The following is a 134,934-nucleotide window of genomic DNA, read 5'->3' as shown; positions in this document are numbered from 1 at the left end:
CATTAGGCTGCACCCCCGGCAACCAAAGACTTATCCACATACCACAAAAACTCAGACCCAAAATAACATTTTGGCTTAAAGGCTTTTCAAATGAAACGACTGACTCCTCTCGCTGGAGTCGTCCGCAGCTAATGACCAGAGCCTAATCATTATGCCTAAAACCTAGATAACGATGCTGCAGAGTGGACGGTGGACTGGAGTGGAGTGGAGTCTCTCGAGTCTCGGAAATATTTTGACAGTTTCACGCTCATGCCGCGAGTGCTATACGGCTATATGATACTTTAATTATAGGCCAAAGTATCTTGCCTTTTCATTTTCCGTTTCTTTTGCCTTTTTAACAGAACAACAAAGCGTAAAGCGAAACACAGGCAACAGGCAACCGGCAACAACGGGCCACAAAATATACTTATAAAAGTGTATAATAAATAAGAGCCACAACATCAACGCAAAAACATTTTGTTTTTCGAAAATTCTTTCAGCGAAAAAAAATATATTTGAAAGAAATCTGCTTTGTTTTTTTTTTCGTTCCTTCGTTTTCATCTCGCAGAAATCTTTCAATTAAAATTTGCATAATTGCGGCAGCGAATGTATGAATTATGCGACGATTATTTTCGACCAAATTCCCCCTCAGTCAACCCCTCAAAGTGTGTAGCTCATAAAATAAATTTAAAAATACAACAAAAATATTGACAAAATTATTAGTTGACGAGATTTTACAACAAAAATGTTGCAGCAAAAATAAATGAAAAGAAATAATAAATAAAAGACTGATGGCAATGTCTTAATTATTTTATACGTCCACTGCTACGCCTCCCCCTGCCTGTTTTACTGGGAAAATTAGTTGCCAATCCCAGGATGATATTTCAGTAGGCTACTCCTCCGAAATTGCACTCCTTCCCCGAAATTTAAGAGCAAAGAGAGGCCAAATCTTATCTCCCAAATTAGCAACCAAATGGATCTCTTTGCTTATCTCTTGCATCTCGATCTCTCATCGAAGAAGCATCGACGCGAGCCATTAGGAAATATCATATTTTTATGGAGCTCATCCCGTACGACGCTTTCTAAAGCTAATTTAGAAATAACTGTCACACTATTTCGGTGCTTCGTTGGGGGTTTATTTTACAACAGCCCTATCTATGGTGGGGCTCTCTCTCCCTCTGTCTCTTTTGGGTGGAGATTTATGATCCCTCTATAACTCGTAATACTCGTAAACAGAAAAAGCGTCTCCCCGTCTCGGGTTACACATAAAAACGGTGAAGAGGAGACAACGTTGGTATGAAATTATGATTTCTCGTTACTAATTTCCCCTTGTTAATAAAAATATTTTTAATGTCGCATAAAAAGATTGGATTTGGGCTTAACCCATGGTTGCCGCAGATACAGTTATTGTTGGACTTTGATGGAAAAATATAGAAATATATTTGAAGATAGGAAAAATAATCATGGAAAAATCCCCTTTCAGTTTCTAGAATTTACTTTTATTTTCAAAAGAGATTAAGTAGCGTTTAGTGTACTCTGTTTAGCTTAGTCTTTAATGGGTTAATCGGTGGGGGCCTTGTGTTGTTGTTGTTGCCCACAAACGGCGGCTGCTGTTGGTGGTCTCCACTTTTATGGCCGAATGCCAGTTGCTGGTTGGTTTAGACAACAGCCAAGTCCCAAGACCCCCCCCACAACAACAACAACAGCAACGGCCGAGCGACCACACCCCGCCTTATGCTAATTGCGAGGGAGATGGCAATACACAGGGCGGCGCGTGTGTGCAAAAGGGAAAGGAAGGGAGAGAGAGAGAGGGCCAAGCAGCGCCGCATAATCAGCAGTTCGTCAGGCAGCAGGGCAGCAGCTCTTTTGCGGAAGGGACAGGGCAGAGGCAGTTTTTGTGCCGTTGATAAACTAATTTGTTTGATGTCTCGTCTGAATTGCATACATGGCCCATTGTCGGCAGTCGGTTTTCATTGTTATGTAGAGCAAACATTTCAGAGATGAACAGACAGACGAACAGACAGACCCAAAAGAGTGTTGTATTTCTGGCCAAAATGAGCCACTAAAATATTGTATGAAATTGACCAAAAATGACAGACAAATTGGCTTTTATCGTTCGCTCCTCCGCTGGGCTTTGTGTGGCTTTTGCTCGTATTAGTAGTTTGTGAATAATTTAACCATCTAAAGTGGAGCTAATGGTGTTAGTTGTCGTGTTTCATGTGTCTATTTATTAGCACCGCCTTTGTCTAAACATATGCTGTGTGTGTGTGTGTCACTGTGTGTGCTGTCCATTCGAATGGCCGGCCAAATGGGTTCAATCAGCATCCATTTTCAAGCGCTTGCCGCCTGGCCGGCTGACAAATTTCATATTTATGCTAATGTAATGTCTGGTGTATCAAAAATCAAACCAAAAAACCACTCATTGGCCCTCTCTATTTCTGAAATTCATATATTCATTTGGTCTGCAATACGTAAACATATATTTCATGTATTTATGATTACCTGCGGTGCAACACCATGTCTATAAACATGGATAAATTATATATCCGGTGTGCAGCGAACAGTATCCCGGGGAGATCGCAAATCGTAATACAATCCACGTGTTTGAATATATTTCTACAAATATCTGGTTTAATTTCAATGTTTTTTTGAGTTCAAACAGTCGTTTGGTATCGGATATCTATTGGGATATTTTATGCTGGAAATTGTATTAAATTTAAGGAAGGACTTGGGGTAACTTTTGTGTCATTTTAACAAGCTCTAAAAGCTCTACCAATTTAAATTCAAAACGAAGAGCAAAACATATTCTCTAATTCGTATTTATAAGATTTGGGAGTCTCACCAATCAAGTTTTGCCTCTTCTGCCGTACATTTCCGATGTTTAATGACCGTTTCTGAGCTTTTAAGTTTCCGTTGCGCTCTCGATGTCGCTGGAATATCTTAATTGATAGTGCAAGCATATAGCCAAAATGTCTGTTGGACATGTGTTTCATGAGTCTCCCATCCGTTCCCTCCTACTGGAGCATTTGTTTATGGGTTTTCCTTCTATGTTATGTGTATGTTTTTCCCTTCGATTGGAGACGTCTTCTGTGCCCATCAAATGTCATTAATGACAAGGTTTTTATCACTCCCTAAACCCAAAACCGGGTGCTCTCTTTTGGCATCTTTTGCTGCTTGATTTTGATTGTGTCTCCCAGATAAAGAAGAGCTGCCGCAACCAAAGACCCCCAATTAACGAATGAATCTATGCAAATGAGGAAGGAATCACCGCACCCCTCTGCTAAATACACCCCACCAAAGACCAAATTGAACCTAAAATGTAGCTTTAGGCTTTTACTGCACCCAAAAATGAAGATAACATTTTTTTTACTGCTCCATTTTTAATAAGTTTTCAATTTGATTATAGTTTCTCCCTGGAGATTGAGCCATAAAATTGGTCGAGTCTCCTCCCAACCATTGGCTGAACGGTTTAATTAACTGTATTTATACATGTATATTTTTTTGGGGATTTTGTGGGGTTTGGTGTGGCTTTGGGGATGGGTGGGATTCTAGTCTTTGATTGGGATGATGTGGCCAACACCCAATTAAGTAGTCGCTGGGTTTATCTTTCAATCTATACTCAAAATTTCAGACTTTTAATGGCATTTATCAAAATGGTAACTGTGGGTAACAAAATACATAAAATACTTAACAAAATATATCAATTTTTGTTGCTATTGTTTTTCCACAACAATTAATGTTTATTTGTATTTTTTACGAGTTGTTTGGACATGAGTGTGGGAAATTTGGGCGCCGCCTGCTAACAAAAAAAGCAAAGTTAATAAATATTCATCAAAAAAAGGTTAATCAACATTGGTTTCGAAAGGATATTAGGGAAGGTGCCCCTTCCCACCACAAATACCCTGAAATGAGAGCGAGTGCGAGTGTATGTGAAGTGTTTGTCAGTGGCTGGGAGGGAGTGGACTCTGAGACGAAGGAAAAAGAGTTCCCACAATGAAGAAGCGCGCGACCGACTGACTGCTGCTGCTGCTGCCGCCCGGCACTTGTGATTTCTACGAATGTTACAACAACAACACAAAACACAACAAAAACAACAACAGCAACAATCGCAGCAGCAGTGTAGGGTACTATGGGATTAACAGTGTAATTTTGGGATTTAAATATAAAGAGAATTGTGTGACTTAATGTGTGATCTGATGTGTTTTATGGATCTATGTTTAAAATTATGGGTAGAAATGATTGTACCATACAATGTTTTACCTTTCGATGAGCATTCTTTAAACAAAAATGTAAACTGGATGCCCAGCTTCGTATTTTCTATGGAAATGTTGTCTTAAAATAAAGGATATTTAAGGACAATGTCGGTATCTTGCTTTTATAAACGATCATAACTTAATTGAATTAGGATCGTATCACTTTATGTTATAAAAGAACATTTAACCGATATAGATATCTCGGGATTTTCGTACTAATTGCCTTTAAATTAGATTTTAAAATTTTTTAAAATTTTATTTACGAAAGGAAATCTCTTTCCTTTTAAGATTTACAATAAATTGAAACCCTTTTACATCCCATTGTACCCCCGCACTGTGGACTTCTACTTCTTTGAGGCTTCTTCTTGTTGTTGTGACATTGAGGGCGAATGCGTTTGGCGGGTAAACGATGTCTTGAAACGTACGAACGAACCGTCGAAATCAGGTAAAAACAAAAGGTTAACACACAAAAAGAACAAACAACGATTTCGCTTTTGGCCTGAAAGTCAGAGTCAGAGACACAGAGAGAGTGAATGAGAGAGAAGGGGAAGAGAGAGAACTACCGAAATGCCGAAACACCATCATCCATGAGACATGGACACCAGAGGCGAATGGGCCCCCACATCCCGCCGTGAAACTCCTCCAACTTTTGAAGCAGCAACAAACAGTCCGAGAGAGCTACAGCTACAGCTACAGCTCCTCCTCCTCCTCCACCACCTCCACCTCCGCCACCACCATCATCGCCATCGAGTGGTGTGTGGCGTGGCATGGAGTGGTGGAGTGTGTGGTGTGGCCGCCGAAGCCGCAGAGCATTTTGTAACTCATGTGCGACATTAAGTGCTTTGACGACTGAAAAACAAAAGGGAAAAACTCTCTGAACTGAACTGGTAGAAAGACTGAAAAACTGACCCGTAAGTCATCATAAATGCAAGTTTTATGGCAACAATGAAATGATGATGACGACGACGACGATGGAGGCCTAGAGCTTAGGCGTAGCTCGTTGTAGAGGGGGGGTGTGTTGGGGGAATGGGGGAGGCATCATCGTACCTACCGCGGACAACGCAACTTCTACGAAATTCACATCAAGAGCGAAGCGGCTACGACTTCAACTGTGATTCCACACATCCAGTGCCAGTGCCAGTGCCAGTCTTTGATTCCCTCTCTTTATAGAGCTGCTTCTCCTCCTCCACCTCCACCTCCTCGCAGTCTTCGCATTTTGTAGATTTATCTATTCGCAGGAAATGCTACAAATTCTCTTTAGATTTTCGTTGGTTTCTGGCAACGCCAACGCTTGAGAGTGGGAGCGTGAGAGCAGCAGCAAACGCAGCTGATGGCAGGATTTTTGTTTGTTTATATTTGATTATGCGATTGATTACTTTGCTGTCAATCAGGGAGATGGAGAGAGACATAGAGTCCAGTCGTTTGGGGCGATTTGCCATATTAAGGCGCCTTCTTTTTCTGTGTGTGTATTTTTGATCGCTTGTTAAGCAATTATTGGCACTGGCAGAACGAAGGATGATTGAAGATAGAAGATCTCTCTATATCATTCCTCTGCAGAAAGATGATTCTCTTTGGTGTCTTGTTAGTGTCGTCTCCCCATGACTGCTGTGGCTGCCTGCCTGCCTGCAGATGACTCGCAATGATGATGAATTGTGTGAATTTAGCACATTAGTTGGACACAACGAGAGTCGCCAGAGAGCAGAGCAGAGCAGGTTCCCTGTCTCTCTGTTCAGCAAAAGGTGGGCAGCAACTAGATCGATCGTTCGATCAGTGGAGCTCATAGTCGTAGTCGTAGTCGTAGTCCTGCTGCATTTCATTGTTGTTGCAGTTGTAATTGCAATTGATCTTTGATAATAATGCTGGGAGTCGCCTCCTCCTGCTGCTGCTGCTGGTCAGTGGCTGCTTGGTCGTTTGTTCATTTCAATTGTTGCACTTGACATTGGGACAAGCAGCAGGCATGTACCATAAACGTGCCTCAATGTGGCAGCCAGCCTCCTCATTTTCCATTGATCCACAGATCATTGATCATCCTTTTGAGACCTGCAGTCCAGTGCAGTCCAGTGCAGTCCAGTCCAGTCAGTGGGCGTCTCTCTTTCACTGAAGTTGCCTGCGATGTTTGCCCTCGTTTAATTGATATACAGGCAGGCAGAGTCAGCGTCAGAGTGCCTGGGATCTACTGCAGCTACGACTCTACCTTCTCTTCTCCTTCATTGCTTCCTTTGAGCAAAATTCACACAAGAGTTCATTAGAGTTGACGCTTGCCTTAAAACTGACACACGTTACATTTACCAGCCTTCAATCGGAGTCGGAGTCGGAGTCAGCGGCGGCGGCGGCGGCAGAGTCGTGGAATTGGGTCCCTAGTGCAATTTAGTGGCCGGCTAATAAGCAGCCGAGATGTCGCTTTGATTCAACTCAAGTCTGGCCGGGCTACCCATTCGACATTTAAAAGTCGGTGGCTGCCTCAATCTGCTGACTGCCTCTAATCATTCAAAATTCAACACAGGCAACCCGACTCTGCCACAGAGACTGAAGGCAGCCTCCAACTCCGTCTCCGTTCAATTTCAAAGCCTCAAATTGTCATCATTAGGAAAAAGGCAATCGGTTGCCGCTGCCGCTGCTGCTGCTGCTGCTGCTGCTGCTACTCTATTGGTGGGGCACACAGTCTCTCTATCTCTCTTGCTGCCTAAATTTGATTTCTTCCTGCTCCTTTGTGCAACAGCAGCGCCATTTGCAGTGGCTCACTGTGTGCTCTTTTGTGTGCCCCATCAAACGCCGGGCGACAGTTTGTCAGATTATTATCAGATTGCACTGGCTCACTTTTGACTTTTTGATGCCGGCATTAAAGCCAGCAGAGCCACAAGACGGAGGAGGAGGAGGCAGCAGGCAGCAATCTAGGAGGAGTTGCCATGGACAGTGGCAGGCCAGCAATGAAAAGGGATCCGAGGAGTGACCCAATTCCAATTGGAATGGAGAGACGCCCATGCCCACGCCATGCCATGCCAAGCCATTCCCGTGCGCCACAATGTCGCCCGATCGCCCAGTTGCCCGATGGTTCGACTGTCGCCGAAGCGATTGTTCGGTTTTGCTCCCGCGCATGCGCCTGCCGGAGGAGCGGCTCTCTTCAAACGAAATCACATCGAATGTCGTCGCATGCGCGTGATCAACGTTGTTGATCTCTGCCTGTAGCAGCTCTACCTGTAGCAGCGACCTCCCTCTCCCGCTCCCGCTCTCCCTGCCTATCTCTCCTCCTTTCACCTCCCTCTGTTGTGTCGTTTTTGGGTGCAACTCCGATCCGGAGTCCCATTCTCAGATCCCGCTTTCGTTTTAGGGCTTTCAATTCCACATACAACCATTTTTATGGCATCTCTTTGTTGACTCTCGTGTCAAATACCCTATCGATGATCCATCCATTGGGTGGGTGAGCCTACCCCTTCCCCTTCGCTTCTCTTTGAATCTCAAGAGTGTTTGCTGAATTTCCAGGGGGAAAGCGAGAGCCTATTCAAATTGTGAAACAACACACGTTAGAGCTGTGATCTAACAGTAACCATACTGAAAGGAATTCCTTAGTTTTAAGCACCAACTGAAAAGACAGCCCAATGGAACTGGGCAACCACACTTGTTGGAGTTGTGGATCTTTGGAATTGATAGCTCTGCAGTTTAGAGTTATCATACAGAGAGGAATTTCTTAATTTTACACACTTTTCTGTAGAAACAGACCATCGGAACTGAGAAATTACTCAAGAAAAAACTATGAAAATTGGTAATAGTAGTTCCCAAATCATATATTAGTTATACATAACAATTCCACGCTAGAATATGGCATGTAGAGAAAATCCTAACCAACCGAACTCTGCAAACAATCAAGATACAGCTTTGAAATTTGATATTTATAATGCCCAAATCGTTTACTCACTTTATAGATATTTTCTGTGCATTGATCTACCTTCAGAAAGAGTATTTGCCATGCCAACAGCTTACCAAATGGAATTTCCTTTACTGTTCTGCTTTTTTTTTTTCGACTTTTACGAGCTTTTTTCAAGTGAATTTCAGCGCCTGATGCGATGAGACAATGGTCGAGATTTTTCGGTTTATGTTTCTGTTTTATGTGGGTGGCTTCTGTCTCACTGTCGTTCTGTCGGCGGCGGCATCTCTTTCGCATGTTTCTCAGTTAACTGGAAGTCTTGACCCTTCCTCTGCCACTTCCCTATCCACCATGGAAGGGAGGAGCATGAGAATCGTTAAATTAAATCGCAGTCGTTTATGAGGCTGGTTTTCCTTTTGGGCGCCTTCTTGCGACCTCTTTTGGGCCTCAAATTTGTCAACGTTATAGTTAGTATATATCTTGTTGTTGCTGCCACATTGCCCGTTTGCCCATTGCCCATTGCCCTTCCTTGTTGCCCCTGCCCCTGCCTGTGCTGCTGCTGCCACTGTTTGCTGCCTCATAAAATACTTATGTTTTAAGAATTTTACGACGCCGCCAGCGTCTTGTGTGTTTTTCTTGTACTTTACCTTTTCCTTTTCTTTCTTTTTTGTGGTTTTTTAGTGAAACTGAAAATCTGACGACATTGCCACCGGGTTTTGCTTTTGTGTGTCGCGCAGAAAGAGTGAGAGGGAGCGATGTACTTTCATGCCTACTTGCCACCGATCATCATCAGCGCGGTTCGGCTTCCGCTCTTGATTTTCCCTTTTTTTCCCCGACTTTTTAATTAAAATTTCATATGAAATGCCTTCGCCTCGCACTTAGCACTTGTCTAAAGGCAAACGAAGACTTTCCAAAGGCCGCTCCTTGAAGGCACACTGCACTACTCCCTCGTACTCCCTGATGATCGGTTCTCCGCTCCTTCCTCACTCCTCACTCCTCACTCCTTGTGGAGGAACAATGGCGGTGGCAGGGCTTTGATCTTCGGTAGCCGGGCCAACGCCACCGCGCCACCACCAACAAGAGGCAGTGGCCATGGCAGAGGCAGAACGAGAGAGTCAGTGGCAGAGTCAGAGCCAGCATCCAGACCAAAAATCCACAAAAGGTTTATTATTTATTGTTGGCCGAAGAAGAGCAAAGAGCCCTGAAGGGGGAGCGAGAAGGTAGCAAAGAGGGAGGGATCGACAAGTGCAGCCCCAGTGATGCTGTTGCATGCAGCTGCAAGTTGCACCACGAGCCATGGAGTCATGGACATGGATTCGTGGCCATGGCTACTGGAAACTGAGCCCAAAAGAAGGAGCGAAATCTCGGCGTGCACTCGAACGTAACTGCAACAAACACACAGGTGGAGGCAGAGTGGCAAAGAGTGGTGGGGAGTGGCAGAAGAAGAGCACAAGTAGGAGTCCAGCGGGGTGTGGCAGAGCGCGGGGCAGGCATCGGACAAAACGTTTTACAAAACGTTCGACGTTCAAATAAATGCACTCAAAAATGCCAAAATGCCCGCAAACAAAATAAATAAAAATGTTATTGATATTTAGCGAGTGGCTGTGGCAAGAGTTGCCGTCTCCCCTTTGTGGCAGCAGCAGCAAAAGCAGCGGCAGCGCGTGCTGCATCCTGCATCCACGACACTTGCGGCTGTTGCGGCAAACTGTGTTTTTTTTTGTGTTTTTTATGGCGCCCGATCCCATGGACTTTTACCTTTGCTGCGCAAGATTCAATGCCGCCTTTTGTCCATTGATTTGCTAGATAAACACGACTCCGAAACATACTTAGCTTTTGTGTTTTTGTGCGGAATTCAGGTAGTAATTCCCATTTTAATGCTGCCTCTTGCCTCACGCCTTTTGCTGCCTCTTGCCGCTGCCACTGTTTCCCATCTCTAATCAATTCCTAGGTCGCCCCGAGGCTCCCAGGATGCTGCCGTAGAATCCAAGAGAGTGGCTCATGTGATTTATGTGCGGTATTTAGTGGCGATTTTGTGGCAATTATTGCTTCATTAAACTCACAAATGGAGAAAGTCCAGTCCCGCCTTCTCTCCTCTTCGGGTGGGATGGGGGTAGAGGAGTGTAATATTTATGTAGATTCCCAAAGATTCAACTAAAGTTTCAACTTTAAAGTCACTAATTAAGTCATTCGCTGCTATAGGCGAAATTAGGCAGCTTTCACACGCACATGCCACACACGCACTGGGGCTGACTGTGTGTGTGTGTGTGGTAATTGCTTGGCAAAGCTTTGAAAGCTCACGCATACTCGTACAGATGGCGCGCCAAATCGAGCGGCAGAGAGGCAGCCACTATCTTGTCATCTATAGAATTTCCAAGGAACTCTCCGGCGATGGCAATGTCTGTGGCTGTGGCTGTTGCTGCTGCCTCTTGAAATGCACAACATGCGCCAGTCAACAAATTTGCAGCAACATCAACGCCATCTACGGTGGGTGTTGCCGCCTCATAAACATCTATCATCGCACAAAAGAGCATCACGATCTCCACTGTAGAGGTGCCAGAGGTGCAGAGGTGGAAGAGCCAGCAGCCAGCTGCGACTTAGAGAGAGAGAGATGAGACTAGGCTGTAGTGTGGAGTGAGGAGAGGTGAGGGCCGTCTTAACTGTCAACGACGATTAAATAAACATTTGCATAAATTAGCCGACAATTCCCCCCCCAGCCAATGCTCTCTCTGTTATTTTTTCGTGTATTCTTCTACGATCTACCGAGCCGAGGTGAAAATTAAAGAGCACCAAAGAAAAGAAATCAACAACAAAATCAAAATCAAAACGAAATGGAATGGAATGGGTTGGGTGGGGGGAACGGGGACTAAAGGAATGGCTTGGGCCTCCAAATCAAATGAAATGAAATGCCGTAAGAAATGTTTTTCTCTACTCTAACTTCAACTCTTTTTCTTGCTGTTGCTTTTCTGTGTGCTTTTGTTCTTTTGTTGTTGCTGGTTGGAGCCTCGGCAGCCAGCCCAGCAGCGGCTGTCACATAATTCCGCTATAAATTCTTATTCACTTTTGTGGATTCGGACTAGCTGTTGATTTCAACACCTTAGATAAGCGAAAGGGCCGGCGAACAGCGGATAGCTGTGGGAGGAGGAGAACGGGTCCCCACATCGCATCACCCCCGCGTCGTGCGGCTACTCCTACGCCTGCGCCCTCGCCTGCGCATATAAACTGCTTGTAATACGCGGCTATTAATTTAAAATTACAGTTTTACAAGAGCCCAAGGCATTGAAGTAGAAACGAACGAACGAACGTAGGTAGGGAGAGGGAGCAACGAAAACACACAAAAAAGTTAGCGAAGGGAACAGCAAAGGGAGGAAGCAAAACGAAGATCAGATGCTCTATGGGTGCAGAAAAGGGTTTGTTACAAACAAAGAGCAGACAGTAGAGTAATTTCCACTCAAAATACCCTCAAAAAAAGAGTATAGGTAAACATAATCAATTCAGAATTGGCACACATAAAACTGCAAAGGTTTTTCTAAACGTAGAGCACGCTCTTCTACCACCAATTCATGCTACCCTCCATGGCAGTGTATAAATAAAGAGAATTAATGGCTTACGCACAGATTTACAAGGCCCCGGGAATCGATATGCATAAATGCATGGAACTCGGACTGGAGTAGAATGGGCTGGTGGATTGGTCCACAGAGCAGGCAAGCGGCAGGCGGCAGGCGGCTGGCGGTAGAGGCATAAAAGAGCCACAGCCTCCGACGATCTCTCGGCCACTTAGATGTTTTGGCCGTGATAAGGTGGCAGCGACTGCGGCGGCGGCGGCACTGCCCCTTGGAGTGGAGGAGTGGCGGAGGTGCCGTGGCGTGGCGTGGAGGTAGAGCAGCTCTTCCGAACAAAACACAGCAAAACATACGCTTAAAAATGCATTTACAGTTAAACTCAATCAATTTTCAATCGATTTTCATTCACAGAGCGACCTGTGTCCGCTCTCCGATCCGCTCCACGATGTCAACGGCGATGGGCTCTAATTTATGGGCGGGCATAAAAAACGGGCATAAAGATTGCCTCTCCTTATCGGATGGACGGAGACACACACAGGCACATTAGGAGAGTCCTTCGGGCTTCCAAACGTCCATTAGGAGAGTCTTTAGAGGAAAGGCTCTCTTCCTGTGTCGCCTGTGTGGCATGCAGCATCTACCTGTGGTGTGCGTGGGAATAGGCCTAAACGGCAGCAGTGGCAGTAGCAGCAGCAGGTGTATGTGTGTGTGTGTGTGTGTCATTTCGAGCGACAATTAAACGGGGCATTGTATCGGGATCTATCAATGCGGATGCCACAAAGCAGGCAGCAGGCTGCATCGATAACCTCTTGAGTCAATTGGCCAATTGGCTGACTGAATTGGCTGCCAATTGTCGACCTTCTCTCTGTGCCTGTTAAAAGAATCCCAAAGTGTAATTTGAAGTTGGTTTTGAGCCACGCACTTGCCACAGTTGGCGGCTGCTTCAGAGGATCTCCGCAAAGGCATTTCAATTGGCCTTTCGTTCTATGAAATTAGCACCTGTCTCCACGTCTGCCCCAATCCAAGCAGCAAATTCCGCAAAATCATTTATGCTACGTGGATCGAGAGAAAGAGAAGGAGAATTTGTTGCGCTACGAAAAGCGTTTGCTAATAGAGCAATAGCAGCGATGATCCACCGCCAAGAGACAGAGAGAGAGAGAGGAAGGCCAACACTCCAGTGATCTCTGCTGCTGCTGTTGCATTGTTCGCATGTAATAACTCCTTCAATCGATCGGTAGATCAATTGCCGCCGCCTATCAACGCCGCCACCACCACCGCTGCTGCCGCTGCTGCTGCTGCTGCTGCTGCTGCTGTGGCATGAAAATTGCATGCTTTCTATTTCAGATGAAAATCCAAGCAGTGCTCGGACAATGGAGAACCAGAGGAGCACTGGAGAACCAACCGATCTCCAGTCCATTGTTCTCCTGACGAACTTTCGTAAAAGTTTGCAGGCAGCAGGCAGGCAGCAGCAGCAGCAGCAGCGCCTTTGTTGCAATATTATTAACAGCCAGAGCAGCCGCTTTAGCAGTTCGCTTTTGAGCTCTCAATCTCGCGAGCATTACAATTTTCACAATCTTGCAGCAGCGATTGGACATGCAAGTTGCATAAGCCAGGGGCATGCCTCTCTGGCACTGGCACTGCCACTGCCACACACACTCGTATGAGAAGATTTGAATCAAAGTTGTGTGCAGCCCAGGCAGCAGCCAGGCAGCCAGGCAGCCAGGCTCTGTGCTAAAGTTCGAATCTTTCGCTCGATATTCGAGTCTGATCTTTGCCGCCATTCAAGGTGTCTGCCTGTCTGTGCCGCTGCTTCGCAGAGTCTCACTTCGGTCTCTGCCACTGCCAGTGTTGCAGTAGGGGATCGCAGATCTCTCCATTTGTGCGGCGGGGGGGTGGTGTGCAGGCATTAAGACAATTTATAGCCGCTAATGTGCCAACCGATCCCTGGTGGTGGTGCAGCCAGACTCTTCGCGGCAGCAGCTTCCGTTCCGTATCATTTGTCTATTTAGTTGCGGCATTGCCTTGCGCTTTTCCGATTAACTTTTTGTTGAACTTCATTACCGAATGCAAGGCGCAAAAATGCAATAAACAAAAGACACAGAGAAAGAGAAACACAGAGACACACCGAGCGGGAGGGGGAGGCCTGCATTGGGGGCAGCAGCAGCAGCAGCAGCAGAGCGAAGGCAGCCATATGGGAAGATATCGGCGGCCTTCGTAATGATTAAAAATCGTGCAGTGTAACCAATCGAAAACAATATTCCGCTTACAAATTGCCACACAGTGCCACACGGCAATGCTAGACGAGGGGGAGGGAGAAACCCCTGGTGCACCTGCATTGGCTACCGCTTCTTGATGAAGTTTCCCACCGGCTGCCAGAAGGGTAATCAAGGTAGCCAGGCAGCGCAGCAACAAAATGGGGCACAAACTCACACTCGTTTTATTCGTTTATTCTATCCGGATGATTGCGATATTAATTCTGCAAATGTGGCAGGGCCTTCCTTCCTCTGCGATGGGAAGCTAATCAGCGGATCAGTGGGGGAAACCCTCGCCGGATTACTTTTCATCTGTTTTTGATATCATATTTTCAATTTGGTTCATTAATTTTTGTGTTTATGTGTGAAGGGAAGAAAGGGTAAAACTCGCCTGTGCAATGGGAAGGGTTCCCCAGTCAAGGTTGGCTGATCTCTTGTTAAAGTTCTTCTGAAGGGAGGGGCTTCTGTTTGGCAGTAAATTAATCTTTGGAGGGAAGGAGAGCTCCAAAGAGTGAATGAATCTCTGCAAGAACTGGGCTCTTTGGAAGAATTTTGGTATATCTGGAAGCGATATCCTTGCAACTCTTTTTTGTTCAAACTTTTCTTTAATTTCTTACATAAATTTCTTTACTTTCCTTGGGAATTCTTTGATGAATTGTTTTCCATATAAAAATTGCATTATATTTCTGTCTCTCTATTTCCAGTCAAAGTTGCTCCCCTGCTAAATCTATGACTAATGTTTTCATCTCTCTTTCATCTTCTATTTTTTCCCATTTTCACGTAATTTTTGTGCACATTTCTACGCCCATTTTGCGCTTATTTTGATTGCCATTTCCCAGCACAGCTAAAATGAAATGAAATGCTGTTCCCATTGTCGTATGTAATACTCAAAATGTTGTTCGCTATTAACATATTTTAGCAAATAAATAAATATATGAATCAGTGGCATATGTATTCGTAGCTGTATCTGTGGCATTCATGCATACATAAATGTAGCTGCATCTCCGTTTTAGTGTCGCATTGCCATTAATTTCGCTTACAATATTAATTACCATCAAATTTCTCATGCCCCGCGTCATGATTTGTGGCAAAGTGTGCGGCGTAAATGTGTGGCACAAAATTGTGATTTTTGTGGGTCCACTCGCGCTGTGTTTTTGCAACCCACTCTTTCCACTTTTTCCACTCTCTCTCTCTCTCTTTCGGTCATCCTTGGGACAGGCGTTGCTCTGTTGACATGTTGCAGTTGTTGTTGCCACTGCTGCCGCTGCCTGCCTGCCACCGCTGGCATTAAATTAGTTGTTGGCAGAGACTGTGGCATGCCCCTCCTGTTCTCGCGGCTGCTGCTCCATCAACCGCCTAACGATGCACTCAATTACAGAGACCAAAGCGGTGACATCGCATAAATTATAGCCTCACTCGCGAGAGCCTCTGGCTTTTGTTAGCACCACTCCTACCCCCCTTTATATGACCAGATATTTGGGTATATATCTACTGGCCTTTTGGTAATCGCAAATGTTGATTCCATTAAGAATTTGGTCAGTTTTTGGGGCGACAAATTGCCACACAGCAAAACCCAGACCAGACCTGTCTCTCGCATTTAAAGTTTGTGGTCAGCTGTCCATGTGTGTGGCACGTAGCACGTGTGTGGGTTCCAGTGGTCACCTGCATACGGCATGCCTCATTAGCCAACAAATTATTATGCAATTAGCCAAAAGGCAAAAGGCCTGACCCACATCCATAGACTGCGCCGCTGCGACTCTTATCATTCGGATATGTTCAGGCGGTTTCTTGTGGCTTATGGAACGTGTGTGGCTTGTGCTTGGGGCAGGAAGTGGTGGCTGCCATGAGGAAATCTCTGTTTAATGCTGCAGCACCCAACCTCGGAATGCGTTGAATATTTCCAGACATATTTGAGGCTCTCATTTGCTTCAATTAGCATTCAATTGTCGGTTACTCGATTCTACTGTGATTATAGAAGTGATTATTCGAGATGATAACCATGATGATGCCAATAATTCCCACTATTTTTTTGACACCTTCACCCACACCTCAAAGAATCGAAAATTGTTGTTGGTTTTTCACACCTTTTTGGCAGGTAAATCACGTATCAGGCAGCCAACTATTATGTGTTGGGGCTAACGCTTTCACTTGCGTTTTTCGATTGCCCAAATTCGGTTGCCAAAAAATAGAGGGGTTCATTACCAATTGCATGACAGTGCGGGCCATAAAATTATGACACTCTTGGGGCGGCGCCCACTTTGAGTTTGTTGACTGTTGCCCCATAAACAAGCCTTTACATAATGAGTGCATGAGGGAAGCAAACCTTTCAAATGTGACGCCAAATGATTGATATTCAATTCGCGTTCTACCATTGCCCGGGGACTGGGTCAACATTTTTGTTATTTTCAATGGTTTATCCATTGGTTGCCATTTGGTTTGATTTTGAATTACTTTTGGCAGTCAGCTATAAAACGATTGTGGCCGCCTTGATTGAAGTACAGTCAATCGGCAGCAGTTACAGCGTCAACACTTTTTGGATAACTCAAAACCGTCTTCAATCAAGCCAGGAATCTCTCAAAATGAAGGTAAAACTTTGCAGATATTTGAAGATCTTTGATTTCCGATTCGTTGATCTTCAGTCTATGGATTTCGGAGCTTGGATTAGTGATCTTCAATCGCTGATCTTTCGTTTTCTGACTTTCAAGTCTGAGATCTACGATTTGTGATCTTTGATTCCCCATCTTTGATCTGAGATCTCTGATATCCTTTGCTTGAGCTTCGATCTTTGATCTTTGATCTTCCATCTGTGATCTTTGATCTCTTATCCCCAGTTTCCGCTCTCTTCTTTTGCTTTTCTAACATTTCTTCGCTCTCCCGTCAGTTCTTCATGTGCATTTTGGTAGCCGCCACAGTGGCCGTGGCCCAGGCCGGTATCCTGCCCCATTTGGATCATCATTTGGAGCACCATTTGGAGCACGAATTGCCCCACTTTTCGGATGCCGAAGTACACCATTCCGAGGGCATACATTTGGGGCACAGTGCGGCCATTATACACCACGATGATCATCATTTGGATGCTGTGCCACATCACTACAGCAGCAGCCATTATGAGACATTGCCACATCACTACAGCAGCAGCCACTATGAGGCCGTGCCGCACTACAGTCACCACTATGAGCATCTGCATGCCGCACCGGTGGTGCACCATCACAGTCATGCCGCTTTGGTGCACTACAAGCCGCATTTGGATGTCCACAGCCATGCGAGTCTGTTGTCCTTCGCGAAGCATCAACTCCATGGAAAATATGGAAAACTCAGGATCACAGAGACGCATTATTGAGTGGGAGAGCGAGAGAGAGAGATTCCCAACTGCCCCTTCCCCCTGTCGCTGCCACTGCCAATGTGGCAAACATTCCGCCGGAGCCTTCAACATCCCAGCAGACAATTTATCATCCGCTGATTCGCTCATTCGCGTGGAGGAGCCCCACGAAAGTAATTTACTTGCAATTTAAAGATAAACAGGCGCGATAATGTCTACAAAGCATAAACGTGAGTTGACGCCTACAATCTTGGTGGGGAGAGGGTGAGAGGGAGGGGGGAGGTGAGGCAGAGGCAGAGGCAGAGGCAGAGGGGAGCAGCCATGACCATACATCATCGCGATAGCGCGGGGCCAACAGCAGTTCCCCCTACAGAAAAGAGAGTGAAGGTGTTGGCTGGTTTGCTGTGTGCCTCACGCCATTCCCCATGCCACCATGCACCACAAGAAGAGGTGCAGGGGGACTGCGAAGAACAATTGCAACTGCTGTGGCACGATGCAGCAGTTTCGAGTTGCAGTTTTGCCGCAAAACGCAGTCGACCCTGACAAACGCTGAGGGCGTCGTGCAGCAGCAACACAGCAACAGCAGCACAGTCCTCATGTTGCATAGACCAGAGGCCAAAGCGCATGCGCAACACGTGGCAGCCGGCGAGCGCTTCTGCTTCTGCTTCTGCGCTTTTGCTGCCAATTTTCCAGTCGTGCGGCGCTGCCGCAACGCGTGCCGCGCTCATTTTCATTTTCATTGCTTGGAAAAACACAGAGAGAGAGAGAGAGAAAAAGGAGGGTAAGGTGGGGGGAAATTAGCCAAAGGATTGAGCATCGACTTTGGCCAAATATTGCAGCAAACTCTCGAGCCTCTGTCTGAAAAGAAGTCGTGCCACACGAGAGCTCACAAAACTAAACCAAATGCGGCACGACTTGCGAGCGTCGTCGTGCGTTGAATGGGGCAACATTTTGTGGTGGTGCCTCAACACCTGCCAAAAGTCTTATGAATTCAATAAGTCATAGAAGAGCGAGAGGGAAGGCAGCGTGAAGCAGGAGGCTGGTGGATAGTGGGGGGGTGGCAGCAAAAAGCTGTCAAAAAACGCTGATGCGTGAACACCCGCCGGTGCGGAGTCCGTGCGCTACGCGCTTCGATTGTGCCACAATGCTAATGGCAAAGGCACACACAAAATCTTTGGGTGGCGCAGCAACAAAGAGAGAGCGAGATGGAAGGGGCAGGGGAAGTGGCAGTCAGACAATGCCACAGTTTATATTGCCACAGTGCATGGCTGCCACAGCACTGGTCATTAGCAGCATTGCAGCTGCAACACAGTGAGACAGACACCGGGCGCTGCACAATCGTTGTTGGCTCTCTGCTGTGTGTAAGTGAGGTAGCAGCCACAGCAACAGTTCCGAGGAGACTCCAACTGTTGGGAGATGGAGTCCAAGTCCAAGTCCGAGTTCGAGTCCGAGTCCGAGTCCCCAGTCCGTCGTCTGTTTGGCAGCGTAATTGTGTTAAAAATTACTCAGGCATCTTAATCACTTTGGTAAATATTTTGCCAACTCCAAAGGCAGGCGGTTGGCAGGCAGTCGGAGTCGGAGGCGGCAGGCAGAAGAGTCGGGCAGGAACGAACGAGGTTAATGCGCTGCAGCTGCAACACACAACAAAAGCGTCGCCAAAGAGCCAGACAGACAGACAGACAGACAGAGGCAGCAAAATGTGTGCATAGAACTTACACCTTGGGGTGCCTCTCTCTATCTCGGTGTGTGTGTGTGGGTGTGCGTGTCTCATCTATAAGCTGGTTAACCCCCCACTCCCTCATCTGCCGCTGTCCAAAAAACATGTCCGAAAAACGAGAGCTGAGATTTTCATTCATGAAATTGCCACGGTATTGGTTCAGGAGATGCTGAAGAGAGCCAGGGGAAAGATGGTGATGGCCAACAGTTGAGTGGACAGCGAAGAGGAGAGGTGAGGCAACATTGATTGCATGTTCGAAAGCAGTTCATTTTCAACAGCATCCCAAGGATCAAATGCATTAAATACGAGAAGGCGAACGAGGAGAGACACAACAGCCAAGAGGCAGAGAACGTTGCAGGAGCAACAACAGCAGAGAAGGGGCAGGGTAGACATCGGATGTGGCAACAAGAAATTTAAGAATGCAAGTCAAAGTCGATGTTTTCAATACCCTATAGATTAGCTCTAAGAAAGATCAAAGATGCCTTGAGGAACGTTTTTATAGCAGAAATATTTCATTCTGGCATCGTGTTTGCCCATGAAAAAATGATTTGTTCGTCGCATTGCTTCTAGTTATTCAATGGATATGGTGTTACGATCCTTGCCTAATTATAAATGTAGAAAAATTACAGAAATTTACGAGATTTTCATCTGAATTCTTTGAATTTTGAACAAAGTTTCATTAAAACAGGAGGAGGAACTTCGAGTTTTGAGATCAAACAATAGAATTGTTTATTCTATAATTATTCCACTGGAAGCTACAGAATATAGTTATTCGATCTTGGCTGGATAAAAAATAAAGCACTAAAAAATAAGCTCCAGAAATGTACAATAAATGAGTGAAAAATACGCAAACTGAGCGACTATTTCCCATGAAGCGCTGAAGAATAAAGTCTCTGAATATTGCCCTCGTTGCCCTCGTTCTAAAGGGTATCAAAATCTACTTACGTGCCACAGTTTGTTGCCTTTATCAGAGCTGCTCATCTGGCGTCCATCGTCTGTCCCAAAAGTCAGTCCCGCCGTCCGCCGTCCGCTGCTGTCTTCCAGTCCTCCGTCTTGCCACAAGCGCTGTGTTGCATCCACATCCAGGGCGGGTGGCGCACCTGCGGCAAACTGCTTTGCAATTATGAGATTTTTTTTGTTGCTGTGGCGGCGGCGGCTGCTGCTGCTGGTGCTGCAGGAGGCAGAAGTTATGCTAAATAAAACAGGAGCGGATCTGCAGTACCTGAGGAAGAAGAGCCAGTCAAAAAGGAAGAGGCGACACAGCCCTGACTTCCAGTATAATTCAGCAGCGGAGTCGATGATGGTGCTGGCAGCTTCTGTGGATGTGGATGCTACACTTTCTCCACCCGAGATGTGCTGTGCATCGGCATCATAATTTAGACTGCAATCATCATTATCGTTTGGGAGGGGAACAGAGGGGAGTAGCATTCCTTAAGGAAAACGCCCGCACGTAGAGGCTGGGTACCAGATGCCAAGGCAAACTGTCAGTCTATCAGTCAGTGAGTCCAAAGGCAGAAGCCAAGCCAAGTCAGTGAGTCTATCATTCAGTCAGTCAGTCACTCAGTCATTCATTCAGGCAGTCATTCATTCAGGCAGTCGGCAGTCAGCAGTCGGAACGCCAAGTTGCCAGCAATTTGCTCAAATAAAAACGTAAAAAAAAGAAGGAACAAAAAAAAAGACAAAACAAAGTGCAACCCAGGAAGCTGCCGCTGCTGCGCATGCGTCTCTTGTGGCAGCATATAATTGTGAGGATCTGCCACACAGCTGTGGCTGCACAGCCTCGGTCTTGGGACTCAATGTCCGGCGGCAATTGTAATTACCGCAGTTGCGCCTCCCGTTCCGTCGTCGTCGTCGTCGTCGTTGTCCGTTGGGAGGCCAACGCCTTCGCCCAGCAGATCCCCCAGGGGAGGAGACATCCACAGGGAGGAGCAGGAGGCAGGAGGCAGCACAGCCACTGGAAGGAGGAGTCCAGAAGGCATCCACTCCAAAGGAGACAGTGGAAGCGCAGTAGCCTGGCATTTCAGTTACGCCTGCAGTTTGTTATTACGCGCATTACTCTCTCTCTCTCTCTCCTCCCCTGGCCCTTTTGCCCCACCCTACCTCTGATTGCTACCACCGAAGACATTTTACATTATCCGCGCATTCCAAAAAGCAGCCTCTCCTTCATTTCGTTTATTTATTTTCGTTATTTTGTTTGTTTTTAGAAGAAAAAACTAATTAGAGACGAATCCTAATGGAAATACTTCGTGTATTATTCATAATTTAGTTGGACTTTAAAGAGAGTTCTAAGAGTGTTTCATATCGTAATCATAAATAGCTAAGGATTGTCTGTGGAATCGAACTTAAATTAGGGCTTAAAACAAGCTTAAACTAGCACTTAAACGAGGCTTAAACTTAGGCTTCAAACCAAAGCGTTTCATTCTTTACAAGTAGCACCACAAGAAAATACCGAAATGTGGATTGGATTGCACCATAAACGATGTTGGGGGAAGATCGGAAGATCCTCAGACGATACGGGAAGAGTAAGGGATTGGGGTTCTTGGGTTTTTGTTATGGATCATCCTCAGGCATCGTTTTGCCCCCTTAAATTATATGGTAAATAGCATTTTGGAAGTGATTCGATTTTGTTTTCTCAACTAATATCACAATGTTGCTCACTGATTCTCTCGCTCTCTCTCTTTCCTCTCTCTCTCTCTCTCTCATAGCATGGCTTTAATTTATTGGTAAAATTCTCTGTATTATACTTCAATATATCATTAGATCTTTCTTCATTGTATTATATATATTTTGATTCAAATTCCTTAAGGTCTAAAAGGCAAAGAGTAAGCTAAGAAGTTTTGGAAAAGTCTTGTGATCAATCGATTAGCTATCGTTTAGTTATTGCTTTTATTTTACATAATTTTTTGGAGATTTTTTTGTTTAGTTTTTTTTAGTAGACAATTTTTGGTGTTTTTTTTTTGGTTTGTTCCACTTTTAAAATTCGAAAAGCACTATGAAAATATGTCTGACAAAGCGATTTGAGTAAAAGTTTCTTTTTGTTTCTTGATTTTTAATTTTAATTTGATTTTCGTCTTGTTAAAATTTATTTTTATTTGTATCTATTTTTTAGGAATGTTTTTTTTCTTTATCCTTTTTTTGTAATAATATTTTTCGGTTGATTCTTTGTTTAAGGAATTTCTTTGTCTTTTTTTTTTTTTTTTTATATTTAGTTTGTAGGCAAAAAGCATTTAATGCTTAAAATTGTTGTAACTTCTCAGAAGCGTTAAAGTGAAAAATCTTAACACTAAAAATTGCATTTTTTAGTTCGTTTAAAAATATTTGTTACGTATTTTCTGGTAAATATATTTATGTTGTGTTATTAAGTCAAAAAATTGATTAATATTCCATGGCAAAAGTCGCTCAAATGTACAATGCATAAAATTCTATCTTACAGGAGATTTTTTCTTTGTTTGTTGCTTTTAAGAGTATCAAAAATTGTTGTTGTTTAAGGCACTTCCGTGTGACGGAAATATATAGTACTAAATCTAATATATGTATATCTAATTTTTTAGATATCTTTTGCTTTATGTTCTGGGGCTGTGCTTTCTATGTACAATATCAACGCTTTTTTTTTGCCATCAATCATTGAACCCTAATTCACATGGGAACACACGTCTGCAGGGAGAGAATTATGTTGATGGAAACAATGGAGGAGCATACCATGCCACCCAGGACTCGGCCACATGCCTCTCGTTGTGGATCCCGTTGACCAAACTTCAAACTCAATTTTCGCGCTACAATTACAAATGATGGCCATAAATCTGCCACCAGCCGCTCGCCACGGAGACAAAAGGAAAGTTGGATGAATGCCACAAGCTGGCTCGGGATCTAACCCCCCCTCTGCATGCAGTTCCCACTCCGCTCTCCAGAAAGGAAGTGATAATAAACGCACGCGACACGCGGCGCGTCGCACAACGTTGTTTAGAGATTTATGCGTGCCACAGAATAGAAATACACAGCGAAAAAAGAGAGCAGAGCGGAGCGGAGTGGAGCGTTGCAAGTAATGTCAGCGGCCAAAATGATGCACGACCCAGGCGTGTGCAACGGATTATGCAATGCGGCAGCTCATCTCTGCTAGCTGTAGGCTCCACGGCTAATACACTCTGCCACATAAGTCACCCGACGCTGTCGCCCCTCCAGAGGGAGGCAAGGGTGTGCCTGCTGTAGTGCAACATGGAGGCTACTTAGCTGCCCCTTCGACCTGATTTATGGTGCATTGGCAAACGGCAACCGGCAACGGCAACAGCGAGGCAAAGGCGAGGCCCCCAGACACAATGTCTGTCAATTGCTGTATGCCACCAAAAGCATTTTCACTGCTTAATTACACAAACAGAGTCAGTGGCAGTGGCAGTGGTAGTGGCAGGCGGAGTGGGGCATGTGGCAAGTGGGTGGCATGTCTGCAGTTTCGTGTTTGTTTTGTACATTCGTGCCCCCGTCCCTGTCCCTCTACGCCTGCCCGTTCACTTATTAGAGGGAATTAATTTAGTCATTGGAAAACAAGGTCAAACATTAGCCGCAAACTGCAATGCAGCAAGTGGTGGCATGCCCCTCCACACTGCACTCCCCCCACACTCCGCACACCCTACACACCACACGTTGCAAACTCCCACGATTGGAGTTCTTCGTGTTGTCGGGACATTAAGGCCCCAAGAAATTTCCATGTCGCAGAACAAGGACTTTGCCTCTACTCCTCCCCCACAAGCGTGGGAAAACTTGCCGAAAAGCCATAGCCACATGGAGGGGTAAGCAGGGGGAGAGGGCACTGCCTGCGTGCCACAGTGCAGTTTCGTGACGACCGACTGCTGCCTGCCTCCACCTTGTAAGCGATTCCCATTGCCTAAAAGCTTGTAAGCCAGTTTCCGGCTCCGTCTCCGGCTCTAAGGCTCCTAAAGGCTCCAACTACAACCACAAAAACTTTAGGGAAAACGCAAAATAGAGAAAGAAAAGGTGGAGCATACATTTTAGCCGAAAAGTGGGCAAAGGCAAATCAGCGAAATCATAGAAAATAGTGAAAATAGAAAGCAAAGTCGGTTGTTGCGGGTGTTGAAATGATTTGTGTTTTCCCGTGAATCAACAACCAAAGAGACGAAAGCAAAAACAGGGGAAATGTAAGGAAATATGTAAGGAATATCGTGTATATATCTTCATGGCTCAATCTGAAACGATTTGCGAGTGTTGAGTGCTCAGAGTTGTTGAATGTTTCCAGGTCATAATTTAGTTTTAAGCTTGGAATAAAGGCAGAAAAATTTGCAGATAAATATCCAAAAATCATAGAACTGAATCAATGAAATTTTGCGACTTTTTTTAAGTCAAATTTAAGCAAAAACTAAAAAATAACAGCAATTTTTGCTTGCAATCTGGAATATCGTAGCAATAAATCCCATTTGTGCTCCAAACTCAAGCCAAATATGTAACAAATTGTTAAAAACTATTAGGTGCACTCTGAAAAGTAAGTAATTCTGATAAAATAATAATTCAAAGTAAATTTTTTGTTTCTGTTTTGTATGCCATTTGTATCCCCCGGTCGGGGGTAGACTTTTATCTTTTTTGTTTCTTTTATTTTTGTGAAAAACGTTTGTGGAACTAATCGCTAGAATCGTAATAATAATCATAACCAATAACTAGAATAACTAATATAACATAAGTTAATAATTTATTTAAACATTCTAAAGCGTAAAAACTAATAATCAATCAATAATCGCGGGCGAGGGCGCTTCCAATAATAAATAACGAAAAACTTCAACGTTGAAAACGAACCCAAAATGTGGGATTTGGGGGGGATTCCCACCTCTCTCCCCTTTAAAGAGAGCGGGGTAAAGAAAACTTAAAGGTTTTTTTGTTTGTTTTTAATTTCATTTCATGAAAACAAAAAAGTATTGGAATAAAATATAAAAGTTTTGGGTAATTTTTGTTGAACAAAATAAAAAAAGGAAAGGAATTTTTTCAAATTTGATATCAAAGAATATTTTCGATAAGAAAATTGGAAATGTGTTTTGTGTTTGTGTTTTTTTTTTGTGCCCTTGGGAGAATTCTTTGTCTTTTTGTTTTAAAAATTAGTTACTAAAATGTAAAAATTAAATTTAAATTAATACGAAATTGTGTTTGCTGTTGAGTTGCTTTAAAGTAAAAATAAATTAAGAGACTTCTATAATTAAAAGTAGCATTTAAAATTAAGGTTTCAAATTTCGCTAATCCTAATGCCTTTTTTGTGCGTTTTGTGCGTTGAGACCCCGTTGTATACCCTATACAAAATATACCCTATAGCTCTGTTTTGTGTGTTTGTTTAGCGAGTGATTTTCGTAGTCATTTCGTTGCTTAATAATTTCAAAAATGTTTCCCTACAAGAAAATGCTGGAGAAATCCACCAAAGTGGAGCTTAAGCCTATGTTTTTTTGTTGTTGTTGTGGAACATGGAATTTGCTAGCTGTATCCGCACGAAGATGCCACACTCTTTCGCTCTCTCTCTCTCTCTCTCTCTCCCTCTCTGCCACATGCTACGCGCTAAGAACTAGAACTAGAATCATAGTTTTAAAACGCTAACAACTAGTAGTAGTAGAATCGCTAAGTTTTTAATCGCTAATACGTTGGATGGTGGGTGGTAGGTCTACACTTGCCTCTACTCTCCTCTCTCTCTCTCTCTCTCTCTCTCTCCCTCTCTTGTGTGTGTGTTTTAGGGTTCGTAATTCTATATCTTTAAACTGTAGGTAGTAATTAGGTTTTCCTCAGTCTTCGCAGAGATTTCCGGTAATCAAAAAAGTGTGTTTTGTGTGTGTGTTGTGTGTGTGTGTGGTTGCTGCCCCTCCACTTTAGAAGGTCATGTACTGCCTCGATGCTGCCGCATATTGTAGATACAACCGGCGCTGCTGTTAGGCGCTCTCCGTCTTCACCACCATGGGCATGGGTCCACCCAGGCTGAGCCCCGCCTGTGCGGATGACTTTTGCAGCAGCTCCTCCTGCAGCAGACTCATGTTCATGGGCGACAGGCCATGGCCACCCATATTGAGGCCCATGCCCATGCCCATGCCCATGTTCATGTTCATTTTCATGTCCATCAGCGGCAGCGGCGAGTCCTGCGAGGGCTCCTCCATGTTGCCACGACCCTCACGACTCTCACGACCATTGTCACGGCCCGCCCGGTCGCCGCCGCGCGACTCGTAGCGCGTGTGGGTGCGCATGTGGCGCGTAATCATGTCCCGGCGACATGCCGCATAGGGGCACTGCGGGCACTTGTACGGCTTCTCGCCCGTGTGGGTGCGCTGGTGGGTGGACAGATGATCGGAGCGGGAGAACACCTGGCCGCACACCTTGCACGTGTACGGCTTGACGCCCGTGTGCAGGCGCATGTGGCGCGTGAGCATATCGGAGCGGGCAAAGGATCTGTGGCAGACGTCGCAGGAGTACGCTTTGGCAATATCGTTGGCGGGATTGCGCGACTTGTGGCGCGAGGCCATGTGCTTGGCCAGGCGATCGTGCAGCGAGAACATCTGCCCGCAGGTGGGGCACACATATGCCACATCCGAGCCGGGCGGCATCTCCTCCACCACGGGCGACACATCCAGATTGTAGCGCCAGGCGACAGTCTCCTTGGTGGTGGGCGATGCCACATCCCCCTTGATCACGGGCACACCCACGGTCGAGGAGTGGTGCGAGTGGGAGTGCGGATGCTGCTGGTGGTGGTGCATGTGGTGCGGGTGGAGCGAGTGGGAGTGCTGATGCGGATGTGGATGCATCTCCATTTTGATCATGGCCGCTGCTGCCGCTGCCGCCGCTGCATGGGCCGCTGACATGGCGCTGGCATACGGCGACATTTGCTGCTGACTCGCTGATGGCGGGGCGGCATGGCTGGCGGAGGTGGAGGTGGGCGTGTGGCCCGAATGGCTGCTGGAGGCGGGCGACAGGGCGTTCATGCTCTCCAAGCTGCTCGCGGCACTCATCGAAGCGGCCGAGGATGCCGCCGGTGGTGGCATCATCGTAGCACTCGGCGGCGAGGAGGCGCCACCGCCAGCAGAGGAGGATACGGAGGCGGAGGCGGAGGATGATTTGTACTTCTTGATCTCCGTTTCCTGGCGAACGCACAGATCGAGCGGCCGCTCCTGTGGCGGCGGCATTGGCTTCTTCTTGTCCCCCCGCTTCTTCTTCTCGGACGGCGGCTTGGGGCTGCGCGTCGTCTTTGTTGTGGTGGTGCTGGTGCTGGTGCTGGCGGTGCTTGCCCCACCCGTGGGCACCGATGACTCGCTGCGCGGTGGCGACGGCAACGATGGCGGCGGCGAGGCATTGGCCAGCAGAGTGTGTGGCAGCATTTGGCTGGCACTTGGCATCGATCCGAATGCCTTGCGATCGATGACTGCTCCTCCTGCTGCTGTGGGCGATGTCTCCGTCTCGGAGGCAATGGACGAGGGTGTGTGCTGCAGCGGGGAGGGGTAGAGATCGTGGCGACGCCGAAACACCTCGTTCAAGTACTTGGTGTGCAGATAGTAGCCAAACAGCGGCGAGTGGATGGGAAAGTAGCGATCATACGGATTGGGTATCTCAGTCTTGATTTCCACATGCAGTGGATTCTCCTTGGGGACCTGCTGTGGCGCCACACCAGACGCCGGAGTAGCACCAGCGGCAGCCTGCAGTTGCAACGGACTCATGCTGATGCGTGGACTGTCGTTGCCATCGTTGTCATCGCTGTGCGACAGCTCCAGATCCTCGCCAGAGATGTCCTCCGCGGAAGCCTCTTCCTCCTCCCCATCGCTGGCTGTGTGCTCGCTTTTGATGTACTTGGCCTCCTCCTCATGCTCCTGCTCCTGCTCCGGCTCCGGCTCCTGCTGCTCCATGGAGTCATCCTCCTGCCCATCCTCATCCTCCTGCGACTCCTCCTGTTCGGCCGCCTCATCCTCCTCCATGGGCTCCGTCTTGCAGGCGGCCAGGCCATTGCTCTGCGGCGGCTGTGGCGAGGGACTCTGCGACTGGGGACTGCGACTGCTGCTCCGCTCGATGGTGTCGTTGTGGTTGTGGTGCAGCTGATCGAGCACCGCCGAGAGGCGCTTCCTCTTGCGCTGCTTCCACGAGATGGCCGCAATGTTGTTGTTGGCGACGCACGGCTGATTGTTGTTGTTGTTCTGCTGCTCGGCACTGGCCACAGCCGCTGCCGCAGCCGCTGCTGCAGCCGCCGCCTGCTGGTGCAGACTCAGGGCCAGCGGCATGCCCATGCCCCCGTGCTGATGCGGATAGCCCTGCTGCAGCTGTGCCGCATAGTGGGAGTGGGCCGCTGCTGCCGCCACTGGGGGCGGCGGATACACATGGGGATGGTATTGGTGCTGCTGGTGGTGCGGTGGTGGCGGCGCCGGTGGATGGTGGTGCGGCTGGTGTGGATGGTGATGGGGATGTGGGGCATGGTAGTGTGGATTGTGCGTGCCGGCGGCGTGATGATGATGCCCCATGGGGTCGGTGCCTTCTGCCATCGTCATGAGGTCAACTTTTTGTGGACTCGTCGTCGGCGTTGGCTGCTGCTGCGGCTGTTGCGGCTGCTGCCACAAAACGGGGCGGCACACGAGACGCTGCTCGTAAAGCTGGAGCGGACGAAGGTTCTTGCGGGCGCACTGACGAGATCGTTTCGACTGCAAACAGAACAAAGATTTGGAATTTAGGGTTTAGTTTATATGAATTTTGCATGTTTTATTAATATTTTTAAACAATTTCCTAATTATTTCGCGCTTATTATGTCTTTTTAGGCTTTTGTTTTGCGGTTTTTGCTGCCTGCAGATGCCGACGGCTCGTGCTTGCTCATAATCGCGTGCATATGTGAGTACTCTATACATTAAAATTGATTTAAACTACAAAACAAACGTACATAAGTATTTGTGAGTGTTTCCCCCATAAAAACTCGTAATATAATCCAGCTGAAATATGTTTTAAATATGTTTCCCTCATTTTGTTGAACAATTTCACAGCTTTCTGCAATTGTTCTGTGCGATTTGCACGTAAATGTGTGTATATGCTGTGTGCCTATGTGTGCGTGCGTTTGGCTGTCCACTTTTGAGACACGAAAAGTCTTGTTCTTGCGTGCGCCTGTGGCTTGCACTTCTTGTGTCTGTTTGCCTCACAAGCGCAATTTATTCCGGCTCAAAATCTGCTGCACAAGTTGCACCAATACTTTATCCAAGACTATGCCACTTTTGTAGATTTTTGTACGGTAAAACCTACCAACATTTTAATGGATAGTATCACAAATTGGCAAACGAAATAAGCGTTTATCACAGATAACTGCAGAAATATCACAAAACTCCCTTTTGGTAGGATTTAGTTAAAACTTTCTCTGGAACAAGACGAATTCCTCTGCGCCGCTGCTTCTCTTCCGAAACTTCTCGAATGAAAGCTAGCGGCACTGCTCTAACACGCACAAGTCTACACGGATTAGGCTGCCGTCTCTCCGTCTGGCAGAAACTCTACACCGAAAGTGTAGAAAGTTGCCAGATCGTTCGATAGGCGCCCCCGCACTACTACACTTGATTCTGGGGTTAAATTAGGGAAATTCCTCGAAAATTAAGAAGTTAAACCCATGGCTGGCCCCTGGCAATCAGTCAAGCATCAAAATGCAGCAATTCCCTTTGGCCATTGGCTTGCAACGGGAGTGGAGGGAGTTGAGTCTTTGGCCTTCAGTCAAACAAATAAATAAGATAAATTTTTGTGCTGAAGCTGCCAAAAAAAAAGGAACGGAACGTACGAGTAACGAGGAGACAGATGACAACGGCGGCGTTTACGCTGCGTTAGTTTTATGCGTTTCTCCGGGAGTCAGAGTCGGAGTCGGAGCCGTAGAAGGGAGCCAAAACGTTTGTCCGTCCCGTCCCGGCTGTCTCCAATCTCCAAACTCTCCCGCTGAGGGAATTTTTATTGCACTGCCAGCAGATTTTATGGCGCTCAAAGTTTATGGGGCCCGTAGACGTTGACGTTGCTGTTGCTGTTGCTGCTGCCTTGACCGGGGGCACGGCACCGATTGTGTGGCTCCAGGAGGGAGTCCAAATGCGAGTCCGAGTCCTGGGCGCCTCCCTCTAAGCGGCTCTGCTGCTCTGGTCAGCGGAAAGCTGGCAAACAGAAATCAATGAAGGGGACAGGACAAGTCAGCATCGCATCGCCACATCGCACATCGCCGTCTGGCGCCAACATTCGCAAATAATTAAAAGTTACCACACAGAGACACACACACACTTGCTACATGCTACATGCCACATGCCTCGCAAAGCAGTTGGCAGTAGCAGCAGTAGCCCCGCAAAGGCACGGCACAAGGCACCACCGGAGCGACAGCACGTCTGGAAGGACGTTTGCTGCATTGCGCTTATCCTTGTGATATATGAATATTGTGCACACACGCACGCCACCCCTGCCACCGTCTGCTGCCACTGCCACCGTCTGCTGCCACCAAGAGAAGAGGAGCTCGGAGCTGGGAGCTTTGTGCTCTGTCTGCCATAAGCCGTCAGTTTATGGGGTACGTTGTCGTCGTCCTTCCTGCTTGTCCTTCTGTTTGCAATTTGCGCCTACAACTACGGAAGGGAGTCCGAGAGGGAGTCCGAGTGTCCGTGCGGAGGAGACGGCGGCGTGTCCATGTCCTTAACGGTCACGTGTTTGCTTTACGTGTTGAGAAAATGAAAAGAGTACGGCTACGGTCTGCCGTCTCCCATCTGCTGTGTTTGTTTCGAGAGGTTGGAGGTGTTGATGGGTCGCCGCCACCCCGACATGGACACCTGTGTCCGCCAGTGTGTCCTGTGCTGTCCTCTTCTGTCCACACTGCTTGTGCCCCGGGCCACGTTAGTGGCCTGCGATTGCTGTAGTTATTGTTGTCGCATATCGCACACAGATGTGTGTCCCCCCCTCCCCCCTCGCACCTTGGCTTAATGGAGTGCGTGTCCGTATCCGTGTCCTTTGTGCTGGACTCGACTCTGCTTTAAAGTTTTCCCTTTTTAACTTTTTCGATTTTCTCAACTTTAATTGGCAAAATGGCCAGAAAGTTTTTCCACTTTTCATATCATAATTCATGTTCTATTTCCTGGAACAGGGTCACCCGAAAGGGCAATTAATATTCTTAATTAGGGTAATTAAACAGCGCAATGCTGACAACTACACAACACTCCACACCAGCGATTCGATGTGAGAGAAAACTTTACAACAGTTCTTTTCCCTTTCCACCCTTCGCCTTTTCCATCTTTGGTGCTTTTTTCTACGCTCCTTTTGCTCGTAAAAATATAAAAAAACATAAATTTTCACGCCACTGAAAGTTCCCACTCTCTCTCTCTCTCTCTCTCTCCTCTCTCTTCGTTGCTTCTCTTGTGCCGTTGCTTTCGGGTCTTGTTAGCACGCGAAATCGGGAATTGGATTGCGAGAATGGTAGGAAGAGCGAAAGAGTGGAGTAGAGAGGGAGAATGTTTGTCGAGATTTTTGATTTATGGCCTGGCAAAAGTTTAACTGCATTTACATACACACACACATGCAGATCTAAAGAAGTTTGTATACGCTTTGCGGTAGAGTAGAGTACATTAATTTTGATCAAAAGTTGAAAGCATTTCAAGAGAAGATGCTCAAGAGAGCATTTCAGCTAAGCGAGAGAAGAGAGTGTGCAAAGGGGGAGAGCAGAACGAGAGAGTAGACTGACGAAGGAGCAGCAGTTTCCGAGCGTTGATCTATTTTTAGAACACATTGAGAGCTTCGGCGATGTAAGCCAAGGGAAGTGTATGCAACTCTTCGCTATGCTGTTACGTTTTTCTGCTCCTTTCATCTGTGTGAAATATTATTTCAAATATTGCATAAGGGTATGAAGGAGAGAGGAACGGTTGCCAGGAGTCAAAGCCTCGAAGCGAGGCCAAAGTTGGAGTCCGAGATGGAGATGTGGTGTGAAATTATACCAAATGAAGTGTTAATTTCATGCCGCAAGTGGAGGATTAAGTGCCTCCGGCTTTCGCTAAGGGAAATCTCATGATAGAACACTGATGGCAATGAGTAATCAGTTTCAGATCGAATAACGGCTGAAGAGTGTTAAACATGGCGCTAACAAGTCGCTAGCTGGCTAGCTCGCTCGCTCGTGGGGTCGCTGGAGTCGCTGGAGTCGCAAACAAAGAGCGCCAAAGATCGGACAGCGAAACATGCTTGTAAGCAAATGTTTGGCAAAGTGGAACGGCGTGTCGTATGCCCCGTAAATGAGATCTGAAATAAGTGCAACGCAAGTGCGAAATGCAGCAGCGGACACTTGCTTAATTGCGCTAAACAATGAGCCAGCCAGCCAGTGAGGGAATGAGGAAGCAGCCGCAGACCAGCCCAGCAAAATGCCACCAAATGGCGCTCACACAATGGCAGAGCAGCAGCAAAGGCAGCAAAAAAGCAGCCCCCGAGCCTCAGATTTTGCTGTCGCGGCTTTGTTCGCACTGAAAACTGCAAAAAAATACAAACAAAAAACAACAAAAAACCGAAGAAACAAAACGCAAAGCGGGAATACTGAAGACTGAAAATGCAATGCCAGGGAAATATGATTCATGGCCAAGCGATGACAACAAAAATTGTCACAATTACTGTGCAAACAGAATCAACACTGGCCAAGAGTTTAGAGCGGTGGCAACCCTAGGAAGTAGACTGTACCGCAAAAGCTTAGCCGCTGCCTTTTGCAGTTTTCCTTTCATATTTTCTTACTGAAAATGCATTTATCCACACAGAATCATCAGCGTAATGATGTTGACAACCCTGACAGGCTGCAGAAGACTGTACACCGCTTGGCAGAGTTGCCACTGTATTTGCATGGCATTTGTCACGCTTATTAAACACACAGTGGAAACAGTTGGAAACCTGATGAAGTTTTAGCACTGAAGCAATGGAGTGTAGAGGAGTGTCCCCCTGGTAGCACCCCACCCCCGCAGACAAACATTTGGTAGCACGACGCGACGCCGCGATAAGCCTCGAGGCTCGAGGCCCATGCGACTCTTGTGGCTCTTGTGGCATGGCGTCGACTGACGACGACACACAAAGTTAACCAAACAAAATTGCAGAAATTAAAATGTAAACAAATTGTTGGTGCTGCTGACACGCCCCACGCTCCTCTCCCGCGGGATTATACTCCGCTATAAACCCCACAACAGTCTAAAGTGTCCACATGGACGGGTCGGGGGACGGTGGACGGGGGGACGACAACTGCTGTGGCCATTAATCTGGCAAATGTCTCTGACGCCATTTAAGCCACACTTCACTCTCTTTACTTCGGAGTTGTCTTTGCCAGCAATAAACGACATCATAAACATCAGCATTCAACGTGATATGCATTGATAATGGACAGCAGAGACGACAGCCTGTAGACAGAGGCAGAACGAGAGAGAGAGAGCGAGAGAGATAGAGTGGGAGAGTGGGAGAGCTTCCATTGCAAGTGGAAAGCAAACAAAGCATGACCAGGCAGAAATATGGCTAATAAAATAAAACGCCATTTGCTTGGAGCACACCCGCTCCCCCTCCCCAAAACAACAACGAGTTGGGTTAGGGGGTGGAGGAAGCTACGATATAATAATGAATGACGGTAGGTTGGGGAGGGTAAACCTACATAAGCACAGAAAACTCTTTATAAAAGTACGCCTGCAACAATCACTTTTCTCTCTGCTGCTGCTGCCTCTTTCTCACTCTCTCACACTCACGCTTTGGCTGTGTGCAACCAATGACAGCGGCAACATGTTGCTGCTGCTGCTGCTGCTGGTGCTGGTGCCGCCTCCCCACTCACTCACACTCGCTGGCAAACACAGGAAAAGCTGCCAATTGAGTGGAAAAGCTGGATTTTAATTGTTTTTATCTTGGTGTCTGGCATTATGGAGTTTATGCGGCGGTGTGGAAATGTTGGGAAAGGGAATAGATTTTCATAGATGCAAAAGTGGAAGAATCCTACAAGCTCTGAAGCATTTTATGCATTTTTTCCATGGCTTTCATTGAACTGGAAACAGGCTTTAGCTATCAACGAAGGGTGAGGCATTTTTCTGTACCTTTTTGCCTCTTTTAAATACTTTTTCAATGTTAGAAAATATTAAGAATTCCTCTTCGAATGTGAAATTTTAGCCAACACTGCTCTAAGGTCTCTGACTGCTGCCCTGCACTTTTCATGCACTTCTCCCCCGCATAAACCCTCGCTCTGGCAATCTGTCAAATGAAAATCTCATTTATTATTTGAACTACTGGCTGGCTACTGCCTGGCTGGCTGCTGCCTGCCACTGTTGCTGTTTATTTGAATTGGAGTTGCCGGCGTCTGGCGCACTGCAATTAAAATGATCACTGTAATTTTGAAAACGACTGCGAATTGCGGCCCGAACCAAATTTGACGTCAATATGCGAGCTAACGATATGCTAATTAGTTGGTGCTGCTGCCACTGCTGCTCCATGCGAGTGCTGGGATCATTAATTAAGACGAGAGGCCTCTGATCTGAGAGATCGGATTGACTGCCCCACGGATTGGGGCTGCTGCTGCGGCTGCAGCAACCTACGCTGCTGCTGCTGCTGCTGCTGCTGCCGCGCTACCGTTGACCAAGTGGATAATGCCAGATAATGGCAATTTCCTGCCTTGCCTCTTGGCCAATTGTTGCCTGTGCTTGCTGTTGCAACTCCCGTGCCAAAGGAGCAGCAGCAGCAGCAGCACACATGCAGCATGCAGCAGGCAGCAGGCCCCTGGCTGACCGCAGCTTAAATAAAATTACATTCAAATTCAATTGTAAATGCATTTTATCTGTTGGTTTTTGCTGCCTGCCACTGCCACTGGGTAGTGCTGCTGCTGTTGTGGCTGTAAACTGCAATCATGTTGCACATTTTTCTTTGGCATTGCCTCCTGCCTCCTGCCTCTGCCATCTTGCACTTCGTGGTGCTCCCTGGTCTTCTCCTAGATCAGCAGACGCCTGTGCCAGTGCCTTGGCCTGTGCTTGTGCCTGGGTCTGGGGCCTTTTTACAATCAAATGTAATTATTTTTGCAATATACACCTTCAGCTGCTCCTACTTCTGCTGCCTGTTGCATCGGCGGGGTGGGTGCGGGGGCCGGGGCATGGGGCAGCAACAAGTTGCTTAGCATACTTCCGTTTGAGGAGGCCACAAAAGGCCGCGCCCGATACCCAGAAGAGTCCAGGCTCTTACTTCTAGAGGGCGATCGCGTGATCAAAGTCAATTTAGCCAGCGATATACAGACACATTTGTTTTGCCAGTGCCCCTCCGCCGCTGCCTCTGCTGCTGCTGCTGCTGCTTCTGTTGCACGTTGCACCACACAAATGTGGGCCCAACGATCCTGTCGTCATCTGCTGTTGCGGCTGCGGCTGGGGCTGCTGCTGTTCCTTGCAGCTAAATTAAACCATTGCCGCTTTATCGGAGCAGGCAAATGAAGAGGAAGGAGAGGCGCCTACTCCAAGGGCAACTGAGTCCAAAACGGGTTCTGTTCTGCCACTCCGAATGTGATGTGTTGTGAGTGGGATGAATCTTCGGTCTTTGTGGCACTTCCTTCTCACAAAACATTGATGTTTCCACTCACTCACTCACTCGCTGCAAGAGTTTATCATAATTAGGCACACGATTTGCTGCTTAATTGCTGAATTAACATAAAGATGTGTGTGGCTCGGCTCGGCAAAGAATGGCCACCAAAAACAGCGCCAAAAGCGAAAAGCGAAAAGCGATCCCTGACGCTCATTTCATGCTAATTATGTACGAGGGTTCGGGCTTAAAAATGAATGGCTGAAACGCCTGCCATTTTAGACCATAGACTTAGACTCGCAACTTGCGCTTCAACTTGGAAATTATTTAATTTTTAACCTCTAGGGCCGCAGCCACACAGCAATCATCATTAAGCACGAGCGAGCGAGCTTTCGTATTTGTTTTTTGGTTTTTGTTGCTGTCTGCTTGGGCTTTGGGGTCAGCGCCAGACCCTTACTCCTCCAACTTCAGCTTCAATGGCTGCTGCTGCTCCATTGCCTCATCGTTTATCAGTCAAAAGCGATCTTTTGCAATTAGCCTTAAACGCTTTCTGTGGGCCTCAACACTCACGCACTTGGCAGTCGCCTCGGGAGTGAATCTCTCAAAGTGGGTCAGCCAAGATGCATCCAGGCCCAGATCCTCCGCCATGCCATTCGCCTTCTGTCCATCACATTATCAGAACGAAATTATCGTATATCAAAGGCAACAGTTTTTGGGGTGGATCGTTCTCAGACGAAGCACTTTTGAAGTTATCTCTCGCGGGGTAAAGGGATCGCGGATCGCGGCACGCGGAACGGACTGCACTGGACTGCATACGAGGAGTATTTATTTTTAATCATCTTTTTGTGAAAGCAGGTGAAATTTATTTGGCATTTATGAAAGTGCAACGGCGGCGGCGGCGTGACCCATTCCCCTGAAAAGAAGTCGCAGCGTCTCCTGTATATAAAAATTAATATAGATTGCAAGCGGCAGATACATTGGGGCAAGACGCCAACCTACCGACTGTCCCTGCCTGCCTGCCGCAACAACAAAAAACAAACACAAGTTGAAAGTTTCTTAACGTTTTTCCCTCTGCCTGTGTTAAATTTATTATGCCGAAAGGCCGATCATTATCGGGTAGCCGAGCACAAATTATATATGCGCGCGCGCACACATGATGAGCATTAAGGAGGATCCTGGAGTCGCAGGGATCCTCTGTGGCTGTGGCAACCTTCTGTGGCTGGCAACCTATAAAATGTCGCAGACTATAAATCCACTTGCGGCAATAAATTTCTCAAAATGTCAGCGCAGGCTCCCGCATTAATTACACCTGAGAGTGGGAGAGACTCCAAGGAGACTGCAGACTGTGGAGACTGCGGACTGCGACTGGAGGCGTGCAACACCCGCATTTTGTGTGGCGTAATGTGAGCTGTGTTGCCGTGGCATGTAATCAATAGTTGTAACCACCGAAAGTGCACTCGCCAAGTCGAAGTCCAAGTCGAAGTCGAAGTCGAAGTCTCCCTCTCTGCTCTGCTCTGCTCTGCTGTGTGTGACCGCAAAAAAATGCAAGTGCAAAGCATTCAATTTTTGAACCGCGTTGACTGCAACAAGTTCTTTCAATTTGCCTCGTTGCAGCCAGCTGGAGTGGCGGAGTACAGCCACAACAACACACACAAGTTGCAGCAGCAGCAGCAGCATACTGGCTGCGGCAAAGGGGAACCTGCACAGAAACAACGACACTTAAAACAACCTGCAATTGAAAACTTTGCGCGTGTTTTAGCTCGCATTTTGATTGCCTACAAGCCGTTGCTGTCACTTTGCATTATACGATCGAAGGAGTCCAAGAGTCCAAGACAGCGGGGAGACAGGGAACGGGCATGGAAATGGGAATCGAAGGAGCAGGCAGGCAGGCAGGCAGGCAGCCGCCTTTCGACGAGCGTCAGGCGTCAAGAAATGCATGCAAAACGCGCCAAAGTCCCAGCTAAAAATTCGTTGGGGTTGTCTCGGCAAGAGACAGAGAGAGACAGAGAGAGAGAGAGAGAGCAGCACTAGGGATACAATAATTCCCAAAGGAGATGTTCAGTGGGAACATTCTGAAAGGAAGAATGTTACAGTCACTGGGAAGAAGGGATTTTAAGAAGAAAATCGGAATGAATGGGAATATCTTAATGGAGTGCTATCTGAACCTCTTTTTAAACCTTTCTTTCATTGAATTGTTCTACAAATTTACGAGTACTTCCCCTAGCCATAGATTATAGTTATAATAAGCTGCCATTTCGTAGGAATTCATGGCGCAGCTTTTGGTCAAACATTTCCTTTGAATACGTTTTCTTTGGCATCTCCATGGGGTGCCTATTCTCATTGAAAGGCCATTAATTATTTGTTTTGAGCTTTGATTTTCTTATGTTTTTTTTGTGCTCGATTATCGTGCAATTATGTTTCGTTTGATATGCTAATTCCGCCACTCAAAAGAACACAATTATGTTGGACAGTGAGCACTGTAATGCGCGGACAGTGGACACTGGACACTGGACTTTAGTTAATTTATGCAGCAGCGCTCGTGTCACCCGATTGATCGATGACTGGAGGGGTTACCAGCACAAAAAATCATCTGCATCAGGTGTTAATTGATTTCGCTTGGCTTTGGCTCTGGCTCTGGCTCTGGTCTTGTAATTTGATTCGTTTGTTTATGGCCCGAGCCGTTCCTTTTGCTGTTGGATATTTATTGTTTCGTGCTGCAGGGAACTGACTGAACCGATTCGTTTGCCAACTCAATTATTGAAGATTTGTGTGGCAGGCAAATGTAAAACAAGAGACACACTCACGATCGCTCGCGTTGTTCAATGAACGAATGAATGAATGGAACTGCTCTGCGAATGGGTATCGCTGTGGCCTTTTCTTTTGCCCCAAGGGAGGGGTAGACAGGGGGAGACGGTATCTTTTTTTGTTAATTAAGCTACATTTCATACATGCAGCTGGATGGATTTATGAATAAAGCGCCAGCGCTAGCGCCAGCCGAAAAAAGAGTAAAAATCAAAAATCAAAAAGTTCAAAAAATGAAGAAAAAATAAAACGAATTATGTGATGACACCGAAAGCAGCAGCGAGCAGCAGTTGTACATATTTTTTGTGGGGCGTGTCAAAAGAAATCTCACCGAGAAATGACAAAATACAAATAAAAATCCGCGAGAGCTTTTCTGGCCTTAATCGCCACTGGCCCGGCTCGCGCGGTCGCCAAAGGTCGCCCCGATTGAGTTGTACCTCGTACTCGTAGTCTTAGTTGTTGTTGTTGTTGTTGTTGACGTCATGTTAATGTGGCTGCCGATTTTTATGGTCTGGTCTCTGGCCAAGAGTCTGCCTCAGACTCCAAACTACCAGTCACAGTCGCTGTCCGTCCGTCTGTCCGTCTGTCTCTCTCGCTGTGGCGACTGTCGCTAGCAATTAATCTTCGAAAAGTGGCCAGAGATTCATTTAGCTGCAGTTTTTTTTTATTTTATTTATTTTTTTTTATGACAAAAACTTGGCAATCTGTCGAGAATGCTCAGGCTTCATTCACTTTCAATGGCAGTAAACCTCTGATAGAGCCTGAGCTGCAGCTTTAGCTTCAACTCCCGCTCAATGGCATTGCCGGCTGCCTCCCCCAAAAGCGGCAGCATTGGGGATGACAGAGTGACACGAGAGGCACGAGGGAAGGGAGATTAAACTCTCTGATGGTGGGAGGAAGGTAATGGCTCCAGGCCTTAGGGCTGCTCTTTCTCTTCTAATGCCACCTGGCACTGCCTTTTCGCACGATAAATCACGCACCCATCACTGTGTCGCGTTGGCCATCGCATCACCCATTGCTTGTGGCAGTCGCAGCAGCACACATGATCGATCTCCCTCCCCCTCTGCACTGCGATTGCCGTCTCTGTGGTGTGTCCTCGACGCACGCATTAAATTCAAAATGCGTCTCAGCGTCGCAGCTTTTTACAGTGAAGGTTGCCAGGTGGAGCGCGAGCGCAGCAGCGTTCGCTGCCCAAAGCCAGACCCGGGCCAGGGTTGTCAGGCAGAGCCAAAAAAAGAGAGGCACACAAAAAGCGGCAACTGGCAGTTGCAGTTGCAGTTGCAGCTGTGCGTTGGAACTTACCTCGAGACGGGAGTTAGACTTGGGGCTGGATACTCCTTGGGCACTTCGGGGGCATAGTCTGCAATGGAGAGGGAAAAATGGAGAGACATCGTTAGAGTTTGAAGATTTTTTGGATGAGATGCTGCTGCTGCTATGACAAATTGTGGCAGGCAGCAGCAGCAGCTAGCAGATTTCTGTTGCGTGGCAACTTCAGCTGCTAATTGCTGCGGTAATTAAAGCAGAACACAGCCACAGACGCAACGATCATTAATCAAAACTGGAAACTGGACAAAACTTTGCCTCTGCCTCGACTGCTGGTTCATAAATATTTAATAGTCTCTCGCATAGGCAAATATTGAGATCGTATCGGTGGGGCAGCGAAGGCGAGGAGAGTCTTGCGAGACTGCTTGGCGTTCCATTCGAGATTCGATATCGTCTATATCCAGATATAGATATTTGGCCAACATTTCGGTGGAATTTGCTTTCCTCCAGCTGGACATTGATTGATTGAAGTGTTTTAATATTAGTTACACACCGCCGGACTGGTTGCCACCCACTAAAAAAAAGCGTACAAGCCAAATTAAGTGGGCGTGACTGCAACCGAAAAAACAGTGGCAGCAAGAGGGGGGGCAGGAGCCTCGTACAAAAATCAAAAAGGGAAGCCGCCTGATTGGAAATCGAAGGTAATTCCTGATTGAACCACAAAAATTGATTGATGATTCGAGGGGGAATACTCTATAAACAGGAGGAGGGTATACGGGGTATAAAAGAGATAAAGTTTGACATGGAAATAAAGGAAAGTTGAAAGTCACTTCCAGCGGCAGAAAGTGCAAACTTTAAAGCAACTTTTGGGCGTTTCTTTTGCCCAAAGTAAGAGTATCTTTTGCTTCGTTCTTGACAGTTTTTAGTCCCGTCTTGCTTTAAATAATTTATAATCTTTTTGCTGTGTGTTTTGCTGCTTATTAATTTACTTAGATAAACGATTTCCAGTAGCAGGCAGAGAGACAGACAGACAGAACAAATCTCATGTCACATTTGCAATTGTTGCTGCTGCCTTTTTTGGCACAGACAATTGCTATTATTTGCTAATTATTTTGTACAATTTAATCAATTTAATGCAGCAGCCTGTCAACGGGGTGCCCGAGGGGGTTGGCGCATGATTTGCATGGCTTGGAGGGAGGGGGGCGAGCGGTGCTGCTGCTGTTGGGGGCGACTGCTAATTGACAGAAAAAAGTGACAAGCCAGGCAACCCTTGTGTGTGCTTGCCACCTGTTGCAATTAGGCATGCAACATGGCATGTTTTTGAGGTGGCATATGACCAGCAGCTATGTGCAGCAGCCAGGCGGGCAGGCAGGCAGTCCCCCCAGTTGCCATTCTGTTGCAGCTGCGCGACCTTAACAAATATGCCGCCAACAAAAAATCGAAGCAAAAAATCGACTTAGAAATCGACAAAATCGTAAAGCAAAACAAAAACTTGTTCAAACAAGAAAACACTGAGAATTGTTTGCCCCAGTGGCAACAGCCAGCCAACAGTCTGTGGCTGTGCCGCACAGCTGCCACTGTTGCCTGCCACTGGACACGCTGCTGCTGATAAACTCTGGCACTGCCTTATCGCACCCCCAACAAGCGGCTGGCTGCTTCGCATCTTCGCTCGTGAGCTGCCATCCGCAGCCGCAGCCTCAGCCTCCCAACTCTTATCTCATGAACCTTGGCCCTCTCCCTCTCCTCCTCCCTCTCTATCTATGGCTCTGTATCTGTCGAGTCGCCACTTCAGGCCGTATTCCATTTCGATTTGAAAACTATTCGAACCATACGCCTACTCACAAAACAAAACTCACAGATAAACATCGCTGAGGCTGAGGTCTGAGGCTGAAATTTTCAAATGAATTTCAAATGAGTGCGGCCCATGCCCAGGAAAAATGGAAATCCATGGAAATCCACTTCTGTGCAGCTCCACTTTTGCTCAGGCAGCGCGTGAGAAACTGATTTTGTTTGTTACTTCTTTTTTTCTTAACTTTTTTTGAATCTAAAATCAGATTCCAATTCCGATTTAAGCATTTTTTTGTTTCATGCTTTTTGGGTTATGTTTATGCTTATGGGTTTTTGTTTTTGTTGTGTGTGTGTTTGTGTGTGTGTGTGTGTGTGTGTGTGTGGCATGCATCGTATCTGAAAACCGTTTGACTTTTGCAGTTTAAACTTTCAAATGCAATTAGTTGTGGGGCATAAATTACATAGCCAAAGCCACAGCAAGAGAGGGACAGAGAGGGACAGAGAGAGATGGAGAACCTGCAAGCCGAATAACTGACCACAGAAAGAAGCCTGCTATTAAAATGATTGCCACTGGGATGTGGCATGTGGACACCCTCGAAGGGGGGGGGCGTAGAGCGGGGCATCGTATCGTTCCACCTACTACAATCAACGAGGCGTGCATGCAACGTAGAAATTGCTACGGCAGCGGCATCAAAATTAGCAGCGCGTGCTAAACAATTGCCCCAAGCAGCAGCAAGCAGCAATAGTGGCAACAACAGTAGCTGCTAGCTGCCGCTGCAACACAATACACACCCACAAAAACGACAGACGATAGAAATGAGAGCGCTGTCCGAAGGGGGTGGCAGGGAGGCAAAGGCAGGCCTTTTTGCATATTGTTTTACAGCTCAAATATGGCGGCAGTGTGGCAGTGGCAGTGGCAGTGGCAACAACGCTCTAACTCTCGTAATTGCAACAATTTAACGGTCTGTCGCTTGTGCTCAGCGCTTAAGTGTACTTTTGGGCTGCCTCAGTGGGCTCCTCCGTGCCTCTTTTGTGTCTCCTCGCAGCGCACACTTTTTTTCGGCTGCCTACAACTTAATCAGAAAAACTAATTGCATTTGCATAGAACGAACGAACGCATGGGGCATAGAGACAGGAGTGCCACAGAGCCAAGTGGCAGATTCAGTTGCACTGAGAGACAGAGTCAGGCCTCTGGCTTCGGATGTGGTTTTCAACGCTTCGCTGTGTCAACTTTCAATCAAAAGTCAACAAAAAAAAACAAACCAAGTAACTTTGGGAGCTTCCTGGAGGCAGCAGCAGCAGCAAACCGCAAGCTGCAAGTTCTACTCCTAGCGGGTGCCTGTGCCTGTGCCGTCTCCGGAGGTGGCCGCATGTCCGCTCGACCGTGGGAGCCACCGCCCGAGAGTAAAGAGTAAATTAAAAACTCAGACACAGGAGTAACGTACCATAAGATACACACACACAGACACACACACACACACACACAGACACAGAGGCATGAAAATACGCAGCTCACATTCTAATTTATATGAGGAGAAGAAAGACAGAGGGACAGCGGCAGGGTGGACGCCCGCGCAGCCTGGCAGAGACGGCTACGCATTTTTGCACGAAGATCCAGCCAGCGAAGAGCAGCGGAGGAGGAGACTCGCATCCACTGATGGATCACCGTAGATAAGCGAATCTTGCAGATAATCGCATCACTCACTGCAGAGGCAGAGCCACAGAGGCAGTCCCAGAGATGCTGCCTGTTGCTGCTTTTGGCTGCTGCATTCTCTGGCAGGTTGAAGACCCAAAGTCCGCAGTCTCCGAGTCGTCCCCGAGACATGCAATAATTTTCAAACAGCAGACACAGTCAGTGCCACAGAGAGAGGCCTCCGTCTTGATGATGCATGACAGTGACAGTGCGTTGCAGTTGTTCCTCTTGCTGTTGCTGTTGCTGTTGTTGCACTGACATTAAGCATGTTGCAAACAGACGCGGCACAAACCTGACAATAAGTCCTCGCTGGCTGGCTGGCTGGCTGGCTGCCTGCCTGCTGCAGCGAATTGTGGGTGCCTCGAAAATTAGCCACAAAACTTATTTTCATGCTTGATCTGGCAGGAGGAGCAGGGGCAACCAGGGGTGCCAAGGGGGGCAGCTTTACAGCCGCAACGAATTACAGACTCTCACTGTGTCTCCTCTCTCTCTGTCTCTGTCTCTGTGGCAGTCTCCTTCCGAAAATCAATTAAAATTCATGGCTAATTGATTTTTGAACCGAAAAAATCCATTCTAAACTTGAGATTTTGTGGGGTAAAATCCTCTCACCAAATACTCTCTCTCTCACTCTCTCTCCCCCTCCATCTCTCTCTCCCCCTCCATATCTCTTTCTCCAGTGGCAGCGGGGGCAGTGGCAACCAAATGAAGCTGGCGCCAGTCGTCATCAGGTGGGGAGCTGATAAAAATCACGGCTGCCGCGGGTCTCCTCTACCTGCAGAGAGCGCGCTGTTGCGGGGGGGAAATATCTCTTCTGTGTGTTGCCCCCGCGAGGGTAAAGAGTTTTTTTTCCTTCTTCTTCTGTCTAGCCACCGACGCAGTTGCAAGAGGCAACCGTCAACGGGGCATCATCATTATCATCATTAAAATGTCAGTTAATAATTTTTACCTTATAGATGCCCCCACCGAGTCCCTGGCCCTGGCCCTGGCCCTGCAGCAGCTGCTGCCCCTCACGGCTTCGAGAGTATTTTTTGAGTGGTTTTTTGCTTTCCAGTTTTGGACGTTTTACAACAGAGCCTCGTAAGAGAGAGAGTGAGAGGGAGGGGAGCAGCCTCCACTCATCTTTGCTGTGGCTATGTTTTTCTTGGCTACCTGTGGCCCTGCGTGGATGCATGCCCCTTGGGTGGCCTGCTCCATCTCCTCCCACCACACTTGCCAGTGACCTTATTTACGCCGCGAGAAGCAGAAAGAGAGAGAGACACAAAGAGAGGGAGGCAGAGGGCTGATCCTTTTGCTCTGGTTGCAAGTGGCAGAAGTTCGTTGCTTAAGTCTTTTGTTTCGTCGTCGAAGAAATGCGAAAAATGTTGAAAATTGCGCGAGCAATATCCACAATAAGTATTTAAGTAGCCTGCCACTTGGGGCAGCCTGTTGCAAGTTGCTTTCTGCTGCTGCTGCTGCTGCTGCTTGTTGCACCTGCAGACAATTGCTAATAATTATTTATGCGGCCCAGGCTGTGGCGGGGCAGGCTGCAACTTGCAGCTAGAGGAGCCTGCCACTTGGCATTGGCTACTGTGCAACCAGCAACCCCTCCTCTCCCCCACCCTGCGCTGCAACGCGGCTCATCAGGCAGTTAATGACCAGTCGACGTGGTCATCGCCATCGCAGTCGTCCCAGTGGCAGCAGCAGCAGCAGCGGCAGCGGCAGCGGCAGCCTCATGACTCCATAATTATGTACACAGATGGAGCAAAGATACACAGATACAGATGCGGAGATACAGATGCGAACACATAGAGCTAGATGCACAGCAGATACAGAAAAGAAACTGCCACGAAACGCCACTGCGCGCCCCATTGGTGGGTGGAGCATCACGCCTTTTGTTGCTGGAGGCTGAGCAACGAGTCTAGCTCTGTGTATCTATGTATCTTTTGCAGCTAGCTGCATCCTCGAGCAGTGAAATATCGCTTCGAGCGGATGCTTTCAGCGAATAGAGAAAGGAAACTCGATATTAGGTAAAAATCTTTCAATTTTGAAGATATTTTCATGCGATTTTATCAGTTTTTCTGTAGCTGTAGCTGCCAATGGAACTATCCAAGAAAATACGTTTTTTAGAGCAGGAATAATCTTTGTTTCTGAATATATTTTCAACCCAAAATTCAAACATTTGTAATTTTAAACAATTTTCATCAAAACTGATTGAGAAATATCTGCCAGATTTCCATCGAAAAAAGCAACTCCAATGTTTCACTGCCTGCAGCTACACTTTCCATTCAATCCACCAACTGTAGGCGCACGTCTTGCCACATTTCCAGTGCCACAACACCGATCCATTTATCTTCAAGGGTATGCATAGCTTCGTATCCTTTGGCTATCTTTTGCTTTGGCGACTGCTGCTAATTTAATAATATTTTGTTACTTTATAGGCCGAAGCGACAAGCTTGTTTACAAGCACCAAACATGCAACATGCAACAACCACTTTAATGGCGAAACAAACGAAAGAAAAATCAAAGAGAAACTTCGCTGGGGGAAAAGACAAAGAGAGAGAGACAAGAGAGAGAGAGAGAGAGAGAGAGAGAGAGAGAGAGAGAGAGGGGAGGCCTCTTTAGCATTTCGCAAACTGCTTGCAACACAATGCGGTCGTAAGTTGTGGCATTTTGCGCACTTCCTGTCGGCTGTCCGACTGTCGTTCCTCTTCGGCTTCTGCTCCTGCCTCAACACCGACTGCTCCCCCACTTTGTGGGGCAAAAGTTGTGTTGTTTTTGTTGTCTGTTGTGGCTGCCACACGCACGCATTGCAGTTGTTTTTTTTTTCTCTGTTTTTTTTTGCATAAACGTTAACTCGTTGGCTGCTTGTGCCGCAAAGTGCGGCAGCAAGTGTTGCAATTCCATTTTCACTCTGATTTTCCACTTCCACTTTTCAACCGCCTACGAGTAAATCCGCGCCCCACCACCGCGCCCCGCCCTGCCATGACACATAGACACATTTTAGTGTCCTGTTCCTGGCGCTCGGTTTGCATGCGATTAAGTTTTGTAATTTGATTGCGGAGGGTAGCTGTGTATCTCGCAGATACTTTCGTTGGAAAACTTTGCCCTTTGCTCGCTGCCTTTGCGTGTCTGTCTGCTAATTGAAAGAGGAATCCAAGGAATCACAGCAAATCAAGAAAATATCTGACAGGGAATAAACTTGTCCGCGTTAACCCCAGCAATGACACTAAATGGGTTAGGGGTTAAGGCTGTGGGTTCTCCCTTCCATTCCTCTGCCCCGCTGGCACTTCCTGCTTAGACGGCACCTTCTTCTTTTTGGCCTCAGCTGTAATTAGCTGTGAGAAAACAGCTCGGAATAATCTCCAAGGCACTGTGTTCTTGCCACATCATCTAATCTAATCAAATGTGAAGGCTGGTAGGCACTACTTTTTGGGCGCAACTTGCGTAATAACTTCCGTTCCGCACTTTCCCCCGTGCATTCCATGCTGCTGTTGCTGCTGTTGCATCTTTCAATTAAATCAATTCCCTGGCTAATCAGAAAACCTTCTCTTTTTCCTTCGCTGCATATCCGCTTTTGGTGGCGAGTCATCGTACCATCATATCATCCTTTGCGCAGTCATTATCCCAAAACACAGAACCAAAGGGGCACACAGATTCTCCCCCAGATTCGCTCTCTCTCTCTCTGGGTTTTTGTGTGTTCTGTTCTGATCGCTGTTCTTTTCTCTCTGTGTTTTTCTGTGTCTTCTGTGGTTTTTGGACCCGTTTGACAGGTGTTTTCTTGCCGCCAGCGAACTTCAAGCTCAATTCTATGCGACGTCTGTGTCGCCTCTTTTTCTGCTGTTGTTGTTGTCTCTTCACTCGTGTTCCACTGTCTCTTGCTGTTTATTTGTTTTGGCTCTCAGTTGTTCAGGGGGGCAGGCAGGGTATGGGCTTCGGGTCGGTCGTGTGGCGTCGGCGGATGCAAGCGGTTCGTTCTACTCGTATTTTAAATACGCTCTGACATCACAGCACAGAGAATCTCCATCTCCATCTCGCATCTCCCAACTCGCATCTGTATCTGCCTCCGTCGCTCTTTCTTTCTGCGTCTCTGCTTTAATTATAATTTATCTGACTTGTGCCTTAGTCGCCGTCGTCTGTCGTCTGTCGTCGTTGTTCGACGACAACCCCACATCCACAGCCACAGCCACATCCAGAGCCGTGAGCGTATCTCAAAGTTTTTGACTTTTATCTGCTGCTGAATTGATGAGTATATAATAAGACTTTATTGGTCGAAAGCGGCTTTCAGGAATTTCAGTTTCACTTCAGAGCGAAGCAGCAGGAAGGGGGCAGGGCATGCCTGTTGCCTCTCCTGTCTCCTGCCGCCTGTCGCCTGTCGTGGGTGTCTTTTCGCATTCTCTTCTCCTTCTGCGGATTGGCTGGGAGGATGTCCTTTGGGGCGAGAGCGTGAGAAACATTTCGATTCGGATTCGATGTGTCCCATCCCCCTGCCCCCTGCCCACCGTCGCTGTGGCTTGCCCCGACAATGCATTTCTCTTGTTGCCACAAACAACAGCAAGAAAAGGGACAACAACAAACAGCGCGTATGCTTTGGAATTTAAGACTTGCCACAGTGCCGGGCTGCCACTCCGCCTTCGAGCTCCTTTTTTGTGTGTGCTGCTTTTTTTGCACAAACGGAAATCAGTTTGCCACTCAACAGGCTTCACTTTTTTTCCCAGAGGGTTTCTTCTGTTATTTTTTGGGGGGTCAACTGAGTGGTGGGAGCGAGACAACACACACACGTGCCAGCCATTCATTCAGCATTCAAAATTCGACAACAAACAAAACATTCGTAAGACGAATGGATGGGGGATTTATGCATAAACATAATAATAACAAACAACAAATAATAATTTGCATATTCATGTTGAAGATCGGCAGCTCGCTCCTCGTCCGCCTTAAGCCTCTCTTTCGCTCTCTTCTCTCCATGCTTTATATATAGAAAGGTGACTGTGAAAACTGTAAATATAATCGCTTAACAAATTTATGATTAAATGGAAGAAGATCTACAAGGCCTCCGCCTCTACTCCACCCAACAATCCATTGTCAGATCATCGATTGGGCTGTGTCCCTGACTCCCCATTGTTTGACTCTGGAATCCCAAAGATGCTTTAGTGACACTTTTTCTCTAGCATAGAGAAGTGGCTAGGAGCACGGGGCTGGGGTTGGGGTTGGGGAGCTTGAGCGGCTTACACTTTGTTTACAATGTTTTCTCCACCTTCCAGCCACCTTCAGCCGCTGCTGCGTCAATATTGATCCATAAATAACACACTGAGATCTGCCCCAAACGCCGCACGAAAGACACTTGCCCCTCGGAGGAGACATTAGACGGCAAAAGAAGACGCAATCGATGGACCGATGGACCCATGCTCCGAGCCGATGGTCACGTCTCAAGTGAAAATGGTTTTTAAGTGGAGGCGAATGTCTAGTGAAAATTAAACTGTCCCTTGGGCTGCCCATGGTTACGACTCGTACCTGTTCCCGAGGCCAAAAACAAAACAAAACTTCAGAGAGCGCGGGACAACTTCTTTAGAGCCCTTCTTGCGAGGATGAAATGCCGCGCGAACCGTCCCAAAAGCCGAAAAGTGTCAACTCTAATTGCCTTTAGCCTTGTCCGCCCAAAAGGAGAGACATGAGACTCAAGAGAGAAGCGGCGAGGAACGAGGGAATGCAGATGCTGGCTGCTGCCTTGGCTTGACTCCCCCACTCCCAAGAGTCGGCACTCTTTTTGGTCAGAGCGGGGCACTGGTCTCCGCTGGTCTCCGCCGGTCTCCGCCGTTGTCTGGTTGTCAAATATTTAACATTGACTTTGGCTTGCGCTTGCGCAAATACTAATAAAATTTCGGTTAATTTTTCGTTCCACACGTTCACGTTCTTTGTACATCTTTTATTTATTTGCTGTTTGCACTCTGTTTGAGCACTCGACTGTAATGGATTTGTTGGCATGAAGATATTTCATCTCTCTTTTTGGGCAACCACTTGGCAGCGGAAGAAAGTCTCCCCGACTGAGACAATGGGTCGGGCAGCATTACATAAATTAGGCAGCCGCCAAAGTGTTTGCTTTAGAGAAGCAAACCCAAACCCCCACTGAAAAACGAGTTCCTCCTCCTACAAAACGTTAAAGTGGAGCTCGTAAAGAACAATTACAATTAAGTTTTATGCGACAGACATTTGCACAGTGCATTTTCATTTCCATTTTCGAGTTTTCATTGCTTATAAAATCAACTAAAATATTGGCGCCAACAGGTTTGCTTTCAGTCTAATCACAAAACGACACATCGAAAGATCCAAAGTGGAGCTGAGCTGTGGCTGAAGTGGTTGCCGTCTCCACTCGTGACTCAGAAAAAAAACGAACGAAACTTTATGCAATTTGTTTGTCGTTTAGCCACCCACCACCCACTGAGTGGTTAGCTGGTTATCAGGCCACTTATCGGGAACCCTACTGCCGTCGTCGCTCGCCGCTCGTCTAATAAATAGAATTGTTTTTTGTTAGTGCCAAAGAAATTCATGAATTGCGCGACTTCTGACGACTTGTGACGTAAATCGAAGGCCTTCCCTGCCGCCTCCATGCTGCCGCCGCCGCTTCTCGCACTCTATCTATCTGTGTGGATCGTGTGGCTGGCTATATATACTCTCCACATATAGGCCCCCACACTGATAAGCCGCACACCACTGACCATGTGCGGTGGGTGGGCCCACAATCGTCGCACAATCTCCCAAGGAATAAATACAATTTGCCCCACCAGCCACCAGCCACCAGCCACCCACCGACCAATTCCGTTTCTAATTTCAATTCCGTTCTGAATTATTGTTTTCGTTTCTATTTCTTCTCCCTCTCTCTGTGTGTTTGTTGGTGCCTCTTTAATGTTCATTCAGTCCCTAATCAGCAATCTATGTAGTCCAATGACGTTAATTGAAACTACTCGAGATTAAAACGTTGTTTTCAAGTGCTGCTGCGGTGTGCGGTTTAAGTACGTACGCTTAAGCCTGTGGCCTGGCTATCGTTTGGTTGTGCCAAATAAAGTTCCTAATTTTCATTGAAAAACCATAGCCATGATATGACTTCTTTGCTAACCTCAGGACAGGACGCTGCTGATAAACTGTTTAGCATGGGAACAATTTCTACCGCAAAAAGCGGAGACGGAGACACGCCACATGCTTTGTGCTTTGGCTTTTCCATGGAACTCCACAGTCGCATTTTGTTGGACTTAATTTCGAATGCTAATTGAAGGGGTGGTGTGGAGTTTAGTGCTTTGATCGCTGATCCACCATTGGGAGGGCGTAACTGCCCCAGTAACTGTCGCTGTCTCGGCTGGTGGGGGCTCTAATGAAAAACAAAACGTTTATCAAATGCATGATAACAACGCATGTCCCCGCACCAGGGTCGCCCTATCAGATGTCGGATACGGCTGACTGTCCCCCCCGCCTGTCTGCCACAAAGGTGTTAAACTCTTTGCAACTATTGGGGCAGCAGACCGACGCTTTGTCTCTTTGTTTTATTGTTTAACGCATTCTAATTAACATCTACCCCAACATCCTCTTGATCTCTAGAGATCTCTCTCTCTCTCTCTGTGTCCCCTTTGCTGATTGTCTCTCCCTCTCTATCTTTTATTTTTTAACGCACACGTGATGATTGAATTTTAATTTAAGCCTTTGCTTTGTGTGGCCCCCCGGCCTAACCTCTGTTAATGTAAGGCCTAACCTCTAGACTCTAGGGGTCTCTGGCGTAGACCTTCTTCCTCCTCTCGTTCTCCTTCGCTGCCGAGGCACGACTAATCCAAATCAAATGGCTTCTCCAAATCAATTCGTTTTCAATCGTTTAAAGTTAATTAACGCGCCAGAATTTTTATTTCACTTTGCACACACTCAAACACACACACACATTCCGCTCTCACTCCCCCTCTGACGCTTCTCCTTTTTTCTCTCGCCTCCTTTTGTTACACGCCTTTTGTTTTGCTGTAAATTTATTTTATGTTTTTTTTCTCTTCTTTTTTCTTAGTCGCTTTTTTTGTGTTTTATTTTTGTTTCTGTATTGTGTGCATTTTTTGTTGTACTCTTCCAACGTCTCAATTTCAATGCGCGCTCTTTTGTTGTCTTTTTTTTGGTTTGTATTAAAATTGTTAATTTAAGGCTGTGTCTGAAATAAATTAGCCAATGAACCAGAGACCCCAAGCGGACAGTCCCGCCTTTTGTGGGAGGCAAGGAGCAGCAAAGAACTAGAGCGGGCAGCGGTGGGGTGGGGTGGGGTGGGGTGAGGTGTTTTTGTATGAAAATGCAAATCGCTTGAGTTGACGTTGGAATCGGTGGGTAATGGAAATGGCGTCGCAGTGCGCGGGTGATGGGTGATGCGACCTCCTCCCCCTACTTCCACATTCACTCCCACTGTGTGGCGGCTGCCTGTAGCCTGTAGCCTGTAGCCTGCAGTCAGCCTGCTTTATATGCCACAAAGCAGTGGCAGACGTCTCTCCGTTCATCATATATGGCTCGGTGCGTATAAAGCCAGAAGGAGCTGGCCAGAGTCGCCGAGACACAGAGACACCGAGAGATGCGAGACATCAGCGGGCATTCGATCGATTCGAACGACTCGACGACAGAGCCCAGAGTAAAACAGTGAAAAAATCACTTGGCAGAGTCGCGCGCGACATATTGAGAAATGTGCAATAGCCTAATGTCCATTTAAGGCATCACTTTTCATGGCAAGTTGCATTTATCGCTGATCGAATCGGATCGTAGAAGATCGCACAGGGGAGGGGCAGCGCAGAGGATCGGTGAGCGATGATCGCCGCTGTCTCGTTCGCAAGGCAATCGATCAAACAGTCAGTGTAGCAGAAGGAAAGCTCTGCTGGAAAATGCGCTACCCAAAGTCAACACACAGAGTCCTCTGTGTCTCTAGAATTGCATGATATTCGAGGGTATTCGCTCGCATGCTAATTGTGCGAGAGGTGTGAGAGATCGATACAAAAACAAACTGGAGAGCGACAGTGGACAGTCTAGTCTACTTTTTGTAGGAGTTGCCAAAACAGGAACACGACATCGAAACGATCCTCGGCACCCCGCGCATGCCAGGAGGCATGAGGCAGTGTCTGTTTGCTGCAGCGCTGCGTCTTGCCTTTAAATGGTATAAATTACCAATGAATGACATACGATTTAATTGCCTCTCCACTAAGCAGCAGCAGCAGCAGCAGCAAGCAGCAAGCGGCTAGCAGCAAGTTGCAACTTCTGCTGCATACAGATCAGACCGTTCAGACGCTGTTGCTGCATGCAACTCTCTTCTGCCTCTTGGCTGCTGTTTGCTGTCGTTTGCCGTTGCTGGGAATTAATTAATATTGCACTTTTGAAGCGCGTGCATACAAATTTGTCAGCAATGCAGCAGCAGCATCGGACTCTGCCCCAGCCTCAGCCTCAGGCTGCATCTGCAGGTGTAGACGACAATTGGCATAGTTCACATAAAGACTGGCAGTGGCAGTGGCAGTGGCAGAGAGAGATTAATATGGCTAGCAATGGCAATTAAAATTGTCCAAATGAAAAGACTAACTAGAAATGGCACTAAGACCACAACTAAAGATACTGAAACTGCGTTCGAGGCTGAGGCTAAGGGTCCACACCGCACCATCCCATCCCATCCCATCCCATTCTATCGCTTTGCTCTGGTTGTGCGTCAATTTGCCTCTCTCAGCTCGATCGTGGCTCGATCTGAACAATCAGCGATGTCAAGTCAAGTCGTTTCATGGATTGACGTCAATTCCTGCTTCTCGTACCGTACTGTCTGCTGATTGGAGGAGCCAACAGCATCATCCACTATGAGGGGGGCCTGTTGTGCTGATATGAATTCTCCTCCATCATCATCATCATCATTCATGGGTGCACTCCACACACTCGCACACAAACAATACAATATTTTCATATATTTATATTCCAATATTGTATTTATTTGTGGCTGATATTACGCTGAGTGCGCGCTGCCGTAAAACGATCTACATACTTGGCTCGCGTAATTAGATCTATAATATTTTTTTGACACATTTTGCTAAGCTTTTTTGTTCGCGCTGAGCCCAGCAATTGATTGACTAACTCCTGAAGTGTCGGACTGCCTGAGTGATTGCTTGATTGAGTGAGTGAGTAAGCCGTCGGCAAAGCACGGCCATGGGGCTACGGCTGCGATCACTTACCTCTTTTTGCTTTTATTCTGATGATGATTTGCTGATGATTATCCAAGCATTATCCAAATGGTGGAACTCTGCAACTGGCCGCAACGTTGGCCCTCTGGCTGTCTACGACGTTCGCGCACATTTAACAACAATTCGAATAATTCTCTCTAAATTGCTAAAATATATCTCAAAAATATCACACTTTTTTCTCTTGTTGTTTTAGCTTTTCCTTCCCTCTGTTGTTGCGTGTTGTTTGCGTGTTTAACGGGTTGTATTACGCAGTGATTACCGGATTCCTCTCTGGACTATACTCTGTGACTGTGTGTCCGTTGCTGCTTTTCATTTCATTTCATTTTATTTTATAATTGATATAAATATCATAATAGCGCATCAACTTTATGCGTTAGATTTTTGTGTGGATTTCCGCTTATTTTGTAAGACACTTTTGTTTGGGCAAAAAACACTTTTTTCACTTGATTTTCATTGGGATTTTTACATGGGATTTGCTGGGGTTTCTAATGGGTATCCGTTGTCGAGAGCGTTTTTTCTTTAGGATGTTGCACGCGCGATCATTGGGTGTGTACGTGTGTGTGTGTGCTTGTGTGTGTGTGTGCGTGGTGTTGCAACTTCGCTTCGCTCGTGTGTTCTGTTCTCTCGGATTCTACGACGTCGTCGTCGCGCCTTCACCGTCTCGTCGCGTCAACGTGCGAATAACAAATAACACGAAAACGTATGAACAAATTTTCACAGCAAAGCCAAAGAGATTTTCCCGACGTCGCGTCGTCGTCGTCGTCGTTGTTGCTGGCGTCGGCGTCGGCTTCGGCTGCGCTTCGGGGGCTGCACCAACACCAACGCAAAGGAACCACCAACCACCACCAACACTCGCAGCACCACCACCAGCAGCAACAGCAGCAGCAACAGCAGCAGCAGCAGAGAGAGCGCGCGAGTGAGGGAGAGAATGAGATGAGACTGCAACTGCAGCAGTTGTTGCACGCACAACAATTTCAGAGATACGAAACGAAACGAAATGTTTTTTTGGGGGCACAATCTAAGACGAGGCTCGCGCGATGCTTCGTTTGTGCGACGGCTCTGGCAGAGTGGATTTCTGTGTGTGTGGAGCGTGGAGCGCGTGCGGGCCTCTTGACGTTGGAACCTGAACCGAGACACTGAAACTGCCAGCAAGAAACTGGCGCAAGCCAGCAGCGGCCTTTTCTAAGTAGAATCCGACCGAGACACACACTCACTCGTGGCTTACCCACACTAGGGCAGAGGCGGTATGTGTGTGTGGCCTCTCATTCGCCGGATAAAGCGTTGGCGAGAGCAAGAGAGTGTGAGAGAGAGAGAAGCAGAGCGGGTGGGAGCGCAAGGCCTGGCTCCACGGTAGCACGTGGGAGCACTCGGAATCGCTGGCTCCACCGAAAAACAGCTGTTGTTGGAGCAGAGTCGAACGAAGTATTGGTGCAGCAGCAGCAGCAGCAACGACGGCAGCAGCAGTGGGAGCTGCTCTTGGGGCCTACTCGGCATTGGCATCGGTGTGTCGGTGTAGGTGTCGCTGTATAGGTGTCGGCGTTGGAGTCTTCGCTCGTATCTCGCTATCTCGGTGTTGGCGTTGGTGTCGGTGTCGGTGACTCCCCCTCATCAATCCGACAGCAGCAGCAGCAGCAGCTCCAACGGCAGTGGCAGCGGCAGTTGTAGTTGTTGTTTATGGCTGCGTGGGCTTCTAATTGCTCAAAACTCTATGCCAATGGGGGGACTCGGCTGCATTTGGCGCTTTTGCCGTTTGCTGGTTTGCCGTTTGCTGGTTTGCCTTTTGCTTTTGCCTTTTTGTTGCTTTTTGTGTGTGTTTTATTGTTGTTGCGAAAGCGAGCTCCGGAATAGGCGCCTCCCACTTTGCGGGGCTTTTGTGGATTATATAAGACAAGTAGATACTCGCAGTCGTAGGAGCAAAGCGAAAGGAACGCAAAAGGAAGTACAGAATGGGAAGGAATATCTTACACGGATTGCTGCTGGCAAGATGTGTAGCTAAGATATGGGTTTGTTTGGTCAAACCTTTGGGTTATCTGTGTAGTAGTTTTCTACCCAATTAGATATCGTTGTGGACTATCTTTGAGGCATGATTGCAGTGATAAGAGCGTGACGGGATCTGCAAAGGTGTCTGAAAGACTTGAAAACACTTTTAGTAAGGCAAATTGAACCACTAGGCAGCCTTTTTAGTTAAAATATTTCCTTTAAAAAGCTCATTAGAGAATATTATAACTTTTTTATGTTTTTGGCGTAGTTAAGATACATTTATCAATAAAAAATGAACTGCTACAATGTCTATTTTAGTCTTAGATCATTTTTTAATGCTTATCACAGATGTTTAATTCATATTTAATTTTTTTCTGTAGTACTTCATAGCTAAATGTAAATCTTATGGTCAAATTTAAGTCTGATAGACTTTACAGGGAGATTTCTTTAGCTGCTAAAGTATTTCCTATATGTTAACATATTTACATACACAAGTTCGTGACTAGCTATCGACCAAAAAAATATAAAATTGTATCCATTACATGCCCCAGAAATCACCAAAAATACTTTCAAGTACTCAACTTTTCTTAGACCTTGAAAATGTGCAATTTAATCTGCGAATTAAGCCCATTATTTATCCCCTACTTACATATTTACGACTCTAACAAATGTCCACCAACTGCCCGGTACAATTGAGTGTTTGAGTTGTCAAAATACAAGTCTTCAAATGCCTTGCGACACTTGGCAGCTGCAATTGTTTCTGTTATAATATTGATAGTATCATTATAGCGCAGAGAATGAAGAGAAGGAATGACTGGCCAAAACCTTTTGTCTTAAAGATGCTCTCAAATCACATCACAAATTGCATTACGAGTAAATGGAAAGAAAATCTCTGACGATTGACTCTTGACTGAGCTACGACCACGACAATGGCCGGATAAAATGCACGGATAAAACGACGCGCGCGCTCTCTCAAGTGCCACAGATACAGATACACACAGATACACGCTTGCTCTCTCTCTCTCGCACACTCTTGGCTCTCTCTCTCTGTGTGTGTGTGGACAAATGCCGGCAAAACAACTTCAGACTGAACTTGAAATGAAATGCCGATGCAGAGAGCGGGCGGGCACGCTCTCCTCTCTCGAGTGTTGCGCTCTTTTTGGCCCTGACTGTGTGTGTGTGTGTGTGTGTGTCCGCAGCTGCCGAATGCTGCTCGAGTGTGTGTGTATAGCTGTGTGTGTTGACAAAACACACAAAAAAAAGGTAGGAAAACAGCAGCAGCGGAGGCGCAAAACCAAAAGCATGCCGCAGCAGCAGCAGCAGCAGAAACGGCAGCAGCAGCAACAGCAGCAGTCGCAGTGGCTACAACAATACAATTTGTGAATGAACGAATAGTAGCCGCACCAATACCAGTGTGCCACTCACACAGATTCGAACACACACACGCACACTCGCTCACTCCCCTGGTGTGGTGGTGTGCGTGGATTTGTGGGCAGGGAAATAAAAACGAGACGCGAAACGCGTTTACGCGATTCGTACAGAAATTTTGTTGGCGGCAGCCAGCAGCCAGCAGCAGCCGAATGTAGGTGTATGCAGATGTATGCTGTGTGTGTGTGTGTGTGTGGCTGTTGTGGGTTGGGGGTCGTTGTGTATTGGAACAACTACAACAATGAATTATTGAAATGAGAAGGCGACAAAAACCAAAATGGTGTAGGCCAAAGTGGCCAAGAACGGGCCGCGATCGCTAGACCGAAGCAGAGGTAGAGGCAGAGGCACCGACAGAGGGGGGAAGGGGATACACAATCACCCGACAGATTGACACAACTGATTTGTTGATGAAGTCTGCTTTGCCGTCTTTGGGCGACACTCCAGCTGCCTGCCCCTCAGCCCGAGTGCCGTGCCTGTCGGTTGAGGCGGGGTGGGCTGGCCAGTTCGTGCATTCTCCGCCCGAAGGCTGCCCCGTGAATCGCCTAAACAGCCTAAAGGTAAAAGTTCTCTGCAGCTGCTGAGGAATTTTCGCTCAAAACAGATTCCTTCACTTTTGGTCTTTTGTATCCGAAATCTTCCCACGGTTTTGCGTCCCAGCATCGTCATTGTCGCCCGCTCAGCCCTCTCAGCTATTGTGTTGCCGCGGCCACCCCATCAGAGGCAGCAGCAGCAGCAGCAGCACCGCCGCCCGCCACCACCACCACCATCGCCACCCGAAGGCCGAACCACCCCACCAGAGAACACGCAGCGGAGATCCCGTTGTGTGCTGCAACCCCCGTAACCGTTTTTTGGCGGGAAATCCTCCTCTACGATCACTCGTCTTGAGGCAAGTTTCTCGAACAACAAAAGACGGCCCAAGATCGCGGGGACCTATGCGGCCTGAGGCAACATCCAGCCAAGGCGAAGCCACCCCTGGTGGCACAGCTTTACTTCTGCTGTACCTGAGCCTCCTGCTGCTCCTTTTTTGGGCCTCCTTCTGGCATGCCTACCTCCGCCTACCTCCTAGCACTTCTTGTGCTGTGATTTTTGTTCCTCCTTCTACCATTTCTCCTCCTATTCCTCAACTCTGATTCTCTGATTTCCCCCTCGAAGCATGGCACTTCCCTTTTGGCCTTAATGATGGCCCTGCCAACGCGATGGGAGGGCGACAGCCAGCGGCAAAAACTGCGTGGCTGTTGTCGTCGTCTTTGACTTTTTCATTCATTAGAATCGAAGCCGAAACGAAACACAATTTTCAATTAAGCGCACGCAAAATTTGCATGTGCAACTGCAACAGCAACTGCTGCAACTGACACCGCCACTGCCACTGCGGCAATAACCATAAAAGCGAATGACATGGAGGTGACGCCAGCCAGAAGATTAGAGCAGCAGCTCCTGCCGGGGTCAGGCGCCAATTAAAAGCAAGAAAATCTAATTTGCATGCGACTCAGAGGCGCACAGAGGAGAGATTCCCACGGATAAGCAGGCATCTGGAGGAGACACGTGTAAGGCTTAGAGATTTATTTGCCACAGCTGCACGGAGCCGGAGAGAGAGCTCAAACAGTTAAGAAGTGCAACGCTGGAGCGGATTTATGGGCTAACCAAAACTAAAACTAAAATAAAGCTGAAATTTCAGCTGAGAACTTCAATGTGGAGAGAGAGCGTTAGGCTGGAGAGTCAATCAATCTTTTGCTCTTCACACATTGATTGATTGATGATGGATGCCAGTGGATGCCAAACCCTCAATCAAATCAATTGTAATTGCAGCTATTAGGCAACGTTTATTGGCCCAAAAGTATGCAGCAGAACGGCAGTGCCATGCCTGCCCCCCTTTTAGAAGCTTGTTTTAGTCATCTATCATAACCTCAGCTCCCCCTCTCTCCGCTTCCCTGTGTTCTGTAGATTGAGGGAAGCAATTAAGCGTTTTCTTGCTGCTCATTTTTCACTCAAGTCTCTTTTTTTTGAGGGAGCCAAGATCTTATCAAAGTACTTTGCACTTCCTCCAACACACAACATTTCGGAGACGACTCGGCCAACACACAAACAAACGACTACCAAAACACGAAGCTTAAATCACGCGCACGCCCCAGAAATCTTTAGCAAAAGATCTGCTGCTGGAAGTGGCAGACAAATCTACGAATGATTTACCTACAGCGTCGAGGCAGACACAGCAGTTTTTTTGGGCTGTGTGTGTGGGGGACTCATTTCATTCACAAAAAGAAGCAACAACTTAGAGCCAAAAACTGTTTTGTTGTCTTAATGAAAATCTCTCACTTGAAGGAACGGAAGACTGGCAAAAAAATAAAAAGAAAACTTTAACGACATTCGGCTGCAGGGCTGTGGGGCGTGCGTTCTCCCTCCCCCTTTTGGGCTTTAATTGATTTTGCTGTTCGTTGGGTAAATGTTTAGTGGCAGTCATTAAATTAAAGCACTTTGCCCGAGCCCCCTCTGTACTGCCTGTTGTTGGTTCTGGCCAAGATTTTTCCAATCGGCAGCAGCATCCGCTGCAGAGTCCAATGGCTGACTGGCTGACTGACTGACTGGCTTTTCCAGCATTTTCTCACGTAGCTTAAATGGCTTAATAACCCAATCCCAATGCAACATTTTGTGGCGAGAGAGCTTTAAGTTGTCGGTAATCGATGGCCACCCTCTCTCTCTCCACTCTCTTGCCCGCTTCCGGTCTGCGGCTGCCAGTTGGCATGCAGTGGGGTGTCCCAACGCATGAATGGCGCAGGCCCCCAAAGAATGAATGAATGAATGGAGGCTATCGTGTGGTTTGTGTGTTAGAAATGCCATAAAAAAAACATGCTGCAACAGCAGCATAAAATTGATTTGATTGCCACTCGTTTGTTTGTGGCAGCATGATGATCGGAGCATCTGAAGTAGACGCAGAAGCAGCAGCAGCAGCAGAAGCTGTTGCTGCTGCTGGAAGGAACAACCTATCCTACACCCGCCTGAGAGTCTGCGACTCTGCAGGCAGCGTTGCCTCGTAAAACCTCAGAGCCAGCTTCCAGATGTAGGCCGAACCACTTTGATGAGAGCTTGATGGAGTCTCTCCAGTGCCTCCAGACGACTACTCTCAGCTACAGCTACAGCTACAGATTGAGATTGAGATGAGGACTGGGATTGGGATTGGGACTGCGGCCCAAAGACTCTTCGGCCACATTTAGAGATTAACTGGTTTTATTGCTCGATTGGCCATAATATCTTTTATTTACGAGTCTCTCGGGCTAATTTGAATTTTCAACGTTTTCTTTCTTTTTTTTTTCAACCTTTTTCGATGCTTTTGGCAGCGACGGACGCGCGGCACTGGCCCTGACTCTGACTCTGGCTGTGTTTCTATGGTTTCCCACACTTTGAACAGGTGAATGGTTTGATCATCATCCAGAAAGGTATTCATGTGAGTGTTTTGTGAAAGATATTTTTTGATCGCATGATTGTTATATTTTTATTGGTGGAAGGCAGCAACGTTTGCTCTCTCGCATAGATTATTCATCGATTGAAACGCTTCAGTTTTGTTTTCTTGTTTGTTATTGTTGGTCGGACGGCTGCTGCCGTCGTGTGTGTTTCGTTTATGATTTTAAGCTCATTTCTCCACTCGAATGGGCACTCGCCTGCCCTCTCCCTTTGCGCATTTAATGGTTTAATTTTTATTCGAATAAACAGTTAATGTTATGCCAAGTGGCAAAAGGTAGCTGTGGGAGTCGCCTTCAGGCGTACACATAATTTATGCCACACAGCAACATGGAAAATGGAAAGACTTAGGCAGCAAACTTGCAGCCAAAAGGCGCAGCTTCTTGCTGCCTCTAATGATGATGTAGCATGCCGCTTATGCGCGGATTAAATATGGTCTCCATCCTCCATTTCCCTAGGGTTTACACGATAACAAAATCACAGCCAAAGAAGCTCTTTCGAGAATTTTCCCAGCGGCAGCTGCAAAGCTTTTTTTTTTGGTGTCCTCTCCAGAAATTCCCAAATTGCGCAGCAATAACAACAACAAAAAAGTTATAGATAAAAATTGAAGCAGCTGCGACGGCATTCGTTTCGTTGTCTCCTCCTGCTGCTGCTGCTGCTCCTTGCGGTACCTTCTTTTGTGCGCCTCTTTTGTTTCGGTGTCGCAGAGGGAGGAAGATGGTCCCAGGGCTGGATTTTGGGGTGGCGGAAGGAGTACCGAGAACCGCACCAAAGGAGCAGCCGTTCCATTCTGTTGGTTGCTCGTCAATCCTGTTCGTTTTTTGGGGTGGCGTAGGATCAGCGTCGCAGAACGGGATCGTAGGCAGGCAGGCAGGCAGGCAGGAAGGATCCGAAACGCAACTTAAGTGCGCAGTTTCCTTGAGGAAACCAACCCAAAGGGGTGGTGCTGGCGGTGGGTTGGACTGGGTTGGGCTTGGGGTTCTCATAACTCGTTTTCCCAAAATGGACAAGGACAGCTGTAAGACATTCCCAGCAGCCGCGTGACACAATGATAAATAGATTTCGAGGAGAGAGCAACACCCGCCGAACGTCTTAACTCTTGGCTGTAGCGCTGCCTCTCTCTATCTCCTCTCTCCTCTCTCCTTCTCCTTCCCTCTCTGTATATATTTATGTCATTAAATTTAAGCATTTTCGTTTAGGCCATTGAGTTGCGTCGCTGCCCAACCTGTGATTAAGTTTTGGCCCTCGACTGTCTGTCTCTTTGAGGCTGGCAATTGCATGCCACAGCTAATAGTTGCAGGCTCTCCGCTGTCTCTGCCTCTGTCTCTGTCTCTGAAATTCATATGAAATTATAAACGTTTTAGTTTTATTGTGCGTTTCGTTTTGAGTCCCTCGGCCAGCGTCCGAATGCGAATCGCCCGCAAAAGTTGCAGCGTCGGAGGAGGCGGTGGCGGTGGCGGTGGCTCTGGCGAATGGCTCTGGCTGTGGCTCTGGCTGTAGCCCCCATAGCAGTGATAAATGTTTCCTACGCCAAGGTATTTCACCCGCGGCATCAAGCTGGCTGTAGCAGCCACAAATGGCTGTGGCAGCGGGAATCATACAAATGCAAATTTAATTGTAGTTTGCCGCAGCAGCATCGCCTCTCCCAGTGGCATCCACAACACACAACACACATCTCAGGGCTCTCCTCGTGCAAAATGAATGCTTTCAGCATGGCACGCAATTTAAGTGGGCGGATGGCTGGCCGCGGGGCATGGCATATGCCGAAAAAAAACCAACAACCAAAAACGAATTCATTTGAATTTCTTTAAATGTTTCTCTTCGACGTGTCTCGTGTTGTGTCTCTGCGTTGTGTCTCTGTCTCCGCCTAACGGTAGTTAGTGGCATCCAAATACTCCTCCTCCTCCTCCTCCTCCTGCTGTTGCATCTCTCATCCTGCTACGCCTCCAATCTAATCGGCTGCCGCTGCTGCTGCTGATTCTGGGGCAAGTTTTTCAGCGTCTGGCGATAATAGAGGCAAGGAGAGCACACGCAATGCCACACCGCTCCTTGGTCTGCTGTGTGGCGTCTCGCATATGTCAGCAGTCGTGGCTTGCTGCACTTGTTGAACCCCCCTCCCCTCCGCCTGCACTCTTTCCTAATTGCAATTGCAATTAGAACTAGAAATTACCCACACAGATGGCTGCTGCTGCTGCTGCTGCAGTTGCTGCTACATTTCTGACACCTTTTTCCGCTTTTCCGTTGGTTAACCGCAAACATACGAGGATCCTTTTCTTGCCTTTGGCTCGTGCAGACGCTGCCCTGTCAGCTGTTCCCTTTTCACAGATTTTCCTCGAGGCCGACTTCTGTTTTTTCGCGCCAACAACTTCTTAAGTCGATCTGCTCATGCCTCCGCTGCTGCACAACAGCTGGCTGGCTGCCACTCGGCCTCATCTGCAGCGCAAACAAAGGTTTTGCTTGTTTGCCCAAGAGGTCAATAATCCCAGCAGCAGTCAGCCTGAGCTGGAGGAGAAACCCAAGCGGAGGAGCTGCTTGTAGGTGGAGAAATGCAAGCAGAAATATTTGCCCAAAAAGCGAGCACTTCTCGCGCTTTGGGAGGTTCTGCTGAGAGCCAAAAAGTATCAGCAAATTGTAGTTCCCTTCCTCAATCCTCTGCAGCACTTGGACTCTCCCTTCTAGGACTCTTTCTTCTGGGACTCTCCCTTCTGGCACTCAAAGGCACTTCCCCCTCGCAATTTCTCTATAAAATCAATTTCCTTCCCCTTGAAGAAGTCTTCTCTGTGCCATGCCACAATCGCATCTACGTTATCCCCTCGCGATTCGATCTGTTTCTGATGTCATTAGCGCTGCATACAAATATGCAACATTCGAGTGACACATGCGGGTGCGCCTCAACAGCAAAGAGCTCTGCGCTCTAAGGGATGTAAGGGGACAAATCTGCGAGCATCAAAGATGCTGCTGCAAGACGTGCGACAGGGTACGAGGAGGAGTAGGTAAAAGGTAGCAAGCGAAAGGTAGGAAATTGGTTGTTATTGTATGGCAGAAACACACCGGGCCGTGGATAATAATAACAATAATGTGGCAGTGGGGGCAGAGCGAGAGAGAGAGAGAGAGCGCGCGCCAAGAGGAACAGCTGAGGTTTCAGAATCTGCAAAGGATGCCCCTGAGGCTGAGGATGCAAAGGTTTCCCTTCGATAAATCTCAGGTGCTGGTTGCGGGGGTGTTTTGAGCTCCTGTTTCAGTTTCAGTTGCTGCTGCTGCTGCTGCTGCTGCTTCCTTTTCTTCCTTACCCCTGGAATCACTGCAATTTGTAGCACGTGGCCTCATTTGGCGCCCTTTTTTTTGTGTCGATCTTCCTCTGCTGTGTGTGGCAGACAAATTATTTAAAGAGCAACGACACGAAAGGCACGAAAGAACAAAGTTGAAAGAGTTGCTGAAAGCGGAGATTGATCCGGGTATTGAATTACACATATCGGTGGCGGCTTCTACTTCGCTTGCTACACAATGTTGCACCCACACGAGAGTTTGGCCACCGGAAGGAGGCCTGTTGCGGGGCTTCGCAGGAAGCTTGTGGATGGATGGGATATCTGCATACCAGAGAGCAAAACACAGACAGCAGAGAGGAGAGAGAGCAGACTCGAGACAAGAGGCAAGCGTGGCATGAGGCATGTGGCAGCTATACGCAGCCTTAGGCCCAAACACGGTTATAATTGGCCCAAGGCTGCAACAATTTATCAACGCCGATTGCCATTTGTGTTGACAACTAACACAGAGTGGACGGACACCGATGGCCAGAGCCTGTCCAGCGATCTGTAGCTTTGTGGCATGAAGCGTGTTGATTTCGCACTTTACAACTTGTAAAACCCAAAGGCAGAGCCTGCCACACCGTAACTGCCAACTGCCAACTGCAACTGCCAGCCGCTCGCTCGCTCTATGATTATTATTTAGTTAATAATCAAGCAACGAGAGAGGAGTCGGCAATTGTCGCTGGCGAATGCCACTGAATGCTGATAGCTGCCTGTTGCTGCCGCTAATTGTGCACGAAAAGCTGCAGCAGCGGCAGCAGAATTTATTACATTTCAATTATGTATATGGGCAGAATGTTGCCACAACCAATTGGCAGCGCATAAATCATTGCTGCTGGAAGTCTTTCTGTCAAATTAGCAAGCCAGCCAGCAACAAGCCCCATTAGCTGTGGCCAGCAGCAGCAGCAGCAACTGCTGCGACTATTTGTGGCATATGGCAGGCAGGCCAGAGGCTAGTTCTTCCGTCTAATCATTTTGCTACACCTTAAGTGGGATGTTCCAAGCTTCAGGGAACTCCCTTTCCCATAAGCTCTGCGGCAATGCGTGTGGTCCTCTGGCTGCAGCTGCTGCTGCCCCCAACCTCACTAAGTTGCAACTTTTCGTCGCATAAATCGTGTGAAATATCGCATTTCGCGCATTTTCGCTGCGTGTTAACGAGTGTCACATGGTCCGCAGGAGAGGGGCAGCAGTCTGCAGGAGAGACAAACGTTTGCTGGGTTGCAGGCTGTGTTGCTGGTGTACTCTGTGGCAAGTGCTTGGTGGGTTTTCGCTGCTGCTGCTGCTGTGACTCTGTTGTCTGTTGCCTGCTGCCTGCTCTATGCATTTGCATATTGACAGCGCGGTGTGATAATGCTGTTGACATTGATATAGCCTCCAAAAGTCTATGGCCTGCCTGCCTGCAGACTGTTGTGGCGACTCGCGGGTTGCGACTATTGTTGCTGGCTGCAGTTGCAACTGCTGCAACGCCCACAAAACAATTGACAGTCGACAACATGCGGCAACAAAAACAAGCCCCAGCCTGAGCCTGAGCCTCTGCAGAATCTGATAAAGCTGCGGCTGTTGCGCATGCGCATGTTGCACGCCTACAAAATCATGTTGCATGTCAGTTGTGCGAGCGTTTTTACCTCAAAATATGTGTGTACTACACACGGGCAACAGGCAACAGTGTGTGGCAGGGCCGGACAGGGCAGGGCTGGGCACCTCATTTACAATTCTGCGGCCAAGTATTTGCTTTTCAAGGCCGCCTTCAGGCTACTCCACTTGTGGGGGCATCGGGAAATATCGAATTTCCAGTGCAAAAAGATTTTTCCAAGGCAACTTCTGCGTCTGCTGGCTGCTGCTGCTGCTGCTGCTGCTGCTGTTGGGGCGGCAATTGATTCTTAAAAAAAAACGCTGACAACTTACATGCTGGCTGCAGCAAGCACAACATGTTGCCCCGCGTTGACAAATTGGCGGCATGTTGCATATAGAAGAAGTCCAAACCCAAACCCAAAACCAATCCACAGTCCACAGTCCACAGTCCGCCTGTGCATCGGTCCACAGATCCCCAGCAGATTGCAACGGAAATTGGAAATTACCGCGAAAATAACAGCAACGAAAAAATCAGAGCAAACGCCCACCAAAAAAAAGGAGAAGAATAAGAGGAAGAGGCAGACACAGAGGAAGAGGAAGAGGAAGAAGAAGAATGTAATCCCCAATCGAAGCTGCAAGTCGATCGATGCTCGTGGCAGGGCAGATTGTGGTGCAACTTGACTCTTCGCGGTGCTTGCAACCCAACTAATAATCGCATAATACACGTTCCAGGCTAATGATTAACCTTGCATCATTATCGCTCCGAGATCTCTCTACCCCCCCTCCCCTGCTGACGCTCCTTTTTTTTAACGTTTTTGCTGCCCCAACGAAAATTAGCTGCTGTTTCTGCAGAAGCTCTTCCGATAGGAGGGGGCGTGCAGGCCGGGCAGGACTCTCCACAAAGCATCCTGCACTTTTACTCTTTGCTTCCATTCAAGATCTTGCAAGCCACCGAGTGGTGGGGGGTTGCAGGTAGGAGGATGATGCCCCCAAGGCAAGCGATGCCTGCAATCTGGCTTTATTTTATGCGCAGAGCGCGCTTAAAAATGCAGTCAACGTCGTCGTCGTCGTCGTCTCCTCCCTGGATGGGGCGCAGACGGAGACAGGAACCTGCCGCTTAGGCGAATGCCTCACGGGCCCCAAAAAGGCAAACGGCCCGACAACAGCGGCGGCAGTGGCAGTGGCAGTGCCAGCAACAAATGGCATTAAAAGTGAGAGAAGGAAGTTAACGAATGTGTTGATACCCTGCAGACATTGAAGGGAAGTTCTACATAACGCAGAGCTGGCTATGCTTACAAAGGAGAGATTTCATGGGCAAAGAACCCTCTTAGATGCCACGAATTGTGTGGATATATTCAGCTTTTGATGAAGATTTCTATAGGAAAACTAATTCCAGGCGGCAGCCATAAAAAAACACTGTGAAAGTGGAAGTCCGTCCATGGGAATATTACCTAAATGTACTGGTTTCTGATATAGATTTCCACTTAAAATATAATCTAAATTAAATATGAAAATATTGTAGAAATTTCAAACAGAAATTGAAGAAAATATCAACAGAAAAGAGACTTTTTGCGACAGTCAGGGAATATGCATCATGTGACTACCCATCACACTCCCAGAGCAAGGGTATCACCAGAAAGAGCGAGTGAGAGAGGGGTAAGAACTCACTGCATCCTCCCACTTTTTGCTGCTGCCTCAAGATGCGGCCTATTATGTAGTTGTTGCCGCTGTGTTGCTGTTGCTGTTGCTCTTGCTGCTCCTCTGCTGCTGCTGCTGTTGTTCCCCAATCATTAAATGCGTTTTTCATACAGGAGTTTTGTGTTTTTTATGCGGGAGTTGCCGCAGCGCGATTGCTGATTTATGAAGCAGCAAATGAGTTGCGCGAACATCGTACAAGGCGAAACAAGAGCAAGAACAAGGCATTGGCATACACAAGAGGAATGAATGAATGTATATCAAATAAGTATACACCCACACTTCCGGCTGTAAATTGAATTGAGGGCGTGGCACACGAAGCGAGCGAAGGGAGCGACTGGCAGGCAGGCAGGCAGAGGGATGGCTGGAATGTTGCACCCCATGTAGCCTGACTGAAAACATAATTATGCGCATGTTGCGCTCCACGTTTTGTGGCCAAACATCAAAGTGGCACACAGACGAGAGGAGACAGAAGACACTGACGACAAATCGTTGAAAGTTACAGTTTAAGTTGCAGCAGCAGCAGCAGCGACAGCAACAGTTTGCTGCCAATCACCGCAGTCAGCCAGCAGCCAGCCAGCAGCCAGCAGCCAGAAGCTGCAGATAATCAGAATTCCAGCCAGATTTTCACCTGTTGCCGCTGCTTGCTGTGTGCTGTTGCCTTCTCTTGACATGTGCCGCACATGCCGCGCGGCCATTTGTCTGCTGCACTTTAATGATGCGCCACCACTGTCGAGAGTCTCGACTCTCCACTGTCGACTGGCATCCAACTGCAACACACAGAGAGTCACCGTTGCAATCACGTGCAACATCTCGTGACGATCATCTATGCGCATAGTTTAGCATTTAGTATTTCACATTTACAATGTAGTCCCCGGACATGGTCGGGCTTGTCGGCTACAACCACCTCGGACCTAGGTCCGGGTACTCCGACCGCCTTGCCCTTCCGATGCCCGGCAAAACATTGCAAATTTGAATGTTGAATATCAATTGGTGCGTCGATTCGCTATAAGTAGATGTGTGGTGGGCAGCAGCGGCCCAGTTTAGCAGTGCACCAGAATGCCACCCAATAGCCGCGCCACAGGCACCACGGGAGTGCTCTACGAGGGCGACACCGCACCGCCAACGAGCGTGATTCAAGCTCTGAAGAAGGGCGGACCCGATCCGAATCACAAGCTGGAGCTGGCGTGGCTGAATATTACGCTCTTTACGATCCTCCACGTGTCCTCGGTGTACGGTTTGTGGCTGCTCTTCACAGCCGCCAAGTGGCAGACATTTCTGCTGTTTCCGGCAGCGCTGGTGCTGACCATCGTTGGGATATCCGGCGGTGCACATCGCCTGTGGGCGCATCGCACCTTCAAGGCGAACACGCCGCTGCGGTTGATCTTTATGTTCCTGAACACGTTGGCCTTCCAGGATGCGGTGTACTATTGGGCACGCGACCATCGGCTGCACCACAAGTACTCGGAGACGGACGCGGATCCGTATAACTCGCAGCGCGGTTGGTTCTTCTCCCACATCGGTTGGCTGTGCTGCAAGAAGCATCCGGATGTCACGCTCAAGGGCCGGGAGATTGATCTCTCGGATCTGCGCAACGACAAGCTGGTGATGTTCCAGAAGAAGCACTACCTGATCCTCATGCCACTCATTTGCTTCGTGCTGCCCACCGTCGTGCCGATGTACTACTGGGGCGAGTCCCTCAACTGCGCCTGGCACTGCTTCACGCTGCTGCGCTGGTGCGCCAGCCTCAACATTGTGTGGCTGGTCAACAGCTCCGCGCACATGTACGGCAAGCGGCCGTACGACAAGAACATTGCACCCACCAACGAGGCATTCCTGATGTGGTTCCGCGTGGGCGAGGGCTACCACAACTACCATCACGTCTTCCCCTGGGACTACAAGAGCGCCGAGCTGGGCAAGTACTCGCGGGATGCCACCACCTACTTTATTGACTTCTTCGCCCGCATTGGCTGGGCCTATGACCTCAAGAGCGTCTCCACGGAGGTGCTGCGTCAGCGCATCACACGCACCGGCGATGGCACACATCCCGTGTGGGGCTGGGGCGACAAGGATCAGCCGCAGGAGGATGTGGACAGCACCACCATAACGCACAGGCGCAAGGAAACTGCAGCCGACAGTTGAATTTCAGTGGAAAATTATCCCTAAATCGAAATGTACATTTGAAATAAATTCTAAAATAAATTAGAACTCAAACTAGGGCAGTCCGTCTGCAGTCTGGGAAACTTCCAGCACACTCATTTGGTATTTACATTTGAGGTTTGCACTTTGCGATTTGATTTGCATTTGAAAAGCGAATTGCAACTACACGGCAATGGACAGCTCTTGCAGCTACAATATCAAACAGGTGTTTTCCCAGCGATCCGCAGGGAAAATGGCAAACAAATCTTACAGATTGACTTCTGGCCTCCCCCCTTCGATTCGTACTTGTCACTGGGAAAATTTGCATTTTCGATTCGGCAAAGGAAAAGGCAAAAAGAAGCAAAGGTAAGGCGAAGGTGCCAGCCAGCCAGCCAGCCAGCTCACAGCGGGGGATCAGCGGCCCCACACAATGTGCCAGGGAGAGGCAGAGTCCAGGCAGAGACTTGGCCTTAACTAGAAACTGTAGTTTGTGTGTGTGTCTTTTTTTTATAGAGAATTTATGGCCAAGTGGCACTTGAGAAATGCCCCAGCCACAGCCACACTAATTAGTTTGTATCGCCACAGAGAGGGGCAGAGCAGGGATTGATGCTGCAGGCAGTGGCATAATTTAGGTAGCAAATTCCTTGGCCACAACCTAGAGAACGCCCCCACACAGAAAACCGCAACGAAAGGAGGGGACTGCGGTTGATTTCCTGGAAAGAGTTCATAGCTTTGGGCCATGCTAATATCTCAAGATGCAGAGACCGAGAGAGACCGCGAGAGACCCTTCCTGGAAGATCACTAAATAACCCGAGGGAAAGCCAATGCCTCATCAAACACATTTGCATAATTGGACAGGGGAGAGAGACAGGCAGAGGGAGTGCAAGAATAGTTGGCGCTGAAACAACGTTTCAGTTTTTGATTAAAAGATTTCAATTTTAAGAACTGAAAGCTGGGATCAAAACCGAATGCAGCCACAAAGAAAGCTGCGGGGGCGACGTCAACGCCTGGCCATCCGAATGGATCCGGAGCTGAAGCGGAAGCTGCTGCCCTTTCATCTGCGTGCCTTGGGTGTGGTGGAAAGGAGTCTGGGGTGAGCTACAGATATCCATTGAGCATAGAGCCCACTGCTAATGGAGTATCTCTGCCTGCCCCAAAAGTTCCCCCTTGGCCTATGAGGCGCAGGTGCTGCGACCCGATGTGGAGCACACAATGACGTGAGCGGGTGCAGCCAGCCACACACCAAAGAGATTATCTCGAATCTAACATTTCTCTAGGGATCTGGAGACGTTCATCAATTTGGTCAAGTGTGCCTTTGGCACGGGCTGCCTGGCCATGCCACGAGCCTTCTACAATGCCGGTTGGGCTGTGGGTTTGATTGCCACCGTTCTGATTGGCTTCATTGTGGTGTATGCGATGCATGTGCTGGTGGGTAGTTGTGGGTAGACAGGGGAGCCTCTCTTTAACCTTTCTCTAAAGTCAGTTCTGTGTCTTCCAGTTGAATGACATTCAGCGGCTGTGTAGACGCCATCGAATGGCTGTGCTTAGCTACAGGGAGACCATGGAATTGGCGTTGCTCGATGGTCCCACATGGCTGCACTCCCTGAGCCAACCACTGGGGTTAGTTCAATGAATCCTGAAGCCATTTAGCCATATTTAAAACTCAATTCTTCAGCTACTTGGTGGACATATTGATGTGTGCCTATCATTTCGGCGTGGACTGTGTCTACATTGTTTTCATAGCCAAAAATCTCAAATTTCTGGGAGATCTCTATCTGCATTCCTTGGATCTGCGGCTGTATATGGCGCTGCTGACCCTCCCACTGATGCTCACGTTTCTCGTGCGAAATCTCAAGTATTTGCTGCCATTTACTGTCATCTCCAATATCCTCATTGTCGGCAGTGGGTGTTGGATTAGCTCTGCCATATTTATATCCCTTATTTGTACCCCTTTCCCTTAGGTTTTGGCATCATTTTGTGTTACCTTTTGCAGGATTTGCCCAGCTTGAAGCAACTGCAGGCCACACAGCACTGGACGCAGTTTCCTTTGTTCTTTGGCACTGTGCTGTTTGCCATTGAGTCTCTGGGTGTTGTAGGATCATTTCTGGAATTTGCAATCAAATTCCCAATTAATATTTAATTTCTTTCCCAGATCTTGGCTCTGCAACGCAGCATGCGTCATCCAGAGAACTTTCTGGGCTGCTGTGGTGTCCTCAATCGTGCTATGATCTTTGTGATTCTCTTCTATGCGGTGTTTGGATTCTTTGGCTACTGGCATTATGGCACTGAGACGGCCAATTCCATACTGCACAATCTGCCAGCAAATGAAATGTGAGCTGGAGAGAGTTTCCTTTGCAGATCTTCATCCCTTTTCCCTACTTCTACAGACTCCCACAGTGTGTGATGGGAATGTTTGCCCTGGCCATGTTCTTCAGCTACGCCCTGCAGGGCTACGTCACCGTGGACATCATTTGGCGGGGCTACATGCAGCCCAGGCTGGAGGAGAATGTTGCCTCTGGCCGAGCCGTGGAGTATCTGGTGCGCTGTGCCCTCGTCATTGCCTCTGTGCTGGTGGCCATTGGCTATCCGGACTTTGGGCTGCTGCTCTCCTTTGTGGGCTCCTTCTGCCTGGCCCAACTGGGACTCATCTTTCCGGGCATCGTGAACATGTGTGTGCTGTACAGCAAGGGCTATGGCTGTGGCAGGATCCTCCTCTGGCGTTCCCTGTTCTTCCTGGTGCTGGGCTTTTGTGGCGGCATCACTGGCACTGTGATCTCCCTGAGGGAACTCAACGAAGGGTATCCCAAAATGAGGTGACAATGTAGCATTTCATTTTTTATTCATCATAACACGTTGCCTTTATTTGACAAATATATTTTATAAATTGTATTTTGTTTGTACTCCAAATGGCAGACAGGTAGAGGATGTTTTTTTGGTGTTTCTTTCTGTTGATTTTTGATGGTCTAATCTTCCAATTGCAGTGCCTACAATCCCTATGAGAATCGCAATGTGGAAGTGCCAATGTCGTAGGTAATCTTCGCACTCTCCATGGCACTTTATTAAACTTTCTTCCATTCCTTTTTCCCGCAGCAATGTGGGCGCCTTTGTGTCCCTGCTTAAGTGTGTCATTGGCACGGGCATCCTGGCGCTGCCGCTGGCCTTTGCCTACACGGGCTGGCTCAATGGCTCAATACTGCTCATTCTGATAACAATAATGCTCATCCATGGCATCACTTTACTGGTGAGTAGACCCACAGCAAAACTCTTACAATTCCTCTCCACTGTTGCTCCTTTTGCAGATCATTTGCATGGTGGAATCCGCACGACGCCAGCAGCAGGGCTACTGCAACTTTCCCGATACGATGGAGTATGCCTTCAATCAGGGCCCGAAGTGGTGTAGATATTGTGCCAAGGCTTCGGGCTACCTCGTGGACGGTGTCCTGGCCTTCTCCCACTACGGCGTTTGTGTGGTTTACATCGTTTTTGTGTCGGTGAATATCAAACAGCTGTCGGACTACTACATCAAGTTGATCGACCTGTGGATCTTCATTGTGTTTGTGGGCGTGCTCTCCATACCGCTGTTTCTCATTCGCCATCTCAAGTACTTGGTGCCCTTCAATCTGGCCGCCAATATTGTGATGTATCTGGGCTTTGTGCTGATCTTTTACTATCTGTTCCAGAACCTGCCACACATCTCGGAGCGTGATGCATTCAGGGAGCCCTCGAAGCTGCCGCTCTTCTTCGGCATTGCTCTGTTCTCCGTGAGCTCTGTGGGTGTGGTGAGTAGACAGCCAGAGAGATCCACGGATACAGCAACGAACTAATCACCTTTCAAACTGTAATCAATAGATGCTCGCCATTGAGTCCAAGATGGCACATCCGGAGAAGTACATTGGCTGGTTTGGTGTCCTCAATCTGGCCTCTGTTGTGGTCGTCATTTCGTATCTGATCTTCGCCATCATGGGCTACTGGCGCTATGGGGCGACGGTGCATGGCAGTGTCACCCTCGATCTGCCCAATAATGAAATGTGAGTGCTGATCGAGACACAATCTCATGGCCCTAGTAATCCCCGATAGACCCGCACAGGTATCCAAGGCATTCATCAGCATGGCCGTCTTTCTCACCTATCCCCTCTCCGGCTATGTGACCGTCGACATCATTATCAATCATTATCTGAACCGGAACCAGCAGCTGAAGCATCCGCATCGCCTCGAGTACATTGTGCGGCTGTGCTTTGTCCTCGTGTGCACCGTCAATGCGGTGGCATTCCCCAATTTGGGGCCGCTGCTCGCACTCGTTGGGGCATTCACCATCTCGCTGCTGAACCTCATCTTTCCGGCCTGCATTGACTTGTGCCTCAACTATCAGGCGCCCTACACCTACGGCCGACTGCGCTGGAAGCTCATCAAGAATATTCTGATCATCGTCGTTGGCTCTGTGATCCTGGTGTATGGCTGCATCCTGGCCATCATGGACATGATCAAGGAGTATGGCGGCATAAAGTAGAGTGCAAGCGAGGGGCATCGAATGATTAAAGAGTTTGAGCTGCCTTCGACTTGTAAGACATTCATCGGTGGCTGTAGGCTGTAGGCTGCGGCGCCATTCGCCATGTTAAAGGTCAAGTGCAACACTCCACCCACTGGGCACTGGGCAGTGGGCAGTGGGCAGACAGACAGAAGGCAGTTCTTGTGTCTGCAGGTGCCACAAGGGGGCTGCCACAGGCCATTATCGATGACGTTGTTGCATTGGCATTGGCATCGGCATCGGCATTGGTCCGGTAATTCCCTCATTAGGTGGCCAAAGAGTCTGGAAGCTGGACGTCTGGGCAGCCCGGCATGTGGCATGGGGCATGTGGCATGTGGCATGCAACCTGCTCTCTCGAAGAGCCTGTTTTGTGGCACTCGTCAGCCCACTTAACGATGTGCTCCGGAATTTATGCCGATATGGTAATGCATCTGTACGCTGGGACTTGCCTCGGAGTCGTCTCCGGCCCACTGCCTGCCTGCCTGCTGCCTGCCTGCCTGCTGCCTGCCTGCCTGCCTCATTATGCCATTGATGGACTGCAGTTGAGCATTTGTTGGATTGCGTAATTTATTGTTTTGGGTCTTTTGGCTTGATAAACTGGTGTTTGCCGATCGGCTGCCCCCATGGCAGTGCAACGTTTCGGATTCCCGATGCCACTCTGACCAAAAACGGTCAACGAGGTCCGCCGGTTCGGTTCGGTGCGGTTCGACATTTGTTTGCCTGTCTGCCAGTCATTTGTGTGGCATTTTTTGCCAACGCCTCCCGACAAATCTCACTTTCCGCCAATGTCCGCGTACAAATCCGCCGGGGGATTGTGTCCATCGGTGTGGCATCTACTCGTATCTGTGGCACTCTAACGTTTATGGCTCTAATTAGCTACGCAGGCAGCATGCAAAGCAAAGCAAAGCCAAAGCCATAGCCAAAGCGCAAAGGAAAGCAAATCGAAGCCAAAAGAAAAGCTGATTCAATCTCTGACGCTGCTGGAGCTTTTGGCCTAATGATTTCCACTGAATTGTGTGTGTGCTGGGCCAGCCCATGGAACGCATCGAATCCCTCCCAGCAGCTGGAACTTGCCTGCGTGAAGTTCAAGAGGTTAAGCAGCAGAAGAGTGAGAGCGCGTTCTGCGTATGCAACTGCAACGGCGACTGTGATTGCAACAAAAGTGCAACAAATCATCTCCCGTAGCTCCCCACACCCAGCCACAGCTCCAACTCCAGAGAGGGAGAGCGCTGCCGCGTCTCGAGGCCAACCAATTTGTGTTCCGTTGCTTTGCCGTTTGTATAAATCAATTGGCAATGAGACGATGCGATGCCGATGCCGATGCTTGGGATTCTACTTCTTCTTGGAGACGCGACAACCCGCTGTGCGGTGTCTATTGGCATGGCCATCCTATAAATCGCTGCGCCCCCTGCACCATCTCCCGCTCTCTAATGCGTTATGTGTGTGTGTTTTGGAATATGATTTTTCCACTTGTTGCGAGTGCGTGGTGTGCCTGTGCCTATGTGCCGGAGTGCCCGTGATTGGTCTATAAATTATTTGGTTTATTGCAGCCCAAAGGGCACTCCAACGCCACCTCCGCCCCCGTTCTGCTGCGACACTGATGGATTACTCACGCTGCCCGTTGCACCTTATCAGCCACTCCCTCGCCCGTCCTTCAAATATTTGCTTCCTTTTCGATATATTATGTACTTGAGCGCGTTTCTGATGTATTTGCTTCGCGACTTTACTTTCAATTTCGTTTTTAATTTTCTCAGATCCACAGCAACAGCAACAGCAACAGCGACGCCACGGAATTTGAGTTCGATTTTTGTTAAAATATTTGCACAACTTAAGGGTCAGCGGAATGACAGCACAGCGAGCGGAGACAGGCAGGGGCACCACCGATAAAGGCCTTGACCTGTGGATCACCCACCAGACAGACCTCGATCGAGGTGTGTCCATCATTTCAGCATTTATTCTGCCTTAATACAAGTTTTTCTTTTACATTTCAGCCATGAATCAATGAAAACCCAAAAACCTTCCATCTATGACACAAATGCCGAGCTTTTTGTTGCTGCAACAGTAAAGTGCAACAAGCAACGAACATTGAACAACAGTAATAATATCAGCGGCATTAATATTAATTAAATAAACGTTAATTCAGCGCATTAATGCGTAATAAATAATGCTCTTTTGAGGCAGGAAGAATTAATGCATAAAACGCTACTTATCGCTGCCCGATTGGCACGATGCATCGATGGAGCGATGCCGCCGCCATGCCATGCCACGCCACGCCACGACACGACACGCCACGCACTTATCTGTGTCAACACAGAGAGCTGAGCTGCAGCACATGGACGGGGCCAGAGCCTGACAAACGCATTGTCAATAGCCTATAGATCCGCCTCTGGTCTGCATTGGAGTTGGAGCTGAGTCGGAGTCAGAGTTTGGAATCGTTGGTTGGTTGGCGCGTTGCAATTACATGTCTGTGACAAGAATTTTAAATGAAAATCGCTGCGTAGTGCACTGGACAAATGATTCAAACTTTCGCATTACGTGTGGAAAATGTTTAAAACTCTGCAGAGAGCCGCACAGAGCCACAGACTACTCGGATTCAATCTCAATGGAGGCAGGCGCCATGCTCCATGCAGCGGCCAAGCTGTGTGTCCGAGTACGAGTCGGAGTCGGAGTCGTAGTCCGTGCTTTTTGTGCGCTTTGCATGCCCAAGGAGCGGAGGAGCCGTGCCTCTGGCGACGCGACGCATGAAATTAGAAAGGCATTATTGCAAATCTCTCGCTTTATTTATCAGCAATTTGTCAGCAAGTGTGCTGTGTGCTGTGTGCTGCACGGATTAAAGTGGCAGGCCGCCCCATGCCCCATGCCTCATGCCCCATGCTTGCCTCTCGTCTGTTTGCCTTTCTAATGCAATGCAATTGACACGGGCTGCATCTACGCACAAATTACTCGAGAAATCAAGCACTCCAGCAGCTGTACAACAGAGTCCGAACTGTACTTCTCCTCTCTCTGTCTCTGTCTCTGTCTCTGTGGGTCAAGTGCATTCGTTAATGAACTCTGAGGGTAACCAACGACCCACGCCACTGGAGCCGCCAGCTGATTTATGACCCATGCTGAGCTGCCGCAGCATTAGAACTATTCAGAGGATAGTAGACTAAAGTGAAGCATAGCCCTTTTGCCAGTTAACAAATAACATCAACTTATTAAATAAAGTTTCAATCCAGGCGCACGGACAGACTGCTGCGGAGGAACACAGCTACCGTGCTGGGACGAGGACTGCGAATTGCGAACTGCAAGAGGGAGCACCAGGGAGCACCAGGGAGCGAGGACGGGACAGTTGGAGGCTGCAGGCGCAGCCACAATAAATCATCACATCGAAGGAAGGCCAATGGTAGTGGTGGTGCTGGTGGCGGAGAGCCGTGTGCCAGTGTGGCAGTGTGGCAGGGGCAGACGTGTACGAGTAACTGCGGCCAAGTTATGTGGCTTCATTGTGGACAGAATGAACGCTTTTAAGCAGACAATTGCAGCCTGGGGCGCAGCCACAACAGGTAGGCGATGAAGGAAGGAGAAGCCACCGTCCATGGACTGCACACTCTCCCTCTCTCTGTCTCTCTACAGTGCAACGCACCCTCCCACTACCCCTGGCTATTGTTTGCTGCCGTTCCTCCAACTCGACTGGAGCTTGCCACAGATTTTCGTAGGCCGCACTGCGGGCATAAATCATTTGGGCCTGCTGCTGCTGCTGCTGCTGCTGCCCCTGCTGGCTCCTGCTGCCGTTGCTGCTGTTGCTCCCCAGCGCCTCCTGCAACTTGCAACTTGCTGCAATATGAGTTAATTTCTAGAGCCCGGATCTGGTAAGGAGTTTTTGCGTATTTGTCAACTGCAAATTACAACGTTTTTTTATATATTTCCCACACAAAATGTGTGTCCAGCAATCGACTCCACTCCGCTCCCCTGGATTGGTCACTGGACACTGGACACCAGACTGTGTACGTATCGCTTGTGGGGCGACACAATATGTGGGTGGATGTGGCATATTTATGGCTCGACTGGCATTATAAATTTTCTATTAACCAGCCCCCTAGGCTCGTTGAGATTTGCATTGAATGCAGGCAGTGTCTGTGCCTGTCTGTCCTTCTGTTGATAGCGCATTATCTGTTTAAGGCTTTAATTTTATTTTTGTGTTGCCAAAAATGTACGCAAAATAAGTGCGCAAGCAGCGCCTTCTATGGGTTATGGGAGTCACAATCACAGTCACAGTCAGAGTCCCTGCCACAGCCACGGCTACGGGCTTGGGGTTTGCTTTTTGCATGCAATTGACTTGAATGTGGAAAAGTGGATGGGATGGCTGCTGGGTCCGATGCTGCATCTCATTGAACCCCGACAAATTGGTCATAATTTTAAGCAACTAATCCCAATAAACATGGCCCAAACATTGTGCCACTGACATTAAGCTGCCAGCTCTATGGGCGACTCGAGTGGACTGTGGACTGAACTGCCTCTTCAGTGCTTTCGGGTACTGCCACGACTTACGGTCCCCGAGTAAGCCAAGTAAGTAGCCAACTAATAAAATGCCATTTATCTGTGCATCGATCAGCAGGCCAGTGAATCTGCCAGTGCCACTGCCACAAGCCGGGGCACAGGTGGATAGGGGATAGCGGAAGCGCAATGGCCATAAACTTGGCCATAGAAATCGAAGCGCAACGAATCGATTTGGCCAGCAGTCAAACATAAATTGCAGATGAACAGGAGAGTTCAAATCGGAAAACGAAGTCCGGTGGGGATTTATGCGACGAGTCAATGACTAGACAAAAGGTTAATCAGATGGGTCATCAAAAGTGGCCAGAGGATCATAGATGCCACTTGCCACACCATGGACTGTGGCTGATTTGCTTCTGATTTGAGCAGCGAGAAAGTCAGACACATCCCACGCATGGGTCTCTGATTGGGTTCACACGCTGCCCCTTATCGATGCGTCCGTGTGTGTGTAATTTGGATGGGGCACGAACTTTAAACTCTCGCTGGGCAAACAGTAATTTCTCAAAAAACCTCAACCTCATATTGCGTCACAATGCAAAACGCTTATCGCTGCAGTTAAATATCTTTTGGATGCGGTCTGGCAGTGGCAATGGCAAGGGCTCTGCCTATGGCTGTGGCTCTCATTCTCTGGCCCTTGACTGTGGCGCGGCGTTGGCTGTGTGTTATCTGTGGGTGTATTTTTCTCACGGTTCAGTTTTCAGTTGGACGCGCGGGATTGAATTGCGTTTGCACATTTCCCTTTTCGTGTTTTTATTGCTCGCTCGCCAGCTCGCCCTGCTCCTCGTTTGCCTTTTCGCCAACACTTTTTTGTGGGTGATTACGATTGCGAGAGGAGGAGGAAGCCCGAGCCCAGAGCCCAGTGCCCAGAGCGCGGAGCACCTGGATAAATATCTTATCTTCGCATTGGGTTTCCTACGTCTCCTCGCTGCTCTTTCTTGTTGTGGTGTAGTATCGTGTCGTGTCGTACCGGATCGTATCATATCGCTTCTGCTTTCAGCGCCTCATATCACATATTAATTTGGGAGTAGCGTGGGAAAGCAAAGCTCGCAAATTTGTTGCCAATTCGCATGCGAAAGTGTTGTTCCTCCGCTATCGCCACTATCAAGTGCTTGGATTGTTTGCCCTGTGCTCAAGCAAACATTCGGCCACAGCAAATCTTACGCAGCCGAGTAGGCGTTGGGAAATGTCAACAACGGCTCAAGGTCTCCCAGTCTTAGTTGGGTCTTAGCCTCACGCTTTCAAATAGATTTCAAAGCAATCCATTTGAAATTTTACACTACAATTCCATTTTGCTTTGAAATTAAAGACCATTATATACCCATTTGTCATTTCTTTACTTTCTAGGGGTCTGCTGCCTGGCCCTGATCGAGTCGGCGTGGCGTCTGGTCATCTCCTGCAGTGGACCTGTCTAGTAAGTGTACTCATAGACTGTTTGTCCTTCCCATCTAAAATCTGTGATTCCATTTTAGACAATTTTTGTTGTACAACAAACTTTTGCTTGTTGTGCAAAAAAATTGTTGCACTACAAAAATTGTTGTACAACAACCTCGTCATTTACCACAGTGCCGCCCCCGCCAACGCAACGGCCATTGTTAGAACTAAAATAGTGTAGTTCGAGAATTGTCCGCTCATGCATGGGGCCGCCTCTGTGCTAGCTATTGTTTGCACAGTAGCGCTCCATAGATAAACGGCCACTTCTGTAACTAAAATATCGTAGTTCGGGAAAATACCGCTCATGGTGGGGGCGCCACTGTGCTAGCTTTTTTTGAACCATGAGAAGAGGCCAGCTTTTTGTTGTTTTCTCCTTTAACGGCAGGACAATCGGGTCGTGCGACGCCTTCAGGCGATCGAAAAAACATCCTTGACTGGGCTGAGTCCTTTTCAAGGATCAAGGACATTTTTCCAAGAAATATATCTCGTTTTCTGTGCCATTTCCTTTTTAATCTTCCTCGGCTTCCTGTGATTGGAAGGGACATTGAGTGATTTTTATACCCGGTACTCGAAGAGTAAATTGTATTTTATTGTATTTGTGGGGAATAACGGTTGTATGTAACGCACAGAAGGAAACGTTTCCGACCCCATAAAATATATATATTCTTGATCAGCACTCGACTCGTCTATAGAGTCGATAGAGCCATGTCTGTCTGTCCGTCCGTCCGTCCGTCTTGTTTGTCGGCTAGATCTCAGAGACTATAAGAGCTAGAGCCACCAAATTTTGCATCCAGACTGCTATATGCTCACACTGAAACCAGTGTATTGCAAAAATTAGCCCCGCCCCTTTCCGCCCCCGCAAAAGGGGGAAAACCTCTCAAATCTACAATTTTGAAGATAAAAGAAATCTTAAAACGCCATTCTGTAGGAAAGGACCATATCTATCAGATCACCAAATTGGGATCCGATTGGACCATTATTATAGCCAGAATGGAGAAATTCATTTGCAGTGGCTAAACCCACCCCGTCCCGCAGCTTTTGTTGTTTTTTTCACATTCTCTCATTCACACTCTGCTTCTGCAGTATGCGGCCTCTGCCTCTGCCGCGAGTCTGCAGTGCAGGGGGCTGCAGGGGGCGAGCTAAAGCATCGCGTTGGTGTGAGAAGCGTTGTAGATGTAGATGACAGATGAAGGAAAAAAGTTAAACTTAACAAAACACCGCTAAGGTGCAGATGTAGTACTGAGTGCCGGGTATAAAAGTTGTGACGCGTAAGAAGCGTCTCACACGTCCCTTCTCGTTAAATATTTTATTGTTTTTTTTAATGCGATTTTCTGTTGCCCCAGCTCCTTATCGAGGCGGGTCGGGGCAACGGGTCTTTGTGTATTGGATAATATGTCATGATTATTGAAATAGGGCGTAGATAATGTACAGTAAATAAATGATAAAACAAAATAATTGTCAAGCAGAAGCAACCAGAGACTCTGGCTCTAGCTGCGTTCGTCCGCGCGTCTGTCCATGTGTCTTGGCTTAGTTCGAACAGCGAGAGTAGGAACTAAATTACGACTAAGTTACGACTTGTTTGTCAAAATCACTACGATACAAAATCACTTCTAGAAGAATTCCTAAGTAAGCTTAATGCCACGTCCGCGTGGTGCACATGGCATCGACTAAATCGAAATACTTTTGTTGTTTGTAATAGTTTCCTTTCGGTTTGTAGCTGGGGCTAATGGGGTGTTGGGGAGGGATAGTTGAAGGAGCGTGGAGACAGAGGAGTTGGACGAAATAGGGGAGGATAAGGATAACCACATGGGGAGAGATAGGAAGTTTAGAGTCCTAGAAAACTTTGGTTAGCCCTAAAATTAGTTAAAAACTTAACGTAGACATCCCTGTGCTTAGAAGAGTTTCATTTAAGACTAATTTAAATTAAATTAGCAATAAGCTGCGCAGCCCCCCTTGAAGGAGGAGGCTCATGCCGCTCAATGGCCGCCACTGAACTCGGCATGGAATTCGATGATGCTGACATATGTGCCCGCCACAAAGCCAACCACTCCGAACAGTATCAGGCCCGAGTTCTTCCACAGCCGCCAGTTGAACCGTCCATAGCCTGGGTCCTCGTGGTACACGGCCAGCTCGATCGTCGCCGGCACAATCATGCCCAGCGTACTGAGGCACACGGCTCCAATAAGCGAGATGAAGGGCCCCAGATTGGGCAGAGCCACTGCAATGCCACCACACAGCACCTGCAAGAGATTAAATAGAATGTTTAACAGATGCTTAACAGAGAGAATGAAGCATCAAAGCTTACCACCAACGCCACACGCAGTCCGTACTCGCTGATGTTCTGGCGCTCTGGCCTGATCTTGTGCTCCAGCCCCTTCCAGAGGATCGAGACGGGCACGTAGAACTGCAGCGTGAAGGTGAAGAAGATGGCAATGGCAATCATCAGCTTCACGGACTGAGCCAATCTGCAGAGAAGGCAAGGGCAAGAAAGAGCATGAGTTTGGCTGCTTCCAGGATTAGGTAGATTGGGGTAACTTACTTGTCATCCACCGGCAGGTTAAGCGTGATGCTGGCCTCGGTGTCGGGTCCGTACTTGAGGAAGCCGAAGAAGCCAACGAGCGTGTACAGGGCAATGACCAAGCCCATGCCAAAGTTCAGCACTGAGGGGCAGCCAATGAAGTGGGTGGGGTTCCTCATGTCGTTCTCCAGGGACATGACTACACCGATGCCCTCCAGGGCGAAGATCACCGTGCCGAAGAAGAGCGGCCACTCGGAGACGGCGACCAAGCCGGGACGCTCAGAGGGCGCCGGCAGGTCGGTGAACATGTAGATAAAGGTGATGACAATGCCCACGAACATCAGGATGTTGGCGATCATCGAGAAGGGCGTCAAGAACTTGAGGTTTCGCACCAGGCACATGAAGATCAGCGGCACGGTCACAATCATAATCCAGACGCGAACACTCAGCACCGTTTCGAGATAGACGCTCACCACCTGCTCCACATTGGTAGCCACGAACACCAGGTAGATGCAGCAGCAACCAAGCAGATCCAGCACCAGAAAAGTGTTCACCATGAAGCGTATGAAGCGGGACCAGCGATTCAGCGCCGGCGGACCATCCAAGAAGGCCTGCTCGGCCACGTCTGCGAATCCCATCATTGGAATCTTGCGTCGCCGGCACAGAATGTGGGCGCACTTCACCAGCACGTGCACGCAGTAGGTGCAGAGGGTGCCCACGGCGAAGGTGGCCACCAAACCGAACCACAGACCCGCATGGGAGAAGGCCATGGGCATGGCCAAGATGCCCGAGCCCAGCGAGCCCTTAAGCAGGTGCACAAATGTCTCCAGATCGCTAAGGATAAAAGAATAAAATTAATAATGTTGGAGATTAAACGAATTTGCATTTCGTAAGCGAAAAGCAAATAATGGAAATCACGTTTTTCGTTGGAAAAGCCCCCCCAGTCAGGGTGGCCTGACGTGGCGCCGTAAATGCATTTTGCACATTATTTATCTATGGCTGCTCCAAAAGCAAACAGAATAGATTCGAAGGCATGCGCCCAGACCGTTGGTCAATAATGAATTTGGTGGACGGATCCGAAAATAGCCAATGCATATAGCCTCCTCCCGTGCCGATCTCTCAGAGCTCTTTCGATGCAAGGCCGTGCGGATGCGTTTTGCTCTCCTCAGGCGTTAGGCAGCTGCGGGCATGTGGGTGTGAAGGGTAGGGGGCAGGTGATTAGAAGAGGCAACGTTCCTCATTCCGCACGATAAACGATTCGAGCAAAAAACATTTGGCGGCGCTTCTCGTTTTCTTTTCAATTCGCCTGAGATTTACTTTATTTTGATTTTTATTTTTAGTTTGGAAGCCAAGCGACCAAGGACAATGCCAACAAAATTGCATTTCCGTTTTATTCTCTTGGGTTTTTCGCAATTGGGGAAAGGTCAATGACGCGCGCGGGTGGGTCGCGCGTATCACTAATAGGGATTAGTCATTGAGAATTGAGGATGAACCCCCATCGAACCGATCATCAGCTGTTTACATAATTTACGAAAGAAACTGTTATCTGTGAATGGATGACTTGTACTTACGATGTGGGATGCTCCACCTTGCGATGCTCAAAGGGATTGTAGTTGCCATCGTCGGAGTCGCCGCCGCCTTTCTTGCGGGTGATCACCAGTGGCAGGGTGGAGCCAGCCGCCTGCTGGACGGGCACATCAGCCATGTCCGAGCGGATGAACCTGTCCGAAGAGGAGTACATTTCAAACATGGTCGTGGAGGACTCGTTGTCGATGTTCTTGTACATCGCGATGCCGTGCACTTAGCTAACAACACTGCCGCTGCCTGAGGCATCGACTGATCGAATGATCGTGGCGATTCGATCCGATTCGAACCGATGCCATCCGACTGGCGGATATACTCACTTGGGTTGGCCTATGCTCGCGTTGTTCCTGCCGCCTTGGGTCTTCTCGCTGTCATAGCCGCTCGACACAACCGTGGGGATTTTCTGCGAAGAGAGCGAGACAGAGAGAGAGAGAGAGAGTGGTTGAAAAAGGAATGCCGAATGAATCAGGTGTGAAGCAAAGAGCAAGAGAGAGAGCAGAGTGTGGGAATTATGTAAAGCTCTTTGCAGCTGCAATCTGCGTCTGCCTTTGTATCTGCTTCTGCAGTGGCCAGTGGCAGTGGAAGCCGAGGAACAGACAAAATTTCGCTTGCCAAAAAGCAAATTAGAAAAATACGCAAACAAGATCAATGAACAAGTTCAATGCAGTTTTATGACCACAGAAATCTTCTCACAAATTATTAGATCGTTTTTGCCACTATCCTAAAAACCTTTCAACTAGGGTATGCTAGGGGGGGATGCTCCTGTTTCTGCTTCATGCTTTCGATCGCGCCTTCTGCTGCACCTGCTGCACAGAATCCAGCGATGTGGTCATCACAGCCGTTCCACTCGATGGCGCCGGCGGCGGTCCGCCGCGCTTCAAGGACATCTTCAGCTTGTGACGACTCAGCGCGGCACTGGACACACGTCCGTCCCGCTTTCGCCCCGACCCCGAACCGGACCCGAAGCTATTCAGGCTCATGCCAGCCTCGGGCTGCTGCTCGCGACGCGGCGGCAGCGGCGGTTTTCCGGCGGGGGCGCTCAGCTTGACGACTTCCCTTGACAAAGCCAGAGGGAGAGAGATGGAGAGAGAGTGTGGGAGAGAGAGAGAGACAGCTTCCAGCAGGTAACGCGATTGCCTTTGGTCAGGAGGTGGGCGGAGATGCAGACCCAGCGCGTGACTCTTTCAAACGGCGACAACCAACTGAATCTCAAGGCAGCCGCACAGCCAGCCACCCAGCGAGCGGTGTAATGACGGCGACAAACAAAATCCCATACCCCTAACACCTTCCCCTTGAATTCCACCCCCAGGCCAGGAGATGGCTCGATCGCTAGCTCGCTCGGTCGCCCTCTCTCTCGACGGGGCTCCCACGAGCATTATTCTATCAGATCAGCGCCATTCCGCCTCTCGAGTGGAATCTGTGGGGGTGAGGCAAAGCAAGTTCATAGATTTTTTTGGGTGCAGTCGCAGAATGACGTCACGCCCAGTCAGTGTTCCCCCAACCCAAACGTCGCCCCCCCTAACCACCTCACCTCCCCACACGTGATCATCGCACAACAATTGCACGGTGAGGGGGGAGCGTGGTTGGGTGCGGTGCGGTGCAGGCCAGCGTGCTTTATATAAATTGTTTTTAGGAATCCGCTCGTTTTCAGCGGTGAAAATAAAACGCTGCGACGTAAACAGAAAATTAATGAGGAAACTACGAATTTGCGCAAAATACGTGCGAAAAGCCGCAGTTAAGGAAATACTCGGCACAAATTATTCGCAAATTGTCGGCTTTTTTATGAAAGTGATTTTTTTTATATCAGCCAAATGATTGTAATAAAAAAGTTGATATTTTTTTTTCGTATTTTGGCGGGTAGATTGTGGCGCCATCAAGCAACTGCAAGCAGAAGCTCGAATCGGTTGGATGCGATCAAGCAGAGGCACTCGACTGTTAACTGCTAATGTTAACCGGTAGCTGTTGCCCGTTGCCTAACATAGCTATGTGAATATTTGAAATTTCTATGTTAACTGAGAGTGCATAATGTTAGCTTACAGCCCGAATAAAAAGTTAATTTCTGAGATAATAATATTGATAAGAAAGAAGTATCGTTGCATTTTAAATGTATGTCCAATGGTAAATTGGATCTAGACTTGGATCAATACTAATTAAAATATATAGAATATCTGTAGAACAATTTCCATATTTGGGAAACCATAAAAGTTCAACCACAAAATCCTAAATGCCAAAAATTCAAAAATATTCCATATTTGCAATATCGTTTCTTGACGCTCCATTGACTTCCCACTGAAGACTTCCCCAATTCCAATTCCAGCCACTTTAAGCTTCAAATGGCATCCACTGTGCACCAATAGAGAAAATAAAATACGCAAATGCAAATGCAAAGGTAAATAGGAAAAAGTGTGCATAATAATTGTACAGCTGCAGTGCGAAGTAATTGTGCCTCTCACATCGTAAGTTAGCTATTCATTCTTTCAATTGCATGACAATGCCCTCATAATGGGCTTCATTCAAGATCAGAAAAAACATTAAGCGTGAGAATGGAGAGTGCGAAGAGCGCAAACGGAGCTTTTGCTCGCCCTCGAGCAGCACTCTCTGGCGGCGGCCACAGACACAGAAGTGGCGGGACAGCAACACGTGTCGCTGGCGCACTTCAGGTTCAAAATGGCGACAAGTGCAGTTAACATAGCGAAAAGTGTGACGAATGCAGACGGCGGTAGAGGGGAGCAAGCAGCATTGAAAATGAAATAAATGATAAAAATGCAGCGGCGGTCAGGTGAAAATAGGATCTCTGGTGTGCCATCTAATCTGATGGGATCTGGTCTTACGTAAGCGCGCTCGGAAGCATTCGGGAATTGCAAGCCATCACGAAACTAATAGATAATAAATACTGAAAATGTAGTAACAAACAAGCACTCAAAAAATCTATAAATGTAAGATTATTCAATAGAATATTCCCAGCAATTGACACTTGAGCCATTGAGTCATGTTATGGATGCCCCACCCATGCTATAACGATCCGTCACTGTCATTCCTGGGACTTAAGTTTTTATGGCAGGTATTTCCCGATCTTTCTCTTGGCGATAGTGAACAGTGCGATAAGGAAGGGCTTCCGTTACGTTAATGGCAGAAATCTGGAAGTAATCCCATAGTTTCAAGCCCTAAGGCAATGCTCATGACTAATCTAAGAAGGGTGACGTCTTTTCCTATCGCCAGACGGCGTTTCTTAACTCAAATTCATATTGCAACCCCCTAGCCGATCGCAAAGCGATTCCGCTGCAGCAGCGTTGAAAAAAAGCGGCATTCTGAGGCGCACATGCATTCCGTTTGGTTTCTAATTAAAACTGTCAACAATGGGGAACCGAAGCCAACTCCCAAGCGCCCCCAAACGCTCTCCAACAGCCGCCCCAACCTGGCGTGCCATTGAACTTATGTAAGCGAAATGTGGAAATGGAAGTGGCACAGGTAACAGGCACGGGCATGGGGAGGGGAGGAGAGACTGACAGAAATAGCGACAACGAAAACGAAAATGAAAACGGCAAACGCCAACAAATTGCAGTGGAAAATTTTACATTTATTTTAGAAAAATGCGAACAAAAAATGTGCACAGTCTGTGCTGTAAAGCAGTGTAAACCGAGTATTGAGAAGTGAATTCGATGCGGAATCACGTGGCTGGCAGGCGGCTCAATTCCATTGAAAATTATCGGCAATCTGTCAGTTAGCAAACAGTGTGGAGAAGGAGATCTAACTATCTATTTAACAATGACTTTAACTGTCCTATAAAGGTATGCGGGGAGGTTTTGGCAAACGCCTCCGGGCATGGGCTAATGGGCGCTACCAGGCGCCTGCAATTTGCAAAACAGATAAGATATGAATGCAGGCGGTTAGGGTCGATTACTCCGATTTCCGCATACCCTGCACATGCATCGATTACACTGCCATTCGGCAAATGATCAGGCATCAAACATCGGACATTTGAAACGAAGCAATCACCTGTTCCAAATACCTTTGGGCGGATAATGGACACTGCAAACGACTCGAATTATTTCTAGAACAATCCCAAATGATTTTATTGCCATTGGTAGTCATAGCCAACCTGTAGAAGTGCTTTGTAGTTTAGGTTTCAAGTGCAGGCTGACGCAATACTCAATATTCAATAGAGAGAACAAGAGAAGAGAAGAGAAGAGAGCGCTGCAGCTGGTGGGGCAAAGCAAACTGCGCATAATTAGCTTGGAGCGAGAGAGTTGCTCCCATTGGACACACTCCACTCTGTTCCACTGCAGTGTGGGTTTCAGCAGTGGAAAGTTACCGAGTTTCGGATGGAATCAGAAACGGAATCAGAGTCGCAGTCGGAGTCCAGTGTTCGAGTTTATGCCAAAGAACAGCACATGCAGCAAATTCCCCACGAACCAACGAATTAAGAACAAAACAACATTTGGCGCTTGCGCAGCAGCCAACATATTAAAACTGACACAAGACGTACGCTGACTCGAACTCGTACTCTTAGGCATTGCATTTTATGTGCGATATCGCAGACGTGATACTTGAAGAGCCCAAAATTGAGACCCTCAGAAATAGCTGACGCAGTAGGTAGTCGGCCACTTGGATGCCCTACACACAGCGCTCAGCGCTGCTCCGAGTTCGAGTTCGAGTCCGATGCAGACATAAAAGTGCGGCGCAGTGAATGGAAAATTCCACTCGCCGACGACGCCGCGACGGCTGTCCTGCGTGCCAGAGTGAGGAGAGGAGAGGAGGTGCAACTGTGTGTGTGTGGTGTGGTGCGTTTCTCATAACAACCATGCCACCAGACCCGGCCAGAGCAGTCCCAGAGGCTATAAGTCGGCAAAAGGAAATACACAGAAATCATCCCCGAAATTAGGCTTCAGTTTGTTATCAATCCAAACAAACAGTCAAGAGATTTGCATAAACGATTCAGTCAGACGTTAGAAGGAAAGACCCCATCGATCAATAAATTAATATATGTAGCCCTAGCGTTAAACTCTTTGATGGAGTAACCAAATCACATGTCCCCGATATCCCTGATATGGCGGAATATGCAGCCAACAAGTCATCGGAAACGTTTGCCCAAATCAATCGCGAAAACCCGAAACTGTGCTCAAGCGACTATTATCTAGTAAATGCTGATGATGTGCATTAAGTATTTGTGCAAAATTAATGTCTAAATTGCAGTTATATCATGCATGCACATGACACGGCGAACAGGCCAGAGAATAGTATAGCGATGGAGGAGAAAGTGCCCAGAGAAGGCGGGAATCCCTTTTTCGTGGAGAAAGACTGCTACTTACAGTGTACTCAGCCGGCGCCAGTGGCGTCCGCGAGTCGCTCTTGTGGAAACTCATGATGAGCGGCTAATCCTGGTGGAGCCAGTAGCCAGTGGTTGGCGGTTATCCTGGTGCGCGGAACAATAAACGGCTCTGGCAGCAGCCTGTGCCAGCAGCAGCACTTTCCAAGCACTTTTTTCGATACAAAATAGAATTTAATAGGAAGATTTAATAGCAATGATTGAGACTCGATATTTGGGCAATTTTTGTGGTTGGGCAGGAATATTAGATAGAAATGCAATATTACTAATGCAACTTGCGAGACAACCGGGAGTCGAGAGCTGTATGTAGGTAGAGCGACAACTTTCTAAGTACGAGGCCCAAGACCGTTGCGATTTGAAGTTAGATTTTCTCACGGAGTTCTCTAGCAACCGCACGCTTTGAAAAACGAAACAAGAATGCCAACCTTTGCACAGAATCGGGCGAGTAAAACCCCCGCCGATCCGATTCTCAGTCACTATTTTCACCGAGCCATGAAGTAATTATATAAGGAGGTATCGTCGGATGGCGTTCGGGTGTGTTTTCGGCCTCTAAATGTTTAGTGCGTGCTCGCTTGCTCATGCGAAAGGTTGTGTGCATACGATAGTTTGCGATGCAGAACCCTTTCACTCGCACTTATTGACAGCATTGCTACGAGTCTCTTATTTTGCCGACGTGCCCTCCTTATATAATTACTTCATGCACCGAGCATACAGAAAGAGAGCGCAGCAGCGCAACAGAGGGTGAGGTGAGCGTTGAAAAGAGAAAGAGAGACAGAGAGAGCGCGCGCTTGTTTGCTTGCTTGCTTGCCAGAGAGCGAATATTCCGTTATTTCGATTGCATTTCGAATCGATAGATTTTGCCTTGGGAATCCCCAGGCCGCCAAAGGAAACGAAACGAGAACAGGCTTACATATTTGGTAGGAAAATTAGTTCCGCTTAGGCGACATTCCAGGCATATGCTTTATATGTGAGGCCCAACCAACGTGCGTCACATGCTGCAGATATCGTGCCAGTCAGTTGCATGAATCAGAACACTTTTCGCAAAAGCTCAAAACGGGGCAGGCAATATGGGAAAGATAAATAGGAGATGTGCATGGCAAATAGCAGGCTAATTAATTATAGATATCGTGTAGATAAGATTCCAGGTTAGAGGCGGGCGGGCGGGGTAAATGCTCCACCCTGTGGGGTGTCGTGTGTCGCGGCGGCATCAATTGGCAGCCAATTGAAACGTGCGACCCCAAACGAGAACGAATTGATCGTAGTCGGAATTGATTGCCAAAAATACTACGACTGTCCATCAGTCGGCAGAGTCGGATCAGTCATTTGCTGTAGAATTGAAATCAATTTGATTTCTGCGTCGCATTTATTCACGGGTAATTCGAGCGTGCTCCCGCCCAACGCAGATGCATGTCTCCAATGCTCTGCAAAACCAGTTCGAGGCGGTTACCTCCTTGCGCTTCATATTTATGGAAATTTTTCACAATTTCTTGCAAATTGAAAGATTGGCGAAACGCATTCAAACCAACTAAATTGAATCTGGCGAGAAGGGGATTTGCCCTAGATTGGGGCAGCTTTCTATGCGAGTTCAGGGCAAGGGCCTTGCAGTGGATTAAGTGAAGAGTGAACTTGGGAAAATAATAATAATTGATTGAGTCTTTAGAGCGCTTAACAGAGATCGATGCGTAATCGTTTTGAATTTCAAATTTGAATATCAACTGCTAAATTGTAACATTTCCCAGCTGCCAAAAATGTCATTGCATACTTTTAGCTCTGCCGCAAGTGGCGCCACCCTGAATATGGCGGCCATAAATGAAACCAACAACAACTGTTAACTTTAACATTATGTTAAGCTAGCCTGCCTGTCATGTAGATAGGCTTTTAAAGCGGTGGCGCCGCCAGGTCTTTTGGCAGTTTTAGGAACTTAGGCGGCAGTTTTAGGATCTTTGCCGAACATTTTAGGATGTGTTTTGCAAATTTTAGGAATTATAGGATTGAGGGTGTTCGGGCAATCAAAGGGGCGCCTTCCAACGCAGAAATCAGTTTGCTCCTGGCCCTAGCCTCAATGTTTCAATTTTTGTAGTATTTTGTGTTGTGTTGCCGTGTGGGGCGGCTGCTCTGGCATTGCTCACACGCCCCGCATCGAAACTTTGATTTAGTTTGTTTGCGAGCAAAATGCTCCTTAATTTGTGTGACCTCTGCTACCGATCTAGACGGATTTAGCTACTTAGCTTATAGATAAATACATGGATATAAATAACAACATACATAACAAGCTTTCAGCTTTCACAGCCTCACATATCAAATCATAAGATTGAAGGTAGACAGTGGAGAGTGTAGGGTGTGGCAGCGGGGCCAAATCCGAATCAAGTCGTACTTGAACGCCAATTTACAGCAATCCCAAGCACTTGAAAACAGTTTTCTGTTTTATTTAAGAAATTTGCATATTCAAAAGCCAAAAGAGCCGTGTCCCCAGCTGCAGTACAGAGATATGCACCCTAAATCTGGGGCTGTCCAACCGGTTTTTGGACTGAAATATTTTCCGTAATTGCAAAACAAAAACGCATATAAGGCTGGCCTGCCTGCAGACTGTAAGCGGAACCACAAAGAGAAGTGAAATGATGCACTGATCGATCGCTGGGGTATTACCTAAGCAGATTCACACTCCACTTGTCATGCAAGGCACAAAGCACCTCCCACCCAACAGCACAGAGCACACAAAACGATTCTCGGCCGCGTTCGCGTACATCCTTGAGCCATTCAACAAAAAAACACTTGTTGAGAAATTCCCCACAATCATGTCATTTGCAGGTTGTTGACTTTGAAAGCGCTGTGCGGTAATTGATTCAAGTTTTAGCAGAGGAGTAAGAGCATTATATCACACATTTATGGAGCACACAAACTTAGCCGATTACAAAACACTTGGAAGTTCACAAAGGGTAGGGGTAGGATTTCTTTGGATCCTTCACAGCACTCAGTTGACATATTCTCACCTCTTCGGGCTGCATGCCGGAAGCACAACCACAGCACTTAGTTCACAAATCTAAACTAATCGGCAATCCATACTTTCGTTGCCAAGAAAACTTCTGCCACTCGCAGTCGGATAAGACTTTCCTATCTGGGTATATCCGCAAAAACAAAAACAACAACAAAAAGGTTGACAATACACTTCAGGGCCACGGTACAAAGAGTGTCCGGCTATCGTTTCAATGACGCTGTTAATTAAGGAATGTCTGAAGATAGCCCCCTGGCCCTCGTAGGATTGTGGTAAGAGATCACAGGACCCGACACAGACACGACAATCCAAAATGGGGTCTCGCGTGTTCATTTAATTAAGAATCGATGTACATATACCCCACACCTGATTAGGGTATGCCTGCAAGTGGCCAAAATAGCCGCCGCACAACTGATAAATCCCGATAAATCGCATAACAATTTTAGATACTTCTATAAATACGAAATGGATAACTAGAGTGCTGTGATTCACTGGCACTGTGAATCATTTTGCCTTAAACACGGAAGACAGTTCGGAGTCAAGGTTTGGATTTAACGATCTCGGAGCCGCCTCCCCCATTTCAACCATTTCCACGGGCTTGGCTAACGAGCACTTTAACTGTTAAATACACGCTGTTACTGCTGTTCCAGTGTCGATTCTATCATTATCCGTTGATCCAAACAGTCACCATTAGGTAACACAGGCAGTGGACGACTGGCAGTCGAGGGATTAGCCGTGGAGCACCGCACCTGATAAGCGACAAGCCAAATATAATTTGCCTGCTTTACAATCACTAAACGATACAATCTCAAGTGTTATTTACAGTGGCACAGTCGGCAAAGAAATGATGACATTGTATCCACTTTAGGGTTTCTGACAAGTACCAGATTGATTTGCGCTGATTTATAAGCTCATTTATCTTTGATTTACACTGTGCACGACGCTCATTGATGTCCCCATTTTGATTGCGAGGCTCGCTATCCAAAGCGTTAATAGGGCAGTGACGGTGGGGAATTGTTATCACTTACGAATCAAACCGATAATGCTATTTCGTGAGACTTACAGTATCGCAGGCTTGGCCTGTTCCACTAATCACGGCCAACGTCATTGTGCGCCCCCGATTGGAACTGGATTCCACACAGAATCAAAATTAGTAGCAATTAAATCAAGTATACGACGCCGACGCTTGCGAGTGCGAGTGCCAGTGCAGGGGTGTTGTTTGTACAACGATTGGTGATCACAGAATAAAGACGCGAATGTGTACCGCCATTCAATTTAAAACAAAAAGTTAACAAAGCACTCATGAGCATGAGGGGAGAGCAAATCTGAGAGCGCAACTCCGCTTCGTCTCGTCCGTTTGAAAGCTCTCGGTATCCGCTCGAGTGACACCCCCTTTGGTAACACTTGAAACATGTACTTGGCAATGGACGCGGTTTAGCATTAACATTAACATCAAACACTAGCATTGAAATCGAGTATGAATAGAAGGTGTACGTAGAGTCGATGTCATAGGTGCGTGTTGGCCACGCTCGTCTAGTCTCTGTCTCTCTTTTTATTGCAATTCCAGACAGCAGAACGTGAGAAACAACTCAACAAAAAATAGACGCTCGTAGACGACAAAGTTGCCGTCAGCTAACCTGATAAAAAGATACAGAGACGCCCAGACTTGTGTAGTTATCTCTCCCACACAGATTAGGAACAGTAGTTGGCTGGCAGATCACTTCCCCATAGATTAGACCAAAAAGCTCTAAGCCTAATGTTGTTGCAACTTACATGCTCGTACCTCCAAGAAGCAGAAGCAGAACAGTATGGACAGCGACAGACCTTGCCACAACGAACCTTCTTTCACCCTGACCAAACGGGTGCGAACTGCGGATTCAGAACAGCAGGTCCACGGATCACAGCTAAATTCTAGTCCGGGCTGGAATTGTGTCACTCTCAATTCCCATTTCCTTAATTCGAAACAAACGAAAAGCATAATATAATAATAATAAATCAGCACTCATTAGGGGAGCAGCAGATTTAGTGATCTGCCAGCCCAGTACCCCAAAATGGGATTCGCATAATGCCTAAAACTGTGTGGTGTTTAGAGCCACAAATTGAGAATAACAAAGTAATTTTTCAATTGAGAATCACACCACAGAGCACAGCAGAGCCACACAGCACACAGAGCGGTATGATATATGGGTTCCATGGCAAAGAGAATTTCCCATTTCACGTGTACAGAATGGAAAGTAAAAGTTTGGTTATTGTCGAGGCCAAAGGGCAGTCGACCACCTGACTAACTGACTGGGAGGGTGAGGGAGACACAATGTTAATTGGAATGGGCATGGGCATGGGTACGGGAATGTGAATGAAGCATCTCCATGGACATGTCTCTATGTCTCTCTGTTCACTGTGCATTTGGCACGTGTGCCATTGTAATGGACAAGCCACCCGCCAAGTGCTGGACAAGTTCATGGCGAAACCAATTTTCCCTATTTGTGTGTGTGCTGTCATGCAGCAGTGCTGCGAAGGGCACGTCCTTGCGCCCAGCTATGCCCATCGCTTAGAATGAAGCTCGGGTCCAAAGAGAATTCCCGGAAACTTGCAAAAACAACATACATTGTGTGTGCATGACGTTTCGGATTGTTGCTGATTACGGGTTTGTTTTGTTATTGTGCCAGTAAATTAGTTTACTCCATAAATTAGCAAAAAGTTAGCTTGTTTTTGGTTTTAGCATGCAATTATCAGACATCCAACCAATTTCTATATTTAACCACAATTGATGTTTTTTTTTTCTATGGAAATTTGTCACGTTTCATTATGAAAATTGGCCTCAAATCGATTATAATTGTGTTGCTTTCCAACTTGATAACTACCACATTAGTTACATCCTCATTTGGAAAACATTTAAACTGAAAAATCACACCTCAAAGCCATTTAATTTATGACGTCAGTTGAGGTGTTTTTCCTATCGTATTTGTGGCCTATAAACGCTCCGAAATCGGCATCAAAGGAAGCCAATAAATGGCAGTTATATGGCCACTAAGTGGTGCTAAATGGCAGTAAAAGAGAAAAAGAGTCAACATCTGGGTATGATCATCTCCTTCAAGCGTTCCGAGTACCCTCCCGCGTCATTGGATTGAATAAATGTTGATAGATTCGATTCGAGCTTCCCTGATGTGCACGTGAATCATGTAGGAGAGTTGTCTGGCCAAATGGTTTGGCAACGTCACCGCCAAAGTCAAGAGTGGATAGACGACGAAAGAGCGACTACGTCAGAGTCCCCAGTCCCGAGATGGAGCGCCGTCTCCTGACCGGTGCGACGGATACCCCATACCCAAACCCCATTCGGCTTTCTGGCTTTCTGCTGCACCGAGGGACAGCAGTACATACAATGTGTGTATGTACGGTATATAGGGTAGATGCCAGCCCCAAGACATAATCGAACGACGGAGAGAGACAGAGAGACACAAACTAAGGCACGCGGCGTATGCGCAATGCATGCGAATGAATGCGTGCTCGGGGCACGTTTACCCGTCGTTGGAATCGAGATCGGAGGAAGGCCCACCACCACCACCGACACCAACACCAACACTGCCTTCTGCAAATAAAATTTCATTTGGCCAAGTTAGCAGCAGAACACCCCCCCTGACGGCACGCCAATCCTCTCTGCACACCCCATTAACCGGTTGCCCCGCTGAGAAAGTGCATTAAGCCATCGCATGGCAAGGCAGCGCTTCGCTTCGCATCGAATCGAATCGATTGCCGTCTGTCCCCTGCCAGCAGAGGCAACAAGCTGAAGCGAAAAAAAAACATGTTAATTGCAGTTGCAGTAGCAGCAGCTATAGCAGTGCAGTGCCACAGGTAGCTGTGGCAGCCACACTCGGAGTCTAGTCACTGGACTTACTGGCACTTACTGGTTCTTTTGTGGTCTTGCCATATGGTAGCAGCCAATGCCCGTGGGGCGACACGACACGACGACAGGCAGCCAAATATTTGGCAACGACTCTGTGCCAAGACAGGAAAGTGGCCCACGGAACGGGACGAGGAGCGAGGAGCGCGGAGCGAGAGAGAAGCTTTGATGATGATTACATGAAACATGAAGTGTGTCAGCCAGCCACAAACGATGATACCTTTAAGCCAACAACGGGTTGGCATCAGGAATCGTTAAGTACTTCTAACTCTGATTGATCAATCTGTGGCGATCACTCTGTGGTGGATATGACAATTAGTTCCGTCTAGGATGTGCTGTCAGCTCTTGATAGCTTTCGGTGTGTGCACAGGGGGGTATCGAGGGGGCATGCTCTATAATTTGCCCTAAGTGATCAGATTGATGTACAAATGAAAGCTCTCCGCTCTTCGCTCCACCCCCCTTTCTGCCTGGCGCTGTGGATTCTGCGGACACTCGGACAAATGTGCGACTTGTTTTGCTCTGTGTGTGTTCGTCGTGCAACGTTTCGCGCGATGCTTAAAACTGGTGACCCACGTTGGGTCTGATTTAGTCGTTAACGCGCGGCCAACACGATCACATCGCCAGAGAGAGATCGCACACACAACATCAGACATCGCAGACAACCCAGACAACCCAGACAAGCCAACCAACCCACCAGCAACTATAATACATGATCATATAATAGGTGTGCGGCATCGTTGTCGTCTGTCGAGGGTTCTCTCTCTCTCTGTCTCTCTTTTGATTTAGATTTTGTGTGGTGTTTTTCGGTGAATTGTGGTTGTGCCACCGCCAGTGAACGTCTCCGTCTCCGTGCAACAGCAAACAGCAAAATTTCGTCAAGTGCCCTTGGCTGGCTGGCAGAAAAAAAATAAAATAAAGGTGTCGCTCAGTAATTGGGTATTGCGAAAGTCGATAGTTTGCAAGTGTTTCGAATCGCAGCTTTCGCATATAGTACATATGCCAAGTGAAGTTGCCGCTGCTCCACATCTTCCCCAGTTACACAAGAGATTCCGATTCCTCCATCAGCCGAACAGCTGCTGCAGCACAGTCGCGGTGAGTGGAACACTTTTTCATTTGGGGAACGGAAGTCGGCTTCAGGCATTCGCAAATTAGTCTAAGTCGGGGGCAGTGTGAGCTAACCAGACGATAATAAAGCTCCTTTGTGGATTCGCACTAATTGCATTTAAAATTAGACAACGGAAAGCGGCGGCCGGCCAGCCGCCTGGGCGGTTGACGCAAATCATTGACCAAGTGCACAGAAATAGCAAGGCACAGGAAAGGGTCGCCAGAGCAGTTTGCGCCAGCGAATTACAAGTGATATTTTGGCTAAAAGGAATTCCACAAACCCACACACTGCAATTGATCTTTATCTGTGTGTGTGTGTGTTGCAATGGCATCGAGTGATAAGCCACAGATAGGGTGCACCAACATGTTGGCCAACCCATCGACAGTGGACTCTTGCAGCTCCTGGACTCAGTCACAGACTGAGATCACCCATGATAAATTTACATTGAGCGTTGCTAACGTTCGTTATAATTCGATTTGAAGTCTGCGAGCGGAGCATTCGTGCGTCTCGAGAGTGTGTTGCAAGTCGCCAACTGCTTCGTGTCGTGCTCTTCGCCCATGCCAGTTTATGCAACAAAATTTGCAACCATCGCACAGGTTGCCACAGCAAGAACTTCATCAGACGGTGGGGATTCATATTCACTGTCATAGCAGAGACAGCAAACAGAGAGCAGATTAGACATTCAAAATTCAATTCACAAATCAATAAGCGGAGCAAGGCCGACGGCTTTTATAAGCTTAGAAGCCCCAGACCAGGCTTAGATTCGCTCGCCCCGACCCGCCCCAACTTGCCCGATCAAAGAGCAATTGGCGTGGATCTGTGGGGCCAACTTTTTGTATCTTTGGAGAGGGTATTATGCGTTTGTTTGGAGGTGTTTGCAATGCAGAAAATTAAGCTGAAAGTGTATTTTGATTTTATTTGCAAGAAGCAGAAAGCATTAAGAAGTAATCGGTTGAAAACTCGTTTCCTCCTAAAGATATTCCAAGTAAAACTCCACCACAAACTCATTTTATGCCTAGTAGTTTTTCTTCAAATATTTATAAGCAAAATCGTAGATTAATCGTATGAAAGATCACGCTGCAAGGGTATCAAAAGCTTCGCCCTCGAATACACAAAATATACAGCCTTCCTTTCATGCTGCTGGCAATTGAAATTGGTGCTCAACCACTACGACATCGAAGCCATGCCGACGGCTGTAGAGCGCTAAGGCCGCTACTACGCTCCACCACTCCACCGCTCCACCGCTATGACGACTTGGCTCATTGAACTTGGCTAACTCTAGACGACAAATACAATGCATAAATAACAATACATTAAGCAGGCAGACGAAGCAACAACGCAACGAAACGAAACTCTCGAGTCGCGTGCTGTTTTCAAATGATATATTTTCTTCACGTGAAGAGCGGCCAAGGCATGCGGCGAGCGACTGCGATTCATGGGGAATTCTTGGCTCAAACATTTTCACAAATATGATTGCGCATACGCCGCGCCTATAGGCGCCTATTTATAGTTCTCTTGGCAAAACGGGGAAATCATCATCACAACATCACCAAATAAATCACTAGCAGAAAACAGTCAAAACAAATTGGCAATTTGCAAATTGGCAAAAGGCAAATACAAATTTAATTTATGAGCAAAATATGCGACTCATTCAAAAGGGAAGAAAGACCCGGTTAGGGGCCATGACTTTAGCCAGGGGACAATCCAGTTTAAACCGCCTGCACTTCATTATTAAAACAAACTACTAAAGCCTTTGCCTACCAAGAATAAATTATGGTAAATATTTCTGCGAACTTTGGGTTTTGTGTAGCCGAAAAGGTGTCTGGTTTTGGGCAGTTTTCAGTTTCAGTTAGAAAGTTGTGGCACAAACAAAGATCTGTAGATCTATAAAGATAATCTTTAATGTAGAATTTCCCATTCAAGAGAGCAATTACTTTTCCTCATCAATAATTCAATTGGCACCTTTTCTTTCCATGGAAATTCGTTGACTCATTCGATACAGTTTCGAAAAGTCAAAGACTTAGTTTCTGAGAGTTCCATTGATCAGCTAACGACTTCCGCATATCTAAGACTTTGACTTCTGGTACAGACAAACCCGTACCCGCTGTACTTGAGATTATGCAGAGAGTCCATTCAGGTTTACAGCGCGGCTGCGGCGACGGCAGCGGGAAAATGGGTGTGCGGAAGATCGTTAGAGGCAGAAGATCACATCTCAGGGGTCTCATAACGATGTATCATAGCTGATCTGCAGTCAAGATGTCAACGAGAGCAATTAGATAATACTGCAAGAGACTCGCAAGAGACTCGCGAGATTGAGGAACCGGAAAAATTGTCGCAATTTGCCAAAAATTTCCATATCTTTGCCGAGAGAGAGAGATATGAGATGAGATGAGCTCTGAGATGAGATTATCTTAACTGGAACTGGCAGTAAAAAGCCCCCCCAAATTACCCATGTCATATAGATACATATTTTCTAATTAAGAAAGGGGAATGGGCTGGGAATGGGCATGGGGAATCGCAGCAAAGTCCAAAGCTAGAGGCAAGTGACACTAAAATTGGCGCTCGACATTTGCGAGAGGTTCTTGCGGTTTCGGTTTTGCGTTTATTCTATTTTAGACACGTTTCAGACGCGGCACAAAATGCAAGGTACTGCTCGTACGGGTATGTGGATGGGGCAACGCTTCGCCTGCATTGAACTTGACATTCGTTGAGGTCTGCTTTCAATTTAGAAATATGTCAGCGGCACAAAACTATTTAAAGAGCCAAAGCGAACATTGCACATTGCACGCACTTGTTGCGGCTCGCAAGAGAGAGACACAGATTCGAATGCACATGCAGATAGACAGATATAAAGATAGATAGATAGATCTTGCCTTGCAGCAGCACAGACATTATTAAATAGCATTTCCTTTTCCACATTTTGCAGCCATGAGTAAGAATGGACACAGTAATGCCGGCTTTGTCGGCGATCATGCGGACAGCGTACAGAAGCCGACGGGCAAGTCCTACTCCCTGGAGCTGGCCGAGAAGGGTGGCACTCACAGCAACAGCAGCACGAACAAGGCCATAGTGGCCAAGGATCCCGATTACAATCCCTACCAGAATCGTGATGTCGAGCATCCCACAACGTAAGCAAAAGAAATTAAACAAGAGATTAAAGCAAACTAATCCGCTCCCACTCCTTTAGCAATTCGGAAACGTTGTTCCATCTGCTTAAGGGCTCTCTGGGCACTGGCATTCTGGCCATGCCGAATGCCTTCCGCAACTCTGGCTACATTACGGGCTCCATTGGCACCATTGTGATTGGATTTATCTGCACGTACTGCATCCATCAGTTGGTCAAAGCGGAGTACGAGCTGTGCCGTAGGAAGAAGGTGCGTTTCATGGCAGTGTCCATGCAGGCCAGATCCTAATCAGTGCTTCTCTCTCTCTGCTCCCATTTCTCAGATTCCCAGCATGAACTATCCTGCCGTGGCGGAGACTGCTTTGGGCGAGGGTCCTGGCTTCTTCAGAGCCTGTGCCCCCTACATTGGCACTGTGGTAAACACCTTCCTGTTGATCTACCAGCTGGGCACCTGCTGCGTGTACGTGGTGTTTGTCGCTTCGAACATCAAGGCCATTGTGGATGCCGTCGGTGACACGAACGTCGATGTGCGCCTCTGCATGATCATCATTCTGCTGCCGCTGATTCTCATCAATTGGGTGCGCAACCTCAAGTATTTGGCGCCATTCTCCACGCTGGCCAATGCCATTACGATGGTCTCCTTTGGCATCATCTGCTACTACATCTTCCGCGAGCCCGTCTCCACCGAGGGCAAGGATGCCTTCGGCAAGCCCGAGAACTTTCCGCTCTTCTTCGGCACCGTTCTGTTCGCCCTGGAGGCCATCGGTGTCATCCTGCCGCTGGAGAATGAGATGAAGACACCGCAAAAGTTTGGCGGCAACTGTGGCGTTCTCAACGTCTCCATGATCCTCATTGTGTTCCTCTACGTGGGCATGGGTCTATTTGGCTATCTCAACTATGGCAACTCCGTGCTGGGTTCCATAACGCTGAATATGCCAGAGCATGAGCTGTGAGTCCAACCAAATGGCAGTGGTTTCCCCTCTACAACGTCTCTTTCTCTCTCATCTTTAGCCTGTCGCAGTGCGTGAAGGGTATGCTGGCATTTGCCATCTACATTACCCATGGCCTGGCCTGCTATGTGGCCATTGACATCACCTGGAACGACTATGTGGCCAAGCGGCTGGGTCCGCAGCGCAACAAGCTCTTCTGGGAGTACGCAGTCCGCACGATTCTTGTCCTGATGACTTGTAAGTGGCAACAGCATTCGCATGTCTTTGGACTCTTCCTGATTCCTTGTTGTTTTTGCAGTCCTGCTGGCTGTGGCCATACCCAATCTGGAGCTGTTCATCTCACTGTTTGGTGCCCTGTGCCTGTCCGCCCTGGGCCTGGCCTTCCCGGCCCTCATCCAGATTTGCACGCACTGGTACGAGACCAAGGGTCTGCGCAAGGTCTGGCTTTTGTTGAGTGAGTAGCAACCCCCCAACCAGCCAGGATTCACGCTAATTGAATGCTCTTTCTGTTTAGGTAACTTTGTGCTGATCATTGTGGGCATTCTGGGACTTGTGATCGGCACTTACACCTCACTGAGGGAGATCGTTCTGACCTTCACCGAGTAGTAGCGAGGCAGTAGTAGCATTCAGTTCTATAGTAATCCGCCAGCTGGCATTCCAATTCAAGCGAAAGTATTATGAGCAAACGAAGGATATCGAAATCGGTAGACAATCGCATTCGCAGCAGCACAAATGACAAGAGGGATCTGCAGAAGCAGTTGCCAAAGCAGTTGCAATTGCAGATACAAATCCAGATAAGATCTGCTCTATTTTGTACAATGTGTAAACTTCTAATCTGATCTTCCATCTATTCTATCTAGCATTAGATAGCAATTCGCTAAAAGTTTATCAGATTTGTGATATTTTTAAGCATTGTGCCCAAAAAAAAAAAAAAAAAAACCTGTACAACCCAATGTATGTTTATCTATGAATATGTGTATACCTATATCTATTTTCATAACGCATAATGTAGTTTATAACATTCTTGATAAGTATCTAGTTTAGTGCCAAGTCACATCTTTATAAGCCTTATTTAACGCGCGATGATAGCAGACAACAAAGTATGAATAAACATAAACCCTTTTTGCCATATTAAGATACGCCTTGCTTTGGGATAGATTGTTTTGGGGCTCTAGGCAGTGGTCACGGACATCATATAATCCTTAAGTGACTGGCAGAGACGCCGTGCACCATCTACAAGCTTCGCCTTGCCGTGGAAGCCAATGGATAAACGAAAGAATTGCTTACCACTGTCACCATCCGCCGCGAAGCGAGGCCCAGCTATGAACGCAATCTTCTGCTGCTCCAGACTGTATTTCAGAAACTCTCTGGCATCCAGTGGCTGCGGCAGACGTATCCAAATGAAGTATCCACCGCTGGGGCTCAACATTTTGCAGCCCTCGGGCAGCGCCGCTGCGAGGGCCTCTGTGGTGGCCAGCATGCGCTCCTTGTAGGTCTCGTGGAAGCGAGCTATCTGCTGCTGGGCAAGATTTAGCTTGAACAGACTACCCACAATGCCGGCGGTGTAGTTGTTGAAGCAGCCGCCGCTGTTCGCAAAGCCACTGCCCTCCAGCAAGGGCTTTATGCGCGGCGGCACCTCCAGCCAGCCCAGACGCAGGCCAGGTCCAAGAATTTTGGAGAAACTGCAGTTGGATACGACATGGCCAGCATAGTCGACATCCGTGCGCGCATCATAGGCAAGCAGGCGCGCCTCTGGCCTCTCACCATAGTACAAAATGTTGTACACATCGTCGCACACCACAAGAAAGTCGTGCTTCCTCGCGAGTTGGACAATGCCGCGGCAAACCTCTGAAAAAATAGAATTCGAATTGAAAATGAAAACTGTTTGGCCAGAGGAAAGACCTACCTGGCGAGAACAGTATGCCCGTGGGGTTGTGGTAGGTCGGAATGGTGTAGTACATTCCCCAGAACTCCTTGTTCGGCGAGCTGAATCTATGCTTCGCCACCTTCTCGCCCAGATCCCGCAGATCAACGCCATCGTCATTCAGCTTGACTGGCACGATGGTTAGACTGGTGAAGTGCTTCATGCTGTCCAGGGCAATCATGTAGGTGAACTCATCCACGAATATATAGCCCTGGAAGTCAATCAATGTCGACAGCAGCAAGTGCAGGCCGTTTGTGGCGCCAGCCGTAATAATCAAATCCTCACTAAAAACCATTAAACAATGATAAGTTCCCACAGCGCCACAAAACCGCAGGCCCAACTCTCACCAGTTGACGGGGCTGTCGTACATGGCGCTCAAGTATGTGGCTATCTCACGCCGCACCTCAAAGCAGCCATTTGTGGGTCCGTACTGAAAGATCAGCGACTGATTTTCCTTCTTTTCATGTTGCTGAAAAAGTGCACAAGGTCGTTTGAATGGGAAATTGCATAATTGAGGTGCGCCGCTCACTCACCAGACAATGTTCGGTGGCCTGCTGAAAGATATCGCAGCAGGACTCGAGGAGGTCAGTGCCCGGAGCCCCGACGCCCAAGTTGAGGATGTTGGGCTCGTAGACATTCCACGCGCCTCCGTCGAAAAGATGCTTCAGCTTGCGTTCCTCCGTCGCACGTGACATGCTGGTTCGTAGAATGTGGGTCTTCTAATGGTCTTATCAATCCGCGCTGCACTCATATTTATAGAATAGAACATTTTTGGTGGCGCGAAGCACTCGAAACTCGTCACTTTTGTCATTGCGCTTTATTGCGATGACATGCGAATGGCATGCGAATGGCAACACAGCATGAGCCGTTCACAGCGGCACGTAAACAAACAGCTGATCACATTGTTATTGGAGAAAATCGGAAAACTGCTACATCGAAATGGACACGGAAAAGCCTTCAACTAGCGCTGCTGCTGCTTCAGCTGCTCCAATAATGCAGGAGCCGAATCCACTTCTGGACTCGCCACTCCATGGGCCAACGCTCTCCAGCAGCTCCAGCTTCGAGGCTCTGGCGCGACACGACCCAAACCTCAGCCGATTGGCGACGCATATGTTCCAGAAAACTGAGGAATACATTACGCACGAACTGAACGCGCCCCTGGAGGACTACAGGCTATTGGAGGAGATGAACAAGGCTACCATAGCCAAGTACAAGGACATGCGTCAAATTGCAGAGAACCTGAATGTATCGACCAGCGAGCTGAGCCTCAAGTTCCAGCAGCTGGCGCCGCTAATGCAGCAGATCGACGAGATATCCGACACGGTGGACAAACTGGAAGCTGCCGCCTACAAACTAGACGCCTACAGCATAGCACTGGAGAACCGCGTCAAGTGTGTGCTGCAACGCAAGGCGGGCACCAATGTGGCACAATAATCAACGCGAAGGCCACGCAAAAATGCTTTTAGTGTACTTTTTACAATAGACTTTATGTTTCTAACCAAGCAACAGTTTAAATATAATCGCAATTATGTTAAGAAATATCAGGGGAACTGCAATAAGACAGAGATGGTTATTATTTATGTGAGTTTGATGATGTGCAGCGATGATACATACTTTTGGCCACTGTGCGAATGGAACGAATGAGATTTAACACTTGGTCCTTGGCCGTAGGTGCTCCAAAGTTCTGCTGGCCCGCTTGCCGGCCCCAGCCAACTGAAAATGTGCCCAAGATTAGCGTCGTGGCGCTTGAGATTGCAATTGCCTTCTAGGCGAACTTACACTTGGCCAGGAAGCGCTCCTCGTGCAGGATGCACACGGCATTGAGGCACAGCAGCGAGGCTTCGATGAGCGTCCAGAGAGTAAACATTATAGAACAATTGAGAATTATTTACATTGAAATCAACCAAAAAGACCGAGTAATTGTTGACGTCAGTTGTCGTCTTGCCATTCACCTGTTTCGTAGACACCCCCAGCCACGTCACAGGGCGAATGCCTTGTCACAGTTTGCGCGCCAAAATAAGATTCAAGTGAAAGTAATTTTTATTGTTTATTTATTGTTGGAAGCACTCCAAGGGCGCAATTCGACCAATTGTCTTCTGAAAAAGATGTATTAGCTGGTGCTATTACTTTGCCACATTCACATATGTACCTGTCTCAAGTGTCCAAATACCCAAATCGATGTTCTGGCGGACTTTGGGGCGGAAAAACTCATCAAACTGCTCCATGGGATCCACATCGAAAGGCATCTCTGCCAGCGGTATCAAACTAGGACATGAAGTAAAGGTTAGCAATGCTGACTAATGGTTCTGCTGGCGCCTTACCCTTTGAGGATGGGTGCTGAGAATGAACTCATATACGAAAATCGTTTCAGAAAGAAGTCGTGATCAAACAGCACAGCTCTTGGATTCTTTGGGCTGTTGCCAAACATCAGCGTGAGCGTTGGATCTACGCCAGAGTGGGCTAACAGAGTGCGAATTGTTTTCGGTAACATGCGCCTGTTGAGCGACGTGAAATCCGCGGGCTTCAGCTTGTCATTCTACGGAAGGCAGACGAAGAACCTGATAAAATCACATTTTAGGAATATTAGATAGAGCTTCGCATACCTTATCCAGCTCCTCCTTGAACATGCGCTTCATGCGGGACAGCATGGCGAAGGTTTCAATCATTTTGAGGGCCCAATATCTGGCCCCCAAGCGCCGCTCCTCCGGCTCATGGACATTTTCAGTCAGGTGTACAAGAGCCACAAAGACGTTTTCGGTGAACCCGTGGATGGCAATCAGTTTAAAGAGTCCCTCAGTGGCCGCTATGATGAGTTCCTCATTGTCTCTTATTTCCAGGCCCACGCCCATGAAATATTTCATTCGTATAAGTTCCGCAACGTAGACCTCGGGCAGATTCCTAACAGTTGATGTTTGCTTGACCAATTCGTTAAGTTTATTTATCACCGTGTCAAGAATCTCCTTGGGCGTCTTTAGCTTATTCTTTGATAAGTATGCCCTTATGGCATTGAACTCTTTTGGCTTCAGTTTCTTGATGGCCTTGAGGCTCTGGGCGCCGTTGATCTGGCACTCCAGGGCTAGGTCGAAGGCGGATAACTGGTGGGCCATCTTCTGCCTGAACTTAATGTTTTCCTTGCCTTCCAGTTTGCCTGGATCCACATCGCAGAGGGTTTCCTGCAGCGGCAGCCAGTAGTTTTGTTGCAGCCACTGCAGGCAAATTTCTGCGGCGTCCCTCAACAGATCCACGGGTGGCATTTCCGTGCCGTGCGAACACTTGTGCCTTATGTCTACCACGAACGATGGCAGTCCCAACTCCTGAGCCTTGTCGTACATGCTGCTCCAGTTGTGGCCTTGCACGGTGGACGACATGAAGTTAAAGAAGCGGATTATGGCATGCGCATAGATTTTTTCCAGATTCAAGTCGCCCTTCTTGTCGTCCAGCTGCGCCCGAACAATCACTGCAGTGGCGAGAGCTGCCGCTGGGCACAGACTGCCTCGTCGCAGCTTCCAGATGCGGATCATGGACAGAGCCATTCGAAGCTGACTGCTCGTTGCATTCTTTCCAAATATAAGAGTATATGCTTCTTTGAATTCGGCTCTGAAATGTAAAATATTAATCAAAACAAATATAAATAAAACAAAACAAAACGCACGTGGATTTCCATGGAGTAACAATTGTTCGCTGCTTGACGGGCGCTGCTGCTGTGGTTGTTGGCGTAGCGCCTGGCTTGCCCTTTGAACTCATTTCTTAATTTGTTATGTTTACATCCACTTGAGAGTTTGCATGCGATTGAGCAAAAGAAAACAAAAATTAATTGTATTTGCACCTGTTGAGCAGTGCTGGTAAACAACGCAGCGTGTATTAAAAGTGTTGCATACTTCTGCATAGAACAGCTGTTGTGTGACCTGCGCCGTGTGAATGGCAAAGTAAAAAACTGGTGCCAAAAATTATATATTTCGCCAAAATCCAAACCGATCCTCATCCTTGCCATGCCGCTTTCTATGCTTAGCTAGAGCAACAAACCACTGAATAAGCACTGCACCCGCTTTGGCAGCCCTTGCATCCAACAAATCACATGCAGATCCTCTACACTTATAGTCCCAACAACAACGTGGTGGATATACTGAATGCCGACTACAGCGATTTCGATGTCCCGCCAACGTCAAAGAAGATGATAATTGGCTCCTGTTCGATGTTTGTCATATTCTCATACCTGAAGCTGCTCTACATACTCGTGGCCATCTACCTGGCCCTCCATCACGCTCACCACTAAGCGGCCCCCGTGGCCATGTATCACTTTGTGTCGCAGCAGACGCCGGAACTGCGGCTCTCAGAGAGGGCACTGGTAAGCAGCCACGTAACACAGTATCTGAAGGGATTTCAGCTCGATGCGGTGCGATTCCTGTACGAGCGTCTCAGCAAGGGAGAGTTTTGCATTCTCAACGATGAGAGTGGTCTGGGCAAATTGGCCACCGTGTCGGCCCTGCTCAGTGCTCTGGATCCCGCCAAGAAAACGCTGATTGTGCTGCAAAACGACGAGCAGCTGCTCGCTGGCTGGCAGTTTCACCTAAACACACTCACCGATCTCTCCGTCTACACTATTCAGAGTGTCCAAGGTAATTTGGGTTAATTTTCTGTCAAGAGTTTCATTGAATTAACTGCCCGAAAACTATCGTTTAGACACCACCGAGTCAGCGCACAGCGTTTACCTGGCCAAGTGGAGCAATCTGCGCAGCATTGGGGATCTCAGCAGACTAAAATTCGACTACGTTTTCGTGGACAATCGCGGCCATGCACTGAACAACAACTTCTGCAACTCCATGCTGGTGAAGCACTTCGAAGGCAAAGTAAACATTGTAATCTCCAGTGTGGACATAACGGTGAGGAAATCGAAACCCACGGCACTTCGAGTCCATAATCTAATCAACATTTTGGACATTTTTGTGTTGCAGTCGGACGTGAAGCTCCTGTACAATGTGCTGCGACTGGGTGGACGGCTGGAGCATAAACACAGAAACTTTCATACTTTCGATCGCACGTTCCATCTGCCAGATCCCAAGGAGGTGTTCAGCAAGCGCATAGATCTCGAGGAGTACTACAAGAAGCGTGGCTTTCTCAGTGAATACATCAAGTAAGGCGGCCCATTTAGAGCCATTTAAAGACCATTTGTAATCACTGTTTTGCGTCATCTCGCAGGGATTTTCGTCTGCGTCGCTTTCGCCATCAGTTCGAGCAGAGTCTGCCGCTAGTGCCGCTCGAGCAGTACAAGACGAATCTGAACCTGTGGCTGGCCTTTAGGAATAGTCAGAGCACGCTCAGTGGCTCCTCGGATGTCTGCTCCACCGTGGCATCGTCGGTGGAGATCAATCAGTGCCAAACAGAAGAACCAGGAAGGGTCGAGTTGGAGCACAGCAATGAAGCCGTGATAATGCCGCCATTGGTCTTTGAATCATCCGACTCTGAGCATGAGCTAGTCATGCTGCCAGCTGCCGCTCCCGTTCTCGATGCCAATGAGATTTTGATTGTCTCCAGCGATGATTGCGAGATTATTACGTCCCCGAGCACGCCGCCCATGCACAAACCATCAAAGGAGTCGCCTTCAATAAAACCGAAGCGGAAATATGTGAAACGCCAGGCTCCTGCCAAGCAGCCAGAACTTACCGAATCGGAGCCAGAGGAGCAGGAAAATAGGCCGAGGCATAAGAGGCGTACGCCCACGGCTGCTGGCGTTGATGCTGCTGCTGCTGTTGATGTTGCTGCTGCTGCTGCTGCTGCTGCTGCTGATGATGAGGTTGCTTCTGCTGCTGCTGCTGCTGATGAGGTTGCTTCTGGTGCTGCTGCTGTGTCGCCTAAGGAAAAACCAAGAAAAGTCAATGTTCGACTGAGGAGAATGTCGTTGGCGGCGCCACAGCGTGAGAGCACTCCACCACGGGAAGCAATGCCACCGCCACCGGTGACACCAAAGACAGAGCCAAAGCCGAAGCGCCGTCAGGCCTTGAGCCCATCGTCACCACTGAGACGTCCAGTGACACGCGGAATGCAGCGTCTGACGCGCTCCGCAGACGCGAAACTGAACAGCAAATACTTGATGCACAGAATCAGATTGGAAGACTGCAAAAAGACCACGCCCAGGAGACCCAAAACGGAGTCCAGTCAAACGCCAAGGACAAGCCAATCGAGGGTGAAGCAAGAGCGTAGCGAGCCACAAGAAACGCCCAAGCGGCGACCAGGTCGTCCACCAAAAAAAGACATTCAGGAGAAATCCAACAGCAGGACAACCAAATCCAAGGCTGCAGAAGAAACATACAAGCGAACACGAGGACGTCCACGCACCAACGAAGCGCAGCAGCAAGAAAATGGCTCCAAGATTAAGCCCATCGTTGCCACACCCCAAGTGATGAGCAGCGGCTCCCTGTCGTCCGAGTACATGCAGTGCGGGCAAAAGCTGCCGGACAATGTGGATGTGCTGGATCTGCCCGCCTTCCGCATACCGTTTACGCCGCAGCCGGCAAACTTGATGCTGCCATCGACCTTCACGCTGTTCAGCGACTCGGAGGTGCTGTCCGTGCCGCTGACCAGCCCACAGCAGCGGGAGCCTATCGTTATCTGCAGCTCCCACGACGAGAGCTCGCAGCCGTGCTCGTCCACGACGCAGAGCCGCCGCACAAAGGCACTGAAGCGTAAGCGGAAGCAGGAGCCACCAACAAGTGGCTCCTCAACGTTTGGTATGCTGCTCTCGCAGCAAAGGAACCCGATTAAATCTCCGGATATCTTTAGCAACTGCTCGGACATTTCGCAATTGACGATGGCGCAGCCGCTACCGAAACCCTCGTCGCCCTTCGAGGGCTTCAAGATATTTGGGTCTGAGGTGAAGCAGTTTCAGCAGCAGCATGCCAAGGCGATCGTTGGACCAGCCAAGAAGAAGCGTGAACGCTCCTGCCTGGACATCCTAGAGCAGATGTTTGAGCCACGTACACCTGTGACATCCAGCCCCAAGGTCCTGCCCAGCCTGCCGAATGTGACACCACCCCAGCAGCAGCAGCAGCCGCAGCCGGCGCCAAAACAGATAAGCCAACGGCGGCGAACATTTGCCGAGGAAGATTTCTTTGAAATAACCAACAACGGGGAGTTTGGCAGCCGTCTGCGTCTCAACTCCTCGGGTGATGTGTCGCCTGTGCAGCAGGATCGCTCGACGCAGTCGAACAAGATCACCAACTATCTGATCAGCTCGGGGCCGGAGAAGTCGGGCAACAGCGGCAATCGGGCCGCATCTGCCGCGCAAACGTTGCGCAAATCACCCAAAGCCGCCGGCAAGTGCACGCAGTCTACGAAGCTGACGCGTTGGTTTGGCGCCGCCTTCGGTGCCGGCTCCCAGAACAACTCCGTGGAATCCCAATCGGTGAGCGCGCCGAGCACACCCATGGCGCCATCGACGAGCGAGGCGGCCTACCGGGCACGCTCAGCACGCAGTGCAGGACCCAGCAAAAGGAAGCGTTTGGATCTGTACAAGTGAAACGTCGCACGGCACGAGACAGTTGGCAGTATCGAATCAAAATGCATTCATAAGCTAACAGAATTCAGGGAATCCCCGAAATACGGCACACAACCGAAATATCAAAGTGGTATAATGTTAACTGTAAAACATTAACTAGCCAATTTAGTAGAATTTCAATGAATTTCTTTCACGTTCTAAAATGTTGTTAAATTGTTTTCCGTTTTCCGCCCGATGGTCCCAGCCCTCATATCCGCTGCTTGCTGAATATGTGTGTGAGATTGTGCATGACCGCCTGACGCTGATACTCCAGCTCACGACGACACATGCTGCCCAGCAGCGGTGGACACTGATACTGGATGCGCTCCAGGGCCAAGGTGTCTTCATTGGCGGCACTGAAGCTAAACTCACTCAGAGAGTGCACTGCGCAAAATGCGGAGAAAGTGGAGGCAATGAATAAACAAAATATGCTCTAAGGGGAAGATAGTTGTGTCACTCACAGCAGTAGAAGCCACTGAAGAAGCAGGTCTCGTGGGTGGACTGAATGGCATAGGCGATGGGTGTGATGCCTGGCTTCGTTTTGGTCACCACATACTTGGCCGTGGCTGTGTTTAGCCAGTAGGGCCAGTGGGAGAGTCGCTCCGTGTACTCCACCGTGTAGCGCCAGTCATGGGCGTGGCCATGATCGGCTAGGATCTTGAAATTGATGCTGCCGTAAAGCGAGATGGATTGACAGATAGATGGTGCGGCGGCTGCTAAAGCATATCGATGTTTACTCACATGGTGGGATTGAGCAGACGCATTTTGTTAAAGTCTGCCACATACTCCCAGACCTTTTCCGGTCTCGTCTTGGCGATAATGCCCTCGATCTGGTACGTCCGATAGCCGCTGGAGAACACAAAGACGTACAGCAGCAGGGCGGTGGTGAGCAGCAGCGAGAAACGCTTGATATTCCATCGACGGACGCTATGCATGATGTGTGGCTGGCTGTACGTGTGTGTGTGTGTGTGTGTATATCTTGGATTCTGATATTCACAGAATAAACAAATACCCGGCAAATGTGGAAGGGCAAATGAATGGATCACAGAGCGACGGCGGGCATCCAAACAAATGGAAGGCAAACAACAGAATGAGGAGAAGCACGCCAAAATATATGGGAGTAGGCCGCCAACGAGAAGATCCCACAATATCACAGTCAAAGTTTATCCAACTTACAGTAATAATGATGAAATTGTATAAGGTGGTCTCGTCGACTGCCTACTCGCTTCGTTTTCGCACCTCTAGCATTCAGTGCGAACTTACTTTCAATTAATAAATTATTAAAAATCAAAATAAAAAAATAAAACTTCAACTCGTTTTCTTGCAATGTGCAACTATAGTCCCCATGCCATAAAAGGGTTAATCGGCATACTCTATTGTCGTTTGACAGCATCGTTAGGGACGCCGTTTTGCCTGCGAGACCACCTTACATAATTTCATCATGGTTTTAATATACTCTGCCGTCTTTCACTCTCTCTCTCTCTCTCTCTCTTTCAGTACTCGAACATATGCAAGATCAGCACTTTTGCTTGCTGATGGATAAGGAATATATGAATTTATTTGAAAAATATGAAAAAGCCAAATACAAAATGTTAAATGCATAAGTACATCTGTATGGGTATAATCTTACTTAGAAACATTAAAAAGTTTAGCAAGTTCGAGGTTGTTTTTCCCATCTCTAGCTTTGCGGAGCTTCGAAAGTAAATCTTTAGCTGTGAAGTTGCATTTTTGGAGCTCCCCATGAGTCATACGATCAAAAACGTTATGTCCTTTTGCAAAATAGAAATCTAGGCGTCCTTCTTGGAGATGAACCACCAAAAATGTCCACATCTTCATAAAGAGAGTTCCCAAATTGGTTCGCCAGTCAACACGTCCCAGTTTATGGAGCAAGACCGTTTTTAGCATGTAACTTGATAGCTTTGGAAAATCGGTCGCATGAGCGTCGCGCAGTCCCTTCATGAGGCGCAACACATTTTTGAAGTTATGCAGATCCATCGTTAATTGGCGTTCCCAATGCGGAACACATACCATAAAGATGCGATCGTCCCAAGTGCCTTGTTTATATTGCGGCACAGCGAACCATGGGAAGTACATTAATTTTTTCTTACGGCTGTTGTAAATGCATGTTTTGTCCAACGGCCACTGGGCCCAGGCGAACTCGAATGCTGGCACAAAATCGAACGATATGTTCCGATTCTTCCCTTCAGCTTCAATGGTGTGGGCACATCCGGTGCCCTTGGCCGTATACATTAGTTCATATTCTTCTCCAGACTTGCAAAGAACACTTAGCTCCGAGTCGAATACCTTATCGAATGCATCACGTAGCCAATCTTGAAGCTCTTTTCGATTTATGTAATTGTCGGTAACGATAGAATGATTGGAGCCATTTGCATACAAGAACACGAATCCCTTCTCGTCTTTTGTGGGGGTGATGGGGAATGGAAATTTCAGCTTCATATGCAAATCGAATTCATCAGGCGTCTTCAATTTCACTCCATCCAAGTAGCTTCCTGAAAGAAAATAACTAGTAGATAACCATTCCATTATGACATTAGGCAATAGCTTACCCGTGAGGCTAAGGCCATCAAAAGCTTTACGAAAATTAATGTCTGCCTCCTTTAGTTCCTCAATCACAAAATTTTGGAGTTCGACTGCATCCCTAGTGTACTCGGAGCGATCATCGTCAGAAATAAGCAATTCTTCCAAAATACTCTGCAGCTCTGCGCCAAAAGTCATGATTAATTTCTGAATACAGATAGCGTTGGCGAAGAAAATCAAAAAAAAATCCACTCGACTCGACTGCTCGCAACAAGCTGTACCAACCGAAAGAAAGATATTCAAAAGGCCCTTTCTGGAATACGACTTTCAGTGCTAAAAGCGCGATGGGTAAACTCAATGGCCTATCGCACAAATATACCGATATTTTTTGCAACCAGCCCTGGTTCGATAGCTGAAATGCAAAACTTCCACTCTGTGTTCTAAATAAATAGCAATACAAATTTATAATTACATAGATACGTTGTATATCCCAAAGAAATAAATATGAATAATTTCGCCAGTTCACAAAAAGATCAGCTGCAAAAAAAAATGTACATATATCGATATTTTGCTGAATATAAATATCACATCTCTAGCTGGCAGCTGTTTTTTCTTACCGCGCGCTGTTTTCCCCGTCCCCGAACCACATTTTTCTTTATTATTATATTTTAATCTGCTTGTTTGTTTAATAGTTTAACATAAATTAAGTACAAAATGCTTTGTAGACTAGTTGCCAACAGGAATTTGAGTGCCAAATGTGCTGGCAATTTTAAGGTAAGCAGCCACACGCCACCCACGAGAAAAAAACACCACACCAAGGAACAGTTATGTAGATCTGCTGGAAAACATATAAACTGGATTAAAAAACAGTCATTTATCTTTATGCCGCTTGTATAAAGTGAGCAATTATGCCAACAATTATCATATCAACAGGTGAAAACCAGTTTATGAAAGTGAAAAAGAAAAAATCAACAAAATCAACAGGTGCACAATTTGAAAACTCATAAACAAGCACAGTGAAATATTCTATGGACATACGATTCTAAGGCATAACTGTGGTTTTGTCCGCCAGTAGAAATGTTCACTGTACATTTTGATTTAGTAGAGGGCTTGCCAGCCAAGTCCCCTGATAAGCGCTATTTTGATAGACCCACGCGAACAGCCCACTTGATGGCACGCGGCCCCCAACGACCTCCCCCTGGAATCAACAATTTAATATTAGAAATGGGCAAACTTACGTAACATTTTGCACAAACAACACACGCACACACACACGCACGCACCCTCGTACACACACAAACGAGATCCAATCATAAGCAAACGACAAACCACTATGCTAATGCCCCACAAACGTTCCCCTACAATCTGCACGTTTCCAGATTATTGCCTGCTACTCCACGTCGGGAAAGAAGCCAAATGGTAAGGTCTACGAGTCGGCCATCGATGCAGTGGCGGATGTTCAGGATGGGGCCAAGATACTGTTTGGTGGCTTTGGCATCTGCGGCATTCCAGAGAAGATGATTGCTGCACTGAAGCAGAAGGGCGTCAAGAACATCACCGCAGTGTCCAACAATGGAGGTAAGTGGTGCCAGTACCCATATTATATCTTCTTAATACGAATCCCCTCTCTCCCTTTAAGGTGTGGATGACTGCGGCCTGGGTGTGCTGATTAAGCAGAAGCAACTGAGTAAACTGATCGGCTCGTATGTGGGCGAGAACAAGGAGCTGGTGCGTCAATATTTGGCCGGAGAGCTGGCCATGGAACTGACGCCACAGGGCACGCTGGCGGAGAAGATTCGTGCGGGTGGTGCTGGCATACCCGCCTTCTACACGCCCACTGGCTATGCCACTTTGGTCCAAGAGGGCGGTGCACCCGTCAAGTACTCGAAAGATGGCAAGGTGGAGATTTCCAGTGAGGCAAAACCGGTGAAGGAATTCAACGGACGCAACTACGTGATGGAGGAGTCGATCTTTGCTGACTTTGCCTTTGTCAAGGCCCAGAAGGCGGATCCCCTGGGCAATCTGGTGTTCAATAAGGCTGCCAGGAACTTCAATGCACCCATGTGCCGTGCCGCAAAGATAACCGTGGCCGAGGTGGAGGAGCTGGTGCCCGTCGGCGCACTCTCGCCCGACGAGATCCATGTACCCGGCATCTATGTGAAGCGAATCTTCAGGGGCACCGACTACAACAAGCGCGTGGAGCGTCTGAGGCTCACCGAGCCACAGGATCCCAGCAAACCAGCTGCTCCCGCTAGTCCCGGACAGGCGCTGCGCGAACGCATCGCCCGTCGTGTGGCCCTGGAGTTCCGTGATGGCATGTACGCCAATCTGGGCATTGGCATGCCCGTCCTCTCCTCCAACTACATACCCAAGGGCATGAACGTGCTGCTGCAGTCGGAGAATGGCATTTTGGGTCTGGGTCCATTCCCCACCAAGGACCAAGTCGATCCAGATCTGATTAATGCCGGCAAGGAGAGCGTCACTGTGGTGCCCGGCGCCTCCTACTTTGGCTCCGATGACAGCTTTGCCATGATTCGTGGCGGACATGTGGACATAACCATTCTGGGTGCCATGGAGGTCTCTGCCACCGGTGATCTAGCCAACTGGATGATTCCTGTAAGACAAACAAATTATTCCCACAGATTATTCTCACTAAAAATGTATCTCTTTGTTGTGGTTCCAGGGCAAACTGGTCAAGGGCATGGGTGGTGCCATGGATTTGGTAGCTGCACCCGGCACCAAGGTAATCATCACAATGGAGCACAATGCCCGCGATGGTTCACCCAAGATTTTGGACACTTGTTCGCTGCCTTTGACCGGCAAGGGTGTCATTGATCTGATCATTTCGGAGAAGGCCGTTTTCGAGGTGGAAAAGGGCGTAGGTCTCACCCTGATTGAGGTGGCCGAGGGCTATACCGTCGATGATATTATCGCCTGCACTGGGGCCAAGTTCACCGTCTCTCCGAATGTCAAGACAATGGGACAGATTGCGGTTTAATAATTCCCAGATGGTGCTTCAGAGGCGGTTTGGTGGTGGGGTTGAACGTACTTGAGTGATATTTTAGTGCATTTATTTTGTGTTGATCGTGTGACAATAAACGTTTCTGTTATTAAAATAATTTAAATTAACTTTGAAAAACATTAAATATAGCGTTTTTTGATGCCAAATCTTGGTACATCGTTCGTGGGCGTTGGCGTGTTCGTGTGCTTGTCTCTGCGGCAGCTATCCCATGGCCTTGGATATGTTCTTCAGTGTGGCCGAGCGATGGGCGGCGCGCATCTGTTTGTTCAATATGTCAAAGATGCGATTGTACTTGCTGTCGGACTCGGTGCGACAGATGGCGCAGAACTGTGACGAGAGCACATGCATGGGACTGCGGAAGTAGAGACTCTTCTGCATGGTGAGGCCATTCTTGTGGTGCGACATCATGTGCAGGAAGATCTCAATAACAGCCATCAGCGCGCCAATAAAGAAGTTGTAGCAGAAGAGTGTCGGCACCAGGAACAGCAGATAATGCTGACGCTCGTAACCCAAGATGATATTCTGCAAAACGAAATGCAATTGGTTAGTGGAGGGAATCTCTGCAGTTTGGAGTGAGTCTCTTCTGCTGCTTACGCTGCTCACACCATCCATGTGGCAGTAGTCCTCGCGCTCATAGCCTGGCGTCGTTTTCTTCGGCATCTTGGGTGCACCATGCTGCACGGTTATGTCCAGATCCCCTTGATATTTGTTTGTCATCAAGTCGTCCATCTCGTCGCACAGGGTGCCGCGGAGGCAGTGCTTCGGCACATGGAAATTATGATGCTTGCGATAGCGCACCTTCATCTGGCCGTGCACGGGCTCGCCGGTCTCTCCATCGTAGGCGGGCTGTGTCACACGGGCCGAATCCGTGTAGAAGTACTCCAACTCTCCGGTTTCGCTATTCTGCAAGCGAAAAAATCAGATAAGAGAGCTCGATAAGAGTACAACTTAAGAGAGCTTGGAAGCCACCAAAAACCACATTCATGTGGCGTGATACCCCAATGTCTCGAGGCTGAATAATCAAAAATTAGCAATTCAGATTTATGGAACTCCTCTAACATGAAAGTTGATCGCCTTTTCGGGGCAAGTGTACATACACCAAGAAGATCTGCTTCAGCTCAGCTGATCAAAACAAACATTTAAGAGTAGGGTATGCCAATTTCGTGGCGGAAGAGCGACCAACGAAGAGTTGGTGCGCATATTTCAGTGTTTTCGTTGTTTATTAAATGTTATCTACACACACTGCCAAATATTACAAAAATAAACCCGAAAATAGATTCCATAAATCTATGCTGATAAGAGAGAGCGGGAGAGAGAGAGGTGTGTGTTGTGTTGTGTTTTGTGGTCGCCCACGTAGCGGATTTGTGGAGTTTGTGACTGTGAATCACCTGCGTAGAAGCCTTAGATAATTTGCACCATGCCAACTGCTAGCCGTTTGCTCTTACCACCAGCATGCTGTCTGCTCTACTAAACAGAACCCACAGAAACCCAACAAGAACCGCTTCTCTCTACCTCGCATATGTCTTATCAGTATGCTGCTCTGACCATTGTGTTTGTGTGTTTTGTAGGCGATCGACAGACGGTTGGCGCTTATCATAAAAGAGTCTATAGACGCTGACTTATCTCTGGACGGACAGGCCAGGACAGGCTGCGCTAGAAGATACGCCTATTAACGGGCAATTAAGACGGTCACAACGGACAGCAGAAAATTGTAAATTACCCATGCAATTACAGCGTTCTCTCTTGTTGGATTCATAAATTATGGGTTGCATAAGCAATGAGGAGGAGTAGCGGGCGTTGGGGGGAGGGCTAGCCAACTGGTTTGCGTGCCAAATGCGATTTGATCGTAATAAAAATAATACAAATTGATCTAAACAATAATATACACTACGGGCATGGGGCATGGGGAGTGGAGGCATTCGCATGCCATCCGATGCATCTGATAGGAAAATGAAACTGGAATTTAATCACATTTCAGATTACACGTGCGGCGGAATGCATTAAGCGTCTTCTAAGCGAGCAAAACTGATCTTTAGGAATAATAATGAATGGATTAATGGGATAGCACACAGATCGGTAGAACTATTTCAAGCATGGAAAAAGCCGAAGGGCACAGAGAATTTATTTTTGCTGGAGCGAAAGTTTTAAGGCATAGAAACTGGGTGCCAAGAGCTTGTCCATTTGGGATTTAAATTACAGGAATTTAGTTGGTTTTTCTTACAGTAAACTAGTTAAAAACACCTATTTAATAGAGTAACTAAAATTCCACCATATGGAACCCACAAATATCTGTTAATATACACTAATTACACTCAATCTACATGCAAATTTTGCAACTTTATGGCTCTATTTCAATCATCCTCTGTTGATCTTGGGGCGAATAAAAAGTGATCTAATCAAAAACAAAAAACTACAAAAATATAATTAAGGTTCTCTCAAGTGCAAGGCAAAAACAATTTTCGAGTATTGTGGGAATCCAAAGTGGAGATAGAAAGCGACGCATGGGGTGGCATATATGGGTAGCACAACCGGTAGCACACTTGATTGGAGTACAACTGTACAGGTGTCTGTACACTTGAGATATGTACAGTGTAGACACGGACACCTTTTCTATCAGGAATGTACAATGTAAGGCCTTTTAGCCAATGGAAGAGCAAGAGACTGTAATGATAGATAAGCGAAATGGAAATCGAAATGGAATTAAAGCAAAACAAGGACAGTCGCTGGCACCCAATCAATCTACAGTTGATAATCTATGGGGGGGGGCTACACTACACCATATATTATGCCCATGTCTAGCATTATAGTAGTTATTTTTGTTGGTTAGTCACAGTTGGTTTCGCACATGGGAGTGTAATTAACTGAGATTGCTTTTTACTTTTGTTGTTGTTATTGTTTTTTGTGTCTGGGGCGGCTTTTAATGAGTTTGGGTTCAGTTTTAGATTCAATTTAAACGTAATTACAAACGGAATAGTTTCCACTCTATGCCCCTTCTCTTTCCTTTCCCCTCGCTCAGTGTAGAAACAGATGAAGATCATCTCCATGTTCCATCAGAGGCATATGGCCAGACAGCCTCAGCCTCAGCCTCCTCTTCCACTTACACTCACAGAGATTGTCGCCCTCTCTCTTTTGCACTCACCGTAATGGAATATCCCATCGCTGCCTGACACCAAAGCGCTTTTTTCACTGTTATGTTTGCAAGTGGCTTTGTTTTTATTTAACTTTAGATATCCAGGCCCTTAAGGTATTATGTACCACAAAACAACACATATACGCAACTATGGTATAGATGTGCCTGTGGATTTTCACTTTGCTGATAATTTATGCCAACGCAAACAGGGAAAAACTGAATTTGTTGTGGAAAATTTTAAAACCGGTTAACTTCGGTTGGTGGCTGCTGTTCTGCTCACATTTGTTTTGGTACTCGAGATCTAAGTCTTTCGGGGAATAGTAATTAAATAAGCAACTAACACTAGCACACTATTTAAGGCGTTCAGTTGTCGTTTTTCGTTAGTTTAAGATTATTTATTTTTTTTAAGCTTTTTTGTTGGCAGCAGTGTGACTCAGTGTGACCGCGAACTTATCGATAAAATGTATCGCCAGACCCTTAGAAATATACCTTCTCATTTTCAAAATATACCAAAAATACACTGATGCAAATCATATATATAACTTTTGAGGCCATTTAGCCCTCAAAAAATAATTTTATTCGATTATGCAAAATTATCCACTCTCCTTTATTGGATTGCTTATATAAATTATTTAAGTTCCAGAAACCTTTTTGGATTATTTCTTACATGTTAATTACCTACACGGTTACTCCCCACTTGCTACATATTAACTACATGTTTATGTAGCCAAGACTTTGGACCCGACTAAGCTCTGAGCGTAATGGTTCTTGTCACCGCTAATGCTTTTTTCAAATAAAAATCAAAATGAAAACAAAAAGTCGCAACGTATTTTGTTAATTAATTATTGTTGAACTGTCTGGCGGGGGTTCAAAAACGAACCCAAAACTGGTTAAGGCTTTCATTCTGGTTTACTTTTGTTTGCTTTTTGGTTCCCCCCCCAAAAAAAATAACACAAAATGCACATAGTATTTGGCGAGTTGTCGTTTTGGCAACGACTTCTCTGCCTTCCGCCCCTGAAACGTTTCTGATCTTGCTTGGGTTGCTTATTATCGTATAGCCGTAATTATCTTTTTTAAAGATTATCAACATGTTTTGTGTCGTGAACGAGAGGTTTTCGAGCCGCTTCGACGGGGATCCAAAATTTAGTATCCGCCCGGTCGGCCCAGCACTCGGTTCTCGCCTGAAGAAGATCTCTCTCTCCATACCTCTAAGCGCAAGCAGGAAATCGCAATCGCAACCTACCAGTTGTTGTCTTTTATAGAGTGTTTATCGTTGTGTGATAAAAGATTTATACGATCCAGCTCAAATAGTAGCTTTATCAAATATTCGTCAGCTACTCTCGGGCAGGCCACACATCACCCATCACGATGCAGTGAGTCTCCATTATCATAAAGAGCAAGATAATCTTAGCTAACTGAAATGATGAGTTCCAGATCCGATCAAGATCTGAGCTAAATCTCAGTTTATATCCCCTAATGGTTTGGGTAGTTTTTCTTTGATTTTTGTATCTGAAGTGCCCGCTCTTGGGGGTATTATTGACGCTTGACGATTGTTATTGTGGGGTGCTGGCATAAACACTTATCAATCAATCAAATCGCTGCACAAACAAGTTCTGATTGCTCTTTATGATAGGACTGATATAAAAACTGTGGCCATCGTAACTGGGGAGTCAGCGGTCCCAACGAAACCCACAACGAATGCCAGCAACGATGATTACGATCCGCATCTGAATCGGAATGTGAAGAATCCCACAACGTAAGTGGAGTGTTTTTATTTTGTTTCCATGGAATATTTTCTTGAGGCTACTGTGCCGCTTATCTTGCCCTAGAAACTGGCAGACTTTCGCCCACTTCCTGAAGGCCTCGGTGGGCACTGGGGTGCTGGCCATGCCCAGTGCCTTCTCCCATGCGGGCTATGTGAATGGCACGATCCTCACACTCATTATAGGACTGCTGGCGCTGTATTGTCTGCACATATTGGTGGGTACATCTTTCCTTTGATTGTCCAGCTGTCTTATAAGCCTTTTCCCTTTGCAGATCAACTGCATGTACATCCTGTGCAAGCGCCAGAAGGTGCCGTATGTCAGCTTCTCGGAGGCCATGAATTTGGGCCTCAAACAGGGTCCACCCGGGCTGCGCTGCCTGGCACCCATTGCCATGTGAGTGCATCCAAGCCTTTGCTGGCATAAATCCTTACCTTTAATCCCATCTCTGGCAGCCCCTTTGTGGATGGCTTTTTGGCCTTCTATCACTTTGGCATCTGCTGTGTCTATGTGGTGTTCATTGCGGAGAGCATTAAGCAGCTGGTGGACGAGTATCTGGTGGTGTGGGACATTCGTCTGCACATGTGCCTGCTGATTGTGCCCCTCCTGTTGATCTACAGCATTAAGAATTTGCAGGTGTTGGCTCCGTTCTCCAGTGCTGCCAATTTGCTGCTGCTTGTGGGTGAGTCATCGCCACACCCAAAGGGGTTTTGCTCAACACTGTTACCTGTTATCCTTTTTCCTTTCTGCTCAGGTTTTGGCATCATTTTGTATTACATTTTTGATGACTTGCCGCCGCTGAGTGAGCGCGAGGCTTTTGTGTCCTACACGGAGCTGCCCACCTTCTTTGGCACCGTGCTCTTCGCTCTGGAGGCTGTGGGCGTGGTCGGTTATCAGACATTACTTTATGACAATTCTTTTTTTATTCATTGCTTTCTTCTGTTTTTCCACAGATCCTTGCCATTGAGGAGAACATGGCCACGCCTGGAGACTTTGTGAAGCCCTGCGGCATCATGAACTGGGGCATGTCCATTGTCCTGGGTCTCTATGTGCTCTTGGGCTTCTTTGGCTATTGGAAATATGGCAATGAGTCGCTTGGCAGCATAACCCTTAACATTCCACAGTCGGATATGTGAGCTTTTCGCAGTTATTTATAGAATTTTCAGCTGAATTTATCTTTATTTATTGGCAGACCCGCTCAGGTGGTTAAGATCTTCTTTGCCATCACCACTTGGATATCGTATGCATTGCAGGGTTATGTCACAGCTCACATATTGTGGGGCAAGTATCTGAGTAAGCGCATCAAGAACATCAAAAGGCATTCGCTCTACGAACTGATATTCCGTGCTGTCATTGTGCTGCTGACATGTGAGTTGGGGGACTTCCCTTTTCGATTTACTCTGACTTTAACTCCTTCTTTTGTTGCTCCTGCAGTTGCCTGTGCCATTGCCATACCGGATCTATCGGTCTTCCTGTCGCTCGTGGGCTCCTTTTGCCTCTCCATTCTGGGCCTCATCTTTCCCGCCTTGCTGCAGATCTGCGTCCAGTACGAGCAGGGCTATGGCCCGTTGCGCATTAAATTAATTATTAATATTCTGTTGCTATGTTTCGGCATCTGTGGTGGCGTCGTGGGCACCTATGTGAGCATTCTGGAGATCATTGCGGTGTACAAATAAACTCAGAAACACACACACAAACACACACACCAATTTGATTGAGTTGTGTGGCAAAGGCCCTGGGGCATGGGTTTGCTTTGGTTTGGTTTGTGTTTTCCGTGTGCAAACACTGCAATGTTGCACTGTTGCTGCACAGCACACACACAGTCTTGAACAGTCGCACACACACAAACACAGCAAGTTGGTTTATGGCCAACAGAATCAAGAGCTGCCAAAGTAGACCAAATATTTTTAATTTTAATTAAAAGCTAAGCCACACGGTGGAGGCTGCTGCACGCGCAACAAAGGGAATGCACACGCGTGCAACCAGAAGGATGGGGGCGGGGTAGAGGGTAAGGGGCCACTGGGAAGATGGTCAACGCTGCAACGAACTGTAATTAAATGCAACCGCAATTAACACAAAAGCGCCGCAGGTCAGCAAGCCAGACACAGGACTCGGATGAGGACTTTCCTCCGCTGCCAAACCCCCTTTACCCCCTCCCTTTACTGCCACACCTTTTCCGCTACCCCGGCTACTGCTGCTCCCCCCGCTCTCTCCTCTCTCTATATCTCTGCTGCACCTCTGCTGGCATCCTCTTGCATTTTATTTACAATGTTTGGCGTTCAGCAGGTAACTGACAACATTTCTGCCCTCAGGCTGCCACCTCAACGCCCACTTGCAGTCCAGCCCTGCCCCCCTGTTTCAGCTCATTTCCTCACTGCCTTCGCTTCTTGTTGTTGTTGTTGTTGTTGCTGTCCTGTGTGAAGGCCACAGAGAGAACGCCGGACTGAGCCACAATGACCGCCGGGGCCGGCCCCTAAGAAGCCGACGATGAAGCCAAATGGACAAATGCCGGCATGCCAGAGCGAGGTGCGAGGCAGGAGTTTTGCAAGGACTTAAACACTTAATGCAACTGAAAATTTGTCTATCTAAAATTTGGAATATTCTCCACGAACATAGATGAGCTGTGGCTCATACAAGAGCTACACGAAATCAGAATTCCTCCAGCAACCCTCGCTGTTGTCTGCTGGCTCCATTTTGCCCGCTCTCAGGGCCAGGGAATGTGTTGAAATGTCGTTTGCTTTGTACGTTTAATTACTCTTTTGACGGAAATAACACAACATTCGTGAACTATTTCGAAATTGGCAGCAGCACACACCCACAGAGCGAAAAGCGAACATCCAAAAGAAGGGAAGAGGTTAAAGGAAAAAGAGAGAAAGGTATGCGAAAAAAGAAGATAAAGGTTAGCGAACAGGAAGGCATAAAACACGAAAGAAATATGTAGAAAGCGCGACAGAAAGAGGAGAGAAAAAAGCGAGAAATTGGCAGCAAAATTGGAGTAACAAAAAAAAGGGGAAAAAATTCAGCAGAAAGTCCTCGCGGAAACTGAAGACTCCTCGGGAGGCAGAGAAATTGAAACCGAAAAAAAAGAAAACACTCAGAAACAGGACAGGCCAAAATCGATGCCCAAGACGAAGTCAAAGTCAAAGCCAATGCCGTGTAAGAGTATCCCATGGATGCGCCTCAGTTACAGTTTCCATCTTGAATTTCCGCAGCTTTTAGTCACCCTTCATCAAATCGCTTCGCTCTGAGGCAGCAACGAGGCAAATTAAATGACAAGTTTTTACTCTTTTTACTCTTGTGCGACGCTTTTATTTATATTTATTTCTTTTCACTATTGACTGGGAGCAGGAGCAGCAGCAGAACGATTTTAATTATATTTGTGCAGGCAGGCAGGGCAGGACAGGGCAGGGCAGGGCAGGACTCTGGGCAGGCTGCTTTTAGTGCTTCCGGTCAGTTGATTCCGGAACCAGTAGGCCCCTGCTCCGCCTCCTCCCTTTGGGGCTTAGGGCAATTGAATTACGCACAATTCCAGCTCCATCCACAGGTAGCAGTCAGGCGTGGATCGACTGGGGCCAGCGCTATTGAGAACACTCCAAATGCGTAAAAGTTAATTAGGGAATGTCATGAATAAATTTCCCCCTCATCAAATGGAGTAATTTCATCATCATCCATGTGGCTGGGCTGCAGGTACTTCCAGTAATTTTACGAGTATTTCTCTCCTTATTTCCCTCTTTATTTTACATTTAAATTACACAATTTCTCTCATAATTGCTTGCCAATTTTTCATTTGATTTTTTGTCTAAATTTTTTAGCGATTTTCTGTTGGATTATAAACTTCCATATTGAAAGTGTTTTTATCTTGTTTTGGGTTTATTTTCGGGTTTAATTTTGTGTAGTTTTGTGGTGTGTTTTTTTATTTTTGTTGCAGCTTAAATACTGTTTAATTGTCGATGTGTTTTCAGTTGGAATAAATTATTTTTGCTGTGGCTTGGGTTTTGTTTGGTTTGGTTTTTGGGTTTTCCGCTTGACTCGGCCGCTGTTTTTGCTTTGTATTTTTTGCGCATAAAATAGATGATATTAAATGTGTGTTTCAAATGGGATATAAAGAGGAGTGAGTTACATTTGCTTACTATTATTTTAATGGTTTGGAAAGTAGGTGCATATCCACCTGTAATCTGTGTATTTTTTCAGTCATTCATTTGGCTGAAAAAACAACTTTTTAAATTACTTTATTACTTTGTTTGGCTGCACATTGACTGATTCCATTATTCATAATATTTCCAGCTGCTTCAAGCTTATTTATTTGTAGCCACACGCTTCAGCGGCTACCCTTATTTATCCCATTTAATGTATTCAAAAATTGCCAGCAAAAACTAGACGCTTCCCCATAAATATTTCCGCACTGCCCACAAGTTTTTTGCATCCTTTTTAGTTTTGCCGCCACATTTTCCACTCGAAATTGAGCGGCAGCTTATCACGCACACAGCGACACGTATGCTGCCCCATCCATGTGTGTGTGTGTGTGATTTGCACTGCTTAATTTGGGGCACAAATGACTCATTTTTATTCATTCAACTAATTTTTTGGGGGGGCTCAACGGAGAAGAGATTTCATGCTGCTGGCAATTTGTAGCAGGCAATCGCAAGCAGCTCTCTCCCCTCTCTTTCACTTGCAGCATCTCTATGATTCGCGCTCTCTCACTCTCTGTCTCTGTCTGTGTTGGTGTGTTTACCGCAGCAAAATGATTTATTTTACGCTACGCTAAACACACACGCACCCGCACCCGCACCCGCACCCGCACCTCTAGAAACAACAACAAAATGCGGCTGGGAGGGGCTTTGGATGCTTGTTAGATGATGGCAGGGAGAGGGAGCGAGCGAGTGTGCTGTTTGTGGCTGCAAGAGTGTGTAGGGCAGGGGTAGTGGCAAATGGAGTGTGTGGGGGCAGAGGCAGGCCAGCTAGCTGCAGAGGCAACAATAGCGACAAGCGACAAGCGACGCATTGTTACTGCGGCTGAAGCTTTACGCTTCGGTTTCTGCACTGAGGTTTCGCTTCCTATTTATTTAAGCCCAACACAAACATTTTGTACAATTTTCATGCAGCCATCAGCACCTAAAGAGTGGGCGGCAGTGGGCCCGCTGCCACATTGAGTAGCAACATTTGCTATGAATAAATAACGAACGAGCGAACGAATGAATGAATGAATGAATGCATGCATGAGAGTAGCAAACGAATGAATGGACGAATGACGATGTGTCTCAACGGGTTCTCATGTGATTTATGCTTTGAATACATGAAACTATAATAAGCAGAGACAAACTAGAGAGGGTTAAGCTGGAAGAGCAGCAGCAGGTAGAGGTTCCAGGGAGAACAGCAGCAGAGAGGGAGTGCCAGCAGCGGTAAGAGCTCGAAGGATAGAGCTGAAAGAATCCTTCCCCAAGGGATCTATCCCCATTGATTGGCCGCTAATGGGGTGGTCTGGTACCTGCAGAAAGAGCATTCCCTTGGGAGTTTGCTAAAAATAAAACACAACGACAGCAGCAACAAACAAAAAGGGATCATTGTTATGTGTGCCACATGGCGTATGTGTGATATGGCTGGCAACAGCTGCCCCACAGCGGCGCTCTCTCTGTCTGTCTGTCTGGCTCCGGCACTGGGGTTTTTGTCTTGTTTCAGGGCCGTTGCAGGTGCGTTAAACATTTATGAGCGCAGATTTTACACAGCGAGGGAGTGGAGAGGGAGTGGAGAGGGAGCGGGTTAGCCACACAGAAATGATTATGAATACACCCTCATGCAGCATGCATAATTCATCATATTAAAGTGACCCCATTGCGTATACGCAATAAGCATACGTGCCACACGTGGCAGCGGGCCACCGGCTGCTTGCGCTTTATGGGGCTGTTAAGGCAGCCCCTCCCCCCCAGACCTGAGGGAATGTCATTTAAGAGTTGAAGCACACAAATCAATCATTAATGGAGCTGTGCAGGAAATGCGTTTACGCTGACCTTCGAGCTGGTTTCATAGTTGCTTCATTTAAGGCTTTCAATAGTTGATTGACTGTCTTTATTCGGCACTTAAACACACAACAAACTGTGGGGGCCTGACGGTCTGCAGAGCGTTCTTGGTGTTGCTGTAGCTAGAGCTCCTCCTGCAGCTGGTTTGCTCCTCACTCCAGTCTCCTAGCTGCTGCTTCCTCTACTGCTCTCTTTGCTGCTTCTCCCTCAAACCTCACTTAATAATCGCTTTTAGGACTTCTTGCCCAGACGATTCATTCGCACTGCTGCCGACACCTTGTCGTACTTGATGCCGTGCTCGGTCTTGGGCTTACGATATGGCACGTTGCCTTCAAACTTCAGTCGCTCAAATTTGGGCACAGCGTTATTGGAATCTTCTTTTGGCTCCTTTTCCTTGCATTTTGCATCTTTTGTTTGACGTTTTGCCGGCACTCCTTTGAGTTCTTGCGGCATCATCGACTGTTCCTCGCTTTTTGCTTCCTTTAGTAGTTTCTCTTCTTGATTGGCTTCTTGCAGCTGTCGTATTAATGACTGGCGATGAGGTACGGGGTAGCTGTACACGACGATCTGGCTGGCGTTAGCCTCCGGCTCCTCCGTGTACTTGTTGCCATTGTCCTGCTGATCCGTGGCGAAACTGTTGCCAGTGTACTGCGGGTCAATGCTTGCGTAGGTCCTCAGGAGTAGCTGCGATGCTGTAGAGACGGGAATGAGGGTCCCCCTTTGGTAATTTTATAGCAAAGTTCCGCTTACGCGACGGCCGCTTGGCGACGACCCGACAGAGCCCCACGGCAGACAAATTTAAGAATTTTTTCAACATTACGGAAAATTTATAAGGAAACACAAATATTTAAATGTTAGAAAATTTACTACACGTCCAAAAATGGAGCGAACAACTGAACGCTTGAAGCAACACTGAAAAATGGATCCTGAAAATTTGTGAAAGAAAATCTAAAATCAAAAGTTGCTGCGATTGTTTGCCGAAACCTGTAATTGACTGAACAAAACTGTTCACTTATTTGGCAGCACATTGAAGGGCTAGTAACTAAAAGAGGTAGTAGATTGTCGTTGAGTGATATGCCAAGCATCAGCAGCCGCCCCAGAGCCGATGCCAGAGCCATAATTTATGCCGCATGTTTGCCATAACTCAATGGCGGCGCGAGCTGAGAATTTCCACAGCGAAAAAGAGAGAGAGAAGGAAAGCTGAGACTGTGAATTGCGAGAACATTGCGGGACCTTCAACTGGTTGTGCGACACGGCGCCTGATGAAGCTCTCAATCGATAAATAGGATTTCTGCTGTGGCTTCAGCTTCATTCTTTGCTGCTGTGTTGCTGCCCCCATGCCTGTCCCTGGCCCTGGCCCTGCCATTACCACTGGGTGCTGCGCTTTTTCTTTTATTTCTGTCGCCGATTGAGCGAACAATTGCGAGGAGAGATGCTGTGCCAAGATGAATTGCCTGCAATTGTGCGCATTGCCAGCCATTTGTTAGCCAACACGAACAAGAAACAGAACGTGGGAATATCCATGAAAGCCAAGCTTTGGATGCCCTTCGGGGCATGAGAAATGTGAACTTGAATGGGAAGAGGAGCAGCGTGTGTCTTCTGCCAGCTAAATGGCTCCGACTCTGACTTTTCTTCTGCTATTTTCAGTTCCTCTTTCCCACCGAGAGAGGGTATACAAACAGCCAGTGCAGGTGTAAGAAAGTCAGCGGCCAACATCAACAACCATAGCAGATTTCCAAGTCAAGTCGACTTTAGAGCCGGGCTTTAGAGTCCCCTCCCTCGTTCCCCAAATCCCAGCCGATAAGGGGCCAAAAGCATTTGACAATGGCCTTAGAGGATTTCCACCGCCAAAAGACAAATCGCTGCATGTGTGAGTGGCCCTTTTGGCCCTTTTTGGGGTTGCAGCCATTAATAATTATGGTTATGGGCACTTTTTTTTCGTTGGGGTGCGGGACAGCAGTGCAAATGTTAATGGGCTTTCGGGTGCCTGGTTCAAATCGATTTTCATGGTTTATCCCGCTTTGCTTTGGCCATCTTTTGGCGCTGTAAATTTGGCAAAATACACACACAAATATGAGAGAGAGAGAGAGAAGGAGATGGAGAGTGTGGGAAAGCAAAGAGAAGGCAGAAATGTGACCACTAATTAGCCAAAAAACATTGTCATAGCTTTTGGCATGCATATGCTGGGGCATAAATAAACTAAAGCAAAATACACTTACATAATGCACACACACACACACACACACTCATATATATTTTATTGCCTTTTGGATGGGAATTAACCCCCACTTAACCCCACTAAGCCCAACGCATATTATTTCCAATGCCCAGAGGCAGTTTGCCCCGCACGCGCCGCATGTGTAATTCATTAGTGGAGCAGCCTGCCCCCACACACACAAATGGCGTTAATTTGTGTCAGTGGGTTAAGCCAGCGATTAGAGTGTTAATGGAAAATATCTGTGAGTAATCGCTGGAGCTAAAAGACGCATTCGATTTAGCTCATTAAAAGTGCAGAAAGTATTTGTAAATGCAGCACCAAAAAGTAGGCAAACATCCAACAGTTCAAACTCGGTCGGAAGTTGACTTTAAACTTAAAAAAAAATACATATAAAAAATGCACAAAATGTGCCTAAAATGTATGTTTTTTTTGTACATTTATTTCCCTTTTTTTTGCCATAATTTCTCTTTATGCTGTTGCTCATTTTTCGCTCAGTGCATGGACACAATGTAAATGCAGAAAATCTATCCATCAAATTGGAAATCACGCCATGCAAATAACATTTGCTGCCATCAATAATGTGAGTGTGTGTGTGTGTGGCACTCGCATTTCAATGTTGCACACAAAATGTGCAATGCCAAATGGGGATTGCCAGGCATAATTACTGTTTAGAGTTCTCTCCATTTTTGCCCTTTTCTTTTGTGTCTTCTAATTACAAATGAACACTTGGCCGGCCCATAGAAAGTTGGATTAAACCCAAAAGCCAATTAATGCCGCCAGCGTTGGATTATATTTACACAGAAAAATGCCCTTAAAGTTGGAGCTTGAATTGCTTATTGTATTGCACATTAAAAGTACGCCTAAATCCCTTTTCAATCAATTTGAAACTGCTCTTTCCTCGCTTCAGCTTTTAATTAATTTAGTGTGAAATTATTTGCGGAATTTATGCCCCACGCCCAAATCGTGCCGAAAACATGCTAAAATAAATTATGAAATATTGTTTATTTTTAGCCAAACGCATGCTTATGTGTGTGTGTGTGGCCACGCTAATTAAATAAAATTATGCAATTGTTTTTACATTTTGCGGCTGTCCAAACAGCGACACCGATCGCCCAAAATTATTTTTAATGCGATTTTATGCTGCTGTGTGGGGGAAAAGCCAAACATATTGGCAAATAAATGTATATGTGTGTGTGTGTGAGATGTGTGTGTGTGTGTGTGTGTGAGTGGCAGCAAAAAGCCAATGAAGTGTGCTGAATTATTTGGCCAAGCGAATTGTCCAAATGGGCCATGATAAACTCTCGCATTTTATTGCAGGTCGCTCCCCAATCAACCATAGATATCTATGAGGAATCTATGGCACACAGCACTGCCCTGGCACTCACTCTCTCTCTTAACAAATAAGCATTTCCCTTTTGGTAATTCAGTTTTGGCATAAAGCCAAAGATAAATGGCAAATTCCAAATGCCAACAGAAATATAACCAAGCGGGAAGGTCAACGCAGAGAGACACACACAAACACAGAGACAGAGAGAGAGAGAGAGAGTGAGAGTCAGGGAGAGGGAGAGGGCGAGTATAACAAATCTTTTGCTAGTTTCTACGCCACTCCCATTTCGCGACGGCGGAGCATGTCCTGTGCTTTAGCTGGACCTCCTCGAGTAGGTCGGATTTATGTGCGCTCATGTCACTGCACACAAAAAGTTAAACAGCGCGCAACGGAAGTGCGACAACAGCCAGAGATACAGTCGGAAAAGAGGCAACGAAAAAAAATACAGCAGCAGCAACAGCGGGGAACGGGAACGGGACCCCCCACCCGGAACAATCAGGAAACTCGCCTCAGCTTCTGGCAACTGGCAACTGGCAATTTCTATGCGATGCTCAAGCTGAAATTCTCTCATTATCGTGAATCAAACTGCTACTAGGAATAAAGTTCACATTAGGCGCGGGGCAGGGGCAAGTAATGAAAGATTTTTAGTGCCAAATAATGGCACAGAGTTGCACTAATAAAGGCAGGTAGCAGGTCGCGTGGGAGTGGAATTATTGGGGGTATTTGCCCTGCAGCTAGCAAACGTGTGAAATAATTATTTCATAAATCACAAATTCCTTTTTGGAGCTTCAAAAATAATGCTAACAAATGCCGGACTCCAAGTGATTTCTGGGACAAATTCTAATCACAATAAAAACTGAGAAATAATTGATGCTTAGAGCGGAATGCCAGTTGTGTCTTTTGGGTGCGCCAAACCCATTATCTCCCCTTTTTATTAAGTGTGTCAACTAGTTTTATTTCGCCTGAAGCCAGGCAGGAGGCAGCACAGGCAGCAGAGACAACCGAGGAGGCAGCAACAGAGGAGGCAGCAGACAAAAAAGAGTCCTAGAACTGCTTCAATACCTGATCCCCTGCCCAACAGAGCGTATGTGAAATGAAAATAAAAATATAAAAAAAGCAAGCAAAAATGAATGGAAAATTTGCCAACATTTTCACTGAATTTGCAGTGTAGTTTTGTTGCTGCTGTTGTTGTTTGTTGTTTCTAGAGCCAACTTCCGTTGCCTGTTGACATATTTCCACTTCATTGGAGGCAACAGAGTCAAATGAAGAGGACAACAGGACACGAGACAGACAGCCGCGAGGCCCAACAGACACCAGGGGACTCATTCAGGTGTGCCGGCGGTGGGTGGGGCAGGGAGTAGGAGGCCAGCAATGAAGATACACCCAAGGGCCAGGCTCGCACTAACGACAAATATTTGACACATGGCAGCAGCAGCAGCAGCGGAGGAGCAGCAGCAGCAGCAGCGGAGGAGGAGCAGCAGCAGCGGTGGAGTAGTCGGACTGCCAGCAGCCGTTGGGTCCTCCGCACTAAAATATGCGAGGCATGTGCCAGGATATGCGTGTGGTGTGCAAAAAAGGAACCTCCGACACACATCCTAATTTCCTTGCCCCAAACACTTCCTTTTCTGGCTACTGCCTCTCCCCTTTCCTCTTCAATTACTGCACTCTGCGCCTTCGCCTTTTTGTCATTCATTCTTTCCCCCTTTTCTTGTTCTCTTAATTCTTGTTTCCCTTTTTCTCTTAATTCTTGTTACTTGTGTTGTTCACATTTTAATTTGTGTCAAATTGTTGCTAAAATGCAAAACGCATTGTTCCTCCGGAGACATCCATTTCGCAGACAGCCAGCCAGCCCATGCCCATGCCCCATGTCCGTGTCCGTGTCCTTTGCACGCTCTCTCCTTAGTTGCTCTGCTTCTTCATCTGTCTCTCTTTTGGTTTGCTTCTTTCACCATCTACGACGCCACGCTTCTGCCACCTCTTGTTGCCTTGTTAACACACTTTTGTGCTTTTGTTTTCATGTGTGTGTGCATGCCCGCTACTCGAAGTGCAATATACCCTACTAATACACCCTGTAAAAGGTTTTAGATCTAGGGAAACGGGTTGGGTTTTTTCATGCAGGAGCTATGGGAGATATAATCTTTGGAGTGGATTGACGTCTGAACAAACACGCAGCTGGTAAAGCGTTTTATTTTCAACACAAAATACTATTTCAGCGACTGATTGCTCCTACGGCAGCTTTATCACAATTCAAAGCAGTCACATATTGATTTATGTTAGAATTTGTGTATTTTTTAGTCCGTAAAAATTAGTTTTCAGACAAGTTGTGGCACATTTTCCAGTAATACAAAATAAATGCTTTTTCGACCGATTGTTCAATCGATTTAAACACAATTTTAACACACTGCAAGATTGGTCGTTGGGATTATCTTTCGACAAAAAGTGCACAAAATGTTATGCCCAATAATAATTCTTAGAAATTCTCATGCCCTCATGCAGGGTATGCAAAAAAAGTGGTGGAGTCCAAGAAAGGAACAATAACAATGCGGGTTAAGCAGTGCCTGAGTGGAAGGGGGCGGTGTAACGGGAGAAAGTGTGCTGCAAGCAGGGCAGGGACCAGGGAGCGGGTGTTGCTGCTGCTGTTGCAGTGTGTCTCCATGTTGCAAAAGCACAACAATAAAATGTTGTTACAAATTCATTACCGAAGGCGTTAAATTTGACACAGTTTTGCATGAAACAAAACGAACTGGGCAAAAGAAGGGAGTGCAAAGAGTGTGAGCGAAATGGGGGTGAAGAGCATAAATAAGGGGACAGGGAAAACAGTGGCACAGAACATGCAACAAAAGCAGCAGCACTGAGAGGAAGCAGAGGCACTGAGACTCCGAGGACAGATGGAGACATGCTGATAGGGCGGAGGGAGTGCCGGCAGTGCCAGTGCCACGGGAAATGCAGCAATTAAATTCCTTTTTATTCTCACTTCAATTCAATGGAACCTTTTGTTCCGTATTGCAAAAAGGTCAAAGCTGATTCTGCATAACTGGGTTGGGGCGTATTACCAATTGAGGAATGGGGTTAAGAATTTTCCATGGAATGCAAGGCGACTTTTGCAACAATTGTTGCAGCAGTTGGTTGAGGGAATCAACATATTTATGTGCATATGTAAGTGTGGGTTTTTGTTAAGAGATTGATTAATTAGGGTACATTTACATTATAATCTACATACATAATACATACATACATATGTACATTACACGTAGGATTGTGGAGAAAAATATTCGCAGGCCTTTTAGACAGCAAAATGAAAGTAAATGCTGGATTAAGATTAGGGATTAATAAGCGATTGTATTTATAATTTTTTTAGATTAACTCCAGGAACTTGTGGGAATAAATGGGGGCATGAATGCTCTATGTAAGATCGAGATAATTAATATACATAAATACATATAATTTTTATCTACTTACTTTTATTTAATGTGCCCCATTCCCCTCCTTCCATTTGAAATTCCTCCATTGACAGATTTCCCACTGTTTATATATTTTGTAGCCCTTTTACATCATTCTTTATACTCCACAGATTTGTGTGAATATTTTGCATTATTTATTGTGAATTGCGCACCCACACAAAGATACATTTTATAACTTGGAAAGTCGAAGACGGCGGCGATGGCGTTAACAGAAAAGGATTATTATCTGCTGACATCTCAGCTAACACGATTCCCTTGGCACTTTGCATCTAAATCGAAATTACAGGCACACACGCATGCATGAGCACGTGTGAGAGAGGGAGATAGAAAGAGAGAGAGAGGGAGTGAGAGAGCGAATGCCTGAGCACACATAAAGTATGCAGAGGGCGTCACTTCCGCTTACTGTTCATTGCTCTGCCCCCTGAAACTCCACCCACGCACTCAACGACTGTTTCTGCTTCGATTATAAACATAATTTATTGTTCAACCATCATTTGCCTTCCCCCCTGCCACCCCTCCTTGTTGTGCTTTTGTTGCTGAGTGGTGGCAGCTTAACCTTGGGCTTTCATTTGTTGCGACTTCCGTTTGGCTTCGGGGGCAATATTTACCAGAGGAATTACCTTAATTTGTAATTTCCTTTATAATTTTTGGTAAATTTCCTGTCCTTGCAATGGGGGAAATTTAATGGCCTTCAATTAGCGTTGAGTTGGCAGCGCCGTCCGATATCGATTGTGCTGACATTGATCGAGATTTGAATATTCAAAAGGGAAGCTGCAGAATTTTAGTTTTAAATTGACCAACAACTAATTGGGAGTAGCAACTAATCGACAGTTGCATATTCAAAATGGGCAGCTGGTTACTCTCCTTCTCAAGTGTTTGGTCAACTGTGAAAATTACTTGTGGCGGAACATGAAGGAGAACAAAAGAGGAGGGTGGCAAGAGGCAAGGAGGCGATGCGATTCGAATTCTATTCCGCATTTAACCTTTGGCAGCCATTACCAACTGGCCAAGCCACCAAATGGACAATATCGATTGACCCCGTTTCCGTTTTCGATTGCAATTCGTTTCAGTTTCATGCACTTTGCACCCAGGCACACCTCCAGCCTCCAGCCACCAGCTTCAGCTTCTGCTCCCTCTTGTGTGGCTGCCAAGTGAGCAAAGAAAACATAATTTACTTCCGCCTGAATGGATTGACTTTGAATTTCATTTAGCACCCAGGAGCACCAGGATACACACGCCTTCTGCCTCCCTTGCTGCTGATATTTTCCAGCCAGCTGCTGACCATGCT

The 134,934-nt window shown here is 47.3% G+C and overlaps 19 protein-coding genes and 1 long non-coding RNA gene across 31 annotated transcripts; 11 read left to right on the top strand and 9 right to left on the bottom strand.

Moving 5' to 3' along the window:
• The first annotated feature begins 16,418 nt into the window (after positions 1-16,418).
• On the top strand, positions 16,419-17,451 carry LOC117893804 (histidine-rich glycoprotein). The gene is made up of 2 exons (XM_034800550.1): positions 16,419-16,488; positions 16,785-17,451. Exons 1-2 carry the CDS (start codon positions 16,483-16,485, stop codon positions 17,241-17,243), a joined length of 465 nt encoding a protein of 154 aa, XP_034656441.1. The 5' UTR covers positions 16,419-16,482; the 3' UTR covers positions 17,244-17,451.
• A 7,809-nt stretch (positions 17,452-25,260) lies between these two features.
• Positions 25,261-54,056, bottom strand: LOC117893803 (dendritic arbor reduction protein 1). 2 transcript variants are annotated; one of them, XM_034800547.1, is made up of 3 exons: positions 53,152-54,056; positions 39,526-39,583; positions 25,261-28,583 (listed from the first exon to the last, which is right to left on the bottom strand). In XM_034800547.1, exon 3 carries the CDS (start codon positions 28,431-28,433, stop codon positions 25,845-25,847), a length of 2,589 nt encoding a protein of 862 aa, XP_034656438.1. In that variant the 5' UTR covers positions 28,434-28,583; positions 39,526-39,583; positions 53,152-54,056; the 3' UTR covers positions 25,261-25,844. The 2 variants fall into 2 exon arrangements, with proteins under 2 accessions (XP_034656438.1, XP_034656440.1); XM_034800549.1 differs by lacking the exon at positions 39,526-39,583.
• Positions 54,057-67,626: 13,570 nt separating this feature from the next.
• Positions 67,627-68,812, top strand: LOC117894373 (acyl-CoA Delta(11) desaturase). Its single transcript, XM_034801376.1, has one exon. It carries the CDS (start codon positions 67,653-67,655, stop codon positions 68,733-68,735), a length of 1,083 nt encoding a protein of 360 aa, XP_034657267.1. The 5' UTR covers positions 67,627-67,652; the 3' UTR covers positions 68,736-68,812.
• An 885-nt stretch (positions 68,813-69,697) lies between these two features.
• LOC117894368 (proton-coupled amino acid transporter-like protein CG1139) lies at positions 69,698-71,551 on the top strand. The gene is made up of 8 exons (XM_034801370.1): positions 69,698-69,825; positions 69,893-69,949; positions 70,010-70,160; positions 70,231-70,352; positions 70,408-70,634; positions 70,694-70,824; positions 70,885-71,063; positions 71,120-71,551. The coding sequence occupies exons 1-8, from the start codon at positions 69,701-69,703 to the stop codon at positions 71,547-71,549; spliced, it is 1,422 nt and encodes a 473-aa protein (XP_034657261.1). The 5' UTR covers positions 69,698-69,700; the 3' UTR covers positions 71,550-71,551.
• Positions 71,552-71,577: 26 nt separating this feature from the next.
• LOC117894370 (glutamate transporter polyphemus) lies at positions 71,578-73,257 on the top strand. Of its 3 annotated transcripts, none has more exons than XM_034801372.1 (6): positions 71,578-71,649; positions 71,714-71,758; positions 71,823-71,973; positions 72,032-72,511; positions 72,582-72,760; positions 72,810-73,257. In XM_034801372.1, the coding sequence occupies exons 1-6, from the start codon at positions 71,639-71,641 to the stop codon at positions 73,237-73,239; spliced, it is 1,296 nt and encodes a 431-aa protein (XP_034657263.1). In that variant the 5' UTR covers positions 71,578-71,638; the 3' UTR covers positions 73,240-73,257. The 3 variants fall into 3 exon arrangements, with proteins under 3 accessions (XP_034657263.1, XP_034657264.1, XP_034657265.1); XM_034801373.1 differs by having other exon boundaries at positions 72,820-73,025; XM_034801374.1 differs by having other exon boundaries at positions 72,797-72,866.
• A 1,223-nt stretch (positions 73,258-74,480) lies between these two features.
• LOC117894382 lies at positions 74,481-77,099 on the top strand. Its single transcript, XR_004648867.1, has 4 exons — positions 74,481-75,188; positions 75,249-76,410; positions 76,476-76,799; positions 76,870-77,099. It is a non-coding gene; the product is annotated as an uncharacterized LOC117894382 (long non-coding RNA).
• A 3,436-nt stretch (positions 77,100-80,535) lies between these two features.
• LOC117894364 (proton-coupled amino acid transporter-like protein CG1139) lies at positions 80,536-93,433 on the bottom strand. Of its 4 annotated transcripts, none has more exons than XM_034801362.1 (6): positions 93,415-93,433; positions 83,644-83,726; positions 83,311-83,460; positions 81,761-82,573; positions 81,527-81,686; positions 80,536-81,461 (listed from the first exon to the last, which is right to left on the bottom strand). In XM_034801362.1, exons 3-6 carry the CDS (start codon positions 83,442-83,444, stop codon positions 81,198-81,200), a joined length of 1,371 nt encoding a protein of 456 aa, XP_034657253.1. In that variant the 5' UTR covers positions 83,445-83,460; positions 83,644-83,726; positions 93,415-93,433; the 3' UTR covers positions 80,536-81,197. The 4 variants fall into 4 exon arrangements, with proteins under 4 accessions (XP_034657253.1, XP_034657252.1, XP_034657251.1 ...); XM_034801361.1 differs by lacking the exon at positions 93,415-93,433 and adding an exon at positions 92,705-92,848; XM_034801360.1 differs by lacking the exon at positions 93,415-93,433 and adding an exon at positions 88,633-89,062.
• A 2,596-nt stretch (positions 93,434-96,029) lies between these two features.
• LOC117894366 (proton-coupled amino acid transporter-like protein CG1139) lies at positions 96,030-101,671 on the top strand. 3 transcript variants are annotated; one of them, XM_034801366.1, is made up of 7 exons: positions 96,030-96,628; positions 99,570-99,772; positions 99,832-100,018; positions 100,092-100,717; positions 100,780-100,955; positions 101,017-101,172; positions 101,233-101,671. In XM_034801366.1, exons 1-7 carry the CDS (start codon positions 96,536-96,538, stop codon positions 101,322-101,324), a joined length of 1,533 nt encoding a protein of 510 aa, XP_034657257.1. In that variant the 5' UTR covers positions 96,030-96,535; the 3' UTR covers positions 101,325-101,671. The 3 variants fall into 3 exon arrangements, with proteins under 3 accessions (XP_034657257.1, XP_034657258.1, XP_034657259.1); XM_034801367.1 differs by having other exon boundaries at positions 96,030-96,631; positions 99,571-99,772; XM_034801368.1 differs by lacking the exon at positions 96,030-96,628 and having other exon boundaries at positions 99,557-99,772.
• A 38-nt stretch (positions 101,672-101,709) lies between these two features.
• On the bottom strand, positions 101,710-103,395 carry LOC117894372 (uncharacterized protein YER152C). Its single transcript, XM_034801375.1, has 4 exons — positions 103,176-103,395; positions 102,990-103,111; positions 102,625-102,926; positions 101,710-102,566 (listed from the first exon to the last, which is right to left on the bottom strand). The coding sequence occupies exons 1-4, from the start codon at positions 103,335-103,337 to the stop codon at positions 101,890-101,892; spliced, it is 1,263 nt and encodes a 420-aa protein (XP_034657266.1). The 5' UTR covers positions 103,338-103,395; the 3' UTR covers positions 101,710-101,889.
• A 134-nt stretch (positions 103,396-103,529) lies between these two features.
• On the top strand, positions 103,530-104,220 carry LOC117894378 (biogenesis of lysosome-related organelles complex 1 subunit 2). The gene has a single exon (XM_034801383.1). It carries the CDS (start codon positions 103,582-103,584, stop codon positions 104,074-104,076), a length of 495 nt encoding a protein of 164 aa, XP_034657274.1. The 5' UTR covers positions 103,530-103,581; the 3' UTR covers positions 104,077-104,220.
• On the bottom strand, positions 104,111-104,588 carry LOC117894379 (immediate early response 3-interacting protein 1). The gene is made up of 3 exons (XM_034801384.1): positions 104,422-104,588; positions 104,257-104,355; positions 104,111-104,192 (listed from the first exon to the last, which is right to left on the bottom strand). The coding sequence occupies exons 1-3, from the start codon at positions 104,507-104,509 to the stop codon at positions 104,137-104,139; spliced, it is 243 nt and encodes an 80-aa protein (XP_034657275.1). The 5' UTR covers positions 104,510-104,588; the 3' UTR covers positions 104,111-104,136.
• Positions 104,589-104,664: 76 nt separating this feature from the next.
• On the bottom strand, positions 104,665-106,506 carry LOC117894367. The gene is made up of 5 exons (XM_034801369.1): positions 106,295-106,506; positions 105,246-106,239; positions 104,964-105,178; positions 104,792-104,907; positions 104,665-104,738 (listed from the first exon to the last, which is right to left on the bottom strand). The coding sequence occupies exons 1-5, from the start codon at positions 106,384-106,386 to the stop codon at positions 104,683-104,685; spliced, it is 1,473 nt and encodes a 490-aa protein (XP_034657260.1). The 5' UTR covers positions 106,387-106,506; the 3' UTR covers positions 104,665-104,682.
• A 39-nt stretch (positions 106,507-106,545) lies between these two features.
• On the top strand, positions 106,546-106,952 carry LOC117894381. The gene has a single exon (XM_034801385.1). It carries the CDS (start codon positions 106,718-106,720, stop codon positions 106,913-106,915), a length of 198 nt encoding a protein of 65 aa, XP_034657276.1. The 5' UTR covers positions 106,546-106,717; the 3' UTR covers positions 106,916-106,952.
• On the top strand, positions 106,893-110,302 carry LOC117894363 (protein suppressor of underreplication). 2 transcript variants are annotated; one of them, XM_034801357.1, is made up of 5 exons: positions 106,893-107,258; positions 107,323-107,522; positions 107,595-107,773; positions 107,839-108,351; positions 108,403-110,302. In XM_034801357.1, the coding sequence occupies exons 1-5, from the start codon at positions 106,931-106,933 to the stop codon at positions 110,153-110,155; spliced, it is 2,973 nt and encodes a 990-aa protein (XP_034657248.1). In that variant the 5' UTR covers positions 106,893-106,930; the 3' UTR covers positions 110,156-110,302. The 2 variants fall into 2 exon arrangements, with proteins under 2 accessions (XP_034657248.1, XP_034657249.1); XM_034801358.1 differs by having other exon boundaries at positions 107,839-108,376; positions 108,497-110,302.
• Positions 110,252-111,301, bottom strand: LOC117894376. Its single transcript, XM_034801381.1, has 3 exons — positions 110,915-111,301; positions 110,635-110,843; positions 110,252-110,557 (listed from the first exon to the last, which is right to left on the bottom strand). Exons 1-3 carry the CDS (start codon positions 111,106-111,108, stop codon positions 110,382-110,384), a joined length of 579 nt encoding a protein of 192 aa, XP_034657272.1. The 5' UTR covers positions 111,109-111,301; the 3' UTR covers positions 110,252-110,381.
• A 405-nt stretch (positions 111,302-111,706) lies between these two features.
• LOC117894374 lies at positions 111,707-112,999 on the bottom strand. Its single transcript, XM_034801378.1, has 2 exons — positions 112,741-112,999; positions 111,707-112,683 (listed from the first exon to the last, which is right to left on the bottom strand). The coding sequence occupies exons 1-2, from the start codon at positions 112,907-112,909 to the stop codon at positions 111,800-111,802; spliced, it is 1,053 nt and encodes a 350-aa protein (XP_034657269.1). The 5' UTR covers positions 112,910-112,999; the 3' UTR covers positions 111,707-111,799.
• A 328-nt stretch (positions 113,000-113,327) lies between these two features.
• Positions 113,328-133,315, top strand: LOC117894365 (succinyl-CoA:3-ketoacid-coenzyme A transferase, mitochondrial). Of its 2 annotated transcripts, XM_034801364.1 has the most exons (6): positions 113,328-113,485; positions 114,091-114,289; positions 114,351-115,327; positions 115,395-115,734; positions 121,133-121,141; positions 133,305-133,315. In XM_034801364.1, exons 1-4 carry the CDS (start codon positions 113,426-113,428, stop codon positions 115,707-115,709), a joined length of 1,551 nt encoding a protein of 516 aa, XP_034657255.1. In that variant the 5' UTR covers positions 113,328-113,425; the 3' UTR covers positions 115,710-115,734; positions 121,133-121,141; positions 133,305-133,315. The 2 variants fall into 2 exon arrangements, with proteins under 2 accessions (XP_034657255.1, XP_034657254.1); XM_034801363.1 differs by lacking the exons at positions 121,133-121,141; positions 133,305-133,315 and having other exon boundaries at positions 115,395-115,823.
• LOC117894375 lies at positions 115,766-119,288 on the bottom strand. Of its 2 annotated transcripts, none has more exons than XM_034801379.1 (3): positions 118,873-119,288; positions 116,328-116,636; positions 115,766-116,255 (listed from the first exon to the last, which is right to left on the bottom strand). In XM_034801379.1, the coding sequence occupies exons 1-3, from the start codon at positions 118,888-118,890 to the stop codon at positions 115,935-115,937; spliced, it is 648 nt and encodes a 215-aa protein (XP_034657270.1). In that variant the 5' UTR covers positions 118,891-119,288; the 3' UTR covers positions 115,766-115,934. The 2 variants fall into 2 exon arrangements, with proteins under 2 accessions (XP_034657270.1, XP_034657271.1); XM_034801380.1 differs by lacking the exon at positions 118,873-119,288 and adding an exon at positions 117,179-117,208.
• LOC117894369 (proton-coupled amino acid transporter-like protein CG1139) lies at positions 120,026-122,323 on the top strand. Its single transcript, XM_034801371.1, has 9 exons — positions 120,026-120,236; positions 120,497-120,619; positions 120,693-120,843; positions 120,901-121,022; positions 121,082-121,308; positions 121,381-121,511; positions 121,580-121,758; positions 121,819-121,994; positions 122,061-122,323. The coding sequence occupies exons 1-9, from the start codon at positions 120,232-120,234 to the stop codon at positions 122,300-122,302; spliced, it is 1,356 nt and encodes a 451-aa protein (XP_034657262.1). The 5' UTR covers positions 120,026-120,231; the 3' UTR covers positions 122,303-122,323.
• On the bottom strand, positions 126,690-127,550 carry LOC117894377. Its single transcript, XM_034801382.1, has 2 exons — positions 127,391-127,550; positions 126,690-127,332 (listed from the first exon to the last, which is right to left on the bottom strand). The coding sequence occupies exons 1-2, from the start codon at positions 127,455-127,457 to the stop codon at positions 126,872-126,874; spliced, it is 528 nt and encodes a 175-aa protein (XP_034657273.1). The 5' UTR covers positions 127,458-127,550; the 3' UTR covers positions 126,690-126,871.
• Positions 133,316-134,934: the final 1,619 nt, after the last annotated feature.

Source organism: Drosophila subobscura, chromosome J (genome assembly GCF_008121235.1).
Source record: "Drosophila subobscura isolate 14011-0131.10 chromosome J, UCBerk_Dsub_1.0, whole genome shotgun sequence".
NCBI classification, from domain to species: Eukaryota; Metazoa; Arthropoda; class Insecta; order Diptera; family Drosophilidae; genus Drosophila; species Drosophila subobscura.
Note: the sequence above shows the minus strand (reverse complement) of the source record. Positions and strands in the feature narration are given on the sequence as shown.

Bases quoted from the DNA above. Each gene is read 5' to 3' on its own strand.
- LOC117894373 (XM_034801376.1), top strand. From the start codon at position 67,653: ATGCCACCCAATAGCCGCGCCACAGGCACCACGGGAGTGCTCTACGAG.
- LOC117894363 (XM_034801357.1), top strand. From the start codon at position 106,931: ATGTATCACTTTGTGTCGCAGCAGACGCCGGAACTGCGGCTCTCAGAG. The intron at 107,523-107,594 runs GTGAGGAAATCG...TTTGTGTTGCAG, and splicing joins TCTCCAGTGTGGACATAACG to TCGGACGTGAAGCTCCTGTA. The intron at 108,352-108,402 runs TACGCCCACGGC...TGATGTTGCTGC, and splicing joins AGGCCGAGGCATAAGAGGCG to TGCTGCTGCTGCTGCTGCTG.
- LOC117894376 (XM_034801381.1), bottom strand. From the start codon at position 111,108: ATGCATAGCGTCCGTCGATGGAATATCAAGCGTTTCTCGCTGCTGCTC. The intron at 110,844-110,914 runs GTGAGTAAACAT...GCTTTACGGCAG, and splicing joins CGTCTGCTCAATCCCACCAT to CATCAATTTCAAGATCCTAG. The intron at 110,558-110,634 runs GTGAGTGACACA...CATTTTGCGCAG, and splicing joins CTTCAGTGGCTTCTACTGCT to TGCACTCTCTGAGTGAGTTT.
- LOC117894374 (XM_034801378.1), bottom strand. From the start codon at position 112,909: ATGACTTTTGGCGCAGAGCTGCAGAGTATTTTGGAAGAATTGCTTATT. The intron at 112,684-112,740 runs GTAAGCTATTGC...ATTTTCTTTCAG, and splicing joins TGATGGCCTTAGCCTCACGG to GAAGCTACTTGGATGGAGTG.
- LOC117893803 (XM_034800547.1), bottom strand. From the start codon at position 28,433: ATGACGATGGCAGAAGGCACCGACCCCATGGGGCATCATCATCACGCC.
- LOC117894368 (XM_034801370.1), top strand. From the start codon at position 69,701: ATGCAGCCACAAAGAAAGCTGCGGGGGCGACGTCAACGCCTGGCCATC. The intron at 70,635-70,693 runs GTGGGTGTTGGA...CCTTTCCCTTAG, and splicing joins CAATATCCTCATTGTCGGCA to GTTTTGGCATCATTTTGTGT. The intron at 71,064-71,119 runs GTGAGCTGGAGA...CTACTTCTACAG, and splicing joins AATCTGCCAGCAAATGAAAT to ACTCCCACAGTGTGTGATGG.
- LOC117894365 (XM_034801364.1), top strand. From the start codon at position 113,426: ATGCTTTGTAGACTAGTTGCCAACAGGAATTTGAGTGCCAAATGTGCT. The intron at 114,290-114,350 runs GTAAGTGGTGCC...TCTCCCTTTAAG, and splicing joins CGCAGTGTCCAACAATGGAG to GTGTGGATGACTGCGGCCTG. The intron at 115,328-115,394 runs GTAAGACAAACA...TTGTGGTTCCAG, and splicing joins TAGCCAACTGGATGATTCCT to GGCAAACTGGTCAAGGGCAT.
- LOC117894375 (XM_034801379.1), bottom strand. The intron at 116,256-116,327 runs GTAAGCAGCAGA...TTCGTTTTGCAG, and splicing joins ACATGGATGGTGTGAGCAGC to AATATCATCTTGGGTTACGA.
- LOC117894367 (XM_034801369.1), bottom strand. From the start codon at position 106,386: ATGAGTTCAAAGGGCAAGCCAGGCGCTACGCCAACAACCACAGCAGCA. The intron at 106,240-106,294 runs GTGCGTTTTGTT...TTTACATTTCAG, and splicing joins GTTACTCCATGGAAATCCAC to AGCCGAATTCAAAGAAGCAT. The intron at 104,908-104,963 runs GTAAGGCGCCAG...TTCATGTCCTAG, and splicing joins TCAGCACCCATCCTCAAAGG to TTTGATACCGCTGGCAGAGA.
- LOC117894366 (XM_034801366.1), top strand. From the start codon at position 96,536: ATGCCAAGTGAAGTTGCCGCTGCTCCACATCTTCCCCAGTTACACAAG. The intron at 96,629-99,569 runs GCGGTGAGTGGA...CCACATTTTGCA, and splicing joins ACAGCTGCTGCAGCACAGTC to GCCATGAGTAAGAATGGACA. The intron at 100,718-100,779 runs GTGAGTCCAACC...TCTCATCTTTAG, and splicing joins AATATGCCAGAGCATGAGCT to CCTGTCGCAGTGCGTGAAGG.
- LOC117894372 (XM_034801375.1), bottom strand. From the start codon at position 103,337: ATGTCACGTGCGACGGAGGAACGCAAGCTGAAGCATCTTTTCGACGGA. The intron at 103,112-103,175 runs GTGAGTGAGCGG...GCACTTTTTCAG, and splicing joins AGGCCACCGAACATTGTCTG to CAACATGAAAAGAAGGAAAA. The intron at 102,927-102,989 runs GTGAGAGTTGGG...AATGGTTTTTAG, and splicing joins TACGACAGCCCCGTCAACTG to TGAGGATTTGATTATTACGG.
- LOC117894378 (XM_034801383.1), top strand. From the start codon at position 103,582: ATGGACACGGAAAAGCCTTCAACTAGCGCTGCTGCTGCTTCAGCTGCT.
- LOC117894370 (XM_034801372.1), top strand. The intron at 71,759-71,822 runs GTAGGTAATCTT...TTTTTCCCGCAG, and splicing joins AATGTGGAAGTGCCAATGTC to CAATGTGGGCGCCTTTGTGT. The intron at 71,974-72,031 runs GTGAGTAGACCC...CTCCTTTTGCAG, and splicing joins TCCATGGCATCACTTTACTG to ATCATTTGCATGGTGGAATC.
- LOC117894379 (XM_034801384.1), bottom strand. From the start codon at position 104,509: ATGTTTACTCTCTGGACGCTCATCGAAGCCTCGCTGCTGTGCCTCAAT. The intron at 104,356-104,421 runs GTAAGTTCGCCT...GCACATTTTCAG, and splicing joins GGAGCGCTTCCTGGCCAAGT to TTGGCTGGGGCCGGCAAGCG. The intron at 104,193-104,256 runs GTATGTATCATC...GTCTTATTGCAG, and splicing joins CATTCGCACAGTGGCCAAAA to TTCCCCTGATATTTCTTAAC.
- LOC117894381 (XM_034801385.1), top strand. From the start codon at position 106,718: ATGCAGATCCTCTACACTTATAGTCCCAACAACAACGTGGTGGATATA.
- LOC117894377 (XM_034801382.1), bottom strand. From the start codon at position 127,457: ATGTTGAAAAAATTCTTAAATTTGTCTGCCGTGGGGCTCTGTCGGGTC. The intron at 127,333-127,390 runs GTAAGCGGAACT...CCGTCTCTACAG, and splicing joins CGTCGCCAAGCGGCCGTCGC to CATCGCAGCTACTCCTGAGG.
- LOC117894364 (XM_034801359.1), bottom strand. From the start codon at position 84,303: ATGAGCCTGAATAGCTTCGGGTCCGGTTCGGGGTCGGGGCGAAAGCGG. The intron at 83,461-83,643 runs GTGAGTATATCC...CTCTTCGGACAG, and splicing joins GCGAGCATAGGCCAACCCAA to GTTCATCCGCTCGGACATGG. The intron at 82,574-83,310 runs GTAAGTACAAGT...TTTTATCCTTAG, and splicing joins AAGGTGGAGCATCCCACATC to CGATCTGGAGACATTTGTGC.
- LOC117894369 (XM_034801371.1), top strand. The intron at 121,023-121,081 runs GTGAGTGCATCC...CATCTCTGGCAG, and splicing joins TGCCTGGCACCCATTGCCAT to CCCCTTTGTGGATGGCTTTT. The intron at 121,759-121,818 runs GTGAGCTTTTCG...ATTTATTGGCAG, and splicing joins AACATTCCACAGTCGGATAT to ACCCGCTCAGGTGGTTAAGA.